Source organism: Callorhinus ursinus, unplaced genomic scaffold (genome assembly GCF_003265705.2).
Source record: "Callorhinus ursinus isolate GAN/ISIS: 27379988/994484 unplaced genomic scaffold, GSC_fseal_2.0 scaffold71, whole genome shotgun sequence".
In the NCBI taxonomy this organism is placed as follows: Eukaryota; Metazoa; Chordata; class Mammalia; order Carnivora; family Otariidae; genus Callorhinus; species Callorhinus ursinus.
Window position 1 is genome coordinate 1479372 of NW_027397133.1, and position 135852 is coordinate 1615223.

At 53.5% G+C, this 135852-nt stretch overlaps 8 protein-coding genes, 1 long non-coding RNA gene and 1 pseudogene across 29 annotated transcripts in view; 2 read left to right on the plus strand and 8 right to left on the minus strand.

Moving 5' to 3' along the window:
* The window catches only part of PTOV1 (PTOV1 extended AT-hook containing adaptor protein), an 8082-nt gene extending 428 nt beyond the window's left edge, over positions 1–7654 (minus strand). Inside the window, exons 1-11 of one of the 3 annotated variants that reach the window (XM_025849715.2) lie at positions 7276–7654; positions 4574–4711; positions 4375–4457; positions 4227–4284; positions 4031–4138; positions 2477–2632; positions 1839–1925; positions 1664–1737; positions 1524–1581; positions 1085–1189; positions 110–265 (exon numbers count right to left, since the gene is read on the minus strand). In XM_025849715.2, the coding sequence (XP_025705500.1) occupies positions 110–265; positions 1085–1189; positions 1524–1581; positions 1664–1737; positions 1839–1925; positions 2477–2632; positions 4031–4138; positions 4227–4284; positions 4375–4457; positions 4574–4711; positions 7276–7446 (1194 nt within the window). In that variant the 5' untranslated portion in view covers positions 7447–7654. Of the gene's footprint in view, positions 1–67; positions 266–1084; positions 1190–1523; positions 1582–1663; positions 1738–1838; positions 1926–2476; positions 2633–4030; positions 4139–4226; positions 4285–4374; positions 4458–4573; positions 4712–6705; positions 6778–7275 lie in introns of those variants that run through there. The other 2 variants (XM_025849714.2, XM_073886610.1) reach the window with 2 other exon arrangements.
* Positions 7655–17066: 9412 nt separating this feature from the next.
* MED25 (mediator complex subunit 25) lies at positions 17067–33426 on the minus strand. Of its 4 annotated transcripts, none has more exons than XM_025849706.2 (18): positions 33210–33425; positions 33064–33109; positions 32744–32868; positions 26129–26227; positions 25610–25730; positions 25203–25365; positions 24942–25072; positions 24567–24654; positions 24281–24474; positions 23711–23839; positions 23238–23323; positions 23100–23157; positions 22836–22943; positions 22535–22723; positions 22107–22178; positions 21757–21975; positions 21262–21442; positions 17067–18895 (listed from the first exon to the last, which is right to left on the minus strand). In XM_025849706.2, exons 1-18 carry the CDS (start codon positions 33341–33343, stop codon positions 18651–18653), a joined length of 2388 nt encoding a protein of 795 aa, XP_025705491.1. In that variant the 5' UTR covers positions 33344–33425; the 3' UTR covers positions 17067–18650. The 4 variants fall into 4 exon arrangements, with proteins under 4 accessions (XP_025705491.1, XP_073742709.1, XP_025705493.1 ...); XM_025849708.2 differs by lacking the exon at positions 17067–18895 and adding an exon at positions 20648–20779 and having other exon boundaries at positions 33210–33422; XM_073886608.1 differs by lacking the exon at positions 22107–22178 and having other exon boundaries at positions 33210–33426.
* An 8105-nt stretch (positions 33427–41531) lies between these two features.
* FUZ (fuzzy planar cell polarity protein) lies at positions 41532–46024 on the plus strand. 2 transcript variants are annotated; one of them, XM_025849662.2, is made up of 11 exons: positions 41533–41872; positions 42135–42256; positions 42546–42630; positions 42749–42817; positions 43013–43117; positions 43886–44083; positions 44214–44309; positions 44642–44748; positions 44824–44888; positions 44972–45046; positions 45548–46024. In XM_025849662.2, exons 1-11 carry the CDS (start codon positions 41762–41764, stop codon positions 45769–45771), a joined length of 1257 nt encoding a protein of 418 aa, XP_025705447.1. In that variant the 5' UTR covers positions 41533–41761; the 3' UTR covers positions 45772–46024. The 2 variants fall into 2 exon arrangements, with proteins under 2 accessions (XP_073742795.1, XP_025705447.1); XM_073886694.1 differs by lacking the exon at positions 43013–43117 and having other exon boundaries at positions 41532–41872.
* A 12-nt stretch (positions 46025–46036) lies between these two features.
* On the minus strand, positions 46037–76147 carry AP2A1 (adaptor related protein complex 2 subunit alpha 1). 3 transcript variants are annotated; one of them, XM_073886692.1, is made up of 24 exons: positions 75928–76147; positions 64863–64931; positions 64413–64555; positions 64071–64264; positions 57927–58056; positions 57396–57497; positions 55861–55969; positions 52494–52644; positions 51992–52160; positions 51723–51860; positions 51391–51573; positions 50801–50898; positions 50326–50557; positions 50051–50218; positions 49807–49970; positions 49413–49478; positions 49015–49071; positions 48825–48907; positions 48605–48705; positions 47308–47429; positions 47100–47216; positions 46932–47001; positions 46579–46713; positions 46037–46247 (listed from the first exon to the last, which is right to left on the minus strand). In XM_073886692.1, exons 1-24 carry the CDS (start codon positions 75992–75994, stop codon positions 46170–46172), a joined length of 2946 nt encoding a protein of 981 aa, XP_073742793.1. In that variant the 5' UTR covers positions 75995–76147; the 3' UTR covers positions 46037–46169. The 3 variants fall into 3 exon arrangements, with proteins under 3 accessions (XP_073742793.1, XP_073742794.1, XP_025705445.2); XM_073886693.1 differs by lacking the exon at positions 49413–49478 and having other exon boundaries at positions 75928–76146; XM_025849660.2 differs by lacking the exons at positions 46037–46247; positions 46579–46713; positions 46932–47001; ... (1 more) ...; positions 47308–47429; positions 49413–49478 and having other exon boundaries at positions 47448–48705.
* Positions 76148–81244: 5097 nt separating this feature from the next.
* On the plus strand, positions 81245–95178 carry TSKS (testis specific serine kinase substrate). Of its 8 annotated transcripts, none has more exons than XM_025850080.2 (11): positions 81245–81474; positions 81889–82114; positions 89835–89930; positions 90131–90214; positions 90556–90639; positions 91187–91473; positions 92010–92204; positions 92639–92812; positions 93512–93647; positions 94703–94902; positions 94999–95178. In XM_025850080.2, the coding sequence occupies exons 1-11, from the start codon at positions 81305–81307 to the stop codon at positions 95153–95155; spliced, it is 1809 nt and encodes a 602-aa protein (XP_025705865.1). In that variant the 5' UTR covers positions 81245–81304; the 3' UTR covers positions 95156–95178. The 8 variants fall into 8 exon arrangements, with proteins under 8 accessions (XP_025705865.1, XP_025705870.1, XP_025705872.1 ...); XM_025850085.2 differs by having other exon boundaries at positions 94703–94870; XM_025850087.2 differs by having other exon boundaries at positions 94746–94902.
* Positions 88745–89883, minus strand: LOC141371428 (uncharacterized). Its single transcript, XR_012376381.1, has 2 exons — positions 89814–89883; positions 88745–88946 (listed from the first exon to the last, which is right to left on the minus strand). It is a non-coding gene; the product is annotated as an uncharacterized lncRNA (long non-coding RNA).
* Positions 95179–101104: 5926 nt separating the features above from the next.
* LOC112807217 (multifunctional methyltransferase subunit TRM112-like protein pseudogene) lies at positions 101105–101617 on the minus strand (annotated as a pseudogene).
* An 8521-nt stretch (positions 101618–110138) lies between these two features.
* On the minus strand, positions 110139–129958 carry CPT1C (carnitine palmitoyltransferase 1C). Of its 4 annotated transcripts, none has more exons than XM_073886713.1 (20): positions 129465–129958; positions 128859–128936; positions 128595–128741; positions 123996–124135; positions 122134–122305; positions 121779–121880; positions 121550–121687; positions 117999–118076; positions 117668–117775; positions 117428–117512; positions 116081–116324; positions 115761–115943; positions 115115–115220; positions 113321–113437; positions 112873–113037; positions 112498–112632; positions 111704–111856; positions 110954–111067; positions 110716–110808; positions 110139–110458 (listed from the first exon to the last, which is right to left on the minus strand). In XM_073886713.1, exons 3-20 carry the CDS (start codon positions 128733–128735, stop codon positions 110273–110275), a joined length of 2460 nt encoding a protein of 819 aa, XP_073742814.1. In that variant the 5' UTR covers positions 128736–128741; positions 128859–128936; positions 129465–129958; the 3' UTR covers positions 110139–110272. The 4 variants fall into 4 exon arrangements, with proteins under 4 accessions (XP_073742814.1, XP_025705748.1, XP_073742813.1 ...); XM_025849963.2 differs by having other exon boundaries at positions 116081–116276; positions 128873–128936; positions 129465–129957; XM_073886712.1 differs by having other exon boundaries at positions 128873–128936; positions 129465–129957.
* A 303-nt stretch (positions 129959–130261) lies between these two features.
* On the minus strand, positions 130262–131823 carry ADM5 (adrenomedullin 5 (putative)). Its single transcript, XM_025849763.2, has 2 exons — positions 130933–131823; positions 130262–130721 (listed from the first exon to the last, which is right to left on the minus strand). Exons 1-2 carry the CDS (start codon positions 131034–131036, stop codon positions 130481–130483), a joined length of 345 nt encoding a protein of 114 aa, XP_025705548.1. The 5' UTR covers positions 131037–131823; the 3' UTR covers positions 130262–130480.
* Positions 131824–132413: 590 nt separating this feature from the next.
* PRMT1 (protein arginine methyltransferase 1) overlaps positions 132414–135852 on the minus strand; it is a 9966-nt gene continuing 6527 nt past the window's right edge. For all 3 annotated transcript variants that reach the window (XM_025849957.2, XM_025849956.2, XM_073886716.1), the window contains 5 exons: positions 135353–135440; positions 135137–135252; positions 134125–134275; positions 133750–133871; positions 132414–132714 (listed from right to left, as the gene is read on the minus strand). In XM_025849957.2, coding sequence (XP_025705742.1) covers positions 132631–132714; positions 133750–133871; positions 134125–134275; positions 135137–135252; positions 135353–135440 — 561 coding nt within the window. In that variant the 3' untranslated portion in view covers positions 132414–132630. The remainder of the gene's footprint in view (positions 132715–133749; positions 133872–134124; positions 134276–135136; positions 135253–135352; positions 135441–135852) is intronic.

Below are 135852 nucleotides of genomic sequence, written 5' to 3' on the forward strand. Positions count from 1 at the left end.
GGAGGAGGCGTCAGCAGGGGGAGGGGGGCGTGAGCAGGGGGGAGGGGAGCCCCGCCCGCTGCCTCACCCCCCGCTGCTGCTGTTCCTGCTCCAGGTTCCGCTGCAGGACCTGCTGCTGGTTGGCAATGACACGCCGGATGCCGTTGACAAAGTTGCTCTGGTCGTGGGGGATGAGGCCGATGAAGATCTTCTTCTCCGACGAGTACAGGAGCATGAGCACGCGCACCTCGCACGACGCCTTGTAGGAAAAGTGCACGCAGCCGGCCTGGCGGGCGCGGAGCGGGGGGTCGGCGCCTGGCGGGGGCGCGGACGCTCCCCCCCAGAGCCACAGGGGTTCCCACATGCAGGCGGCTGCACAGAGGAGTGGGCAGCGCCCCACCCCGGCGGCCGCACGAGACGCACAGGCCCCCGTGCGCCGCCTCGGCGGGAGCCCTTTCCGAGCGCGCCCACAGTGGAGCCGGGGGGGGGGGGGGGTGCTCTGCAGGATCTCCTGCGGGAAGGCAAACTTTTAATGCCAGAGAAACACACAGCCCTCCCCTCAGGGACACACACGCACGGCTGTGATCGGATCGGCCGCAGGGCGGACGCTGGCCCGGTGCAGCGGTAGCTGCGCCTCCACGAGCCCCGGAGGACAACCCGCTTCACCTCGCAGATGGAGAAACTGAGGCAAGACCCACTGGAACATGATTCAGTGCTTAGAGCTCAGGCGGGAAGCGCCTGCGGGAGCCTCGGGTTTTCGCCGGAACACCTTCAGGGATAGTGGCGCCCCGTCCCCAAGGAGAGCAGGAGGAAGGCAGCAGGACCTGGGAGCAACGGCTCTGCGCTCCGTGGCATCAGCCCCTCCAGGCTTTGAGTTAACCCTGGGCCTGCCTCTGGGCCTCGGTTTCCCCAACTGTAAAATGCGATCAGGACAGCAGATCCCCAGCGGAGTCCGTGGACTGGGAGCCACCAGGCGTCTAGGCACAAGGCCAACCTGCAGTCACCGGGGCCACCACGGTGCTCCCCCAGCTGGTGTGGAGAAACAGTTGCTGTCCCTCATCTGGTTCTTACAGCCAGCCCGCCCAGCGGCCCACGCCCCACTCACAAAACCGTTGTCCATGATCCGGCAGAGGCTCTTCAGCGTTTCCAAGTCCTTGGTGAAGTGGAACTGCACCAGGCGAGAGTTCCGGAACAGCGGCACCAGGGTGGTCTGCGTGGAAGCCGGGGCAGCTCCGTGACGCACAAGCCCTGCCTCCGCACAGTCCCCACACCATGGTGGCACCTACTTACAACCTCGGACAGGTCCTGTCGGGGGAACCCCCCCCCCCCGGGGAGCTGCTCTCCACACCTGCCTGCCTGCACTTGTCACAGAGGCCAGCCACCGGCCACAGGGCCCTTGCACATGCCATCTCTTGATCCAGAATGGTCTCCATCCGGCAGCCCCAGGGTCCCCTCCTCCAGGAAGCACTGTGGGCAGCCCATGGCCCCGAGGTCTACATTGGCCGTGGCACAGGCATGGCAGGCCTAGAGCCCGTCACACTCACCAGCAGCTGCTGCGGGATGAGCTGCATGTACAGCTTCCTTGGCCACTGCTCAGTCCTCCTGTGGGGCACAAGGGGACAAGGGTCAGGAAGCTGGGTCTCACCGGGACCCTGCCTCTGCCCTCACCCTGCCCCATACTCACAGAATCTCCCCTTGGTTCACATAGACGTGCGAGGGCAGCCACCTCTTGGACCGACTATTGGGCTCGGGCCTGGGCTTTTGGGGAGAGGAAGGGGATGACATCAGGAGTGGGGCGGCGCCCCCAGTCAGCGCGCATGTGCTGGTCTCAAGATCACCCACGTCCCCCCAGGACTCACCTCTTGCCACTCCATGACGCCACTCCACGCCAGGAACTTGTTGTTGACGATCTGAACTGGGCCTGCGACACCACCAGGGCCCACTGCCTGCAGGAGCAGGAAAGGGGGGCTAGTGCCCGGGAGCGCCCCAGAGGAGGCTTCTGGGAAACCTCAGCCCCGCCTTGAAGACCCTCGCCCCAGCCTCCTTTCTGGCTCCTCAGCTTCCAGTCTGCTCGCAGCCCCAGGGGACTCCCCAATGCTGGTCCTACCCTTCACTTGCTCATAGACCTCCCATGGCTCCCAAATGCCCTGGAACAAGTCTCAGATGCTCAACCTGGGGCACCAAGTCCAGAGGCTCTGCCTCTAAGAACTGGACAGCCCTGTAGTTTGTTGCACATACAGGGACACTAGGGAGAAGGGAGACAGTATTCACAAGTAACTCGTAGGTCAGGTGAGCTAGGACACACCATCACCCTCCAGAGCCTTCCAGCCACACGCGGCGCTCCCCACGAGCCCGCCTAGCCACGTCCCTGCCCCGCTCCACACGGGCGTCCCTCCCGGCACGAACCGCCCTCCACGACGCCCTGTGCTCTTCCAAGCCTCACTGACACGCCCGCTGCCCGGGGACCCGAGGCCTGGCCTGGGCGCCGCCAGCCCACCTGTTTGCGCGTGGTGATGACCTGCCGGATGGCGTTGACAAAGCCGCTCTGGTCGTAGGGGATGAGGCCCATGAAGATCTTCTTCTTGGACGAGTACAGGAGCATGAGCACCCGCACCTCGCAGGGGGAGATGTGGGGGAAGAGCATACACCCCGCCTGGGGGAGGGGAACAGGACGTCAGGGACCCCAGCGCACTGCCAAGGGGCCAGACACCCCCCTGGGCGTGCACTGTGCTGTCTCCCCGCACCTGGGGAGTCCGGGGTCACCTCTGGGGTGTGAGGAGCCTGCGAGGGCTCCTCCTCCCACCCACATCCCCCTCTTGATGCCAGTCCCGTCCCTGAGAGCAGGACCTGCCTTTGCTAACGGGGCCAGAACAGCCTCCAGAGAAGCCCTGGGTGCAAACCCAGCTCTGCTTCCTCCCACAGTGACCTGACACCAGTCGCCTTATGCTCCTGGACCTCAGTTTTCCTGTCTGTAAAGTGGCCTGGTCACAGTAGCCTCCACAGTCAGCGCCACATAAACATTTGTCACATGAGATCCTAGTGCCTCCTCGGTGGGACTTGGGAAACCAGGAGTCTGACGGATCCGTCAGGGCTGTCGGGACGAAGGGGCGTGCACTTCGGAGAGTCCCCAGGCTACCAGCCTGCCATCTCTTGTCACCCAGGGACCACTTGCTCTGGGAGCTTGTCCCCCACCGTCCTGGACCCATGTGCAGCCATCGGCCCTCCCTACAGCCTGAGGGCCGCGCCGGCCACACACAGCAGCCCCTCCACAGCGTGGTGCCAAATTAACGGGGGACCAGTCAGGCAAGAGCCCCCGCACCGGACAACCCCTGGTCTGTCCAGCCCGACGGAACGGGAACCTGCCTGGACACGGGGTCATGGCCCACACAGCACCTGGAGACAGGAGGATGGTAGAGGGAGGAGGGGTGCTGGTCCCAAAAGGGACCGGGGACGAGAAGGGACCCCAGAGCTGAGTCCTGTGGTGTCCTGGGCAGACAACCTGCTCTGATCGCATGTCCCCCATGGATACTGGCACCTGTCCCCTTCCACAGCCAGACTCCTGTGCTGAAACCAGAGTCCAGATGAGGCCCAGACTGGGGGGGCCACAGAGACCACGCTGAGATTCACTCCCTGGCTGCCCAGCCCCACGGCTGCCCCAGCCTGTGGCTACAGGGCGTTTGCCACACACGCAAATCACTGCCGCAAGCACCTTCCACAAACTTCTAATAGCCCAAAGGACTGAGTCCCGCCGTCAGCCCCACTTGCCAGAGGAGGAAAGGGCCCCAACACAGAGCATCACAGAGTATCCCCGCCGCCTTCCGTCAGTAGGTCCCCGTCACGTGCTGTGTCCCCAACAGGCTCCTGGGTCCCCGGAGAGCCAGCGGGGCCCCCTACTCACTCGTGTCCCCGACGAGCGCTGGCCGAGGTCCAGGAGCCAGAGGCAGGGGCGCTCCTGTAGGCCCTGCTCTGCCTGAGACCCTCACTCACCGAGGCCACAGAGAAAAGCGCCCCTGGGGCCCCTGCCCCCCCCGCCCCCGCCCCCTCTACTCACGAAGCCGTTGCCCATCACACGGCAGAGCCCCTTGAGAGAGTCGCAGTCTCTGTTGGTGAAGTGGAACTGAGCCAGCTGGGAGTTGCGGAACAGGGGGCCCAGGGTGGTCTGCGGGCAACAACGGGGCCTCTGGGTCACCGCTGGGGGGCAGGGGGCTGCAGGGAGCGGGGCGTGGGGGGCCGGAGGTGGGTCTTACCAGCAGCTGCTGCGGGATGAGCTGCATGATCAGCTTCTGGGGCCACTGGTCCGTCTCCCTGCGGGGGGCGGAGGTCAGGGGAGGCCCAGCGCTCCCCGCCTGGCCGTCCCCCGCGCGCCGCGCCCCCCACATGCCCACCGCGACTCACAGGTTCTCGCCCTGGTTCACGTAGGCCTGGCAGGGGAGGGCCCGCTTCAGCTTCGCTGTGGAGTCGGAGTAGGGTCTGCGCTTCTGTCGTGGGAGCAGGAGGGGTCACTGGACACAACCGAGATGCCCCGGCCTGCCCCACCCGCAGGGCCAGCCCCCAGCCCCCACGGGGACTCACAAGGGGCCCGGCCACAGCTCACCTCCTGCCACTCAAGGACGCCACTCCAGGCCAGCAGCTTGTTGCTGAGCCGGTGCTCGCCCACAGCCAGGCCCCCGAGGGCGAGCCCAGGCGAGGAGGGCCCAATGGGACCCAAGGCTCCAAAGACCCGAGCACCTTGCTGCAGCAGAGGGGAGCGGGGAAACTGAGGCTGAGGGACCCGCAAGGGCAGGCTGCCCCCTCCCCACATACATCCCAACGTTCAGACCCAAATACCCTGCTCAGAAACTCCTGGGACCACATCCAAAGCCCCTGTCCCAGGGGTCAAGACCCCAAGTAGCTGATCTCCACGTCTTTTTCCTGCCACTACTCCAGAACCCGAGACCCCCAGATCCCACTTGTCACTTCAGCAATGGTCCCCGTCACCTTCCAGACCTTGCTCCAGCTGCACTCTCAGCCTGGAATGCCATCCCACCCCCTTCAGGAGATGCCATCCATTCACGCCCCTGGCCTGAGCAACTCTTGGTCCCTCTGGCCTGACCCAACTCAGAAACCAGCCCTCTGGGGGCCCAAGGCCTCATCGAAGCTCCCACAATGCAGAGGCCAGCCCGGACTGTGACTGGCTGCCTGGTACACTGGTGTGCCCCAACGCGCCCATGCTCAAAATTCTTCTAAAGCTCCGCATGGCCCTCAAGAGGAAGTCTGGACTCTCCCCCTCTAGCTCCCTCCAACCCTTCCAGGTGGTCACAGGCCCTCCTGCCCTTGCAGACCCCGTGTTGCAACCACACCAGGGTGACCTCAGGGGGTGGAGAAGGTAAAGCCAAACAAACAGAACCATCCAGGAAGGCAGGGAGACTTTTGGAACAGGGAGTGTAACACCTGGAGGAGTCTCAAACACAACATCTCGAGAGCGTTTGCAGAACACCAGGAGAATGTTCCAGCAATAAAGCCAAGGAAAGCTCCACATTCTACTCTTCACAGGGCACTCTAACAGCTTTTTTTTTTTTTTTTAAACCAAAAACATCTCAAAGCAAACAAGGGAAGGCTTTGGAACAAGCTGGCAACAAGAAACCCCTGAAAACCTCACTCTTAAATGCCTCCGAGCAGCAAAAGAAACTGTAAAGGTTGTTACTTTTTATCTTACTACTAATAGGTATCCTCTGCATTTCCTACAATGCACACAGATGCCTTTTGTCCCAGAAGGACAGGCAGGAAAAGTTGTATTTTGTGGGGGCTTAAAAAGTAAAAAAAAAAAAAAAAAAAAAACCTGAACCAGCATGTCCTCCATCTGGGCAGGTGATTCTGGAATTTGGGCAATGGTATCAGGAAAAAAATCATGGAGCATCTTACTGTAGGAACGTGTTGGTACGCCTTCAGGGCCAGACTGAGTCTGAGATGCAGGATGGGCGTTGAAGCCCTGAGTTCTTAGGTGCCACAGGTGGGGCATAGAACATCTGAGAATAGGTACTTAGCGCACACAGCTGAAAGGCCTTTAGAGATCCCAGTGAATGCACTTAAGGATCCAGCACAGCGTAAACTGCAGGCGCACGTGTTTGAAGTCTGCTTTGTCTGGGAAGGCAAGCTGACCATGCAGGACCTGAAAGATGTTTTGGTCTAGAATGTAAAGCCCAGGAACGCTTATCTTAAAGCTCAGGTCTACCTGCAACAACAAGGCGGGCACATCAAAGTGGGGGACTGCGGTGAGGGACTAGGCTTAAAAGCAATCCTAAAGGAAACCTCCCAAGTGGGCAAGTGTGTGAAAAATTTGGCTGTGTCTCTGACATGTGAATTGTTTACTACACAGGGAGGCCTGTTTCCTTAGGATGCACGTTTAAAGACCCAGGAAACGCTTCTGAACTACATGTGACTGCTCAACTAGAGGGGTGAGCCAGTGGAGCAAAAGGGGGTTTTGGGAGGTATTTAGAGACTTTGGTATCGAAGTTTAAGATCCGAGGAAGCCTGTTTAAGGCTTGTGTGGGGCTGCCACAGCTGCATGCCATGCACAGGACGGGGCAGTGTGCGAAAGAAAGAAGCGAACTCCAGAGCCAGCCTAGGGCAAAACGCACATCTGGGCAAGCGTGAAACGTCAGGATGTGCAGTTTTACTATTCTAGGTACGCCTGAAGATTTTTGCGTGCATATTTTGGGTCTGGGGAAGCGTGTACAGTTAATGTACCTGCAAAGCCAGATGTTTACGTTTGGGCTTGTTGCACTCCGTAAGGGCATCCCACATCTGGGCGGGCATGCAAATCTTGGGCGCACACGCCACGGGCGCCGTGCGGACGCGCGCGGGCCCGGAGAACACCCCCCCAGGTGCAACACCTGAGCACGCGAGTGCAAAGACGCGGGCCCCTCTCGCCGCGGCCCCTCAGCCCCCTCCCCCATTTCCAGATTTCCTGCCCGAAGACAGACCCAACTTTCCAATTGGAAAAACAAGCGGGCACGCCGCCCGCCCGCCCCCCACCCCTCTTTTAAATCGGGACGCGGAGTCAGCAGTAATTTGAGCCCTCCCCGCCCCCGTACCCCACCCCCGCCACCCCAGCCCAAACGCGCAACAAAGGGGAGAGCCCGGCGCGTACCACCCGGGGGGGGGTTCCACGGGGGAGCCCGGCCCTAAACGGGACCACCCCCGGGACCACCCGGAGACCCCAGAGAGGAGGAAGCCGTGGACAAAGACCCGAGCCCGGGGGAGGGGCTGGCGGGGGCGGGGCCGTGGAAAGCTCTGGAAAAAAGGCGGGGGGCTCACCATGGGAGGGGCCGAACGGGCCCGGATCCGCGGCGGCTGCGGGCCGCGGGGGCTGGCTGGCCAGGAGCGCGAGCGGGCGGCGCGCACCGTAAGGGGCCGCGGGGGGCGACCGCGACCCCCGAGGGGGCCCCCAGCGCCGGAGCGGTGCGGAGCGCGGCGCGGACGGACCATGGCGGGCGCGGGCCGAGAGGGTTGGGGGTTGCCACGGACCGCACGGGGGCTGCGGGCTCCACCGACTGAGGGGCGCGGGCGCGCGGCTTCGGGGGAGACGGGCTGAGCTGTACCACGCGCGGGGGACGCGCCGCCGGAGAGGGGTCGCCGCGGCCAAACCACTGCGGCGAGCGGGGGAGCGCGGCGCGTACCAAGAGCGTCCGCGAGGGGGCGTGGCCGGGCTGTACCAAAATAGGCCCGGGGAGCCTCAGGAAACGGAGAGGGTGTGTGGGGCGGGGAACACGGCCATTGGAAGATACTCTGGGCGGCTCGAGCTACAGGGGGAGGAACTGAGAGGACGTGTGTGCCACAGCTTCGGGGGGGGTGTGGCGGGAGCGGCCACACCGAAGAGTGCGGGGGGGGATTGATGAACGTAGAAGGCGATACCAAGTTGGCTACGGACTGGGGGAGAGGATACCAAGAGACCCTACCCTGCGTCCCGGACCCGCGGAGCCGGGAGACTACACCAACACACCTCAGGAAGAGGAGCAATAAAGAATAGTGGGCCTGGGGGTAAAGGAACCTACCTAAAAGTTTGGGGATACAGATCATACCTTGCACCAGGGGAGGACTTAATGTTTGAAGGCAGTGACGTGGCTAGGTGGGCCGGAGACCACAAGTCCCAGCGGCCCCCGCGCGGCCTAGGCGGGGCCAGGGATCCCAAGAGAGGCCGCCAGTCACTGCTGCGTGTCCATTGGCCCCCGCACCCTAGGCTCCGCCCACCGCCCTAGGTACCTCCTCCGGCTAAGCCGCCCGCCTCTCAGGGCCGTTCATTGATTCACTCATTCACTCAACTATTGCATGGCTGCGTATTCACTTACTAGAAGTTGTGTGACATTTGTTTAAATTTGCCTGTTTCCGAATCGTGGATAACGGGTACCCGTAAAGAGGTTATAAGGATTATGAGTTAAAGTACTAGGATCGGTACTCAGCATGGTAACGACTTAAATGTTAACTTTTCTTTTTCTTTAAAAAAAAAAGTCATTGTGATGAACACCCGGTGATTAAAATAAAAATTTTTTAAAAATCATTATGAGTACTACTGTTTCCAGTATGCGCGGGCAGTAAGTATACTGTGATGACCAAAACAGACTGGGTCCCTCACAGAGACCAAGATCCACTGGAGATGACAATCAGTTTGGGATACAAATAATGCAAATAAATGCACAGGACAATGGCATGGTGACCATGAGGAGTCAAGGAAGTGACCTTTATTTGGGTCATTCTATTTGGGCTGGAAGAGTCCTAAGGTGAGGGAACAGCAAGGGCACAAATCCTGAGAGTGGAAGGAGAGTAAGGGAAGTGCGCGTAGCTGGAGCGGATTGAGGGTGGAGGAGAGCGGTGGAAATAGGGAGATGCTGGGGTCCACAAGCAGAGTCCTGTGGCCTTGGGATGGAATTTGAATTTTAATCTCACTTTGCTGGGGAACCACTGGAAGGTTTTCAACAAGGGAGTGACACAGACTCACTTAGTTTTGAACAGATTGTTCATAGAAGGCATAGAAACATGCACACAGTATCTCTACAAGTCTATAGAAACAGGTGGGACCCACAGTCGCCTCTGAGGAGAGAAGGCAACAGACAGGGAATGGGGCCACCGGGGTGGAAGGGAGAGTCACTTTACTCTATTGGACTATTTGGACTTCTCACCGTATGCAAATGTTGCCTACTGAAAAATGACCTTTGAAATATTTAAATCTTTTCTGAAGGATTCCCCTGGCTGCCATGTTGAAAATAAGATGGAAGGGGAGCAATGAAAGCCGAAGGGCAGAGAGAAGACCGTGCTAATAATCCAGACAGGAGGCACAGGTGGGATGGACACAGGCAGGGCGGCCACCGTGGAGGTGGTCGTTTACACAGTTCATTTCACGCTGGAACCCAAAGGACTTGTGTAGAGAGTGAGAGAAAGGGAGGGAAGGATGAGGCCAAGGCGTCTGCCTGTACAGGGACGCTGCTTAGTGAAAGGGAGCCAGCCCCGGGCGCAGGCGGAAAGCCCTGCTTCCATTTGGGATGTGTTAATTTTGAGGTGTCGGCTAAGCAATGTGGATAGGGGAGTCTGGAGAGAGAACTTCGGGAGTCTGCCGTGCCCGAATCAATGAGACACTGAGATCACAAAGAGCATGTGTGTAGACAGGGACCAGGACACTCCATCCCTTTAGAGGTGAGAGTCCTGAGGAGCAACCAGCAAATGAGACAGAGGAGTGGCCCGTGAAATCGGAGAAGCCCTGAGCCAGGATGTATTTGCCCCCACCCACGAAGCCGCCTGTGCAACCCTGAGTTCCAAATCTGACTTGGATTGTGACCAAATGGAGTCTGTGTTCTCTGGACCCAGACCGTAAGTTAGATATCAACGGTTACCTCCAGACCCCTGACAACCACCCACATCAGGACAACCGACCACTGGCAGCAGGAAGGAGACAGAACCACAGGGACAGAAGCCTCTTTAATCTCCCTGAATCCTCATTTCTCACCATTTCCCTTGGTCCAAGACCTCACAGTCTCTTGCCTAGATCACCCTCCTAACTCTTGCCGCCATGTCTCTCCCTTCACTAATCAAAACACTCTAGTGGCTTCCCAGTCCCCTTAGAATTCAACACAAACTTCCTCTAATGCCCCCATGGTGGACCCCTGCTGTTCTATCCAGACTGATCTCTTCCACATCCTTCCTGCTCTCCATCATCCTTCAGCTCCCATCAGGACACATGTGTGGGCACGAATTCCCAGGATTGTATAAGCAGAGAGAAAGTTGTGCCAGGATACACTCCAGCGGGAGCAAAATGAAAACATCCCAGAACGTGAAATAAAAACGTAGGCTGAAATTCTAAGTCGTACTACAGTACAGCCCTCTGAAGCCAAATGGCTTACCCAGTGTGCCAGTTTGAAAGACAGCTGCCCATTTCATCTGTAAAACCTGCCCTCCAGGCTAGCAGGCTGGTATGACTAAGCAATTTTGCTCCCATCTGGGATGCTGTACGCTTCCTGCAAAGTAGCAGTCTGCTACCAAACCTGTTTATGCCAGTTGCTCTTAAGTTAATAACTTAATCCTATCAAACCAATAAAATATTAATGCAAGAGAGTTGTTTATATGGAGAGCAGGTTGCCCGCATTGGAGAAATAGAAGTGAGTTGCTTAAAAAAAAAAAAAAAAAGACAAAACAGCGGCGCCTTGGTGGCTCAGTTGGTTGAGCATCTGACTCAATTTAGACTCAGGTCATGATCTCATGGGTCACGGGATCGAGCCCCAAGTCGGGTTCTGAGCTCATCGGGGAGTCTGCTTGAGATTGTCTCTCTCCCTCTGCCCCTCCTCCGCTTCCAGCAGGATTTATTGACTTTTAGAGAGAGATTGAGAACTTGTGAGAACAAGTCGGGGGAGGGGCAGAGGGAGAGAGAGAATCTCAAGCAGATTCCCTGCTGTGCTCAGACCTGACACAGGGTTTGATCCCATGACCCATGAGATCATGACCTGAGCAAAATTCAAGTCGGGCTGCTTAACCAACTGAGCCACCCAGGTGCACCAATAAATCTTAAAAAAAAAAAAAAAGGACAAAACACTGGAAATTATAAATGACTTGTGCTTTGTGGATGTAGTTTTTACAAGATTATGATGTATGATAAATGGGAGACCAATACTTAAAGAAAAGGTCTTGGTCCCACCCAAAGAGATGAATGTCTGTTTAAATGTTCTTGGTTAAAACAAAACATTTAAAGTGTTCAGATGCTCATTAGTGCTATCTGCCATATATTTTGAACTCCACTTTGCCCAGCAATGAAAAGGATTGCACTTCCTGACCCCATTATGGTCCAGTGGGGCCATGTGATGAATTCTGGCCAGTGAGATATGAGCAAAATGACATATGTGAATTCGGTCCAGAGCATTTAATTACTAGCACAAGCCCAGAGCTCCCTATGCCTTTCCCATGCTTCTGGCAATATTCAAGATCTATCAGCAGCGGCTCCAAGCTGACCCTCTATGTAACAGGAGGGAGAAAACCCAACTTTGCTACTTCAAGTCACTGCAATTTGGAAGTTGTTTTTGCAGCCCAACCCAGCCCACCCTGACATATAAATGTCCTTTTCAAATAATCCCACTTAACCAACCTGACTGAGTTTACTAAAAGGGCAAATTGGGAGTACATATGGGTTGGATATGTATGTGACACAGACAAGAACACAAAGGCAACACGGACAAATAAAAATGCTTCACACAACAAAATGGGAGTAAAGAGATCTCTGTCTTGAAGATTCTTTGTTTTTTGGTTTCACAATTACAAAATAATGTTTAAAAAAAAAAAAAACGGTCTGGGGATGCCTGGGTGGCTCAGTCGGTTAAGCGTCTGCCTTCGGCTCAGGTCATGATCCCGGGGTCCTGGGATCGAGCCCCGCATCGGGCTCCCTGCTCGGCGGGAAGCCTGCTTCTCCCTCTGCCTCTGCCCCTCCCCCACCACTCTAGTTCTCTCCCCTCCCCCCGAAATAAAATTAAAGAAATCTTTAAAAAAAAGAAAAGAAAAAGTCTGCCTGATACGTGCTCTTCAGGCTCTGTTTATTCTTCCTTAAACTTTCTCATCATGATTTGTACTTATCTGTGGCTCCCACATTAGCCTGGGAGCTTTGTAAGGACAAGGACCACGTCTAGCTTATTCGCAGCGATGTCCCAAAAGCCCCGCACAGAGCACTCTAGGTCCGAGTGCACATCCCCCTCAGAACGCCCTCCACGCCTCTACAGAAGTGGTGTGAGGTGTTCAACACCCCATTTCCCCTTCCAGGGCACACCAGAAAACCACGTGTCCCAGCTTCCCCCGGAGGAGACGGGGATGATTTCGTTCTCACCCGGGGTAGCATAAGCATGAACATGATGTCAGGAGTATCGCTTCTGGTCCCAAGCAGATATAAGCCTGTGTGTACTCTCCATGCCCATGTTCTGTTCCCAGTTGGAGACCAAAGACCCCAAAAGGAAGGGGCTGGTTATTGAACCAAAGCAGCGGGACTCCTGAGTTACTATTGGAGGACAGCCACCAGGGGGAACAGCCTGACCCACATTAGACTCTGGGGGAAGTTATTAAATTCTCACCAGGGCCCTTCAAGGTCACTTTATTAGAGCCTCACCTTACAGATAGGAGAGAACCTTCTGCAAGGTGAGCAACCTGGCCGCTTCCTGCCGACTACAGAGGGCAGGACCATACCCATCTTTTCACCGCCTCATCCCAGGTCCCTCTCAGGCATCCAATCAACATCTTTCAAACAAATGAACTGCAAATTTACCACCTCCGGGGCCAACCGGGCCCCTGCTGCGGCCTCCTGGTATTCTATCAAGTTCCTCGAGGTTCTCAGTCATAACCTGGTTGATCGTGAGCCACGCCCCAGTGGAGTGGGTTGGACTCCTTGTCAGAACAGGTGCCAGCCTGGATCACTTCATTTTAAAAAAGATCATTCTTGGGAAAGCAGTAATAATAGATATTTCCTGAACACTATGTTTAGCGTTTCCCTTTTCAACTCACGCCATGAGGATGGCAATCTTATCATCCTCATTCTACAGATAGGGAAACCAAGGATCGGGGAGGCAAGGGCCTGAGGTCACAGCCAAGGACAGGCTGAGGGGGTCTCAAGCCCAGGTTCCTGATTAACCTCAGCAGAAGCCCGTGCCCCCGACCTGATGGAAAAAGACGAGGGGCATCAGGAGTGAACACCTCACTTTCCTGTCCCTCGTTCCCGAGGCACACCATGGCTATCAACTCAAGATGGGACCTTCCCATCCCTGTCACCACAGCTGTCCCTTAGCCACCATCTGTCCCCCAGCACACTGTTCCAAACGCTCCAGAGGTCTTCCTCCTTACATGGAGATGACCATGTCCCGCCTCACCTCTCCTCATGCGGGGAGATCCATACCCACAAATTAGTGATTAACCAGAGTTTTGGAAGGGGCCATTTGGCAGTTCTCTCTCAGTTTAAAACGGGCACCCACCAAGGTCAGAAGCATCCTATATGACCCATAATAGGGGCTTTAAAAAATGGTGGCATTTACCCAGGGAATACTCTGAAGCCATGAAAAAGAACAGAGGGCTTTTCGCCCTGGTATAAACTACAAAATACATTGTCAGATGAAAAAAAGTAATCTGCCGAGTAAAGTAGGCTGAATCTAAGTTGTAGAGATCTGCTGTATTAACACGGTGCTGACAGCTAGCAATCCTTTACTGTGAGCTGAAATTTAAGAGGGTAGATCTCATGTTCGTACTCTTACCCCCCGCCCCCAGCCCCAGAAACCCAAAGAGACACAAGGAAATTTGTAGGTGACAGATGTCTACCTGCATTGCACGGGTGATTTCACAGGTGTATGTAGATATCCAAACTCATCAACATGTGTATATTACATATGTGCAGGGTTGTGTATGTCTATTATACCTTAATAAAGCTGTTTTAAAAATATAAACTAGCCTGCCACTGGATAGCAGAGCCAGAAAATGAATACGTTTCTGTTTGCTTCCACCTGCTTGTACATAGCTCTGAAAGGACACATAAGAAAATTGGTAATTGAGAGGCGCCTGGCTGGCTCAGTTGGTAGAGCACGTGACTCTATCTCAGGGTCATGAGTTCAAGCCCCATGTTGGGCATGAAGCCTACTTAAAATTAAAACAAACAAACAAAAAAACCACTAGAAAATTGGCAATTGATCTCCAGAGGTAGCTGGGAGAGACTATGCATCGGGTTGATTTTGGAACCTCTTAAAGTGTAAACCATATGAAGGTTTTATATATACAAAAAATAAATTCAATTTTTAAAGAGTCAAATAAATCAAAACAAAATCAGCACACTCTGCAATCTTGAAATATTGCTCTTAAGAATGGATCCTGCAGGAATGCCTGCACAAGTGAGCAAAAAATATATATAAAAATACGTATACACTCCTTCTCTGCAGCATTTTTAAGTGAAAATCTGCACAGCTAACCAAGTGCCACGCACAGTGTGGCAAAGAGCTTCAAACCCATGGCCCCCCTGATCCCAACTCCTCCTGGTATTATACTCCCAATATTACTCCTCAGCTTCAGTGTGGGCTGGACCGACTGAGTTGTTGTAACCCACAAAATATGGCCAAAGTGATGGGATATCCCTTCCGTGACTGGGTTACAAAAAGACTCTGGCTTCCATCTTGGCTGCCCTCTCACTTCCAGAGAAGTTGGCAGCCATGTTGTGAGCTGTGCTATGAGGGGGGCTACACGGTCAGAAGTGGAGGGAGATTTCGGGCAAGGAAGCAAGGAACTGAGGCTCTGCGTCCAGTCACCTGTGAGGAACTGAAACCTGGCAGCAAGCCCATGAATGGGCTTGAAAGTGAGTCCTCTGTCAGTTGAGCCTTCAGATGAGACTGCAGCCCCGGCCACAGCTTGACTGCAACATGGACAGACCTTGAGCTGGAGGCATGAGCTATGCTGTGTCTGGACTCCTGACCCAGAGCGATTGTGCGACAAATGCTTGCTGCTTAAGTCACTGACTGATGGGGTCTGTTACACACTGACAACTTCTACAGACTGGATGTTGTGTGGAATTGGAATGGGGCCATTTAATGGGGCCACGTGCAATGAATGATATGGACAGGTGGCCACTACGTAAGTGGAAAAAAACAAAAACAAAAACAAAAACAAGATAAACTGACCCCACTTATATGAAACATTTAAAAGAGACTATAAACGTCTCAACAACCAAATGCATGTAAACCCAAGCACCAAACTGGTACGTCTGCCTCTGGGGAAGAAAGTGGTTTGCTCAGTGTTGTGTTTGGGATGAGAGGAGAAAAGAGGTATGAAAAGGAACTTTTTATTCTATACACTTCGGTGCCTTTTTATCTTTATGAAAGCGTAAACGTGTGTAACTCATTACATGTTTATGGTTAATTTTAAAATAAAAAAAGATGGTGGAAAAAATACATGTTTTGTGTACCTCGAGACCAATATACCCCTTCTAGAAGGTCTCATTTTCTGTTTTTCTTCATTATCAGTATCAGGTGGGCATTTTCTCTCACCCAAGAGGTTCATAACAATGAATGTGTTGGTGTTTAAGCACTTTTGTCCTAATCTTCCCCCCCCCCCCCCCTATTTTTTAACATTTTTCCCTTGGGAAAATTCTCTCGAACTTCCTAGTCTTGCTTCCAGCTCTAGATACATGGTCCGAAAGCAAACTGATCAAAAATGAAATGTTTCCAACTAGTCGCTCACCCAATTACGACCTTCATGGATGCTCTGGTGATTCTGACAAGTTGGCATGCGCTTTTAGAAACAGGTTTGCTCACTACGCTTGCCTTCTAAGAGTGCATTTGGACAGTGAGGACAACAGGGGCTAAGAGCAGCTCTCCTGTGGGGAGGCCTGTGCTGAGCCTGCCACATGCTCAATCCTGCAGGGAAAGCTACTACTTGACATAGGTGGAAACTGAGGCTCAGGGAGGCAGAGGGACCTGCCCAAAGCCACAGAGCTAATCAATGCATCAGTCAGAGTTTAACCCCTGCTGTTCTAAGTTTCTCACTATTTCCTTCTCCATTCAAGTAGCTTTAATAGTACCTTGCACTCAGAGAAAACCTTTCCCAAAAGATGTGTTCCTGGTGTTGGCTGGTTCTAAGGGGCACATCAAGCACGTAGCCGACCGCCTTTACCCATGACTGTGAAATGTGCAGGTGAGTTCTAGGTGTCTAGGCATTTCTTCATTCTCTGGGCATTCTAGTAACCCTGGGTTTTCTTCTGCCTCGCCTCGTGAACACACACCCGTTAATTCATCAGGCTGGTCCCTTCAGTTCATCTACCTGGGTGCTGAGGTCAAGAGGGCCTCACTGGCCAGAGATGGACAAATCAGCAACTGGAAACATTTCTTTTCGATCAGTCTGTCCTGGCTCAAACCTGTGTCTCCTTGCAGGACTATTTCTACCAGGTGGAAACAGCGCTGGCTGCTCTCCCTTTGTCTTCTCCTTGCAGCAGATTTGACGATTGCTCTCTCCTCAAAAACACTCAGCTTCCAGAACACACTTGCCCGGTTCTCCTGCCTTCTGGTTCCCTGCCCAACCCGGACTTGGGGATCTATCTCAGGGCTGTCCTTGTCCCCGGGTCTTCTTCTTCTTCCAGAGGTCGCAAAATGGCAGCCCGATGGCCTCGTCATACCCACAAGCGGATTTTGTTTGGTCCTCACAGTGTTTTTTGTTGTTGTTGTTGTTGCAATTTGAATGCCACTAGGTGGGGCAAGCACTCTGCAAGTTCGCCACAGTCCCCATCACTCCCTACTGTCTTACACCCGTCTGCTTCACGCATTTCCATCACCTGCCTGGTCCCTGGAGCCATCTGAGTTTTCAAAAACCCCCTGCTACATACAGGACGGGAAATGTCACCCACTCTCCCTTCAACCACCACCAGCGTCTCCTGCTTAGTCTTTTGTCTGCGCCAGAGCCACCTAGGGAGCTCGATCAAAATGGTGATTCCCAGCCTCCCTCCCGCCCCCAGATTCCATTCAGCAGTGCCACAGCAGGGATGGTAAACTCAAATGCCTACAGGAGCCAGGCGGGCCACATAAATGAGTGAACTAGCCAGGCATGAGAAAAGTCGACGGCCAGAAGTAAAATCAAATTGTATCTTTACTGAACGATGGTGAATGCACGGAACAGAATACAAACATGTATGATACTGGAGTTTATATTTCAAATTCAAAATTGAAAAAATACAAATTGAAAAATAGAAATATTTAATTATTAAAATTTTCTCTTTCATAATTCTTTTGCTCCTTTGATTTTGAAGCCAGAAGGCTGAACTCACCCCCCTTCCGCACCGAGAGGTCAGCGTCAGGCTGTGGATGTCACGGTGGGACGGGCAGTTTAGAATTCAACCTTGAATCCTTAACTGGGAACGGTTATTTAATTTGAATCAATTTTGTAACGGAAAACAGCTGTTTACAAGCGTGGGCACCTCCAAACACCGAAATTCAAGACAACTGCTGGAGACTTGTAGGGGTATGATCTTCCAGTGGTGTCACAGTTAGGAATCAGCACCCTACTGCCCTGTAGTTCAGTAACTACAACTTGTGGTCTGCATTCACATCATCGACAGTAACCGACGAAGGCAAGCTGGACAGTGTTAGTTCATTTTCACAGAGTCTAGATGTGGAGAACCTTTGGGGGAATTTGGTCTTGAACCCCACCAGCTGGGTGAATATGGTCCAGGCCATGTCTTTTGTTTCTGGAAACCAAATGCAGCGAAGGAACTATTCCTTGCCAGTGGCTTCCCCGTTTTTGCCAGGACTGGGCAAACACAATCATACATTCAAGTAGCTGTTTGTGAACGTCTTTGCAGAGAACTAGTGTTCGGTGGAGGCGGGGGGGGGGGTGTAACTTCGACCAAAAGTCTTTGACCGACCTTCTCAGGGGAACCAAGGTGTGGCCTTCATCTCATTGGAGATGAACCAAGTTGACGTATTTCAACAGTGCAGATCCCTTCCACACCGTTACGTGACTACCAGGTCACAGAGCTTCTGTCAAATACATCGGGTCAAGGTCACTGTCCACCTGCCCGTGGTTAAAGCACAGGAGCGTGTCGAGGATATCTGCCGTGTGTTCCGTGTACCTTCTGAACACAACTCAAGTCCTGGTGATTGAGGCAACAAGCTGACTTGCGTCCTCACCGAGTGTTGCCTCCTGGGATTGAGGTACCCTAACAAGGCCCGTGACATGGATCATTACATTACCACAACGGTCTGTGACTGTGCTTAGGAGTTCTTGCCAGTCTGTGTATTTCTGTCAATACACACACAAAATAGCTCATCGCCCAGCATCGGCCCTGCCTGGGCACCGTGTCACAGACTTCTTCGGTCGCGTCAAAATTCTCCATACCACAAATAAATAAAGCTAACCAGGTGGTAAGAGTTCATGAGCAACGACAGAAAAGGCCACAGTGGAGTTGACTCTTTCAAGCAACTGGACTTGGAAATCTTCTGGTTTTATCTTAAACTCACGGCACAATGCAAACGCCTGTCAGGCCGAGAGGATAGTCTCAACAGGCGAACGTCTCTGTCCAGGAACCACTGTCCTGCTCCTTTACAAACTCGCCAACAGTGGAAGGCTTTAACGCCCAGGTCGTGCTTTGCTCATTACTCGAACTGCACTTTGCAGCGACGCCGCTTCTCAGACCTGCTTTCTTTCCAAAGCAAACCCTACTGACACTTGAGGCCCTTTTTCAGTTCACTGAGTATGGCGTCTCGCATCTGTTCTGTGTACTGGTCGAAGCTCTTACTGTGCTTTGATTCGTAATGACGTCTCAGGTTGTATTCTTTCAACACAGATACGATTTTTTTGCATATTAAACACATAGGCATGCTCTTCACTTCCACAAAGAAATAGGCTCGCTCCCATTTTTCTCGAAACACGTGGCCCTCTCGGTCTCTCTTTCGTTTTGCCACTTTTGATAGAGACATGGGTACAAGAAAGATTTCACTTGCCTCTGAATGCTACCACAGGAACAACCACAGTGCAAGCCCAAAGGCAATGACCCTCTGCCTCGCGGTGGGGGAGCCAAACGGGAGTGGTGGGGACTGTGGCGAACCAGAGAGCACACGCCCCATCAAAAGGGCAGCTCCAGCCCATTGTTGCTAGGCAGAAGGGCGGGCCCAGAGGTGCCAGAACTTCTGACTTGTTAAGAGAAGCCAAGGCTGCAGATTGTTTGTGTGTGTGTGTGTGTGTGTGTGTGTGTGTGTGTGTGTGTGTGTGTGAGAGAGAGAGAGAGAGTGTATGTGTGTATGTGTGTGTTTGCATGCAAATTATCCTGATTTTTACAACTAATTCGTTAGGAAAAAATGCTACGTATGCTAACACAGGGAAGGCCAAACAAAACTCAACTGCAGAGTGGCCCATGGGCCACCAGATTGCAACCTCTCTCCTGAGATGGGGCCCAGGAATCGGATGTTAACCAGTGTCCCAAACAATGCGGATGCTGGTGGTCCAGGCATGGACCACGCGCTGAGCGATGCTAGTCTAGAGTCTGACAACAGACAACGAATCCTCTGCCTCCAGGCTGGACCGCCCTTGCACTCCGAATCGTGTCTGTATCCAGCTGCCCCTTAGACGTCTCCCTGAGGACATTCTTGCCTCGCCATGTCCCAAACCTGTCCCCTGCCATGTTTTCCACCTCAGGGGCAGCCCCACTGTCCACCCCATTCAAAGCCCTGGAAGGTCCATCTCTGGGACCTGGGGCTGGCCTCTCCTCACGTGTGCTCTTGTCCACTCCTGTGGCTTCAATAATCAAACATACGCCATTTCCTAAGAACACATCCTGAACTCCCAACGTGTGACCTGTGACATGGACACTCCTTGGGCCATTAGCACTCACTACCGGCTCCTTCCCCCAGTTCCCTCACTCAGGGAGGCTCCATCATCTGCCAGCACCCAGGCCAGGAGGCAGGGGCTGACTCTGATGCCACCCTTTCACCCCCAATCCCTTTGCATGGCATGCCAAATCCGTAGACTCACCCCTCTTGCCCCCTGACTCGATCCCAGCCCCTCCACCAGCCTCTCCCCTCCCGGAGCCACCACCCCGGCCTCCTCCCTGCATCCCTGGCCTTGTCTTGCCCCGTTGCACTCGACAACCCAGAGACCCTGACGACCAGCCAATCCAGACCTGCTCCCTGCACATGGGGCCTCCCCTGGCTCTTCTCCGCCCTCAGGACAAACCTCAAGCCACTCAGTTTGGAACCCGAGCCTCCTCCCAACCTGGCACCTGCCCACCTCTCCGGGTCCCTCCTTCCTCATGCCGGACTTGCACCTCTGAACACCCCAAGCTTTCTCCTGCCCTCACACGTTCACTTCTGCTGTCCCCGCACCTAGATCACCACTTGCCTCCTTCCTTCTTGGCCTCGTCGACTCCCACTTCTCCTCCAAGACTGCTGAGCCCAGCTGGCTCAGAGGCCTCTTCCGGGTACCCACCCTATCTCCACGAGGGCACACGGCCCTGTGAGCGCTGCCTGCCTGCCTCCACGTCCCACCCCCCCAGCCCAAAGCCAGGCTGCACCAGACTGCCTGACTCACTGTGGAGGCCCTGGTGTCACCAGCCCAGAGCCTCAGGGACATCTGCAGAAGCGAAAACAAGGACAGAGAGGTCTCCCCCAGGTCTCCTCCTGCCCAGTCCTGGGGGACGTCAGTGACGGGAGCCGGGGCGTGTGTTAAAAGGAACTTTATTGGGTGTCGGGGGTTCAGATGAGATCCATGAGGATGTCGTCCTCCATGACGCTGGGCTGCAGGCCCGGCTGGGGAACCGGGCCCCGGGGACCCCCGCTCAGCAGCATCTGACCTGGGGGGCAGTGGGGAAGGGACTGCATCTCCCAGTAGTCCCTGGGGCCCTGGAGGGCCCTGGGCCTGCTTCTTCCCTCTTCCTCTGGGAGCCCAAGGTAATGACTTTTCTAGGAAGCCCCAGGGGGACCCATCAGAGGCACCTTCTGGCCCCGTCTGGTCACAAATGTGCTGATTCCCATGAGCCTTTAGGAGCCCATCCCCCAAACTACATCTCTGGCCCTAAGACTATGTTTCCCATCAACCCCAGGACACACAAGAAAGGAATCACAAAAAGAATCTTGCCCCACTACATCTTGACCCCCTGGGCTGTATTTTCCAGGAGCCCTCAGAGCCTCCCAAGAACCCTGGTGGGGTGGGGGACCAGCTACCATTCTTGAATCCAGGACTTCACTTCCCAGGAGCCCTTGGTCTTGAGGCTCTAGCCCAGGGGCTGCTGGGACACTCAGTCCAGACCCCTGCCCTCCCCGGGGACCTCCTTACCTGGCAGTGGAGCTCTTGGGGGAAGCTGTGTGGACCAGGACTGGGCAGGAGGCGGATGCAGGAGGGGGGGCCCCAGCTGGGGTTGCCCCAGGCCCTGGTGTGGTGGGGGCAACAGTGCAGGAGCCCCTGGTGGTTGGAGGTGGTGGAGGGAGGCTTGGGGTGGGGGCACCCCGCTCTGGGGCTGCAAGAACAAAGAAAGTGGCTCAGAGCCCCCACCCCATCAAGCAGCCTCTAGCACAGAAGCTGCTCAGAGAACATCTCATCCAGTGGTTGGGGGGGGCGGGGCGGGGTGTCTTTCTTCAAAGGAATCTTAGCAGAAGCCTACATAAGACAGACACAGAGGAGCCGGTCTGCCTGGGGCCCTTGGCAGGGCTCTACTCACACGTCTGACCAAAGCCAACCTCCTTCCTCCCAAACAAAAGGACCAGAACCATCAGGGCCCAGGGCCCAGCCACAGGCTCCCATCTGCACCCCCCCCCCCCCCCCAAATCTCACCGGAGGTGGGTTGAGGAGGAGACTCCGCAGTTGGGGGTTGGCCCCAGGGTTCTGAGGCCGAAGGATGGGTCCAGGAGGGGGAGGGCCAGGGGCTGCTCCAGGAGGGCCTTGGGGGGCGCCTGGGGGGGCCTGGGCAGCACCCTGGGGCGGGGGCTGTCCTGAGGCCGCAGAAGCCCCCACAGAGCCCTGAGGCTGGGGCTGTGGTGGGCGGAGCTGGAGCTGGTGGGAGGAGATGGGGGTGAGGGACGAGGCAGATTCCCCAGACTTCTTGGCCTCCGTCAGGTCAAAATGACAGTGTTCTTTGGGGGTCTCCCCCGCCCTGGCCCTGACCCCGCCAGCCCTCTCCTCACCAGATTCTGAGAGGGTCTCGCCTGGTCCTCCAGAATGGGGCCCAGCCCAGGGGGTGCCTGCTGTGCCCCCATCTGTGTGGGACAGGGAGCAGATCAGTGACTGGGGGTGGGAGTGGGGGTCCTGTGTTTGGGCAGGGGGAGCCTTCTGAACCCTGAAGGGGAACCTGTCAGGAACTAGGAACGTTCTTTGGGGGTGGGTGGTCTGGGAAGTAAACCTTACTTTCCCAAGTCCCCAAGGGAGGGCTGTGTCTCAGAGATTCGAGGCAGATGCTGAAAGGGGTACAAAGATCGCAAGAAAATGTGGGGAAGGGCCTGAACACAGGTGGCCACGTCTCAGCCCAGGAGGGATGCTGGGGGTCTGGCCACAAGCTCAGGGGCCCAGGTGGGCAGGGGTGGGTGCCGGGGGGAGGGAGGCCCCGGTCACTCACCCCACGCTGCTGCTCCAGCTTCTGCTGCTGGACTTGCTTGTGGTTGGTGATGACCTGCCGGATGCCGTTGACGAAGCCACTCTGGTCGTAGGGGATGAGGCCCATGAAGATCTTCTTCTTGGACGAGTATAGGAGCATGAGCACCCGCACCTCGCAGGGGGCCGTGTGGGGGAAGTGCACGCAGCCAGCCTGGCAGAGGACACGCACCAGTCACCCCTGAGAAAGAGGAAGAGGGGGCACCCACCCCTCCCAGTTCTAGAAGCTCTGCAGGCACCCGGGGCCCGCCCCGCCCTGGACTCACAAAGCCGTTGCCCATGATGCGATAGAGGCCTTTCAGGGACTCCAGGTCCTTGTTGGTGAAATGGAACTGCACCATCCTCGAGTTCCGGAACAAAGGGCCCAGGGTGGTCTGCGGGAGACACACAGGCCGGCATGTGGAGTGGGGAAGTGAGGAGCAGGGAGCCAAGGCAGGTGGTGGTGGGGTGGGGGGGCAGGGAAGGGACGAGGGAAGAGAATAGGACTAGCCGACCGGGAGGGGCGGGCGGTGCTCCCTTGAGCCACTCACGAGCAGCTGCTGTGGGATGAGCTGCATGATCAGCTTCTGGGGCCACTGCTCTGTCTTCCTGGGGGCCAACGGGGAGAGGCGTCAGGAGGATGCAAGCCCAGGTCCACCCAGCCGCCAGCCCTACAGTCGGTCACCTACAAGTTCTCGCCGTGATTCACATAGACCTGGCAAGGCAGCGACCGCGTCAGCTTGGTGTTGGCGTCCACGGAGGCAGGTTTGGGCTTCTGAGTGGAAAAGACAGAGCGTGTCACAGGGAAAAGGGCTCCAAAGCCCAGTCCCCTCAACCTCTCCTGCCCTACCCTGGGAGCCCCAGAGCTCAGGACCTCCCCCAGCTCAAGTCCCACAAGCCCTGGGCCCCCCTCCTCCAGACCAGCGGTCCCACAACCTCTGTCCCCTCCCTGCAGGGGATCCCTTGAACCCCCGTCACGCCCCAAAACTGAAACTTTTCAGTGCTTCACGGCAACACAATTTTTACTACCTCCCTAGTCCTGAACTCAAGGCTTCCTTGAGACTCTCCTCAGGACCAAAAGTGCCACAGCCTCACAGGGACCCTGGCCCAGCCCCATGTCCTAACAGGCCGTGAGATCCACATGGCTCCCCGAGCTACTCACCTCCTGCCACTCGAGGACCCCGCTCCAGGCCAGGAGTTTGTTGGAGACTGACTGCTGCCCCCCGAGGGCTGGGGCCCCTAGCTGGGCTGGGGAAGGGCCGCTCACCCCACCTGGGGCCACCGAGCCCGCCTGCCAGAGGGGAGCAAGGAGGGCAGTGGAGCAGGGTCAGACCATCTCCTAGGAGGGGCATCCCGAGAGAGAGACAGACCAGCAGGAAAAACAGAACGCAGGTTCCTTTCTCAACACCACTCGACAGTCCCTGGGACCATAAATGCTCTGATTCCATAGGATCTGAGAACTCTAAGACCCATGGTGCCCCAACTCCCAGGATCCCTTGGACTCCTCTGAACAGTTCTCACCCGCCAGGAGCCAAAGCCCCACCATTCCGTCCCCAGAGCCTCTAGCCTCTAGTCTCAGTTGTCTGTGGCACCAACCCCGTGAACCCCTGAGGACCTAGGACAATGAGACCCATGTATCCTTACACCCTCCTCAGGAAGGCAAATTGCTTGGCCTCTGCTCTGTCAGCAGCTGGCAGGAGTAGGGCAGCGGGACAGGTGTGCAAGCACCTACCATGGATGGTGCCCCAGGTTGTGCAGTGGGGGCCAGGCCTGGGCCAGGAGCCACGGTGGAGACCAGGCTGGGCTGGGAAGCAGGGGGTGGCTTGGGGGCGCCAGGGGGCCCCGGGGGTAGTGGTGGGGCCGGTGCCTGGCTGAAGGGGGGACCCACTCCTGAAGCAGCTTGCTGGAGAGGGTTAATGGGTGAGACTGTGGAAGAGACCAAGAGAAGAGGTGGGGACAGATGTGCAGAGAGGCCTGGCTGACCTCAGCCCACCTCATATCCCCGCCTCGGGACTCACAGCGTGGGCCTAGCCCAGCCTTCTGGTTCTTGGCAGCTTCCACTGCATTCTGGGCCGCCACTTGAGCTGCGCTCAGGTTCCCAGGCACCTGGGGGTAGAAGCTGATGAGGACTGCGCACTCCAGTCCGGATGTCCCACAGGGTCACGCCACTGTGCCCACCCAAGGTACAGCTACCCCGGCCATGACATCACAGCAGGATGACTCCCATCACTCCACGGGGATGGGATTCTCTGGCCCCGAGTGTCCCACCCACTTGGGGGTCCCAGTGGAGACTACCCATCGCCCCACAAGCCCAGACATCCAGCTAGGTCTCTCCCAAGAGACCAGGGCTCCCACAAGGCCCCAGGAGCACATCCCCCTGGCCACATCCATACCTGATACTGCTGGGGGACAGGGGGCAGAGGCTGCTGGGGGGCTGCTGAGAGTGAGGCACCCGAGGGAGGAGCTGCAGGCAGGGGGACAGGCTGCTTTGGCTGGAGGGGGCCTGGGGCTGAACCACCCCCAACTGAGAGCGAAGGATGGATGACCGAGCCCCGTGCGAAGGAGTTTGAGAGAGGGGAGAGAAATCCAAGTAAGTCAGAGGGAGCCGAGGGAGGACACCCCCCATTGCCCCACTGCTGGCACTCAGGCCTCACCCGGCAGCACGAGCCCCCGCACCAGCACCATGTGCCGGGGGTCCTGGCTCACGTCTGTCGGTGGCTGCAGCGGCTCCAGCAAGGCCGGGGGAGCTGCCTTCTCGAACAGAAGCCTTAGGGCAGGCAGCTTCCGGGGAGACACTATGGAGAAGTGGATCCCTTGCTGCAGGAGGAGAGAGGCGTGGTCAGTGAGGGGCCATCGGGGCTGACCCCCAGGCTACCACACCCCCTGGGCCCTAAAACTAAATTCCCATTAGGCTTTGAGACAAGTGACCCTGGGACCTGTATTAGCTGCCTCAGGGGATTCTGGGTTATAGTTCTTCCAAAAGGTTAGCAGAGCTGGTCACAACTCAGAGGAGTGCAGGCCCCCCTCCCTGAGCTCCTCCCTCAGACTCAAGAGTCCTCACCTCCCCTATCTTCTGCACAAGACTCTCCGTCGTGTACCCAGAGTACGTGGTGCTCTCGACAGCAGGGAGGAGGTACGGGGGCGAGTTACAGATAAGGAGGCAGACGCGGTGTGTCTGGCCACTGCCAGGGAGAAGGAAAGACATGGAGCAGGTAACAACAGGGGCCCTGAGAAGGGACAGACCCAGCCCCAGGAGAGTGCAAGTACTCCACCCCACAGGAAGTCAGGAGTAACGGCCCCATTTTACAACGGAGAACACTGAGGCCCAAAGAGGTTCCTGACTCCCTCTAAGTTGCCGAGCGGGCAGGGAAAGCAGGGAGCAGACCCAGAGCAGGATCCTCTTCCCAGTGAGGACACCCAGACCAGGCACTGGCCAGGGGACACCTCCTGCCTCCTGCCCAGAGCGCTCAGGGCTCAGAGCCCACCCACTTCCCCAGCGTGAGGCAGTGGGTGCAGCCCCACAGCAGACAAAGCCAGGTGCAAAGAGACGTGGGGAGCCGCACAGGCTGGGCACACTCACATCTGCTCCCGCATCTTCTTGAAGTCATCGAAGAGCTGCAGGGCCGTGCTGAGGCCTTCCGCGATGAGGCTGCAACTCTCACCACCCCCGCCCATGAACCTGCAGGGGGCGAGGCTGTCAGCCCCAGGGTCTGCTGTGGTACCCCGGGCTGCCACCTCCCAGCCCCCAGGCCACAGCTGAAGAGCCTGCGCCCATGTCGCCCCCCCCCCCCATCGTGCACCTGGGCACAGGGACACTGCTGAGTTTCCTGCTCTATCCCCAGTGCTGACACAACGCCAGGCCTAGTGGATGTGGACAAGGGCTGTCTGTCATCTCCTCTGACAGAGTACCTCTGGCTGGAGGCCCTGCTAGAGCACGGAACAGGGAAAGGCCCAGGACACCTGGCCCATGATCTGGTCCCATGTCCCCGTCCCTGCACACCTCCCCTCGGGGCTGTCTGTTCCACTTTTAAAGCCAGCCCTGGCCTCTGCCCACCCTCTCAGCCAGATATGGGGGCCTCTCTGTCCTCCCAATGTCAAGGGTTGAATTGTGTCCCCCTTCCCAAGAGATGCTGAAGGTCCTAACCTCCCTGCCCCCATGATCCCAGAATGTGACCTTATTTGGAAACGGGGTATTTATAGAGGTAAGGACACTACACTGAGGTCACGGGGTGGGCCCTTATCCAATGTGACCCATGTCCTTATGGTCAAAACAGGGAAATGTGGATACAGAAACAGACATGCTCAGAAGGAAGACAATGTAGAGACACAGGGAGAGTGCCATATGGAGATCGGAGTGACACTATCACAAGCCAAGGATTGTCTGGGGACACCAGAAGCTGGAAGAGACAAGGATCTTCCCCTACAGTCTCCAGAGGGAGCATGGCCCTGCCCACACCTTGATCCTGGGCTCCTGGATCTAAACCGTGAGTCACTACCTTTCTGTGGTTCTAAGCCAACTAGTTTTTGTTTTTGTTTTTTTAATTTAAGATTTTATTTATCTATTTAAGAGAGCGAGCAAGCACACTCACGTACGAGCAGAGGGGCAGAGGGAGAGGGCAAGAAGCAGACTCCCCACTGAGCGTGGAGCCCAACATGGGGATCGATCCCAGGACCCTGAGATCGTGACCTGAGCCGAAGTCAGACGCTTAACCGACTGAGCCACCCAGGTGCCCTTAAGCCAACCAGTTCTTACTACTTTGTTTCAGCAGCACCAGGATACTCATGAGACTCAGGAGACTCGAGTTTCTCTTCCATCTGATGTGCAGATAGGTCACCAGTGACCATCCCACTGGGGCGTGGCCTGGGGACGGCCTCTATGTGAGTGCAGCTGCTGCCACCACAGTTCTCCAGGTCCCGTCGTTGTGAGGCAGACTCTGCCACAGGTACATGTGTGCAGACTGGGCCCCTCTCTGGGAGCGTTGAGGATCCTATCCCCTTGAATTGTGGCCCCTGCACTGGTCTCTTCTCTTACCCCACAGTCTGGCATTAGGGAAGTCTCGGGAAAATGTGTGTTAAAATCGAATGGCTAGTACTATGGTTAATCTAGGATTTATGATTTTATTTCAGTCCATCAGTTCAATCGCAGTGTGTATACTTGGAATTTAGAATGTACATAAATATGTGTCTTGATTAAAAGTGTATTGTGTCAGAGAAGCACCAACACAACATTAAGAGATGTTCCCCAAGGCTGCAGTAGCAAATTTTTTACTATTGCATGTGCCTTACTGGTAGAGGGCTCTGAAGAGCTAAAACCATATATGCAAAACTTGCAAAATACAAAGGGTTGTAATAATCAAGATTTTCGTGAAGCTTTGTTAGAAATAATGTCTTACTTCTGGTAATCCTTTTCCCTTTTTGCGTTTATAATTCTACTAATCAAATTAGCTATCCAAAAACTACTGCTACAATATTTTAAAATAACCTATGTTTATAAAGTTTATTCTCTGGATGAGAGAATATACTAAATAAAGAATTTTTAATGAAAAAAAAAAATCGAATGGCTAGGACCTTTGGAGACCACTCCCCTCTGAGCCCGCCGGTGTTAAATAAACCTCCTGTCCTCCAAGAGAAAAAAAAAAAAAAATCGAATGGCTAAAGGTGTGGGGCTGGCTCAGTCGGTAGGGTATGCAACTCTTGATCTTGGGGTCGGAGTTTGAGCCCCATGTGTCGCATGGAGTTTACATACATAGATACATACATACATAAATACATAACAAAGGGCTGCCAATCCAACCATGTCCATTAACACCAGAATAAAGCCAAGCTCTCAGGTGGGTATCTGGGGCCCTCCGTGCCCCGGGCTCTGCCCACCTTCCTGCTCCATCCTCCTCTAGGTACAAGTCGTCCAGAATGTCTCACGTGTCCCTGGTCTTCGTGATCTGCCGCCACATAACCAGTCTTCTGCCTGTGCTGTTTGCCATGACCACACACACCCCTCTTCTGGCCTACGAGGAAAATCCCTGCTTATGACCCCCCCACCCCAAGTCCAGAGTCCCCTCCTCTGGGAAGGCTGCCTCAGCTGCCACCTGATTTTAGGGCCCACCCTCAATCATATCACATGTCACCAGATACTGTGACTTTCAGACTTCCCTCCACAGCACACCTGGCTCCCAGAGTCAGGGTAGCCTTCAGCGAGGGGGACCAAGTGGTCGGTCTGAGGCATTTCCAGCTTGTGTCCAAGCTGCTCAAGGCCACAGGGCCTCAGAACAGGCTTCCTGGATGAGTGAGCCACAGCAGCTTGACCCCTCTGCTCCCTTCCCAAACTTCTCAGACCAACTGTTGTCAGTTGCAGGTTTTGGCCCTCTTCTCCCTCTAGACCTGCGACCCCGAAGCCTGCCTCCCCCCCCCAAGGGCACATGGGCCCCACCGATGCTCCTTACCCCCACACCCTGCTTCCAGCCCTCCTCTTCTTTACCAAGACTGTTCCGCACAAGAACTTGAAGGCCAGAGTTGGGGGGGCAGACCCCAATGAATGAACCGACCCTGCATCCACCCTGCTGCGACTTCCTGTTCCCGAATAAATCAAACCACTATTTTCATGAGCCTTTTTGAGCCAAAAGTGTCCTGGTTGGGCCTGGCTGGAAGGCCGGGGGCGGGGGGCGGCAGATACGGAGCAACTGCTTCACGGGTGCAGGTCTCCCTTTAGGGGCATGAAAATGTTTTGGGACTGTGAGACTGCACAGTGTAAACACACTCAATGTCACCGAATTGTTCACTTCAAAATAATCACCTCTGTTATGTGAATTTTACCTCAATTGTAAAAAGTAATTTATGAGGAAAGTGTGATCGACCAATCACTTTGAGATTCTAAAACCTGTTTTTTCCTTCCAGGGCGGGTAGGTTGTCTGTTAGGCACTAAGAGAGATAGGGAACACATATTTTGTCCAGGAAATGAAAAACGCTTGAAAAATGGGGAGCAGAAATAAAATCTGGCCAGTGGCAAAATATGTTTTGAATACCAAAGAGTTTACGATAAGCCTTAATTCCAAATGAACCCCTCAATGATGCAAATGTGAAGATGAAAATGCCCTGGTGCCACAGGTGGGCTCTGACACTTAATGCTTCCCAGGCTCCTTGCTGATGCCATACCCACACCCCCAATCTTCGCTGCCTGCCCTCACGGGGTAATGAGCCCTTGGAGGCCCCCGGAGGTACTGGTCAAAATGAGTGATTGTCAACAGCGACCAGGCTTGACCCGCCCGGCTGGTCGCCCCACTATGGACACTAGCTCCAAGAGGGCCAAGACCTGGCCTGCCTTATGTCCCCAACTCCTCAGGGCTCAGGACAGTTCGCACCACAAACATTTGTGGAAGGAATGAATGAATGAACGAACAGATGGTCACAGTGCTAGGGAGAAGACACTCAGGGCTCCTTCTTCTACCCTATTCTTTCTGATTTGGGGTCACTTGCTGCAGGGAAGGAGGAAAAAAACAACCCGCCCCTCTTGAAAGAAAGGAAATGGAACATCAGAAATAAATCTTCCCAAAGCAAGGACGTTTCAAAAATCACACTGCATGCTTTGTTCTTTAAGTTACGGACGTTCTGGGAGAAGATAAGATTTCTTCTCCGAGTGGGAACAAAACCCACAGACTTCCTTTGTGATCTTTGTGCCAGACCACCCAGCAATGTCACAGAAAGTGAATTTAGATGGTTACATAGGACTTGGTAAAACAATGACCACTGCCAACATTTATCAGCTCATTGGGAGGATTCCGCAGTGAGCACACAGCCTACAAAGCTTTTTCATTTGGCTAAAGGTACAGCGTATTCTAAGTTGATTAAGGAGGAGGTATGGATATGTGCTGAATGTGCTCAGAAAGCATTTCCCTCTTATCTTCCACATGCTTTGGACTTATTTACTCATCTATTTTTAAGATTTTTTTTAAGTTTTCATTTACTTATCTCTACACCCATCATGGGGCTTGAACTCACAACCCCAAGATCATGCTCTTCCGATTGAGCCAGCCAGGCACCCCTGGAAAGTTTTAAATAAGGGAGTTTAACTGCTTGTCCTGACATGTCAACACCCACTAGAAGGTTTGGTTTCTTAGTGATTACCTTCTCCACGGCTTTCACTCATTTATTTACTGTCAAGGTCTCCTGAGACCTTTTGGGTGCCAGGCCCCAGCTGGAAACAAAAAAGCAGAACACCAGGGACCTAGACATTCACAGTCCAGAGGCATGGGGCTGCGACCAGGGAACAGCTGGGAGTGGCAGGCGCAGGGGAGGGAGCGACTGGCTGTTTGCCAGCATCAGGGAAGGGATATTGGAGTTGGGCTTTGCAGCTTATAGTTCACCAGGAAGAATCAGAGTATAAAGTGCATTCTGGGCATTCATTCACGTATCCCTGATTCCACACCGTTCTCCTGAGACCTCCTTGGTGCCAGACCCTGTGCTCAGTGCTAGGTACTTGAGGGACAGCACACTTGAACTTGGGCCTCAAAAAGCCCCCACTTACCATTATTCAAGTCTTACAACAATCTATCTCAGTACCTCTCAGCTGGGGTGGATTTTGTCCCCCCAACTCCCCACCCCAGGGTACACTTGACAATGTCTGGAGACATCTCTGTGTGTCACAACTTGGAGATGGCTCCTGGCATCTAGTGGCTAGAGCCAGGGAGGCGATTGAACATTCAGCACTGCACAGGACAGCCCCCCGCAACAGTGAATTATTTGGCCCAAAGCGTCAACAGTACTGAGGTTGGGAAATCCTACTCTGTTCTGACTAGTAGCCCGAATGACCATGAGAGGTCAAACTTGGGTGTCAGCTTCCCAGTGAACGTGCAGCACCCAGTCCAGCACAAACAACCTGGAACAAAGCAGGCACTCAGCAAACACTTGCTGCATGAACGTATGAAGAGAACAACAGCCATGACCCGGTGCCGTTTAGTGAACTCTAACCCCAGACCAGACCCTGGGCTAGGCAGGATGAAGGCACCACATGAAGATGAGCTCGTGACTCTCCCAAGAGCACCAGAGATCCGGACAACCATTATCTATTCACAAACCAAGAAACCGAGACCTGAAGCAACAGCGAACACTAACACAGCACTTAATACACGCCAGGTGCTGTTTTAAGTAGTCACCAACTCATTTAATTCCCGAAGAATGCATGAAGTCCTGGTAGCCAGGTCCCCCCAGTGATCCCCACCTCCTGGTATTCACACCCTTGGCATTCATCTCTCCTCATGCTCCTCGCACCGAACAGGACTGCCTTCTATACCAAACAGAACGTGGTAGAGGTAATGCTGTGGGACTTCCAAAACTTGGATCATAAAAACCCTCGTAGCCTCCTCCTCTTTGCTCTTTCTGTCGTGTTGCTTCCTCTGAGATAAGCCAGCTGCCAGGTTAGGAGGGCACGCTGCAGCCACAGAGTGAGCCACCTTGAAAACGGACCAGCCAGTCCCTTGGATGACTGCAACCTCACGAGACCCTGAGCCAGAACTATCCAGCTAAGCCAGTCCTGAATTCCTTACTTACAGAAATGGCATGAAATAATCAACGTTTATTGCTCTGAGCCACAAAGCTTTGGGATAATCTGTTATGCAACCGAGAATAAATAATACAATAAATAAGTAAGTACTATAACATCCTCCCTTTAAAGAGATAGGAAGTAAGCTACATTAGGCACAAAGGGAGCAGGGACTCCTGAGTCCGGGAGTTCCGTTGTGGTTTAGCTGTGATTTGATTGCAGGCCGTCTGCACCTGCACTGAGCGGGCAAAGTGAACATTCCAAATCCCATCCAAAGCACAGAGGGATCTATCCTGGCCTAGGCCCCACCCCACTTGCACTCAGGCTTCGAGGGGCCCATCTGAGAAAGGAAGACTAATGAGAAACAGCCTAAGAATGTGGAGAATCACGCAGAATGTGGAGAACCTCACAATACGAGATGGGCGCTGGAGCTCAACAGGCCTCCCAAACTGGGAAGATTTTTCTACTTCCACACCGGATGGCAAAACCGCTGAGCACACAGAACGCACCACAGAAGTTGATTTGTGGACAAAAACTTATCCCTCTCCGCCCTTTCAGCCACCCAGTGGGAGGGATGGTTTCTGAAGCTCAAACCAAGCCGCCATCCATTCATGGCCCCCCACAGGGCCCCCCAACGCACCCCAAGCACAAGAAAAAGCTCACTTAATGCCATCGAGCCAGGTGACAAACTCATAGGCGCTGCTGGTGGGAGCGTGACACTGTACGTAGGACTCGGGAGCGCAGTCCACCGTGTTGAACACCACGAGGCTGTACTGGGTCCCCCCATACTGGGAGGAGAGGGCAGAAGAACTTTTCATCTGGGACCCCCGTCCAGCTGCTCCTCCCTCAGACCCAGCAGGCCGGTTACCGGCTCCCTCCTCCCTCAGACCCGGGAGTCCAGACCCCCAGCCCCCTCCTCCCTCAGACCCGGGAGTCCCGTCCCCGGCTCCTCCTCCCTCAGACCCAGGAGTCCCAAGACTCACGTCTCCCCCGAAGTCCGTCTCGGCAGGAGGACCACCATTAAAATACCTGTGAGGGTCGGAGGCAAAAAGTCGGGGTCAGGCAAGAAACTGTGGAAAACTAAAGTAAGTCGGAGGGCCGGACTGGAAGTCGCGGAAACGGCACTCACTCGATGGCCGGAAGCAGGTAGTGCTTGCGCAGCCCTTCGAAGTAAGGCCCCAGGTTGGCTGTGCCCTCAATCACAAACACCACATCAGCCACGAGGCCCCCGGCTCGGGCCGGGCCCTCCGACCCGGGGACCATGCCCCGCGCAGCAGCCGCCACCGCCGCCACCGCCGCCGCCGCCACCGCAGCCGCTGCGGGATGAGCGGAAGTGCGCCTGCGCTGCGCGTGCCCCGGCGTCGGACGTCTTAGCGCCGCTGCTTGACGCGCCTTCGGCCATGTTTGTGCGGGGCGAGGAGGAAGCGTTGGTTCTGTGTCCATCCTCGTTCGTACCCACCGCGTGCAAGATTAAGAGCATAGCGAACCCCTTCGGGGGCCCGACGGGGAAGACTGAATTACTGTCAGGACTGTGGAGTGACATATATTGAGAGAGGAGCAGTCGGCCGCCATCTTTGAGCGAGGCGCCTGTTCCGACTCTCGTCTCAATGGGAGGGTCAGGAGACCTGGTTGCTATGCAACGCATACGCAGCCCTAGTTTTCTCTGGAGAGATTAGGTTTCTAGTTAAATTTTTTTCTGGCGCGGGGGATGGGGGGAGGGTCGTGTGAAGGATCCAATCACATCCTCTGAAGTGGGTTACTAGGCAACGCTCGAGGTTGCCGTCCCCTCTGAGGGGAGTGCAGCTGTTCTTCCCCCTCAAGCCGAATTCCACCCCAAGTGACGGTTGCTAGGCAACACCTGATTGTTGTTTTCTGGGAGGGCGGCCAGAAACTGGCCTAGAACATAAATACATTCCAGGTGGATTAAAAATGTAAATGCAACAGATGAAACCTTAAAAATAGCTGAAGGACTAAAGAAACACGCTGTAGAATCCTGAAGCCTGGAAAAAGAGTTTATCATCACAGCAAAGCCAGAAAACGTAAAATATTGATCAATTTGTCCAAAAGACTCCGTTAACCGAGTTGGAAAACAAAATACGATAAACTGGGAAAGTCGTTTGTAACATATATGTTGACTGAAATTTACTACACAAATACATCTTACTCATCAATAAAATTTTAGGAAAATAGAAATATATATTTTTTAAGGGTAGGGAGGCTCTTCCTCCACACAAAACAATTTAAAATGGCAAGTAAACATCTGAAAACTGCTTATCTTCAATTAAAAAGCATTTTACCTTTGTCACGTTAATTAATATTGGAAAGAATAATGTCCATGAGGGCGGGAGAGTTTGGGCTCAGACACAGTCTAGAGGCGGTGGGAATAAGCACAACTTGTCCCAGTGCATTTTGGCAACGTACCTCAAGGTAAAAGGGTGCCTTCCTCTCACACACAGTTGTATCACCATTTTGTCACATTTACCTTATCCATCCTTTTTTTCTTTTATTTTCTTTGCTGAAGTCTTTTATTTTTAAAGATTTTATTTATTTATTTGACAGACTGAGACGCAACGAGAGAGGGAACACAAGCAGGGGGGAGTGGGAGAGGGAGAAGCAGGCTTCCTGCGGAGCAGGGAGCCCGATGCGGGGCTCGATCCCAGGACCCTGGGATCCTGACCCCAGCCGAAGGCAGACGCTTAACGACTGAGCCATCCAGGGGCCCCAACAAAATTATTTCTTGGTGTCATCTAACACTAAATCCACAATCAAATTTCCTCAATTCCCTCAAAATGGCTTTTTTCAATTGTTTTATTTGCATCAGAATCCAAAGACCAAACATATTTAGACATTATATCTCTTAAGTTTCTTTTGATCTAAAGCAGCTCCCATTTTTTTATGCCAGTGTAATTCAACTTTAATAAAATTATAAGGAAGGGGCGCTTGGGTGGCTCAGTTGGTTAGGTGTCTGCCTTCAGCTCAGGTCATGATCCCAGGGTCCTGGGATCAGTGCATCAACCTTCCGGCTCAGCGGGGAGCCTGCTTCTCCCTCTGCTGCTCCCCCTGCTTGTGCTCTCTTGCTCTCTCTGTCAAATAAATAAATAAAACCTTTAAAAAAATAATAAAATTATAAGGAAGATTAGGGGCGCCTGGGTGGCTTAGTCGTTAAGCGTCTGCCTTCGGCTAAGGTCATGATCCCAGGGTCCTGGAATCGAGCCCCCCGCTTCGGGCTCCCTGCTCCGTGGGAAGCCTGCTTCCCCCTCTCCCACTCCCCCTGCTTGTGTTCCCTCTCTGGCTGTGTCTCTCTCTGTCAAATAAATAAAATCTTTAAAAAAAATTATAAGGAAGATTAAATTGGAGAAAGGAAAAATGATCAACAGGTAAGAAGATTAAAATGCTTCCTAAAATTAAAAATCTGCCCTGCTAACTAAAGGAAACCTTTCTTTAGATAAGCTGAATGTATGATTGGTTGTATTAACTGATTTTTTTTTAAAGATTTTGTTTATTTATTTGAGAGAGAGAGAGGGCACAAGTCGGGGGAGAGGGACAAACGGAGAGGGGGAAGCAGATTTCCCGCTGAGCAGGGAGCCCTTCCAGGGCTGGATCCCAGGCTCCCAGGATCATGACTTGAGCTAAAGACAGATATTTACCTGACTCAGCCACCCAGGCGCCCCTAACTGATTTTTAATACATTTCCGTTAATGTATTACAAATGGTAAAAATGAATAATTGGATATTTTAGCCTGGACTTCAGCTTCTGGCATTATGATGGATTAGGTGTTATAATACTGTTTTTGCAACACTAATGGTTTCTTAAAAAATAGACCTCATGGGGTGCCAGGGTTGGCTCAATTGGTTGGGCGTCTGCCTTTGGCTCAGGTCATGGTCCCAGGGTCCTGAGATTGGGGGTCCTGCTCAGCTGGGAGCCTGCTTCTCCCTCTGCCTGCTCCTTCCCCTGCTTGTGCGCTCTCTCTCTCTCTCTGACAAATAAATATAATCTTTAAAAAAAAAGGTAGATCTCATAAAAGTTCTTCAAGAATCCCTCGCTACTCCCCCCCCCCAAAAAAAACAAAACAAAACAGAGAGCCAAAAATTCACAAAAAAGAGGACTTTGGAGTAGAACTGCCTGCACAGGGAAGGGGCTGCATTGACATCACCACGACCCTGAATGTAGCTGTGAATTGGAAAACGGAGCCTTTTTTTCCAGGTAAGCCAGGGCCTCCCAGGGCAGCTCCAGATTGGTAACACTCCTGAAAATCTGCAAAAGTAGAAGTAAATGCTCCTCACAGGACTCAGGTTAATACCAAGTAATGAGTTCAGAGTCAAAGACCACCAGCACAGAAGCAAGGACTGTAAGTTAGAGTCCACAGAAAGAACAATTAACAGATGTGCGATCCCCACTGCCAGGACTCCAAGTCCTGGAATGGTTGAGTTCGTAATGTACCATAATGTGCAACATGGTGAAAGAAACAAAGGACATTATCTAAGTTATCTCATGCTGTGTAACAAATTTGGCTCAGTTGGTTAAGCGACTGCCTTCGGCTCAGGTCATGATCCCAGGGTCCTGGGATCGAGCCCCGCATCGGGCTCCCTGCTCAGCGGGGAGGCTGCTTCTCCCTCTCCCATTCCCCCTGCTTGTGTTCCCTCTCTCTCTGTCTCTCTCTCTCTCTCTCTCTGTCAATTAAATAAATAAAATCTTTAAAAAAAAAAAAAAACAAATTCCATTGTCAAGAGTAAGTCACAGGTCTTGTGCACACACCATGAAAGAGAAAAGATACTGAGTAGCAGGAGGTAGAGATCACTGGGAATCATTTTAGAAGCAGCCTGCCACTAACACAATCACAAAGATCAGCCCATCGGCAAGAAAATATGGAGAAAGAATAAGTGGATTTGAGGAGAAATTTTATGTAATTGTTGAAAAAAAAAACACAACTCAATGGGTAATTTAAACAGCCAGCTAAAGAGAGAATTAGTGAACTGAAAGATCAATAAGAAATTACCCAGAGGGCGCCTGGGTGGCTCAGTTGGTTAAGCGACTGCCTTCAGCTCAGGTCATGATCCTGGAGTCCCGGGATCGAGTCCCACATCGGGCTCCCTGCTTGGCGGGGAGTCTGCTTCTCCCTCTGACCCTCCCCCCTCTCATGTACTCTCTCTCTCTCTCTCATTCTCACTCTCTCAAAATAAATAATAAATAAATCTTTAAAAAAAAAAGAAATTACCCAGAATATAATATTAGGAAATGAAAAATATTTTTAAAATTTGAAAACGGATATGGGGGCTAGAAAGAGAAGATCTAACAATTTTCTAATCTGAGTCAAAAATGGGGGAAAAAGAGAATACAGGACAACTTTTTTTTTTAAGATTTTATTTACTTATTTGAGAGAGAGAGCACGAGTAGGGAAAGGAGCAGAGGGAGGAGACTCCCCACTGAGCTTGGAGTCCAACATGGGCTCGATCCCATGACCCTGAGATCATGACCTGAGTTGGACACTTAACAGATTGAGCCACCCAGGCGCCCCAAGGAGAAGCAACATTTTAAGAGTCTATTGCTATATATTTTCTAGAATTGATTAGAAGTTAAAAACAAATGAAACAACTGGGGCTCCTGGCTGGCTTAGTCCCTAGAACATGCAACTCTTGATCTCAGGGTTCTGAGTTCAAGCCCCACGTTGCGCAGAGAGATTACTCAAAAAACAAAACAAACAAACAAACAAAAAAACAGTGCAAACAAAGCAAAGCACGAATCCTTGGATCCCAGAAGCACAGAATATAAAATTACATTTTAAAAAAACTGCTCACGGGGCGCCCAGGTGGATCAGTCGTTAAGCGTCTGCCTTCGGCTCAGGTCATGATCCCAGGGTCCTGGGATCGAGCCCCGCATCAGGCTCCCCGCTCGGCGGGAAACCTGCTTCTCCCTCCCCCACTCCCCCTGCTTGTGTTCCCTCTCTTGCTGTGTTTCTCTCTGTCAAATAAATAAATAAAATCTTAAAAAAAAAAGAAATATATATTTGCTCCTTGTCCCACTTCTTGGCCCAGAGTTCCTAAAACCCTTGTAATTTCCTGAGCATTAAGGGTGGTAGGAGCATTTTTTATTTTAATATATGGTCTCAGTATCCTATTGGTTCCTCACACAAGAGCTTCTAAGACCCTTGGGATCTCTGCAGTGAAAAGAGTGTCTTTTGGTAGGCTGATGAAATGACTAGTGGCTGGGGTCCCCTAGATAGCTTCAGAATGGCACTGATCACCAGAAGGACCAAGGCCTGATTCAAGGGTTGGAACTTTCAGCCCCACCCTCTGACCTCTGGGGAGAGGAGAAGCCCTGGGGATTGAGTTAATCAACAATGGCCAATGATTTAATCAACTATGCCTACCTAATGAAATCTGCATTAAAAAAACCTAAAAGACATGGGTTCAGAGGACTTCTGGGTTGGTGAATGCGTCCACGTGCTGGGGGAATAGCGCACCCCAATCTCCATAGAGACACAGGCTCTTGTACTCAGGACCCTTCTAGACCTCCCTCTAGGTATCTCTTCATCTGGCTATTCATTTTTATTCTTTATAATAGATTTTACAAGAAACCAGTAATACTGGGGTGCCTGGGTGGCTCAGTCGGTTAAGCGTCCGATTCTTGATCTCAGCTCAAGTCTTCATTTCCAGGGTTGTTAAGTCAAGCGCCATGTTGAGCTCCAAGCCCAGCATGAAACCTACTTAAAAGAAAAGAAAAGAAAAGAAAAGAAAAGAAAAGAAAAGAAAAGAAAAGAAAAGAAAAGAAAAGAAAAGAAACCAGTAATACTAAGTGCTGCCTTGGGCTCTGTGAGCCATTATAGCAAATTATGAAATCTGAGAAGGTGGAACCCCCAACTTGTAGCAAACTCAGACAGAAATATGGATATCCTGACGACCCACTACTTCTGATTGGTGTTTGAAGTGGGGACAGACTCCTGGGACTGAGCCCTTGACCTTCTCTGTGCTGCTTCCTGGTGGTTAGTGTCAGAATTGAATTGACTTGTAAGTTTTCTGTTGGTGTCCACAGAAACCCGGAGGATTGCTTGGTGTGGACAACTCCCACAATGGGTGTCAGAAGTGTAAGGAGAGAAACAGTTTTCCAGTAAGATGTACTTCAGAAAGGAGGCAAATTTAAAATTATCTCGAGGGGCGCCTGGGTGGCTCAGTTGGTTAAGCCACTGCCTTCGGCTCAGGTCATGATCCTGGAGTCCTGGGATCGAGTCCCACCTCGGGCTCCCTGCTCGGCTGGGAGTCTGCTTCTCCCTCTGACCCTCTTCCCTCTCGTGCTCTCTATCTCTCATTCTCTCTCTCTCAAATAAATAAATAAAATCTTTAAAAAAATTAAAAAAAATAAAATTATCTCGAAAGGATGGTCTGAGAGGCAGGAAGGAAATGGGAGGGCGAATGAAACACAAGCACTTATGTAGTTACAAACAAACATTGCCTGCATAAAATAAGAAAAATATCCAACGAAGGCATAAAAAAGTCACAGCTACAATGCTGATAACACTTAGTTGGTTAGTCTGGATGGAGTTTAACAGAGGTAAACTGCTATATGCCCTTTGTAGTATTTGAGAGAGCATTTAAGATCTTGTTTAACTTTTTGCTAAATTGTGTATGGTAAAATTTCAAGGGTAACCAATAAAAACAAAAGAGAATTAGAGTGTATACATTTGAAACCAGAAGACAGAGGGAAAAATGGATTGAGGAAATGAAAAAATAATCCAGGGAAAGATAAGAAAGGAGGAAAAAGCCTTAAAAAGGCAGGACGATAAGAAATATAAAAATAAGATGGTAGAAATAAATCCAAATATATCAGTAGTCATAATAAATATAAATGGACTAAAGAAAAATCCACAGAACTACAGGAAGAAATTGAGATTTTACTTCATTTTTAAAAAGATTTATTTATTTTAGAGAGAGAGAGCACGTGAGCAGGTGGGTGGGGCAGAGAGAGAGAGAGAGAGAGAGAGAGAGAGAGAATTCCAAGCAGGCTCCACGCTGAACCCAGAGCACAATTCAGGGCTCGATCCCACAACCCTGAGATCATGACCCGAGCTGAAATCAAGAGTTAGATGTCCAACTGACTGAGCCACCCAGGCATTCCTAACTCATTTTTAAAAAGTAATCTCTGCACCCAATGTGGGGCTCAGATTCATGACTCCAAGATCAAGAGTTGCAGGCTCCTCAGACTGAGTCAGCCAGGTGCCTCCCTACTCATTTGTTATTTTGTGTACATTTCTTCCTCTAAAAGTTTGATGCAATTTAGTGTGCGGATAAACATCCTAATATTATCAGCTTTTAGAAATCAAATCTAGAGAGGTGCCTGGATTGTTCAGTAAGTTAAGGGCTGTCTGACTCTGGATTTCGGCTCAGGTCATGATCTCTGGGTTGAGAGATGGAGCCCCTTGTTGGGCTGTGGGCTCAGTAGAGGGTCTGCTGGAGATTCTTCCCCTCTGCCCCTCCTGCTCATGCTGTCTCTCTAAAATAAATAAATAAATCTTAAAAAAAAAAAAAAGAAAGAAATCAAATCTAGAATGCAGGCAAAACCTGTTTGAAAGGAAACACGTTTCTTAACATTACTATATATTTCACAAATACATTTGGGTGAATGAAGGCCATATTCTCACAAAATAGAAAAGTTCTAGCTGATTAAATTCATAACTGAATGAAATTTTACTTTATCAGTTTAAACACACAGAGGAAGGAAACTAACGTACGTCAATACAGGATTGGCTAAATCGATTTTGTTACATCCATGATGTTGATTACAAAAAGACATTTTAAAAAAATAACATATATTTATTTGGTCTAATGAGAAAAAGTTTGAAGACAACATTAGCACCCGTGATCATATTTGTCAAAATGTGTGAATGTTCTGTGTTAAGCTGTCAAATTTTTATTTCGGGAAAGGGCTTGGGAAGTAGTTTCACGTTCAGCGTGCTGCAGTAACATGTATAAATTACAGAAATAACCTTTTTTTTAATGATTCTGGAAAATAAAGGATTTCATCTTTCTTTTTCTAATAACAAAAACAACCACCTCATTTGGTGGTTGCTAGGCAACATTGGCCGGACCAAACCATCCCGCGAGGGTGAAGGGGGGAGATGGTATTTCTCTCGGTTTTGCTCGGGATTCGTCATGCGGCCATCTTGGAGTGGGGCACTGCTCTCTGCAGCCTTAGACTGGAAATTAGACGGAATGTGGTTGCTAGGCAACGTCTCGGCACCGCCACCATCTTTGAGTGGGGCACAGCTGTTTATCAATTTAGAATGGAAAACATCCTAGCCTACCTGATGCTTGCTAGACAACGCCTTGGCGCGGTCACTACTTGCAAGCCGGGCTCTTCATTCTCTTCTTTAAATAAATGGAATCGAACCATGAGGGGGAAACTACGAAGCTTTACACGTACGATGGGCGCCATCCTTGTTAGGGGCAGGTGACTTCCGGTTGAGGCGGAAGAGAACCTAATGGGGTTTGGGGAGGTGCTGGAAGAGAGACTGAGGGTGGGTTTGAGTTGGATGAAGAAGGCGGGAAATCTCCTTCTCTTCCAATCAGCTCCCCATCTCTCCCTCTGGCGGCTTCGGACGGCCGCCCGGCCGCCCGACTTAGTGTGACTACGGGCATACTCCAAGGTGGTCACTGACCGCCCCCACGAGGGGACTGGAGGGGTTCCAGATGGGCGAGGAGGGGACAAAGGGCACCGTACATCTGCTTTGCCTTGCGGCCTCCAGCGGAGTCCCCTTATTCTGCAGAAGCAGCCGCGGCGGCGCCCCCGCCCGCCAGCAGGTGGGGCCCTGGACCCCTGGATCTTCAAAATAGAAATGGGCTAGGCCCTTGGACTCTGGGTCGTCAAGGGAGTAGGGTCTGGAGAAGTTTCAGAGTTGAGTTTAGAGGGCCAAGGGTGCAATGACTGGACTAATAATCCTGGTTCCCAGAGGAGGAGGGGCCAGGGGATATAGAAAGAGGAGGGCGCTGGGGCCCTGGACATTTGGGTTCCAAGGTGGAGGGGACTGGGGGCTCCTGTCTAATGTTCCCAACTTTTCCCCAGCTCCCGTTCTCTGTCATCGGTTCCCTCAATGGAGTGCACATGTTTGGGCAGAATCTCGAGGTGCAGCTGCGCTCTGCAAGGACGGAGGATACGACCGTGGTGTGGAAAAGCTTCCATGACAGGTCTCCAAGCTATAGCTTTTGGGGCAGGGCCAGGGCCAGGGTGACGGCCCCCGTTGAAGATGACCCTGAGGCCTACCGGCTCTCCACGGCCAGCTGTTTACTTGGCTGTGGAATCCTCGACAAGCCAGTTACCCTCTCCGATCCCTACGTTTCTCCGTATGAGAAGCAGGTTATGCTGGCTGGCCAAAGATGTAGCTGGCGTCCAGGATCAAGGGCAGACTCTCCTCTCCTCACGGCCCTGTTTCCCTGGCCTGGACTCATTCTTCCTTCTCACCTTCCTTTCTCACAGCATCACCCTCATTGTTCTGTCATCTGAGGAGGGCACCTCGGAGCTGAGGCTGGAGAGACTACTCCAGATGGTGTTTGGCGCCATGGTGAGACTCCCCAGCCCTCTTCCCCAAACCCAGAAATCTGAGCTCTCAGCATCCTTCTCCCTCACACCAGGAGTCCAGATCCACACCCAACCCCGGCTCTCTTACTTGGTTCTTCTAGGTTCTTCTTGTAGGACTCGAAGAACTGACCAATATCCGCAACGTAGAGAGACTGAAGAAGGAGTTGAGGGTGAGGCTGCAGGACGTGAGCGTGGAAGTTAGGCTCCCAGGTCACTGATATTCGGAAACTACAGTTCCCAGGAGCCCCTGGGGCAGCCTGGTCACTGACCCTAGAGCCAGGCCCAGCTGGGCTAGTTTTCTGAAGGGGAGGCAGCAGATCTGGGGCCCACTTGGGTCCTAAGCTCCTCCCTCCTCCCCCTGCTAGGCCAGTTACCGCCTCATTGACAGTTTCCTGGGGGACTCTGAGCTCATCGGGGACCTGACCCAGTGTGTGGACTGCGTGGTTCCTCCCGAGGGGTCTCTCCTGCAGGTACTGAGAATGCATTGGGAACCCTTAAACCTGTCGCTGGCCCTGGCTCAGCCCTCATCCTCTCACCCCTGGATTGTTGCCTCGACCTTTTCTCCTCCTTTGGGCTTCCATTCCAACCCCCACTTGGCCCCAGAAGGGTCTTTCTACCCCGAGAACTGACCCCCACCCCTCTCCAGCTCACAGCCCTCCCATGGCTTCCCGTCCCCCCAGCCTGGGGTTTGAGGACCTGTGGAATCTGAAGCCCACCAACATGCTCACCCTGACCTCTGCTAACTCCACAGTCCACCTTCACCCGGCTGCCTCAGGGGTCCCCGGAACCCCAACAACTTCCCAACTTCCTTGCTTGGCACATGCTGTTCCTTTTGCTGGTGAATTTCCATCTATCTTTCCTTAAATACTGCTCTTGTTGATTCTCCTGGCGTGGCCACCTCTCATGACGTGACTAGGAGCAGGTGACTTGACCTCTCCCAGCTGGAGTAGGTGGTTGATTGCGCCTACTTGACACACAGTAGGATTCAATAAGCCGCAGCTGCGGCTGTTGTGATCATGAGCTTCAGTAACACGTGTCAGGCTAGGGAGCGGCCACCCTCCCTGTTTAACTTTACAGTGTGACTCGGGGATGGCACCTGCCTGTGAAGGTGAAGGCCCGGGGAGGGTGAGGCACGTGAGCATGCCACTAGGCAAACTTGGAATCGTACGCCCGTCTCTTCACACTCCTCGCCCACCTGGGAAGTCACTGCCAACCCCTGCTCATGTCTCCTGACCCAGGAAGCCCTCTCTGGGTTCGCCGAAGCGGCGGGCACGGCCTTTGGCAGCCTGGTCGTGTCGGGCCGGGTGGTGGCGGCAACAGAGAGCTGGTGGCGGCTGGGGACGCCGGAGGCCGTGCTGCTCCCCTGGCTGGTGGGGTCCCTGCCGCCTCAGGCCGCTCGAGACTACCCGGTGTACCTGCCGCACGGGAGTCCCACGGTGAGTTGGAGGGGCGTCGGGGCGCCTGGGACAGGTGGGAGCCGAGGGCCTAGAGGCCGGGACGCGAGGAGGCGGGGCTTCGGTGGGAAGGGGCGGAGCTCCGGCCAGCCCATGCTGCGCCCCCCTTCAGGTCCCGCACCGGCTTCTGACCCTGACGCTGCTGCCGGGCTTGGAGCTGTGTCTGCTCTGCGGGCCGCGCCCTCCCCTCAGCCAGCTGGATCCACAGGTGAATCCGGCCCATGTCCCCGCTTTTCCCCTGTGACACCCTCTGCCCGCCAGCCGCGGCCCTTCTCACACCACCCCGCCCTGCCGGCGTTCTCCACTCTTGGCCCGCCCCTCGTCAGCCCCGTCCCTCCACCAGGGCCCGCCCCCCGCGGACTGCGTTCCAATCACCTTCCCGCCAGCCCGGTCCCTCTACCGCTCTCATTCCATCCTTCCAGGCTTCTCCCTTTTCTTGGTCCCCTCGGTCTCCCGCCCTCGTGGGCCCCTCCTCTCCTCCCTGGCCACGCCCCCTTCCCTGGTACCCGCCCCTGACCTCGCCCACCGGCCTCGCCTCAGCTTTTGGACCGCTGGTGGCAGCCAGTGCTAGACCCGCTGCGGGCCTGCGTGCCGCTGGGACCCCGAGCGCTGCCCGCTGGCTTCCCCCTGCACATGGACATCCTCGGGTAGGGCTTGGACGGGGGTGTGGGTTGGGGGTCCTCATCCCCTCTGCCCTGGCCATGACAGCCCCCTTCTCACAGGCTGCTGCTTCTCCACCTGGAACTGAAACGTTGCCTCTTCACGGTGGAGCCCTCTGCGGATCAAGGTGACTGAGAGGAGGGTGAGGCCGGGAGGAGCTTGGGCCCAGGAAGGGCTCTCTGTCAACCTCTCTTCCCCCCCCCCCACCAGAGCCTTCTCCTGAGCACCGTCGGCGCCTCCTGCGCGCCTTCTACACCTTGGTCACCGCCTCACACTTCCCACCAGGTGTGCCCCCTTTGCGCACTCTAGGACACTGAGTCTCCGCTCACACAAGGGAGGACGGGGGCATCCACACTGATGGGGGTTGTTCCACAGAGCCTAGATGAGGAAGGAAAAGTTGAGGCCCTAAGGAGACAAAGGAGGGCCAGAGGACTAGCCCCTCCTAGCTGCGTGACTCCACCTCCCCCATGTAAAGTGGGGTTCCAAGGGCTGTGCCTGGAGTACCTGGTCAGCATACCTGCGTGTCTGTGATCTGTGTTGCTAAGCGGACTGTCCAGGGCTGCAAAGAGCATCCCCAGGAGGGGGGGGGGGGATGGAGGCTGGCTGGGAAGAAGGGGGAGAAGGTCCATGTCCTCCTTCAGGCAACTGACAGCCAGCTGGAGCCATGAGGCCCTTGCCCGTCAAGGAGTCAGACTTAGGCCCGGGGTGTGGTGTTGCTCCTGCAGGTTGGCATTCTAGTTGTCTGGGCCCCACTGGTCACCTTGGCCCTTCCTGTCCTTCCTCCAGAGCCGGGGTCACCAGAGGAGAAGGTGGAGGATGCGGCCCAGAGGAGCCAGGTGCCGAGAGCCTGCTACCTGGTGTCCGGGCCCGAGGAGCCAGGCACAGGATGGCGGCTGGTGGCTCTGCAGTCGGGGCCCCGGCGGCTGCTACTGCTGTCCGCCCAGAGTCCCACCCACGCGCTGCGGGGCTTGGCCACCCACACTCTGCATGCCCTCACCCCACTCCTCTGACCCCTGGCCGTGAGCCGGTCCCACACACACAGCTCTTAGCGTCTCTCTGTTTATTCGCTCACAATAATACACAGCCCCTGGATGGGGAGGGGGCAGGGGGGGCTACGGGGGGGGGGGGGGGGGGGGGAGGAGGCGCCCACTTCCCTGGCCCCTCTCCCCTCTGTGCTTAAGGGGGAAAGGGAGGGAGGGGGCTCCCCCTTACCCCCCAGAATGTAAACAGCAGCAGATGAACAAAAATAAAAATACAAAAGGCCGGAGGAAGGTTCCAGGCGTCCCCCCACCCCTGGGGTCTTCCCTGTCACCAGTGGAGGTCCCCTCGCTGCCCCATCCACCAAAGCTGCCTCAGTCCTAGGGGCTGCCCGGCGCCGGCCACATCCCCGGGGGGCAGAGTCCAGGGCTCAGAACTGCTGGGCCAGCAGCTCACACAGGTGACGGGAGACGGGTTCCTTGCTGGTGCGCAGGGTCAGCCGGTACATCTGGGAGGGGGACATGGCGGTGCAGACTCAGGGAGGAGGCAGAGCGGACAGAGAGCCCGGGAGAGGATGATACAGGGAGATAAAGGAGAAAAAGGGAGAAAGGGATCAGAAAGGTGATGGAGGGGACAAGAGGCAGGAATAAAAACAACACAGGAGGGAAAGGGTGAAGGGTAAAAGTGAGACCCACCCAGAAGGGTGGCAAGGATGTGGCGAGGAAGACAGTAGACAGAGAACACGGGGACAAAGAGCAGAAGGGCAGGATTAAAAAGGAACACACTGAGGCAGGGGGTAACCTGTCAGTCTCAGGGGCGCCTCCCAGACCACCACTCACCTGAGCCTGGGCGTTGGGCTCCAGCCGGAGCAGACAGCCCACCTGCAGGGCTTTAGTCTGGATGATTCCAGCCCCCACAAAGTTCTCAGGGTTGGGGTCCACATTGTCCAGGAGAGCAGAGCCAAACCCCAGGAGCTGGGGAAGAAGGGCAGCCGTCAGAGGGTGCCAGATCTGGGAGCCACCGGGCAGTAGCAAACCGGGGTTCCCCCGAAACCCTTGCGGTTCCCCTTTTACAGATGGGAAAGCAGAGGCACGGAACAATGGGTACCGCTCCCCAAACCCCAGTTAGGGATAGGTCGGCCTGGGCTGGGAGTCCAGGGGCCCCTCTCCTGTCTCACCCAGTGGTCACTCACTTTTGCCTTAGTGACTTCTGCATCCATGGGGTGGTTGGCTTTGAAGATTTTCTGCGCCTCCTGTTGGGGGCTGGAGGTGGGGAAAGGTTCGGGTCAGGTGCTTGGAGGGCCCCGCGCCACCACCCCCCCCCCAAGCGCAGCTGCGGCTCAGCCCCCCTCGCTGCTCACAGGCTCAGCTGCTTCCAACGCTGGAAGAAATCCTGGGCCGCCATCTCCGTGGGCTGGAAGAACTTGTTGATGGTCACCGGGAGCTTCAGGGTGAGGGACTGGGGGGCGCCCCCGTACCTGGCATGGGGGCGGGAGCAAGGAGGCTCCATCAGAGCCCGGCCCCCATTTAGGAGACCGCGGCCGCTGGGCAGGGCCCCGCCCGACTCACCGGAAGCGCACGGACAGGAGCGGGGGCGTCAGGAAGTCCCGCAGACACTCGATGTTGAGCACCTGCTGCACCTGCGCCCCGCCGTCCACCTGTGCGGCCACGCGCTTGGTCTGCACTGCTAGCTGTAGCCGCCGGGGGTCAAGGAAGCCAGAACGAGGCGGCGCCCCCGCTACCCCCCGCCGCGGTTGTGGCCATGAACCCCCTGGCTGGTTCCGAACCCCAGCCTGCAGGCCACTGAGGAGCCGGGCCTGCCATCCCGGGCGCATCCTGCAAGGCCCAAACTTCAAAGCCCTTCTTAAGTGAGACCTCCGGCCACCCCCCCCCGGGTGCCTACTCTGGCCTTTCATGGTGGGCTCAGGGACCTCCATTATGGCACATGTCGCACCATATTAGGGCAGAAGCCCTTCCGGGGCTGGGATGGCTGACTCGAGTTTGAATCCTGGATCTTACCACCTCGGGGACTCTGGGCAAGCTACTTTACCTCTTAGCCTCAGCTGCAAAATGGACACAGTGTCCTCAGCATTCAGTGAAATAATTCAGCACGCTCACTTGTCCGTGTGTCTGGCACATGGTCAGGGCACCAAAAATGGCGGCAGCGTTACCACATCTACCTTCAAGTTGGCAAGGATGGGGTCTTAGGCATCTCCCGCCCCTGTCCCCCACCCATGCCCAGCACAGAGCTGAGCCCGCCTAGGGTTCTGCAGATGTTGATGAAGGCTGGCTGAAGGAGGCCGAGAACTGAAAAGGTCCTCAAAGCTTTGGGGCCTAGCCCCTATCATTTTGTGGGCGTGAAATGACAGGGAAAGGAGAACTGACACCTTCCTCTATGCCAGCCACCCTTCCAGAGTTTTCCAACTACACTGACCTTCACAACAATGCTATAAGAGGGAAGAGGGTCTACACTTCAGACAGGGAACAGGAAGGCTCAGAGAGGCCAAGTGACTGGCTCAGATCACACAGAAGGCCCTGCTCAGCATCCAGACCTGCAGGCCTGGCTCTTGAATGCAGAAGGCACTGGAATCGTGGGTGTGAAGCCCAGTGGGAGGGCAAGGTCAGGGCACGGAAGAGGCCTGACAGGGACAAACTGAGGCACACCTATCCCATCACCTCACTGTCCTCAGGCTGTCCTGGGGAGAAGAGGCCCACCCCTGTCTCACAGACGACACTGTATCTCAAACAAGTAACGCAGGTTCTCAAGAAGACTGAACAGGGGTCTGGACCTGGGTCCATCTGCATCCCAGTGGCCAGGAAGGCAGACCGGGAGGGTCAGGGCTCGGGCGAGGGGGCTGGGCCAGGCCGGGAGGATATGAGTCTGGAGGTCTCCAGGGTGGACGACAGTGGGTGAGAAGTTCTGGAACTGCACGGACGTCTTGTTGCCATAGAAGAGATACATGCGGCCTGCAGAGGGTGGGGAAGGGCAGGGCTCCGTCTGACTTCCTTCAACCTCCTCTCCAGATGCCACCCAAACCCAGGTGTCCCCGAAACCCTATCCCCACACCACCCCCCTCTGGACGCACCCAAGTTCTGCCGGAACTCCGACTTGACTCCAATCTGCAACAGCTGGTTCTCAAACAGGACCCCATTATTCTTGCACACGAACCTGGGTGGGGGCGGCAGGGAGCTCAGGATGCCCGGGGTGCCTGTCTGGGCCCGTCTCGGTGCTCGCCACCTGTCCCCATTCCCTCCCTGATCTTTCCCATGACTCACTTATTCAGCAGCTCATCGGCTTCTGGGATGGGCGGCCCGATGTCCTCAGGACCTGGGCTGCAGTGGGGAAAGCAGTGAGATGGGAAGAAGTTGGGGGGCTAGAGAAGACCCAAGCTAAAGGTGGAAGACAGTAACCCCTCAAAGGACAGAACCCCAGAATCCACAGACCCAGATTCCCACAAAGAACCCCAGAATCAGACTGGCGACTGCCTGTAATGGGAACAGGACCCTGGTGTGTGCCACCACCCCTGCCCCATGTCAGAGGGGCCCCGACTTTCACTCCCCTCCAAATCTTTGCCTCTGCAGCTCGTCAAGAACCCCTTGATAAGAGCTTGAAGTCCCCTAACCCTCCCTGGGGACACAGATCTGCCCCCCCCAACCCTGAGGCCACCCCTTACTCAGCAGCTGGAGCTGGGTCAGCCAGCAAAGCCATGGGGCTCTCAGGGGCAGGCGGCTCCAGCTCGCTGGGCCATCCAATCCCAGAGCAGACAAGAGAAGACAGGCGTGGCAGGCAGCCAATCCCAGAGAGGCAGCAGAGGGCGGGGGGGGGGGGGGGGGGAGAGAAAGAGGGAGGAGGGAAAGAGAGAAGGAAAAGCAGGCTGAGACATGGCGATGGGGGAAGGACAACACAGGGTGGCCAGGGTCAGCCAAGAGTCCAGAGTGGCCAGAGGGAGAGAGGAGGCCAGGGGAAGTGGCAGCCACGGCGACAGAGGCACAGGGACAGGGAGGGAGGAGGGGGCTGTGAGGGGGCAGATGGAAAAGGGTCAGCCCAGGGGCCCGGGCCGGCGGTACCTGAGGAAGGCCTCCTCGGGGGTGGGCCCCAGGCTGGGCTGCGCAGCCGGGCCGTCGGAGAAGACATCCACCAGGAGGTTCCCTGCACCCGAGGTCGCTGGGGGCGCGGCTGGGGGAGGGGCTGCCCGCAGCCCCAGGAGGTCGGCAGAGGGCGAGGGCGTCGACTGCAGGGAGGTGCAGGGGGAGGTGAGAAGGGGCAGCACCCAGCAGCCCCAGCCCCGATGGCCCAGCCCCTGGGACTCACCACAGTGCTAGGGGTGGGCTCCACGCCCCCATTGATGTCATTGCTGCTGGGGTCCCTCCGGCCATCATCCAGGGCGCTGCCGGCCCCGGGCCCCTTCTTGCGCTTCAGCTTGGCCAGGATGGACGACTCTCGCTCCGGGAAGGGCGGCATCTCCTCCAGCACTGTGGCCTGTGGGGTCAGAGGGCGAGAGCAGGTCGGGGGCAGCTTGGTGGCAGGGGAGAGGGTGGCCAAGGTGCAGGGGTGGAGGAGGGGCACGCGGGGGCCGCAGCGCTGACCAGGACATCCGTGCTGGCCACTGAGCTGAGCGTGAGGTACTCGACGGCGCGCTGCTGCAGCTCCACGTCAGCGTTGCGCAGCTGGGAGCCGGCCCGCAGCACGCCCTGGATGGTGGCCTTGGTCTCCGGGAAGAGGTTGATGAACTTGATGTAGGTGGACAGCAGCAGGGCCCGGGTGGCCACGCTGCACAGGTGGAACTTGGAGTGCAGCAGAGAGAACTGCACCGGGGGGCTGGGGAGGGCGGGGGGCATCAGCATGTGGCTCCCCTGCCTCCTCCCGGGAGTGCCACCCCGGCAGAGGCCACCCAGGGCGGTGGCCGTTGCAATGCTCTGTCCTAGGAGCTCCTGGAGGCTCCTGGGAGCTGCGTTGTCTTGCAACAACTGGATGGTTGTGTGAGGGGCTGAGAGGATCCCCGGGGGGCCCCGTCACCACCAGCCCCGCACCCTTCAGAAGTGCATGTGTTTACCGCCTCACCTGGAGCGGGGGTCCCCAGCAATCAGATTCCCAAACTCCCCGAGGATGTAGCCGCCGACCTTCACCATGTTCTCATGGCAGGCGGGGGCCTGGAGCGCCTGGAGGCAGGGACAGGGCGGGTGAGGGCAGCAGGGAGCGGTGCGCCCTGACTTAGGATTGCTCAGGGGTGCCAGGTGCAGGGCTAAGCCTGTGACGCCCATTAACCTGTGGAACTCTCATGAACGCTATGATGTGGGTGGAATAATAGGTGGGGAAACTCAGGCACGGACCAGTCAAGTGACTGGCCTCTGCTCACACAGGTGGTAAAATTGGCGGCACGAGGCCCCCTTTCCTGGGGCAGAAGGAGTGGGAAACCACCGGGACAGGCAGATCAGTGACTACGCACTGGATGGCCCACACCCACGGCCTGCTGACCCTCACGCTGGCCTGTGAGGACCCGGCCCCCGGGTCCCTTGGTGGCCCAGGGAGGCCAAGGCACTGCTCTGAGGAGGAGGGAGCAGGACGGTGGCCACAGTGGGCTGGCCCCACAGCCCCAGCTGTCCTGGCTCTGCCTCATTGTCCCACTGTGGGGGTGAAGTGGGGGTGCTGACCTCAAAGACGGTCTTGGCAGCGTAGCCCTGGACGTCATCACGGTTGGTGACGATCTGCAGCACACGGTACCACACCTCCTCGCTCACGTAGTCGCCCGCAATGCGGATGAGGTTGAGGATGGTGTCCACGTACCAGCTATAGTCTACTGCGTACTTCTCGGCCAGGATGGCCACCTTCAGAACCTGCCAGCCGGGGAGGGAGGACAGTCAAACTGAAATAACCAGATCTGGGCTCACCACCGTCCCCATCTGGAGACCCCACGAGGCTCGGCCCCCAGCCCCTCCTCCCTCAGACCCAGAAGTCCAGGTGCTCAGCTCCTCCCGGAACTTACAATCTCTTCACGGATGGCATAGTCAGCCGTCTCCAGGTACCGAAGCATTTCTGACACGATCTGCTTGGCGTTGCTCCGATCACACATGGCATAGAGGAGGTCAGCAGCCCGCTGTCGTACACTGACGTCCCGCTCCGTCTGAGGGAGGAGAGCAGATGCAGTATGTCCTAGGCTCTGCAATGGCCTCTGAGCCCTGCACCTCTCTGAGGGAGCAGAGACACAGGCCAGCGTACAGCGCCTGGCCTGGGGCAGGCTCCAACGTGGCATACCTTGAGGGCGTTGATGACAGTGTCGATGTGGGTCTTGACCGCCTCGTGGGAGAACTCGGAGCTGGCCAGCGTGCACATGCTCTCCAGGGCCAGGTAGCGCAGGTTGGTCTCCCGGTGCTGCAGGAACTGGCCCAGCTGGTTACAGGCCCGCACCAGGAGGTTGGGCTCACTGCCAACAAGCAGCAGAAACGGGGGGACGTGAGAAGGTGGAGGACGTGGGCCCAGCTGACCCATCCCACACCACCTTCACGACCTGGGTCTTAACTCTTGCCCTCCATTCCCGTCACGACCATTCCTGGCCACCCAGACATCTGGGCCGCTGGGCCCAAGTGAAGAGAGTCGGGAATTCTGCTTTTTCCAGGAGGGGTCCAGCACCACTCTGGGGAGGTAACAGTTCACAGCTTCATTGTCCTCCTATCTCGCAGTCACGATTCCCAGCACTATTCTCCTAGGATGCAGGAGTCCAGGTCCCCAGGCCCCAGCGCCCCCCCAAGGCAGGCACCTGTCGTAGTGGATGATGAGGCTGATGGTCTCGAAGAGGATGGCATTCTTGGCGTTGGAGTGCTGGACCTTCTTGGACTTGGGGGGCTCCTGGGCCTTGTTGAGCACGGTCTCCAGACACTCCACCAGCCGCCCCTTCACGGCAGCATCCTCTGGGGAAATGGAGGGCATGTTCCAGGATAAGCTCTCTGTCAGCCCTGCCCATGTGCGGGGCAAGGGGCCACCCCAGGGCTCTCATCTTCCACAGGAAGTGTGGGCCCTGCAGCTGTGGGCTGGGGTCTCTGATCCTTCAAGCTCATCCTCGGTCTCTCGGGGACCGGGGGAGGTGGCAGCAGGCCAAGAGAAGAGAACACTCCAGACCTCGGCTCTTGTCCTGCTCAGTGCTGACTCCCACCTGTGAGCCTCAGTTTCCCCTTCTGCAGCACTGATACCCTTTAGGTGTCTTACAGAGCAAAGAAACCTTCCCCAGAGACGCTGTGAAACCTGGGTCTCCCCAAGGAGCAGTCTGAGCACCTGAGACAGATACGCGCCAACCAGGGGCTCACACCAACACCAATAACTGCCATTCCGTGGGGTGCGAGGTAACAACATGTGCCTAGAAAGGCTGTCAAGTGTTCTAGAGGAAAATGTCACACCCGGATGTATCAGGCGGCTCTCGGGGTAGAGGGATAAACTACAGGACACAAGGCAGCTCTGAGCCAAATCCAGAATACGGGACACGCTTGTAACGCCAAACTGTTCCAGTTTCTTCAAAAACAGGTAGTGGGGTGGGGGGTTGGGAGGACTATTCCAGACCCCCCAAAAGGGACAAAGACATAATGAAATCTAAGTCGTGGCCCTCAATTGTACTGTATTTTGTTTAAGCCATAAAAATAAAGCTGTGGACAGTGAGCGGGGTGTGGACGGTGCCTGGACAGCAGATGACACTGTCATCTTGACTCTTCTCAGGTGTGACAAGGGCACTATGGTTTTGTGCAGTATTCTTGCGTCTCATGAAATGTGTGTGGGTGTATTTTAGGTGGGCGGAGCATTATGATGTCTGCAACTTATGTCAAGTAAGTGAGCAAGTAAGTGTGTGTCTGAGACAGCAAGCCAACTGGGGTGCCAAGAGCAGCACTCATGGTCTCCGCGGGGTCTCAGGGGCCTTGTGTGTTCATGACACTGTTCTTGCAAGTGATCTGTTTGAAATTTTTCATAATAAAAAGGTGGGGTGAGGGGCGCCTGGGTGGCTCAGTCGTTAAGCGTCTGCCTTCGGCTCGGGTCATGGTCCCAGGGTCCTGGGATCGAGCCCCGCATCGGGCTCCCTGCTCGGCGGGAAGCCTGCTTCTCCCTCTCCCACTCCCCCTGCTTGTGTTCCCTCTCTCACTGTCCCTCTCTCTCTCTGTCAAAATAAATAAATAAAATCTTTAAAAAACAAAAAGGTGGGGTGAAAGCCAATGGCACAGAATAAAGGGGCAATTCTTCCAGATTAAGACAGAGCTTTATGAGAAATAATTAAATTCGACACTTGTATCTTTCTTTTTCTTCTTCTTTTTTCTTTAATTTTTAAGTAATCTCTGTGCCCAATGTGGGGATCAAACCCATGACCCTGAGATCAAGAGATGGGTGCTCCACTGACTGAGCCAGCCAAGCCTCCCTCAATACTTGTATCTTGAGGGGTGCCTGGATGGCTCAGTTGGTTAGGCGTTTGCCTCTTGATTTCAGCTCAGGTCATGGTCTCGGGGTCATGATATCGAGCCCTGCATTGGGGTCCGCACTCAGCAGGGAGTCGGCTTCTCTCTCTCTCTCTCTCTCTCCTTCTGCCCCTCCCCCTGCTCCCTCTAAAATAAGCAAATAAATCTTTAAAAAAAAAAACATTAAAAAAATACTTGTATCTTGATTGGATCCCAGTCTGAACAGCCTGTGAGTATTTCAGGGCTAATTAGGAAAATCCACAGTGGATCTTTGAGACCACTGGGGAGCTGTTGTGAGCTTCAAGCATGACCACAGAATTGCTGCTGTGAATAAAAGCGCCCATAGTTTTTAGAAATGTGCAACAAGGTATTCAAAGATGAAAACATCATGATGTCTCTAACTCATTTTTAAATACTTCAGAAAAAAAGCAAACTGAGAGCATGCATGCACAGCAAAATGTGAAGTCTGGATGATGGGTGCGCTCTACTTGTCTGGGCGTTAGAGAATTTTTCATCATACAGCATCGGAAAAATTTCTCGTAGATAAATCGGAGGTGGCCTCGCTGGGCCAGCACTGTTTGCTCGGGGCCACAGCTATAATTCCTGACGCAGAGGCTGAGAGTAGGCGAGGTGCCTGCTCTGGGCACAACCCAAAATGATGAGGCGGGACTCCTGGGATGGAGGTGAGCTTAGAGATGTGCCTGAGCTCCTCCCTACAGGATAAGAAAGAGGCCCAGAAGGGGAACAAGGCTTTCCCAAGGCCACGAGACAAAATTCACCGCTGGCTTTCACAGGCTGGGAAGGGCCTCTGGTGTCACTTCCATTATACAGTCCATTAGTGTGTGCACGTGCACACACACTGGCACACGTGCACACACAGACGTGCACACGCAGTCATGCGTTCACAGATATGCACGTGTGCACACACACACACTCATGCACAGGTGCCTGTGAACACTCAGGGCCACACCTCAGTCCCTGACCACAGCAGGTGCTCGGTACCCTGGCTGAACTTGAGGGGAGCTGGTTTATCAATCACCTACTGTGCGCTGAGCACCTCAGCACGGGGTCCCTCCAAACTGCTCTGTGAGGTCAGACGGCTGAGGAAATGGGAGCTCAGGGGGAGCCCGGGCCTATGGGGTAGAGGGAGGGACTTGGAGCCAGATGCTGGCATCAGGCTCCATCTCTTAGTCGCTGCCTGGGCCTGGAAACGTGACGTCTCATCTCCAAGCCTCAGGCTCCCTGTCTGCATATTACAGGGATGGCTCCCCCTCACTAGCCCTGGCGGGAGGGCACAGACACCCCCGGTGTGTTACCTGCCTCACGCTAGGCTCATCATCCCCACGAATGGCTGTGACCTTGAGCAATAAGGTCATGAAAATCTCGCACAGAGCTATGCTCATTCAAACAGCACAGCCTGGAATCATCCCTTGATCTGCTGGGGATCTCGGGGACCCTGGGCAAGGACCTCCCCTCCCCCAGCCTTGGTTTTGTCGTCTGTAAGGCAGGTGTGACAAAAGCCCCTATGTTACAGGGCTGGAGCAAACACAAGCGTGGCTTCACAGGGACCCTGGCCCACAGCAGATCCATGAAGCACGATGATCTGTCTGATTGTTTGCACTGCCCCCCAACACCTACAGCCTCACAGAAACCCTGACAGGCCCCAGGCCCCGGGCCGGGTGGGCTCGGCGGTACCTGGCGGTGGGTAGCACTGTAACAGTCGCAAGAGTTTCACCGAGAGCCAGGGCGCCGGGACGAAGTAGTAGGTGTAGTCCTGGAGGTCGGTGGAGGCCGAGGAGACGATCTGGGGGCGGAAGAGGGGGTGAGGCATGGACAGGGAAGGGCACGGGGCAGGGGCAGGGCAGAGCCACACTGTATTCCGAAAGGCGTGCAGGAATCTGAGGCCCGGGGAGGGGAGTGAGGAGGCCTGGAGCACACAGCGAGCGACCTAAGCCAGGGCTCCCGACTTTTGCATGTAACGCTGCTGTCAGGAGGGGAAGTCTCTGCCAACCCGAGTCCCTCCTGTGAGCCCCTTACTCCAAACAGGAGCCTCGCAACGCTCTGGGCTCCTCCACAGAACACAGATCACACCAGCTCACTGCAGACTTGTGTCGCTGTAGTGGTCCCCCCACAGCTGGAAGCAGCTCAGGGGTTAGGAACTGGCTCTGACCCTTTTCGGGGTTCCCAGGCCTAGTGCAAGATCGGACATAAGAAAGGCTCGGGAAAGAGGTGGGGACTTAGCAGGAGTGCGCGGGACTTTTTTCCTTATGCAAAACTCCTGCTGAAGCTGGGGAATCCCTCCTCCAGGAAGCATTCCCATGTACCATGGCCACGATGGCGTGTGCCGGCCCCCAGGGTCCCTGTCCGCGTCTCCCCGACCAGCCCGGCACGCAGGAGCATTCAGCTGTATGGTGAATGGACGACAAAGCGACTGAATGAGCTGGGGTTTGTTCTTTTTGCTTGCGAATCCAGGCCTCTCCTGACCCTCCCAGGAAGTGTTTATACTCACTCCGAGTCTCCATTCAGGAATCACCTCTCCCAGGAAGCCTTCCTAGACTTCCAGGCTGGGGTAAGTGCCTCCTTTGGGGTCTACAATGCCCCGTACTACCTCCGTGACATCCCAGATCATCCGTTTTATGAAAAGCTTTGCCAGTCGGCCTGCCCTGCCGCATCTCCCTCCCCCCGAACAGGACAGGGAGCTCCTGGAGGGCTCAGGTCTGACTCATCTGTGTCCCCAGAGCCTGGTACACAGGCGGCCTCAGGGTTTGTTCCCAAGGGGCGAAGGTGGTAAGAGGAGCAGAAGGAAGGACAGAAGGGAAAGGTTTGAGAAAGAGGCGCAGGAGGAACAGCAGGGAATGCAGGAGGAAGCAAGAGACAGTGAGGTAAGGGGGAGGAGATCAGGACAGCCCCTCTCACCTGCTGGGTGCTCATGACACCCAGGCCCATACTGACATTATACAGACTGATTGCCGGCAGCTACGCTGTGAGCTGGGCACTGGCATCGCCCCCATTGAACAGATGGCGTCAGTGAGGCCCAGAGAAGTGAAGCCACTTGTCTGGGGCCACACAGCCAGGAAGTGGCAGAGCCAGGATGAGCCCAGCTCAGAGGCTGAGTTCATAACCACTGTGTGGGGCTGCCTCTGAAGGAGAGTGAGGGGGACCAGGGAGGCGTTCCAGGGGACAGAGATGCCAGGGCCATCTCCCACAGCCTATGACAAGACCACACCCACCCGGCTCAGGCGAGACACAGCCAGGGAGATGCACGTCTTGAAGTCGTCCGGGTTCTTCTTGCAGAGACAGGTGATGAGACTGACAGCGGCCGTGACCACACCCTGCAGAGGCAGACAAGTGGCGGGTCAGGGCTGTGGGGGGAGGGTCAGCCTGGAGACAAGTGTCCAGGCTGCAGATCTGAAAGCAGAGACTCAAGGGCTGGGTGGGTGATGGGTGTTGGGGACAACGGACACGATCCCTGGGCAGTCGGGGCTGGGGGGGGGAATCAGGGGGGGACATGGGGGTTTCTGGATACTTGGGGGGGGGGACAGGGACACCGGGGACACGGGCCAAAGATCTCTAGGTGCCTGAATAAAGGCAGGGACAGAGGTGGGGGGCCCTGGGCATCCAGGTGGGAATCAGGGCGGGGGTGGGACACTCCCTGGGCTTCCACATGAGCGTCCAAGGCAGAAGGGTCTCTGGGTGAATTGGTGGGGGTGGCTCTGGGAGGCAGCAGCCCGGGGTCTCTGGGCGCCAGGCCCAGGGCTCACCATGTGCTGGTCGTTGAGCAGGTGCACCACCCGGGCCGTCCACTCGCCCATGGGCACTAAGTCGGGTGAGGCCTTGTACAGCCGTAGTAGGCACAGGGCCGCGCTCTGTTTCACGCTGTCCATGCTGTCCCTGTGGCGACACAATTGGGTGGGGGGAGGTCAGCGCGACCCCAGCCCCACAGAGACCTTCCCTCCTCTACCACTCCTCCCAGGAAGGGCGGCTAGCAGCAGGTGGAGAGAGCCAGAGGGACCAGGGATCCAGTCTGCCTCATCACCCACCAAGCCTCAGGTTTTTTAATCTGCAAAATGGGTTCCATCTCAGTAACCTTTGGGTGACTGGCAGAACTACACAAAATGTCAAGCCTGCCTGTGCACCTTCATTCATTTACCAAGCACTTTCCTGAGCGCCTCTGGGCAGCAGGCTCTGCTGGAGGCGCCGTGGATAGAGGGGTGGACAGACTGGTCCAAATGTCTGTCCTCACAGAGCTTACCTTCTAGCCAGGCAGCCCATAACCCAGCACACACACCAGACCCTGTCCGGCTTCAGTGCTATGGTGCCAATGAGCGCAGGTGCAAGGAGCACTAGGAACGCTGTTTTGCAAGAAGGCCTCTCTGATGAGGTGGCAGGTGAATGGAAAACTGAGTTTAATGAGAAAACCCCAAAAATCTCTGCCCGAAACATCCCAGGGAGAAGGCACAGCCTGTGTGGAGGCCCCGAGGCGGCCACGGGCCCGTGTGTGGCTGCCGTGAATGAGCGAGCAGTGGAGGGGAGAAGCCGGGAGATTGGGCAGGGGGACAGGGGGCCAGACCATGCTGGGCATCGAGGGCCATGGCGACGGCCCTGCTTTTACCCAGGGGGAGATGGAGCCACTGCCGGCGACGAGCAGGGAAGCACCAACGCTGGGGTGACAGCAGGAAAGGCACCAGCACTGAGCCAGGCACCCTCCGGGACGAACTCATTGATCTCTTCACGACAAACCGAGGAACCGGGGCCAGACGCGTGGGTTTGAGGTCCTGACTGGTGGGGCATGCTGCGGGGGGAGCCGCGACAAGGCAGTGCTGTTTCCTCCCGCCAGCCAGGCAGACACAAGCCAGCCAGGCCTCGCATACAGCCGCCCTCGAGGAGATGCGGGGACAGGCCCTCAGAAGAGGAGCGGGGCTACCCCGGGTTGGCGTGCCACTGAGAGTGATGTGGACCAAGCCCGGCGAGGCTGCTCCTGGACACCCACCCTGGGGGTGGGCAGGCGTGCGTGTTGAAGGTGACGGTGCGAGAACGTTTGCTGACTGACCGTCATCAACTTAAAACCAAAACGAGTGGAAGGTCTGTCCGAGACCAGCGGAATGGTGCTGCATTAATGGTCTTCACCATCGTCACAGCTCATGGCACGAGTCCTGACCCCGGGCCGTGCTCTGTTCTAGGTGTTTCTCCAGCCCTCGAGGGAGGTGACCCCTACCATCACCTCCAGCTATGGGTGAGGAAACGCCCACCGTACACCAAATGGAGGAATAAGGGCTATTTATCACCTTGGTTAACTTAACCAGAGACTGTGCAACTATTTAGGTAAAGCTTGAAACTACGGAACGCAGGGCGTGTGCCCAGGTACAAAAGGACAGGGAGGTACGTGGGAATAATGACCATCGAATGCAGGGCACGGGGAGGGAGGGGAAGATGGAGATGATGTGGGGGACGGGACGGGGGAATTCAACTACTTCCTTTCTTTAAAAAAAAAAAAAAATCTGTGATACCACATGACCCAGCAATTCCACGCACAGGCATCTACCCATAAGAACTGAAAACAAAGTTCACACGATGTATTTGTACATCATTCACAAGAGTCAAAAGGAACCTTTCTGATGAGTGGATAACTAAAACACAGTCCCTCCAGACAGCAGAATATTATTACCAGGCCATAAAAAAGGACAGAAGTACAGCTCCATACAACATGGAAGAACCTCGAAAACATGATGCCGAGTGAAAAGCCAGACACAAAAGGCCACGTATCGCATGCTTCCATTTATCTGTAATGTCCAGAATAGGCAAAACCTGACGAAACACAAAGCGGATGAGTGGCTGTCTGGAGCTAGAGGGAAAGGCAATGGGGAGTGAGCTACTAATGAGTATGGGCTTCTTTTTGGGGTGATTAGTGGTGGTGGCTGCACAACACTGTGAATATACTAAAGACCACTGAATTGTACACTGTAAACTGTTGACACAGTGAACTTGATGTCATGTGAATTTTATCATAATTAAAAAAAAAAAATCTACCTAAAAAGAATATATATTGCTCTGTGCCCCAGTCACCATCAAGGCCAAGTTTCAGGTGTCGAGAGAGGCCAGCAGAGCGCTCAGACAACCCCAGCCTGGCCCCCGATTCTGGCAGGGCACAAGCCCTCAGCATCCATTCCCTGGTGTGAAACTGGGTGTCACCTCTGCTCAGATGAGTCTGTCACACTGGCCTCCTTCTTGGCTTCTCCCTGCTCAGGGTGGCCGGCAGCTTTGCCACGACTGACCACTCTGTCCTCAGAGTTTCTTCGGGTTCCGAGCCACAGCCCACTCTGCATTTCCCTCCCATCTCTCCCTGGCCAGACCTGGACACCCTGGGCCACCCCGCGGCTTAGCCTCAGGTCACTTCTCATCCCTTCTCATGTCTTCCCCGAGGGACTTCCTCCGGCTGCGGCTTTATTACCATCCATCCCACGCTGTCCCGTACGGTGGCCCCAGCCACACATGGCTACTGGACGCGGGACTCGAGGCCAATCCAAACTGAGAGATAACGTGTGTGTACGTTACACTCACATGTGGTGATGACATGAACAATCACTGGACAATTTTCACGTTGATCCAGTGTCAAAATGAAAATATTTTAGATGGACCGGGTTAAATTAAAATATTAAAAGAAGTTTCACCCGTTTGTTTTTACTCTGTCTGATGTGGCGACCAGAACTGTGGAGGGTGTGTGTGGCTCGAGTTCTATTTTTAGCACTCTGTGCCCGTCTCTCCCACACTCCCTCTGCGGCCCCAACGCCCTGCCGTCCAGCCGCCTACTGGACGTTTCTGCCCACAAGTCCACCAGGCACCTCATATCCAGCGTGGCCAAACCTGGCTCAGGGCGTGCCTCTCACTTGCCGGCTTCTCCCCAGGCTTCATCATCCGCCCATTCGAGCTCACCCTCTCTTGCTCTCCCACGCCCTGTAATCTGTCCCGTCGGCTCCTCTCCTGAAACGTACCCAGTGACGACCTCTACGGCTACAACCCTGGTCCCAGCCACTGTCAGCTCTGAGCTGGACGGCAGTGGACGTCTCAGTGGTCTCCCTGGCGCCACCCCCACCCCAGTCTCCAGTTCTACCTGAGCTACTTGATCCCGAGGATCAGCCTCTTTCATTGGTTCTGGAATATTCTCAGGCGTTATCCGTTCACACAACGCCTCTGTCACATTCTCTCTTCCTAGAGCTCTAAAAAGTTTTTTGAGTAATCCCTACACCCAAAATGGGACTTGAACTCACGACCCTGAGATCAAGAGTCGCCCATCCTACTGACTGAGCCAGCCAGGCGTCCCTCTAAAGCTCTAAATAGCGTTACGTTAGACCTTCTCCATCTTCCATGACTCTTAATCTCTCTTGGAATGTTCCATCTCTGTTTCTCTGGGCTGCATTCTCCTTCCTTTCTTCAGTTCTGCCTCCTGTTTACTAACTCTGCTTTGGCTCTGTCTATCCTGCTGCTAAGCCGACCGCTTAAATAAATTTCTCCACTTCTTTTTCAAATCTGCTTACACTTCTATTTTTAAGTTTTCTCAGTTACTGAAACATATTAAACATATTTATTTTACATCATATATGAATATTCCAATTCAACTGTTACGTTCAGTTTCCTTTCTGCTGGTTCTCCCTCATGGTGTTGTGTGGCCTGTGTTTAGTGATTTTTGACTGAGCGTTACTCATGTAACTTAGAGCTTCATCTGTGGTGAAGGCAGGCTTCTCCAGAAAAGGCTTCTTTGCTTCTGTCAGGCACTGGGCTACTACTAGCTTAAATCACTTTCAACTAAAGTTTGGCTTAAGAATTTGTAGATTAGGGCGCCTGGGTGGCTCAGATGGTTAAGCGTCTGCCTCCGGCTCAGGTCATGATCCCAGGGTCCTGGGATCGAGTCCCGCATCGGACTCCCTGCTCAGTGCAGAGCCTGCTTCTCCCTCTGCCATTCCCTCTGCTTGTGCTCCTCTATCTCTCTGTCAAATAAATAAATAAAATCTTCAAAAAAAAAAAAAAAGAATTTGTAGATTAACCCAGGTAGGGAAAAATCAGGCTGAAAACCAGTGTGTGGGCTGCTGCTCTGTGCCAAGGTTTGAAACAGGTAATTTTGCTTATAGTCCCCAAGGGGATTTATTTCTAGGTCACCCTCACTTTGGAGTGTGGTTTCTGGAGCCTCTCCTCAGACAAGCTTTGTATCCTGTTCCCAGAGGCTGCAGGGCCCCCAAACCAATATCTAGGTTCACCCTCTAAGCAAAATCTGGCTTTGGCCCTCTGCCCATCTCCCCAGGTGCCAGGCCCCTCTTAGCTTGCAGCCTGTATGCTCCTAATTCTCTCACTAGCTCATGAATACACTGAAGAATACTTTCTTTCCTCTTTTATCCTATATTGTTAGGTTTCAGTGAGAGCATTAGTCAGGAATCTAGTCCACCATGTTGCCAGAAATATAAGTCATGCCTTCTCCCATACCAAGCTGAGTGATCTTTTAAAAATACAAAGCCAGGGCGCCTGGGTGGCTCAGCCGGTTAAGCGACTGCCTTCAGCTCAGGTCATGATCCCAGGGTCCTCGGATCGAGCCCCGGATCAGGCTCCCTGCTTGGCAGGAAGCCTGCTTCTCCCTCTCTCACTTCCCCTGCTTGTGTTCCCCCTCTGTCAATTAAATAAATAAATAAAATCTTTAAAAATAAATAAATAAATAATACAAAGCCAATCATGTCACGTGCCTACTTAAAACACACCAACTCCTCCCATTTCAACTACGATAAAATCCAAACTCCCCTTACTCTGTCTCTTGTTCACTGCCTTCCAGCCACAGAGTATCTCTTGTTTCCTTGAATATAGAAAGCTCATGCCTCAGGGCCTTTGCACTTGTTGCTCCTTTTGCTTGGGACACTCTCCAACATTTTAAAATAACTATCTTCTCATCATTCCAGTCTCAATTACAAGTCACCTTCTTGGAGAGACCCTCCCTGATGAGTGTATTTAAGTAGCCTCTACCACCTCTCACCCCGTTGCCCCCCACTACCCAGTTTTGTTTTCTTCATAGCATTTATTCGTATCTGAACTCATCTTACTTTTTATGTATATGTTTGCTCTTTGGGTATCCTCTCATGTAAGCTTCCTGTAAGATGTAAGCTTCCTGACGGTGGGCACAACAGTCCTTGCTTCTCTTTCCTGCCTCCCCAAACCCATGAGAGTGCCCAGCACACTGCAGGTACTCAAAAAATATTTGATGAGTGACCTCCTGCCTCAGGGTGATCACACAGGCTGGCCCCAGTGCCTTCCATGCCTTTGCCCTCTCCACAGCCAACGACTCCTCCTCACCCAGGTCTCAGCCTGATGCCACTTCCTCTTGGAAGCTCTCCCTGATCCCCCAGACTAGGTCAGGCATCCAACTAAATGTCCTTATGGGCTCCTGTGCCCCACGTCATGGTTCCAAGAGGAACTGCATATTTCACCCTGCAATTACTCAGTCAATGTTTATTTCCCACTCTGGACCATGAATGCTTGGCAAGACGATGACCACGTCCATTTCTGGTCATGACTATATTCCTAGCAATCAGCACAACACTTTGCACACAACTGATGCTCAACAAATGTTTGAGTGAATGACTCGAGATGCAGAAGTTCCAGAGGGCTGTTGCCAGAACTTATGGTTATCACCTCTTTTATACTAGATCTTCAAGGTCAGTTAATCTTTTGGGGGCTGCGTCACACCACTGAGTCGGGTCGGAGAGAGGAGAAAGAACCACAGGGCTGCCAACAGAATCTAAGCCCCGTATTATCCCCATGTCCTGGCTACAGACCTTGGGCAGGTGACGCAATCTTCTGACCCTCGCACTTGGCTAGGCCTTGTCTATTCCATCCCAAACCCCACCCCACCTGGGTCGCCAGTGCCTCACCCAGCCACCAGGATGCGTGGGATGTCAGCAGCAAAGGCCTCGCCCATCTCACGGCTGCCCACATTGGCGATGCAGTGCAGGGCCAGGCACATGAAGGTCGGGTTGCGGCTGGCCAGGTCGTTCTTGATGGCATTGTTGATGAGCCGGATCAGCTCGGAGTTTGAGTTCACCAGAACCGAGATGAAGAGGTAACCCTGGGTGAGAAAGGAGGTTAGGGGGCTGGGAGCCTTGTGGTTAATGGGTCGTAGGCCCCAATCCTCCCACCCTGGAGTCTGTACTTCCAGCCCCATCCTCCCTCAGACCCAGGAGTACAGGCCCCCGGCCCTTCCGCCCCAGACTCACTATCTGCTTCTCCGTGTACTTGTTGGAGCTGAGCAGGTTCACGGCCTCCATGTGCCCAAAGTCAATGTCGTGGCCAAGCAGGAAGATGAACAGCAGTTTACACACATATTTTTTCTTACTGTAGCCATCCAAGGCTTTGTCCCCTAGGGCCAGAGGAAGGAGGAAAGGGGAGACAGAATGAGGAAGGATCATACCTCTAAGTCTCAAGTATCCCAGTTCCCAGCCCCTCCTCCCTCAGACCCAGGGACCCAGGCCACCAGTTCCTCCTCCCTCAGACCCAGGAGTCCAGGCCCCCAGCCCCTCCTCCCTCAGACCCAGGAGTCCAGGCCCCCAGCCCCTCCTCCCTCAGACCCAGGGGTCCAGGCCCCCAGCCCCTCCTCCCTCAGACCCAGGGGTCCAGGCCCCCAGCCCCTCCTCCCTCTGACCCAGGACTCCAGGCCCCCAGCCTACCTTTGAACTTCGAGCGGATATTGGCCAGTTCCTTGTTGATTCTCTTAATCTCTGCCTCTTTGCTCTTACCTGGGGAGGAGAAGGCGGGGCAGGTGATCAGGGTCCCAGACAGTTGAACTACCTGTGCTGTCTTTCCTTGGCAAGGCCTCTCCCAGCTGGAAGGGCATACTCCCTCCACCCTGGGGCCCTGGGCCCTGGGGCTGAGGCCAAGCCTGGGCCCCATCTCTAGCTGGGAGCTTCACAGAGGTGACAACCATGGCTCATTGGTCTTTCCAACCCAGAGATGGCTGGCACACACTATGAGGTGATCCCTGACTTGCTCCCTCCTTCCTCCTCTCACTGTGGTCCCTGAACTGTACTGGCCCTGGGGGCTCCTGTCTCCACCCACAGCTCTGGTTACGCCTCCACCACCAGCCCCCAGAACTGGCCTGGCAAGAAATATGTGTCAAGGGAGGGAGGGAGGGAGGGAGGGAGGCAGGAAGGAAGAGCTCAGCTGCCTTCTAGCTGTCCCCCAGGACTCTCACCCCTACACATCCCCACTGACCCTCTCCAGTGTTATGAAGTCGCCAGGCCAGACCTTTGGGTGAACTCGCCCCCTCTCTTCCTATCCCTCCTTACATCCTTCAGTCCTCGGCCGCTAGGCCCACAGACCCACTTCTTCCATCTCCTGGCTGCCAACCTCTCCCGAACTCATCTGCGACATTCCTACACTTCTGACAAGATCTACTTAAGGGATGAGTCTAGAGGGATTTCCCTGACCGCACGGGCCGGGTCCTGGGCCCCCGGTGCTCCTTGATGCCCAGACACCTCCGCCAGGGCGATCTGACTGGAAGGTGACCAGGTCTCAGGCACCCTCACAGCTTGCTGTGTCCCTCCCCACGCCCCCCACTTCCCCTGGAGCCCGACTTCACCATCTCGTCCTTGACCGGCTCACTCTCGTCCAAACAGAACCCCGGGCGCTCCACCCCCTCACTCCGGCCGCCCCCATGTCCCCTCGGCCTGACCTTCAGAACACCGGGACCATCACGGCAACCTTCTCACCCAGAACACTGCAGCGGCCTCTTTTCCGACCTCTCCACCTCCCTGTTGGGGGGGAGCCCACACCATGGCTACCAAGCCCTCTGGCCCTGCCCTGGCCACCCCACCATCACCCCCCTCTCCCTACATTACTGTGTGCTCTGGCCCCCTGGCCTCCACCACCACCACGGACACTCCGCGTTCCTTCCTAACTCAGGGAGGGCCTCGCAGGTGCTGCAGCCTCCGCCTGGGCCCATTTCTCAAGTTATCTCCTTGTCACTTGGGTCTCAGCTCTTGTCACCTCCTCCAAGAGGCCTTTTCTGACCAGTTCTTTCGAGCCAATGCCTTATACTTGTTTCCACCATTAAAAGAAAAAAAAAAAAAGTCCTCCCTGGTACATTTCACACCCTGTAACTATTTTATTTAATTTACTGTCCAACCTTGGCTCCCACTTCAGATTATAAGCATCACAAGGGAGCTTCTAGCACAGTGCCTGGCATACAGCAAGTGCTTAAGAAACGTCTGGTCATCTGAAGGGCAGAGGCCTGCTCAGACCCATGGCCGTGTCACCTGCATCCCCGAGCATGTGGCCAGGCACCTGGGAGGCCGTGTGCAATGAACAAATGAGCAAACAGGCGACGGTATGAGCTCTCCTCGTCTTTAGAAATCCTGCCTCACCTCCAACTCCCAACTTCCAGGGAAGCTGCCACAAGCTTCTCCTCCAGGAAGCCCCCTCTGATTAGTACCTTCTGACCGGTGCCAAGCGGGCCCTGAGCTGCACTGTCCGATACAGCAGCCACCAGCCAGCCAGCTCTGGAGCACCTGAAATATGGCTGCCCCGAACTGAGATGGGGTTTAGGCGGCAAAGACACGTTGGATTTGGAAAACCAAGGAGGGGAAAAAAAGAACGTAAAATATCTCATCGAAAACTTAAAAACACTGATGACGTGTCGAAACGACAACATTTTGGTGTATTAGATTATGGAAACATGTTTAAGTTTTCCAGTTGCTTTCTCCATTTACAAACAATGTGGCTACGGTTAAAGTTAAAACCACACATGTGGTTCCCACGTGGTGTGTGTCCCCTCCAGCAGAGCACCTGCTGTGGGTGTCGGGGTCTGCCCCTGTCCCCCAGATCACACAAGGAGCCCCTAGAGGGCAGGGCCACCATTTGCCACTTTTCTGGGTAGCAAGTCCATATTCCAAGGGCCTACCAAGTGCCAAGCTCAGAAAAGGCAGGAAGATGTGAACAGGGGCCTGTGCAGAGTGTGCAGAGTGACCAGCTCTCCATCCTCAGGCAGGGGGTGGAGCGCCCGGGGATGAGGGTGGGGGAGGGTCTCTGGGACCCAGGCCAGGAAGGGCCAGTTCCTCAGGGATGAGCTTGAATGGGCCTGTGTGGCCCCAGAGGCCACCTGATCTTTTATTAATGACACATTTCCCAAGCCCCATGGGCCAGGCCCTAGTGGGGGTGACGCTGGGCACCCAGAATCCATGCCAACCCAGCACTTCTGATCTGCCCCCAGGGGTTCCTGGCCTGAGAAGGTACAGGCAATGAGCCCTGTCCCCACACCTGAGTGAGATGCACAGAGACAGGCTACGGGGGCCTCGGTGGTGGCTGCCAGGAGGAGGGGACATTTGAGGAGGGCTCTGAAAGGTGAGGAGGGTTCAGGAGCAGTTCACCGGGTGAGGGCGACCAGAAGGAAGCCACACTGCTGAGGACGGCCTGGGTGAGGGTGGTGGCGGGGGTGGGGTGGGGTGGGGGTTGGGACATGGGACATGGCAGTGCCTCCCTCTGGGGGCCAGCCCAGGACAGGCAAGGGTGCAAGGCGGGCCCTGGGAACCAGTGGGCACGCTCTGGTCTATTCCTGAGGATGACCACAACTGCTTCAAGCGCTCGCCTTAAAACTGTTGTGTAGGGACCAGACCAAAAAAAAAATCCTCTATTACAAATGGACCATAGCACCTGCTTAAACTTCATTGCAGAGAGACAGACATTTGAACAGCAACTGAATTTGAGGCTAGAGCACTCTCTGGATTTCGTTTAAACCACATTAAAAGCTTCAAGATGCAGGCAAACTAACCTATGGTGTTGGATGATGGAGCCATGGTTATCCTTGGCGGGGAGGACCGGGGACTGGGAGGGTGCACAAGGAGGGTGCTGAGGAGTCGGGGATGTCGTTTCTGTCGCTGGGGGCCGATTCTGCAACCGTGTTCAGTCACGAAACGTTCATCAAGCCTGACACTCAGGATCTATGGGCTTTTATATACATACACTATCTCCGTATATGTACGATTACAGACGTAAGTTATTATACTTGTATACGAAATTACATATATGTTCATAGAGAAGCAATCAGCTATGCAAAAGACTATTATCAAGCAGATAGGGACAATTTAAGGAATATTTAGAGAATATATGTACGTGTGTGTATATTTTGTCTTTAAAGAGTCTTTAATTAAGGACGCCTGAGTGGCTCAGTCAGCTAAGCGGCTACCTTTAGCTCAGGTCATGATTCCAGGGTTCTGGGATCGAGTCCCGCATCGGGGTCCTTGCTACACAGGGACCCTGCTTCTCCTTCTGCTTGCCGCTCCCCCTGCTTGTGCTCGATCTCTCCCTCTCTCCCTCTCTCCCTGACAAATAAATAAAATCTTAAAAAAAAAGTCTTTAATTGTCCATACCTATTTGATATTGCTTCCTGCACAACTAATTCACTTTACTATAAAAAAGAATTGGGGGGGCGCCTGGGTGGCTCAGTCATTAAGTGTCTGCCTTTGGCTCGGGTCATGATCCCAGGGTCCTGGGATCGAGCCCCACATCGGGCTCCCTGCTCCGCGGGAGGCCTGCTTCTCCCTCTCCCACTCCCCCTGCTTGTGTTTCCTCTCTCACTGTGTCTCTCTCTGTCAAATAAATAAAATCTTAAAAAAAAGAATTCAGGGGCCCCTGGGTGGCTCAGTCGGTTAAGCCTCTGCCTTCGGCTCAGGTCATTATCCCAGGATCCTGGGATCGAGCCCCACATCGGGCTCCCTGCTCCGCGGGAAGCCTGCTTCTCCCTCTCCCACTCCCCCTGCTTGTGTTCCTTCTCTCGTTGTGTCTCTCTCTGTCAAATAAATAAAATCTTAAAAAAAAAAAAAAGGAATTCAGAGGGGTGCCTGGGTGGCTCAGTCGGCGAAGTGTCTGCCTTCGGCTGAGGTCATGATCCCAGGGTCCTGGGATTGAGTCCTGCATCGGGTTCCCTGCTCAGTGGGGAGTCCGCTTTTCTCTCTCCCTCTGCTGCTCCCCCCAACCCCTGCTTGTGCTCTCTCAAATAAATAAATAATCTTAAAAAAAAAAAAAAATTCACAGAGAGAAGAAAGCATCAGGTCTCCAGAAGAGAAGGGGCTGTAGCCTTGAGGGAGGGCATCCCAGCAGAGGGCACAGTCTCTGCAGAGATCTAGAGGCAAGTAATAGCCTGGGTGTCCAGAGATAGTACATGGGTGTTACTGAGGATAACACATGGAAGAAAGGGGCTGAGGGCAGCTGGGACAGAACTGGTCTAATGGAAGGAACTCAGGGCCAGCCAGCAATAGGGGGATGAGCTCACCATCACGGGAGGCATGCAAGCATGTCTGGGCATTTTAAAGGGATTTCTTATCCTCAAACATTCCCTGGGCCAGGCTCAGGGATGAGTCACACAAGCCCTGCACTGGGGGAGCTCCTGGATTGGAAAGGAGGCTGACAGGGACAAGCAAGTACTTTGACAGAGGCAAATGTGATGGGGGCTGGGAGGCTGGAATCAGACCAGGGGGGGAAGTCTTCCTGGTACACAGCTCCCGGGATTTGAGGATCAACATTCGGAGCGGCACTGGACCAAGCAGAAATAAGGGGAAATGTGCTCCAGGCCGTGCAAAGGCCCGGAAACTAGCACAGCAGGCAGGCCCAGACCTCTTCTGGTTTTTCTCAGAGGGCTGGGGAGCCATGGGAGGCTGCAGGCCCCCTTCTGCTGGTAGCTGTGGTTGTGAGGAGCATGCGGGTAGAAAAGAGGGCTTGCTGCAGGCTAGGGCAAGGAATGGCTGAGCAAGGACCTGCCCTACCTCAGGGCTTCCGCTAGTGAGGGGACATAAAGCCTTCCCCGCGCAGGCGCTAAGCTGCAACATCAGGTGGGTCTGTCTCTGCCACCAAAGGCATCCTAAAAACCCTGGGTTCCTCCACCCTGGAGGGACTGACAGACTTTTATGGAGGTAGCAGGTAAGGGGGTCCAGTACCTCACCGGGAGACAGCTACTATTTATACAGTACAAGGTAACAAATGTTGCTCTCTTCTAGGACCCCCCCGCCCCCCGTGCTGTGTCTCCCACAGGAGTCCCAACAGCCCAGAGTACTCAAAGAGAGTTCTGGAAGCTGATGCCTATTAACTCTGGACCACTATAAAATCCAGAACACAATGGCCCTGCACTGGCCAATGCAGGAGCCATGGGCCACAGGGGGCTCCTAGGCACCTGACACACAGTTGGTGCTACTGAGGGATGAAATTTGTATCTTCCATAAATTTAAAATTAAAAACCAATTCTCAGTTCAGTCACCGCAAGGTATGTTTGGAACAACCCAAGTACTTTGCGAATCTGCTTTTTTAACTCTTTAAGTTTGCGAACTCTTAAATACAGAGCAAGTGTTTCCAATGAAAATGCGGCTTCATTGAGAAAGGCACATAAACTGTCTCATGAATAATTTGTGAAAATATTGATTACACAAATAAGATGGTGAATGTACTAGTGTAAATAAAATCGATTCAAATTGATTTCACCGGTTTTACTTTCATAATGCGGCTACTGGAGAATTTAAGCTTCTATATCCGGCTTGCTGGGTTAGATGGTGCTCATGCTATCAAAGTCATCACCACCCTTGAGAGAGAAAATAGTCTCCTGGAACAACCAGCTGCAAAATGAACGCAGTCACAAAGACCATCCCTGAGCGGCGGCCTGCCACCTTAAGGGTGAAGGGAAGGGTGTACGTGCTGATTTGTCAACCCTCCGGTCTGGCCTCCGGTCAGGATCAGAATGCAGCACCCCCAGGGCAGCGAGGTGTGGCTGCTTCATTCCCAGGGGGCATCAGAACAGTCCTGGCACAGGGGAGATGCTGAATGCAGACTGTGGACCGGGTGCACTACATGACACAGAAGGGGGTGAGGCCAGACCTGGGGATGTCTGTCATCAGCACCTAGTGGACACTCACACCCTAAAGCCCGTTCCTTAAAGTGCAGGGCCTGGGGCAGGGTGGGGGGGGGCCCCCAGGGGCACACTAATGTTGGGGAACCACTGAAGTGAGACTCATTCTTTTTGGTCTCTCCACAGCGGCCAGAGGGATCCTGTCCCTTCTTGTTCTCCAAATCCCTCCATGGCTCCCATCAGACTAAAAGCGAAGTCCTCACTGTCATCCTCCAGGCCCTAGAAATCCACTAGTTCCCTCTCTGACCACAACTCCTACCCTCCCCGTCATCAGCGGCCTCCTCTTCCTGCTCCGCCTCCTCAAATTCCTCTTAGCACAGTCCTGCCTCAGGGCCTTTGCACAGACTGCCAAGAATGTCCTCCTCCAGATCTGTGCAGGCCTAATTCACCCACCAAATTTGATTCTTTGCTCCAATGTCACCTTTTCAGCAAGAGACTCTCTGACCAGCTTATAGAACAGCACTAGCCCTAACTTTGTCCCCATACCCCTTTCCTGCTTTATTTCCTCTCAACTCCCCCTGCCCCTACCACCTGTCTGTACGTCTGAATACTATATATTTACTTGTGTACTGATCCGTTTCCCCTTAGAATATGAGCACCACTGAGAGGGACTTTTGTTCACTGTTGGCAATCCCATTACTTAGAGCAGTGCCTAGCACTCAATCAGTGCTCATCAGTAAAGACTGGTTTGTTTGCTCATTCATTCATTCATTCACTTATTCTTGCAACTGGCAAACGTCTCCTGAGGATTCCCGTGGGCCAGGTCCCACTGTCCGCCGACCTGGGGACCCAGGCAGGGATGTCGCGGGCCTGGGGGAGAAGTCACAAAAGGAATGGGTCCCAATTCGGAGTAGGATGTACCCCAATGGAGGAGCTCAGGGCACTTTGGCAACCCAGCACCCCCCTTCCTGTTCACTCCCTCGCAAACTCTCCTCAGGCCTGCGGGGGGCTGGGGCCCTAGAGAGGAGACAGCCAGACAGCCCCAGCCTGGGCCCTGGAAGCTCCCGGTCAGATTACGTGATTAGGAAGCAGATTCCCCACTCAAGACAGCACAGGACCATGCCCTCAGGCTGGGCTCAGCCCAAACCTTTCCCCTTCTTATCTGCAGAATTTGCCCTTCCTTGCCCTCCTTCTCAAAGCCTGCTTTTCACCTCCTTCTACAGTCTTCCCTCTGAACTCCACTATGCCTTCATATTCTCCAGCGAGATGTCTCCACAACCCCCTCCCCTTCCTCCACCTGCTCATCTCTGAGCGCTGGCTCACCCACATCTTTCAGGCCTTCTTTTCCCTCGCTCCTGCTTGAAACCCTCCCTAGTGTTTTCAGGACAAACACCAACCTGGCCTCTGCCCACCCGCCTGACATCAGATCCCACCCCAACCTCCTGAGCACCAGGCACACAGGCCTCAGCTCAGTCTCCGCTGGGCCTCAGGACCTTTGCATGGCTGTCCCTCTGCCTTTGCAGCTCTTCCCCACCTCCCCTGGCCTGGCAAACTCTGCTGCATTGTCTGAGCAATACAACCAGACAGAGTCTTCATTCTCTCAACACTGTGGCCTTCTCTTTCACTGGACTTAGGACAGCTACAAGTTTTTTTTCCGCTTACAACAAAAAATTGAGATACAATTCACATACCATGAAGTTCACCATTCTAAAGTGTGCAATTCGGTGGTCTTCGGGATATCCACAGTTTCGTGCAACAATCACCATGATCTACTTCCAGAACATTCTCATCACCCCAAAAAGAAACCCTACACTCACTGGCAGTCTCTCCACATTCCACCACCCCTTACCCAGCCCTAGGTGGCCACTAACCTACTTTCTATCCCTATGGATTTGCCTGTTCTGGACATCTCATACAAATGAAATCATGTATGTGGCCTTTTGTGTCTGGCTCCTTTCACTTAGAACGAGGCTTTCGCCACAGTTCATCCATGTTGTAGCGTGTGTCATTCTTTTTTTTTTTTTCCCCAGTGTTTTTTTTGTTTTTGTTTTTGTTTAATTTTATTTGAGAGAGAGAGCACAAGCAGGGGATAGGAGCTGAGGCAGAGGGAGAAGCAGACTCCCTGCTGAGCAGGGAGCCTCACACAGGACTTGTCCCGGGACTCCAGGATCATGACCTGAGCCAAAGTCAGAAGCTTAACTGACTGAGGATGACCCAGGATGCACCCCCCCCGGCCCTGGCTTTTTAAACATGTTATTTATTTATCTGAGAGAGAGAGAGACAGAGCACAAGCAGGGGGTGGGGCAGAGGGAGAGGAAGAAGCAGACTCCCCGCTGAGCGTGGAGCCCAACAGGGGGGCTCGATCTCAGGACCCTGGGACCATGACCTGAGCCGAAGGCAGACGTTTAATGACTGAGCCACCCAGGCGCCCCAGCAGAGAAATTATTTTAAAACATCAATCAGCTCACGTCCCTCCTGTGCTCTAAACCTTCCTGCCCCTCTCATTTCACCCAGAGAAAGGCCAGAGTGCTCTCTAAGGCCCATAAAGCCCTTCACCATCCCTGTCCCCTCTCTGTCCTCATGTCCTGCCCTCTCCACCTCAGCTCCAGCCACACGGGTCCCCTGGCTCTTACCGGAACACACGCCAAACATGCTGCAACCCCAGGACCTTTGAACATACCATTCCTCTGCCTGGACCGCCCTTCCCTCCAAAATCTGCAGGGCCTGTTCCCTCACTTAACTCAAAATATCTACTCACATGTCACCTCCTTGGTGAGGGCCTACCCAAGCACCATCTCAATCCTGATCCCTCATCTTTCCTTCCTTCCTTTCCTTCACACTACCAGTCACCCTCTGACATGGTATCATTTATTGTAGTTCTGTGTTTATTTTCTATGTCCCTCATGACCTGGGTGTTCCCAAGCCAGGGATTCTTGTTCACTCTTGTAGCCCAGCCCAGGGTACAGTGTCAAAAAGTAGTGATCAAAAACTATTTGTTGAATGAATGAATGAACCTTCAGAGACAAGACGCTATTATCAGGGGAGTTTGCAGACAAGAACTCTGAGGCTCAGGGGTGCCTGGGTTGAGCAGCCAACTCCTGATTCCTGATTTCCGCTCGGGTCATGACCTCAGGGTTGTGAGACTGAGTCCCGCGTCAGAGTCTGTGCTCAGTGCAGGGTCGCTTGAGATTCTCTCTCTCCCTCTCCCTCTGCCCCTCCCACTCGTGATCTCTCTAAATAAATAAATCTTAACAAAAAAAAAAGAAAGAGAGAGAGAAAACTGAGCCTCAGAGAGGTTAAATGACTTGCCCAGAGTCACATTGCTTCACATTGCTGGTAGGCATCAGGGGCAAGGCACACCTACTCCTAACAGCTGGCCCCCCACCTAACCCATAGCCCCTCCTTGCTCACCTCTTTCCATAAAAACCATAACATCTCTCCTCCACCTGATACCCAACGGCTTCCACCCCTCTTGTTCACTGAGCACCTACTACGTGCCAGGTCCTTTCAGACCTACTAAATTCTAAGATAATCTCTGGGCATCTAACAGAGGCCATGTGTCAAACCCAGCGAATGACAAAAACAACAGCCAAGACCGTCCAGTGCCTGGAATGTGCAGAAGGCCTCAGTCACATACATTATCACAACAACCTCATCAGGAAGGTGCAATCGGCAGTCCCTCCTGACAGATGAGGAAATCAAGAGGTGAAGTCCCCCATTCAAGGTCACATGGCTAGGGAGTGACAGTGCCCAAACTCAAACCCAGGTCTTGCTGACCCTAGAGCCCATGCGGATATAGCTTCTGAAGCTCTTGGCAGCTCGAAACACCAACACCCACTCCCAGGAGTTGGGAGCTGACTTGGCACCAGGTCTCTCCTCGTCACGACAATCCTTCCTGCTGATGATCACTGTCCCCATATTGATGTGGTCAGATGGGAGAGGGCTCCAGATTCAGATTGGCGTGATCCCTGACCTCTGACCTCTCTCTGGGACCAGGCTTCCCCAACCCCCAGCTTTCCAGATCTCTTCCCCGCAAATACCTAAGGCTCCCTGGTCCCTTCTTTGAGCTCCGGGCTTTCCCCCTTCTGGCACATTCCCCAAACCCCCACTTTATGATCTCTTCTTTCCAGGCCTCCAGCTTCCTGTCTCAGGTTTTCCCAAGACCCTCCACCTGCAGCACCTCTCCTCTGTATTCCTTGACTCCTCCTCTCCCCTTAGCGACCCTTCTAGCCCACTCTCCACTGCCCTCCATGTCTCCTAAGCCATCCTCCATCCTAGAGCCCCTCTGTCCCTCATCAGGGTCCCGCTATAGTCCCCCACCTTCCCATCTCTCCTCCCCAACCCCCCGGAACTTTCTATTACTCCCAGGCCCTCTCTGTGCACTAGCCAGGAGCCTCAGTGACCTACCTGGCCCCTTCCCTTCTCTGACACCCCCTCAGCCATGCCCTCAAAGCCTGGCCCCATTATGCTTCCTGTGTTTTAGGTTCTCCCGGTCCCCTCTGGCTCTCTCCCACTCTATCGCTCCACAGGGTACCCCCGCACCCATGCACCTCCTTCCCTTTCTAACGACATCAGGGATTTCTCTAACCCCGTCGCTACTAGGTTCCCCAAGCCTTCCTATCATTCCCAGGGGATACCTCTATGTCCCCAGCCCTGAGACTGTACTAGCCTCCTCTCCTTTAAGAACCTCCCGGACGCCTCTAGCCACTCCGTGTCGTCACCTCAAGAGGCTCTCTATGACACCCTAAGTCCCTCCATTCCCCCCACCCTAAAGTTCCCCCCGGAGCCTCTCTATCCTCTCCCTCTACGACCGTAATGGCTTTCTATGCCCCGGGCCCCTCTGTAACCCTCGAGCCCCTCAATTCCACGCTCCCCCTCCCTCCAGTGTCTCCCGGCCGCGCTCTCACAGTTCCGGATGTCGGAGATGAACACCGCGAGCCCCCGCATCCCATCGCCCTTGGAGACGGCCGGCATGATGGCGGTGGTGTCGGCTCCAGGCCTGGCCGGGCAGGGCACAGCGCGGCGGGGGCTGGCAGGCGGGGACCGGGAGGAAAGGACCCCAAGCAGCGCGGAGGAGCCGAGCCGGCCAGGGGGGAGGGCTGGCTGGCGGGCGGGCGGGCGGGCGGGCGGCAGGCCGCGGCTCCGCCCCCGGCCCCTCCCCTCCCGTCCGCCATCCTGAGCTATCAGCCTCCCATTGGCTCGGGTTACTGCCGCTCAGACTCGGGCTCACCCCCCGCTTCCTCTCTCATTGGTCGCTGGACAAAGGCACGCCGCTACGATTGGCCCAGTGGCCCGCTATTTCCGTTCGTAGGAAGGGGGGGGAAGGGGCGTTGCCCGAGAGGCGGGAGGAGTTCGGGTACGTGCGGTGGGACCGCCCCCTCCGTGCGGCCGGGTCCGATGCTAATTGGATCCGGCGGAGGAAGGGATTGACATGAAGGAAGGCGGAGGAGTGGGCTCGGGCGGGCGGGACTTGCGTTGATCCTGACCAATGAGCGGGCAGATCGCCCACGCAGGCGCCGCAGATTCGCCAGATTTGCCCTATTCCCGCCCCCGACTGGGCCGTTGTGGGGGCGGGAGAAGAGCAATCATAGGTAGAGAAGGAAGGGAAACGGGGGTTGTCACTCAGCTGGGCTAGGATAGGTGGAGCGTCGCCTGCAATTCCCTGCTGCAGAGAAGTGGTTGGGAGGGGCAAGAAAATGTGAGGTGTTTACTGCGCAAGCGTCCCCCTGTTTCCCTTTCTCTCTCCTCTCTTCCATCCCCGACGCCTTAAATCTTCCAGGAAGTCTTCCCTTACCCCTCCCCCTCCCATGTCTAGCGGCTGAGATATCGAAACCTAATTTCTCAGAACCGAGGAAACAGTAATTTAAATCTAGCCCCATTAGGCAGACCTTAAACTTGAGGTCGAGAGAGGTTGCATGACTTGCCCAAGGTCACACAGCTCAGACTAACAGAGCGGGGGTTTAAACTATATTTTGTTTTTTAACCACTTTCCAATATACAGTGTTTTTTGTTTTTGTTTTTTGGCAACCATAACGGCATACTACAGTTGTCAAATCAAAATCGTGAATCGCTCCTCCACCAAACTTGGGAGTTCCTCCTGAGCAAGAATGGGACCTGGTGGGGCACCTGGGTGGCTCAGATGGTTAGGCGTCTGCCTTTGGCTCAGGTCGTGATCCCAGCGTCCTGGGATATGGCCCCACTTGGAGCCCCACATGGAGCCCCACATCGGGCTCCTGGCCCGGTGGGGAGCCTGCTTCTCCCTCTCCCTCTGCTTCTCACCCTGCTCATGTTCTCTCTCTCTCTCTCTCTCTCTCTCTTTCTCTCTATCTCTGTGTCTCAAATGAATAAATAAAGTCTTAAAAAAAAAAAGGGACCTGGTACTGAAGAACGCTGGTTAAAAGGAAGGAATAGATGAATCTATTTGGTTTGGCCGGACCACCACCCTTAGCACCCTGAGACCCTCTTTGATTGACTGATTTTGGGGAAGGCAAAGCCTCAGGAACTACGATGCCCCCGGCTATTGAGAAATTTGGGGCAAAGGGAACTTGAGTCCATTTCTGTCATTTAGAGGGACTAAACCCCACATCACTTTTCTTTTCTTTTCTTTTCTTTTTTAAAGATTTTATTTATTCATGAGAGACGGAGGGAGAGAGAGAGAGAGAAGCAGAGGGAGAGGCAGGCTCCCAAGAAGCAGGGAGCCCGATGTGGGACTCGATCCCAGGACCCTGGGATCATGACCTGAGCCGAAAGCAGACGCTTAACCATCTGAGCCACCCAGGCGCCCCCCCACATCACTTTTCTAATCTCAGAAGTCTAGTATTGGAACGAGCCTTAAGGGAGTGTCCTGGATCCTGTGAACTTCCACTCTGAATCCCGGAGTGGGGAGGGTAGGGACCGGATGGGGACCAGGACAAGAGCTGAGGCGTGCCTTCCGGGTTTAATGGATCAGTTGTCCATTTGGGTTTCCCTGGGCCTTGGGGAAATCATTTTGGGTTCTAGGAGGAAGGACATGCTCAGCTGTTTTATTTATTTTATTTTTTTAAAGATTTATTTATTTGAGAGAGCAAGAATGAGAAAGAGAGAGTACATGAAAGGGGGAGGGCCAGAGGGAGAAGCAGGCTCCTCGCCAAGCAGGGAGCCCGATGCGGGACTCGATCCCAGGACCCTGGGATCATGACCCGAGCCAAAGGCAGACGCTTAACTGACTGAGCCCCCCAGGTGTCCCTAATTTTCCTAAATCTTTGAAATCTGTGTTTTCTACTTACCGCACATCTTGGTTGAGACTCACCACATTGTAGCACTTAAGTAGCCACAGGCCATTGATCATGATTGTGAACTTGGACAGCATAGAATTATAGGAGAGTAAAAAAAAAAAAATTAAAAACAGGGGCGCCTGGGTGGCTCAGTCCTTAAGGGTCTGCCTTTGGCTCAGGTCATGATCCCAGGGTCCTGGGATCGAGCCCCGCATCGGGCTCCCTGTTCCGTAGGAAGCCTGCTTCTCCCTCTCCCACTCCCCCCGCTGTGTTCCCTCTCTCGCTCTGTCTCTCCCTGCCAAATAAATAAATAAAATCTTTTTTAAAAAATTAAAAACAATTACAGGGCTGATTTGAGCAAGATCGCGATGGGGTTCAGGGGCTCAGAGGCTTACCCACTGTTAGGTTTTAAGACCAGACTACGAACAAGTCCACATCTGGGGAGTCCAGTGAGCTTTGAGCAGACCCTTTTTGGCTTTAAGATGGAGCATTAAGAGGAAACCCCAGGGGCCCTCAAGGATCTCATGGCTTGAACCAGCAATAACTTCTAAGAATCTGGCCTCAGCAAACCAACTCTTGATTTTCTCCAGAAAAACTGGATTCATCCCCAGTCTTCCCATTTGGGCAAATGGGCCCTCCATCAGTCCCCCAGGCACTCTTGCCAGAAGTCCTCCCTGTCCCTCACCCCAAACTAAGGGTAGAACACATCTGAAGTCAGCCAGCTCCCGCTGTCTTCACTCTCTCACCCCAGGCAGACCACCATCAGCAACATCTCTTCCCCGGAATCTTGCAATGATGTCCCTCACGACTCTCCCTGCTTCCATCCTGGCCACGCACAGTCCATCCCCCCCACACACCGGGGCACTTTTAATTTTTTTTCTTTTTTTTTTTAAGATTTTATTTATTTGTCAAAGAAAGAGAACACAAGTAGGCAGAGCGGCAGGCAGAGAGAGAGGGAGAAGCAGGCTCCCCGCTGAGCAGGGAGCCGGATGTGGGGCTTGATCCCAGGTCCCTGGGATCATGACCTGATCCGAAGGCAGAGGCTTAACCGACTGAGCCTCCCAGGCACCCCCCTACTGGATTATTTTAAAGCAAGCTGTCCTCATCAGACCATTTCATGCCCATCACCAAGTTTCTACCTCAATATTTTATTATGGAAACTTCTAAATGTTCAGAGAGTTGAAACATCTGTACAGTGAACACGCATATAACCTCCCTCTCGACCTCTGTTCTGTTATTAACATCGTACTCCACTTGATCTAGCACATATTTCTCCATCTGGCCTTCCCTCCTTCCATCGGTCCATTTTGTGTTTTGATGCATACAAAAAATAAGTTCCAGACATCAATGCAGCTCATCTCTGTTGTGGGTTGAGTTGCGTCCTAACATCATCCTGTCTCCATGTCGAAGTCCTAAACCCGCAGGACTTGTGAATTTGACTATTTTGACATAGGGTCTTTGTAGATGATCAGGTTAAGTCGAGGTGATGTGAGCGGGCCCTAATCCAAGATGACCATGTCCTTATTTTTTCTTAAGTTTATTTATTCATGCATTTATGTAATCTCTACACCCAACATGGGGCTCAAACTCATGACCCTGAGATCAAGAGTCACGTGCTTCTCCTACTGAGCCAGCCAGGCACCACAACCATGTCCTTATTATTTTTTTTAAGATTTTATGTACTTATTTCAGTGAGAGAGCCCATGTGCACGAGCAGGGAGGGGGGGCGCAGGGAGAAGCAGACTCCCTGTTGAACGTGGAGCCCAAAGCGGACCTCAATCCCAGGGCCCTGAAATCATGACCTGAGTCGAAGTCAAGCGCTTAACTGACCCAGGCGCCCCCAAGACCATGTCCTTAAAATGGGGGAAGCTTAGATGCAGAGATAGACATAGACAGACAGAAGACAAGGTGAAGACATAGGAGATGAACATCTATAAGCCAAGTCATGCCTGAGCTACCAGAAGCAAGGAGAGAGGCTTGGAACAGATGCCCCCACACAGCTTCAGCTGGAAGCCACCTGCCGACACCTTGATCTTGGACTCCTGGCCTCCGGAACCGGGAGACAATAAATGTCTATTGTTTAGTCTGTGGGACTTTGTTATGGCAGCCCCAGGAAACAGCTACAACCCCAAATGCTTCAAAATGCCTATCATTGACTATAGTTCAATGTCTGTTTAGTTAGGCAAGAGCCACATGCAATAGAAGGCTCACATCCCAAGTGGGCAAATCGATGGGCTTCCACGAGCACAGCACCACCATCCCCTGGTGTTGACTCTCCTTGTATCACTTACCAACATCTGGTATTTCGGTTTGTTTCTGTCGGTTGCCTGCCTGCTCCCCGCCCCCAACCCAAAATGTTGGATCCTCCAGCACTGGGACTCAATCCTCATTCGCCATGGTCTCCCCAGGTCCCAGAAAGTGCCAAGTCTAGGATATTGCATGAAGAATCAAGTATGACTGGGGGAATGGGGGTTGGGTGACCCCACAGTCTCAGGGGAAGGGAAGTTAAACTCCTCCCAAGAACCAGTGGGCCCATCCATTGTAAGTTCTGGACTAGAATGAATACATGCATTGCAATTCTAATGGAAGGGACATATTTGGTAGAACTAGGAGGTGTTTGGGGCACCTAGGTGGCTCAGTACGTTAAGCATCTGCCTTCGGCTCAGGTCATAATCCCAGGGTCCTGGGATTGAGCACCCTGTTGAGCTCCCTGCTCAGCAGGGAGCCTGCTTCTCCCTCTCCCTCTGCCTAACGCTCCACCTGCCTGTGCTCTCTCTCTCTCTCTCTTTCTCTGTCAAATAAATAAATATTAAAAAAAAAAAAAGAACTAGTAGGTGTTCCCAGAAACCCCTTGGGGGAATGCGCTAGCCAATACCTTTTTCTACTCCTATGCACCCCCCCTTCCTGGGGCCTAGTGGTTGGGTCCTTTATGAGGCAGGCTGTGGGGACAGGGACTTTGAGGGTCCCCAGTCAGAGTAGGTGGAGAGTCTCAGAGAAAGGAGCCCCTGGGAGCAGGGGCCCCCCACACGCCATGGCGAGCGTGGTGGTGAAGACAATCTGGCAGTCCAAAGAGATCCATGAGGCTGGGGATCCCCCTGCAGGGGTCGAGAGCCGCTCCCAGCTGGTCCCCGAGGCTCCTGGGGGGGTGACCACCCCAGCCAAGGGGATCACGAAGAAAAAGAAGGCTGTGTCGTTCCACGGGTGGGTTTGTCGCACCCTGTCAGGGACGGTCCTAGCGCTCATCACTGCCTCCAACAGAGCACGAGTCGCACCGTGGGTGCTGGAGGAAGGGGAGGGGAAGCAGAGGAAGGGCAGACAAGAGCGTGGTGGCAGAGCGTGGGAGGCAGACAGAAAGAAGGTAGTGGGGATGAAGAGAGGGAGGAAAAGATCCGTGGGGAAGGAAAAACTCAGGAGAAGGAGGGAGGACTAATGGCTGGAGAAGGAAGTAGGCAGCGTGGCTGGAGAAGGAAGAAGGCATTAGGCAGGGGGGACAGAGGAGGAAGAAAGTGGGTGGTGAGGTAGGAGTCAGAGCAAGGGGTGTGGAGACAGGGAGGTGGGAGGGGCCGTAGCCCCAGGGCCTGCACCTTGAGCCCCCTGCCTGCTTCTCCTCCCCAGGGTGGAGCCTCGGATGTCCCACGGGCCAATGCACTGGTGCCTGAACCTCAAACGGTCCTCAGCCTGCACCAACGTGTCACTGCTCAACCTGGCTGCCACGGAGCCCGTGGACTCCTCAGGGACCGACTCAACTACGGAAGACAGCGGCCTGCTTGCGCTGCCGGTGCCCCCTGCCTCCCCCACCCCACCCTGGGCTTCAGATGACCCAGACATCACGGAAATACTGGTGAGGGGCCCTGGCTGGGGAAGACGAGGGTCTTCACCCTGGTGGTGGGCAAATACTGAGGATGGGGGGGAGGGGTGTCTTCTTGCCTTGGAATGAGAAGGTTCTGGTGACCCTCAGGGACTGCCTCCTTCTCCCTGAACGGCCAGCCATGGCTCAGTTCCATCCTGGGTGGAATGATGCTCGTTGCCTAGGAATTGGTCTTTAGTTCATCCACTCCTTTCCACATGTCCTGGGTGAGGCTGGGGCCATAGATAGGAGTCAGGCCAGGTTCCCAAACTTGGGGAGGTCCTGGTCTGGTGGGGGTGACAGAGACAGACTGGGGTGATAAATTTCCATAATTGAGGTAACACTGGGTATCCCAGAGAAGGGCCACTCAAACCAGGCTGGGAATATCAGAGAATGCTTCCTGGAGGAAGCAGTGTGGGACCTGGGCTTTGATGGTGCAGTCAGAGTTCTCTGAGGGGATCACCTAAGCATCTGAGGCAAAACTGGGAGGTGAGCAAGATCTAGGGGGAACTTAGAGAATTCCTGGCTAGAGCATGGAGTGCTACGGTTTGATCCTTTAACTTCCCTGCCCACCTCTATTGCAGCCAGGCTTCCGCTGAGCCAGGCCCTGAACTGGACTTGACACGGACTCTGAGAATTACACGAATAATAACCATGGTCATAATGATGCTAATAAGATTCAGTAGCATTTACTGAGCACTTTCTATGTTCTGGGAGCCTCAGTTTCCCTATCTGTAACACAGAAATGCATATGTTTGTTCCTCCAACAAATATGTCTTGAATACCTACGATGCGCCGGGCCCTGGTGTAGGAGCAGGAAATAGAGCAAGACAGAGTTCTGGATGTAACCACACCCACTTCATGAGGTTATCATGACAATGAAGTGGCGTTCCTTCATGTAAAATGTTTATTTAGCACAGTAGCCGGCAGTGAGACCAGAAGAAGTGTTGCTTATTGTTTTTTATTTATCCCCATTTCACAGATGAAGATATTGAGGCCTAAGAAAGGTTGAATAGCACAGCCAAGGTCACGCAGCTTATAAGGAGTGGAGGCAGTCTTAGGAGTTGGGGGGGCACCCTGGGTGCTTCTGGGGGGCAGCCGAGATCACTGTGGGAGCACTAAAGAGGGTGGCCTTGGCCCAGTTGGCCATGACCAAGGGAGGCTTTCCAGAAAAGGCAACACATAGTCTGGATCTTGAAGATAAGGCAGGCATTCCCCAAGCAGAGGACAAGGAATGGTGTTCTAGCTAGCTGGGACAGTTAAGTGCAAAAGGACAGGGGCTTAAAAGAGCCTGGAGAATGGGAGTAACTACAAACTGGTCTCTGGGGCTGGAGTGTGGTGTGTGAGAGAGACAAGGCTTGAGTGGGGAAGGCAGAGGCCATACGGGCTGAGAAATGTGGGTGCATGCCTGAGGGCAGTGGGGGCCACTGAGGGTTCCTGGGCAGTTTGGGAGTTTTGACCCCAGTCGCATTTACTAAGCACACACCATGTGCCAGACACTGTGTCACGTCCCCGTGGTGAGGGTCTCTTTTTCTTCCCTTGGAAGTTCTGCCAGGGAACTGGCATAATTACCAGTTTTACGATGAAAACAAAAATAACAGACACAGAGAGGTGGAGTGATCTCTGCAAGGTAGGAGAGCCTGTGAGAGACAGGGAGAGGACTAGAAGCCAGGTGATGTAAGAGCAAAGGTCCTTCCTTTCCCTAGAAGACTCTTCTGCAGCTAGTGTGGGGATGTTTGGAAGACGGAGGCTGGAGGCAGGGAGGCAGGGAGGCGGGGCAGGAGACTGTGCTAGGATCCAGGATAGAAGGGCCAGCTGGAGAGAATAGGGCAGAGAGACATCTCCCCCCGCCAGAACAGTGTCCTCCCTCTCTGTGAGCATTGCTCAGACAGTACCTGCAGAAGTCTGCCTCCCACCAGAGCTGTTTCTGAGTCATGTTCCCCAGTGGATCGTGACACCCAGGGGAGAGCTCGCTTTGGGGCTGCCGGGATGCATCAGTCTCCAAGGGGGTTCAGGTTCCTTCTCTGTGAAATGGAAAAGTAATGATGGCTAACACCCAGGCGTATGTGCAGAGCAGGGAGAGTGTGGACAGCAAGAGCCCATCCTGGCAGTCGGCACCTGAGCCACATCAGGAGAGAACGCTGGAGACGGGCAGAGAGGAGGGGGCAGAAACCCAGGGAGAGGGGGGTAGAGACCGGGGTGGGGGGGGGGTACAAAGACCTGGGAGGCGAGGCAGAGACCAGAGGGAGGGGTACAAAGATCCAGAGAGACATGGGGCAGAGAACTAGAGAGAGGGAAGAGAATTGGATGCCTGGGGACCGTGGTTGAGATGACAAGTCCCAGACTGGACAGAGAACAGCAGGAGAACACGAAGCAGACGGCTTTGGCTCCTGTCTTAAGCTTTGACACCTTTATGAGGCCAGAGGAGGAACTGAGATGGTGGTATTGCTTTTTGAGAAGGTCAGTGAATCAAAGCAAAGATGCACAGGGCAGGGCTTTTGACCTCTGCTTGGGACTTCTCTTGCTCTCTGCAGAATTCCTGGAAGCTGCTGTAAAATCTTGGAGCTAAGCCCTTTCCTGGAATTCCTGCCCTGCTGTCATTATTTTTAACAACTCTGACACTAATCACTGAGCTTGCCTTATCGATCATACCATCTTGTTGACCCTTCCTCACTGCCATCTGAGCCAAGGTATCATCATTCCCATTTTATGAGAAAGGAAACTGAAGCAGGCTCAGAGTAGGGGGTTAGAGTGCTGAGATACAGCCTACAGGGGGCCATGGAGGCATTTGTCCCCATCTCTGGCTCCCCCCTCACCATCATGCCATTCACTTCTCAGCCAGGGCTGACCGGCTCTGCCTTCACCACCCTGATCTACTCTCAGTGAAGCGGAAAATCACTTCCAGGGACCCAAACTACCCCTTCTCAAGAAGTGTTGACTAAGAGCCTTTCTGAGCCAGCCTGTTTTCCTTCCAACAGCAGCCCTGGGAGGTTAGCTATTAGCCTCATCTCCATGTGACAGGGAGGGTAAGAGAAGCACAGAGAGGTGAAGCCCCCTCCCTGAGGTCCTACAAGTACTAAGTGGGAGAACTGAGTTGACCCCAGGACCTGCTTTCCTTGTTTCCCAGAATGGCTACAAGAAACTCAAGACCCTCTGGGTCTTCGGTTAAAAAGATCACTTTGTGTATTGGTTAGCTATCACTGTGAAACAAATTATCCCCAAACTTCAACCAACCAACCTGAAATGGCTTAGCTGGGTGGTTCTGGCTCAGGATCCCTCAGGAGGTTGGAGTCAAACTTTCGGTAGGGGCTGCAGTCATCTGAAGGCTTGACTGGGGCTGGAGGTTGCTCATCCACATTCACACGGCTCTTAGTGGCAGACTCATTTCCTGGCCCCATGGGCTTCCCCACAAGTGGCTGCTTATGACATGGCAGTTACTCCCCAGAGCAAGAGAGGGCAAGCAGGAAGCCATAGTTCCTTTTATGAACTCTTCTCTTAAATCACACACCATCACTTCTGCCTGATTCTGTTTGCTAGGTGTGAGAGTCACTAAGTCCAGCTCACACTCAAGTGAGGGGGATAAGGCTCCTCATTTCAAAGGGGTGTCAAAGAATTTGTGGACATATTTCAAAACACAGTATTTTGTGGGGGGTTATTTGTACAAGCCACTCATCAGGATGAGGAAGTCCCCTTCTATTTCCGGTTGATGAGTGTTTTTATTATGAAAGTGTTGGATTTTGTCAAATGCTTTTCCTATTGACACGACTATGTGTGTTTTCTTTTATTCTATTGATACATTACATTGATTTTCATATGGATTTAAAAATTTATTTTCGGGTGCCTGGGTAGCTCAGTCGTTAAGCGTCTCCCTTCGGCTCAGGTCATGATCCCAGGGTCCTGGGATCGAGCCCCGCATTAGGCTCCCTGCTCAGCGGGGAGCCTGCTTCTCCCTCTCCCACTCCCCCTGCTTGTGTTCTCTCTCTCACTATCTCTCGCTCTCTTTCAAATAAATGAAATCTTTAAAAAAAATAAAAATAAAAATTTATTTTCATATGTTAACCAAACTTGCGTTCATAGGATAAATCCTACTTGGTCATGGTGTAAATTCTTGTTTTTATGCTGCTGGATTTGGTTTGCTAGTCTTTTGTTGAGGATTTTGTGGCTGTATTCAGAAGGGATATTGGGTTCTAGTTTTATTTTCTTGGAATGTCTTTGGTTCTGGTACTAGGGTAACACTGACCACATAGAATGAGTTAGGAACTGAGCCCTCCTCTTCTAATTTTGTTTTTGAAGAGTTGGAGTTGCATTGATAGCAATTCTTTCCTAAATGACTGGTAGAATTCACTAGTGAAGCCATCTGGTACTGGGCTTTTCTTTGTTGGAACTAACTCAATTTCTTTACTTAATGGTCTATTCAGATGTCCGAGTTCTCTTTGAATCTCTTTTAATGGTTTGTGTGTTTCTAGGAATTTCCTTGTTTCATCAAAATAATCAAATCTGATGGTACACAAGTGTTCACAGTAGTCCTTTTTTAAAAAAATATTTTGGGGTGCCTGGGTGGCTCAGTCGGTTAAGCGTCCAACTCTTGATTTTGGCTCAGGTCATGATCTCAGGGTCGTGGGATCGAGCCCCACGTCGGGCTCCATGCTCAACACGGAGTCTGCTTGTCCCTCTCTCTCTGCTCCTCTCCCCACTGTGCTCTCTCTCTCTAAAATAAAAAAAATAAAATAAAATATTTTCTTTTTAAGCAATCTCTATACCCAACATGGGGGCTTGAACTCACAACCACCAGATCAAGAGTTGCACACTCCACTGACTGAGCCAGCCAGGTGCCCTGTTCATAGCATTCTCTTATAGTCCTTTTTCTTTCCCTATCTTGGTAGCAATGTCCCCTCTTTCCTTCCTGATTTTATTAATTTGAGTCTTCTCTTCCGTGGTCAGTCTTGCTATAGATCTGTCAGTTGTGTTAATCTTTTCAAAAACCAACTTCCACAACGACGTGGATGGAACTGGAGGGTGTTATGCTGAGTGAAATAAGTCAATCAGAGAAAGACATGTATCGTATGACCTCACTGATGTGAGGAATTCTTAATCTCAGGAACAAACTGAGGGTTGCTGGAGTGGTCGGGGGTGGGAGGGATGGGGTGGCTGGGTGATAGACATTGGGGAGGGTATGTGCTACGGTGAGCGCTGTGAATTGTGCAGCACTGTTGAATCACAGATCTGTACTTCTGAAACAAATAACGCAACATATGTTAAGAAAAAAGAAAAAGAAGAAGATAGCAGGAGAGGAAGAATGAAGGGGAATAAGTCAGAGGGAGAGACGAACCAGGAGAGATGATGGACTCTGAAAAACAAACTGAGGTTTCTGGAGGGGAGGAGGGTGGGGGGATGGGTTAGCCTGGTGATGGGTATTGAGGAGGGCACGTTCTGCCTGGAGCACTGGGTGTTATGAACAAACAATGAATCATGGAACAGTACACCAAAACAAATTATGTAATATATGGTGATTAACATAACAATAAACTTTTTAAAGTAAAAAAAAAACCAACTTCCAGTTTTGTTGATTTCATCTATTCTCGATTTCAGTGTTTGTGCACTCCAGTCTTTATTGCTTCCTTCTGCTAGCTTTGGGTTTGTCTTGCTCTTCTTTTTCTAGTTGCTTAAGGAGGAAAGTTAGGTTATTGGCTCTGAGTTCTTTCTTCCTTTTTGACGGTGTTTAGAGCTCTAAATTTCCCTCAAAGTACTGCTTTCACTGCATCCATAAGTTTTTGGATGCTGTGTTTTCACTTTCCTTTATCCCAAACTGTTTAAATATTTTTTCTTTGATTTTTCTACTCATTGGTTGTTTATGAGTGTGTTTAGTTTCCCTAGATTTGTTAGTTCCCCAAATTTCTTTCTGTATTGACTTATTTTTAAGATTTTCTTTTAGAGAGAGAGAGACCCGGGGAGAAGGGCAGAGTAAGAGGGAGAAAAAAATTTTTTTAAAGATTTATTTGAGAGAAAGAGAGCGTGTGCGTGTGTGCACAGTGGTGGGGGGCAGGGGAGAGAATCTTCAAGCAGACTCCCCATTGAGTGCAGAGCCTGACACAGGGCTTGATCTCACCACCCATAAGATCATTATCTGAGCCAAAACCAAGAGTTGGACGCTTAACTGATTGAGCCACCCAGGTGCCCCTTTTTCATGCATTTCAAAGCTCTGTTTGGTGAATATATATTTATAACGGTTGTGTCTTCTCAATTACTTGACTCTTACAGGTTTGGGCAGTTTTTTCATTGTTTTTATGGGGGGGTGGAATTTTGGGGTTCCGCTATTTTACTTACGTCACCTTAATACCATATTTCTTTTCATACCTGTTCTCCAGAGCAATCATTCCAGAAACGTGACGCAGTCCCTATCTTACAATGGAGGAAATTTTCTCTTTGTGTATTATTAGTTCAGCAACTCTGAAGGAAACCAAAGTAACTGGCTAAAGTAAGACAGTTTGTCTCACATAAAAGTCTCAACAAGCATAGCAGGCTTGCTCTTCAAATGCAGCAAGTTACAGGCTCCTGTGTTCTGGTGGTTCAGATATTAAGTCACAAGTTTGGCTGCCGTAACGAAAAGACACAAAATAGCAGCGGTCAAGATGGAAAATGTTCTCTCTCACTTGTAAGTCTTCACAAGTGATTGGAATTTGAGTACACGGGCTCCACAGTGTTGGGGATTCAGGCTTCTATCTTGTTGCGTCCTCCAACTGGTCCAAGATGGTTGCTCAGCCATTAGCCACCAACTTTGCCTTCCAGCCAGTAAGAAGAGAGAAAGTGGGACGTTTCCCCTCTTTTCCTTTAATAAAGGCATGACTTAGAAATTGCCTACATCATTGCTACTCACATCCCATTGACTGAAACTTTGTCATCTGGCCACACCTACTTGCGGGGGAGTCTGGGAAATGTAGTCTTTGGCTGGATACTCATACGCCTGGCTAACTCCTCCATAAACGTGAAAGAGCAGAGAGTGGATCCTGCCACGTGCAGCCCCCTTGAGCCATCGTTTGCTTGGCATGAATCACAGAGCATTTGCTGGCGATATAAGGTGGGGATGATCAGAGGCTGTGTGGTGTCATGGTTTAAAACAGAGGCTCTGGGTTTCAATTCCGACAAGGCCATCTCATGTGCTGTGTAAAGGGGTCTTGCTTCTCTAAGTCTCATTTTCCTCATTTGCAAAATGGGCCAAATAACCTCAAGAGGTGTGGCTTTGAGGAACAAAAGGGAAAATGTGTGTGTTTGGCCTGGTGCGTAGTGAGTGCTTATATCTGGAAAGTGGGTTATCTTAAAATTTTTTTCCAGTGCCCAGAGTGAAAGACAGCATGCGTTTTAAGAGTTTATCTTATTTATGTCTGTGGGTCCCAGGGGCATTTATCTCTGCTTGGTTGAGACCATCCTTCTCCCATGTGTCTGAGTGCACACCCAACCTCCCACTCCCTCCTGGATCCTACTTATTTTCCTTCCTTTCCACCAAGCAGAAAACAAGCCCACCCCCATCCCCCACCCCCCACCCCACCCCCATTTTACGGAGCAGGAATACCAAGAATCAAAGAGGTGCAGCCCTGGCCCGAGGTCACACAGCCATTCCAGGGCAGATTCGAGGTGTAAACCGGGCCGGCTCCCAGTTCGGGGCCTTTTTCTTGCTCCCACACACCCACTGACCCACCTTGTCTCATTCTTTCCCCAGAGTGGGGTCAACAGTGGATTGGTCCGTGCCAAAGACTCCATCACCAGCTTGAAGGAAAAGACCACCAGGGTTAACCAGCACGTGCAGACGCTGCAGGTGGGGGGACCCCCCCAACACCTCTTCTTCCTCCACAGCCACGTTCCCCTCTTACAGCTCTCCTCCAACCCAGTGTACCCACTGCCCGGGTTGGATGGTTGAGGCTCAGAAGGGAAAGCGACCTTCCCCGGGCCCAGCCTCTCCTCCCCAGGGGGTATTCCCTGTGACCTGGCTAACCTCTCCTCCCTTCTGTGGGCCAGAGTGAGTGTTCTGTGCTGAGTGAGAATCTAGAAAGAAGGCGGCAAGAAGCGGAAGAACTAGAAGGGTACTGTAGTCAACTCAAGGTGAGTAGCTGGTGGGCAAGAGTGGGGTGGGGAGAAGGGAGGGGAAGGAGGAAGCAGTGCGGGCGGGAAGAAATGTGAGGAGGCATGGAGTCATAGACAGGGGCGAGGTGGAAGTGGACAAGTAGCCTGGGAGGGGGTCTAAGGAGGAAGCCATCCCTTAGGTCAAGGCAACCAGGTGGATGAGGGACAGATCAATGAGCAGAAGGCAGGCGTCCGGGGAAGAAGTGGGTGTGTCTTGTCTGAGGGGTTGGAGCCTATATTAAACTAGCGAGGGCAGGGGTTGGGAGGCGGAACTGGAATGGGAAGGCAGGGCCCCCCCCCGCCCTGGTGTCCTGACCCAGGAGAACTGCCGGAAGGTGACCCGGTCGGTGGAAGATGCTGAAATAAAAACCAACGTCCTGAAGCAGAACTCTGCCCTGCTGGAGGTGAGGGGGGATCTGGGAAAGAGGATCAGATGCACGAGGTACCTGAGGTAGACTTCAGGTGGGACTTCCCGCCCTGCCACCCCCACCACCACATTCGCCCCTTCACATTCATGGTCATATTCCTCCATGCAGTCACATTCGGTGAGGGATTCGTGTCGGACTTCGAGCAGGGATGCCTGTCCTGCCCACATTCCCACTCACTTCCCAGCAAAATGTTGGAAAAGCTTCGACTGTCCTTCCTAAACAGGAGGGACTGGAATTTGACACCACGGAGAACTGGAGTCGGGGTGGAGGGCTGGATGGAGGCATGGAGGCAGGCATTCGGAGGTTAAAGTGAATCGGCCTCCAGCTAGGCTTCAAATGGGACAAGCCTCCCTAGTAACAGCAGTCAAGAGTCCATTTAGACTTGAAGCGGGACTTCCTGATATTCTATTCCACATCCATTTACTTTCCAATCTCGGGGATTCAATGGGCAGCTTTGGGGGTGGAGGTGGCTGTGGGAGGCAAGGGGCTAGACGCTGTGACCCAGCCTTCCTTCCCGGCCCAGGAGAAGCTGCGCTACCTCCAGCAGCAACTGCAGGATGAGACACCGCGGAGGCAGGAGGCCGAGCTGCAAGAGCTGGAGCAGAAGCTGGACCCCGGCCTCTCTCGGCACGGCCTGGGCCCCACCGCCCAGTCCCTTGGCTGCTCTGGCCCTCCAGGGAGCCCCGACGAACCCCCACGACCACGCAGCATGGCCCCGGGCGGCTGGGGTATGGGGCCCCGGGCAGGGGAGGGCCCCATCATAAGCGAGCAAGAGATACAGAAGGTCTCCGCTGGCCTTGAGGAGCTGAGGCGAGTGGGAAAGGGGGGCGGTGTGAAGCCTCAAGGAGCTAAAATGGGTGGGTCCGACGGTGGAACCTCGAAGATCTTAGGGGACAGGGCCTCGGAGATGGAGCCTCAAAGAGCCTAGGAGGAAGTGCGTTGGGAATGGTGACCTGGAGAGGCCGGACTTCAAAGAACTGAGTTTGAGTATAGGGTTGGCCAAAGGGAGGTCTGCGCGTCTGGTGAAACTAGGGTGGGCGGGTTTGGGTAGGTGACAGGTCCTCGGAGGCTCCAACTTCAAGGGGACAAAGTTGGGGTGAGCGGTGCCTTAAAAGAAGCAATGTCTGGTGGAACTGATATGGAGCTGGGGGGCAAGACCGGGGAAGGGCCAGGACACCAGATAAGGGGCTAGAGGCAGGGTTCTGTAGGACACGGGAGGATTACAAGAAATGGACGGAACAGGAGAATCTGGGGGCTGGGTGAGTCCAGAGCCATGGGCGGGGCGGGGCTGCTGGGGACGTGTCCAAACCTGAGCCTTGACCGGATCCTTACCTCTGCCTCTCCAGGAGGGAGGTGTCCTCGCTGACTGCCCGCTGGCATCAGGAGGAGGGAGCGGTGCAGGAGGCCCTGCGGCTGCTCGGGGGCCTGGGCGGCAGGCTCGACGGCTTCCTGGGCCAGTGGGAGCGGGCGCAGCGTGAGCAGGCGCAGGCGGCGCGGGGCCTGCAGGAGCTGCGGGGCCGGGCGGACGAGCTGTGCACCATGTAAGGACCAAGGCGAGGGCGCGACCAGGGGTGGGGGGCGGGGCCTTGAAGGAAAGGGATGGGCCAATCAGCTGGGGCCTAGCGGCAGAGACCGTGGACTGGCAGGAGGAAGCTCTAATTAGAGGGTAGGGGGCGTGCTATAGCCAATAAGGACTGAAGGGCGGGGCCGATTAGATAAGGGTCTAATTCCATACCTTAAAAGGACAAAGGGAGGAGCCAAGCCGGAACGGGGAAAGCCAATGAGAGAACAGGGAGGGGCATTCCAGAACTTAAAACACAAAGGAAGGGCCAATCAGAGCAGAGAGGGGCGGGCGTGGCGGGAGTATTGCAGACTAGCTGCGAACAGAGGAGCTGGGCTGATAACGGGTGGAGTGCGGAGAGGACTTTACCGTTGGAGAGGCGACCTCGCAGCACGGGTTACTCTTACACCTCAGGGTGGAGCGATCAGCAGTGTCTGTGGCTTCACTGAGGAGCGACCTGGAGGGGCTGGGCCCAGTGAAACCTATTCTAGAGGAGCTGGGGCGGCAATTTCAGAGCTCTCGAAGAGGGTCTGACCTCTCCATGAACCTGGATCGGCCGCCCCAAGGCTCCTGTGCCCGCTGTGCCAGGTAAGGGGACGGGGCCTGGCGGGGCCTGGTGCTTTCTGGGTCATGTTGACAGCACATTGAAGATGGGGCACTGGCCAAGAGTAGGGGGTGGAGGTGGGGGGTGGGGCGCGGAGTTCACTTTAGGTTATAGGATATCCCCATGCATTTTAGGACAGGCTAGTTCTGCTGCGTTATGGCAGCCAGATTTTTCCCCCTCCCTACAAAGTGAAGCCAGTGTCTTCTGGAACACAAGTTTTGATACATTTCGAGCATCCTGGATTTCCAGTACATTGTGGGAAGGTTGGGATGTGGTACTTGGTGGGAGGCAGGGTTTCTCCGTGCATTGTGGGAAAGGTGAGACCTTGGTGCATTGGAGAACCAAGGGGTACCGAGCTTGGTCTGTATTGGGAAGTGAGGGACTTCCAGTACAATATGGGATCACGTTTAACTAGTTCATTGTGGGAAATGTTTTGTTTTTTTTTTCATGAACCAAGGGCTGTCTGGTACCCTTTGGGAGTGGGAATCCCCAGGCATTGTAGGAACTCACACTGTGAAAACAAAGGAAACCTGATGCCCTCACTGTAGGTTGGCCCCAGTGCATGGCGGGAAGGTTGCATGGTGGAGGCAGGATCTGGGTGGCGGCGGGGCGCCTGGGAGCAGGGCATCTGTGAATGGAGTTGGTACTAGGCTTCTTACACCTGGTGACGGCCCCTCCCTCAGCCAGGGGTCACAGCTGTCCACAGAGTCTCTGCAGCAGCTGCTGGAGCGAGCACTGACCCCACTAGTGGACGAGGTGAAGCAGAGGGGCCTGGCTCCCGCCTGCCCCAGCTGCCAGAGGCTACACAAGAAGATTCTGGTACCAGGAACCATAGGCCATCATGGCCCACTTTTCTGTCAGGGGAGCGGGAGGGGAGCCCCGGCCACAAGGATACTGTTGGTGTGTGGCGGGACGGGAAGCAGTAAGCTGTGGGCAGCAGGTGTTTGGGGACACACTTGGCTCTGATGCATTGGGGTGGGGGGATGGGGAAGCAGTGTAGTGGTAAGTCATAGGTCAATCACTATGGAACCCGGGGTGTTGGCCTTGGGCCCAAAGCGCGATGACACATTGGATCTGGTGCACTGTGGGGTGCAGGAAATAGACACCAGTCTATAGCTCATGGAATATAAGCCTGATTTTCTATAGACCTTAAGAGAGGCAATATGGGATCACTGAGGTTAGACAGGGGACCCAGCAAAGAGAGGTCATCAGAAGCTAATGCATTATGGGAACTGGAGCGATAGCTCTTCACGAGGCATTGCATCCCAGGCTCACGCCCAGTAGCTGATGGGACTTGAGGCCTGTGTACATTCTGAAACATAGATATCTAATGTATTATCGGGTACTGGCCTCATGTATGATGGGGTCCAAGTATGCAGCAAGTGAGCAGACAATGACGTGGCAGAGCTATAGGACTGACACATGAGAGGACATGATGCCTGGCACACTGGGGAATATAAGGAACCAGGGCTCTGTGGACTACTATTGTTAACTGAGATGCTGGTCTAATGGATAAAGAGATGTGGGGTCTTACGAATTAGGCGATGTAGAAGTTCACCACATAATGGGATATGACGGGATACTGGGGCCCAGACACATATCAAACGCATGACGGTTCATGGGCATTAGGGGACAACATGTTAGGTGCTGATTTAGTGCTTGCTGGGACATAGAAAGCCAGTACATTAGGGGACACACAGTGGGACAGACACAGGATTAGCACACAATGGGAATTTGGAAAAGCCAGCACATTGTGGGATGCTGGGGTCAGTCGCAGGCCCCGAAGTATGATGGGATGCCCTGGGGGAGGAACGTGGGCCCCATGGGCCCCATGCCCCTTGCCCTCTGCGATCCAGCTCCCCCTCCACCCCCAGCCCAGTCCGGCAAGCCCAGCCGTGCCTACACTCCTCTCCCCAGGAGCTGGAGCGCCAGGCCTTGGCCAAACACGTCAGGGCAGAGGCCCTGAGCTCCACCCTTCGGCTGGCCCAAGACGAAGCCTTGCGGGCCAAGAACCTGCTGCTGACGGACAAGATGAAGCCGGAGTGAGGAAGGAGGCTGAGGGCATGGGAGGAGGGTGAGGTCTTGGGGAAAGGGCCTGAGTCACCCTCTTCACTCCAGTCCCATGGCATCTGGCCTCATCAGCCCCAGCTCCCCACTCTCTGTCTTACAGGGAGAAGGTGGCCGCTCTGGACTATCTACACTTGAAGATGTGCTCCCTCCACGATCAACTCAGCAACCTGCCACTTGAGGGGTCCACGGGGACAATGGGGGGAGGAAGTGGTGGGGGGACTCCCCCAAAACGTGGGGGCCCAACCCCTGAACAATAAATGGCCTCTCATGCTGGCATGAATCCTGTCTCGTTTTTGGCACCAAAGGGGGACTGGTGAAGTGCACACATACCACGCACCAGCCTCTGCTCGTTATGACTCAATCCTCGGCCAATGGGGTGTCCTGGTTTCGAGAGAGGCGCTGATAATGGTACAGTTCTTTGAAAAGTCAAGAGGGGGTAGAAATAAGGTTGTGTGGTACAGTTTGGGTCTGTCAATCCGGATGTTTTTATTTATTTATTTTTTAAGATTTTATTTATTTGACAGAGAGAGACACAGCGAGAGAGGGAACACAAGCAGGGGGAGTGGGAGAGGGAGAAGCAGGCTTCCCGCGGAGCAGGGAGCCCGATGCGGGGCTCGATCCCAGGACCCTGGGATCATGACCTGAGCTGAAGGCAGGCGCTTAACGACTGAGCCACCCAGGCGCCTCAATCCAAATGTTTGTAGAGTGATTTATATATTATATAATATTCATATATATTATGTAGTAAATTATATTATAAATTATTAAATTTATATATGACATTATATATTAAATTTAATATTTAAGTAATAGATTTAAGTAATCTCTAAACCCAAGGTGGGGCTTAAATTCACAACCCCAAGATCAAGACGCACATGCTCTTGGGGCACCTGGGTGGTGCACTCCGTTAAGCATCCAACTCTTGGTTTCGGTTCAGGTCATGATCTCAGGGTCATGGGATCGAGCCCTGTGCCAGGCTTCGAGCTCAGCGCAGTCTGCTTGAGATTCTCTCTCCCTCTCCCTCTGCCCCTCCTGCTCATGTTCTCTCAAATAAATAAATCTTTTAAAAAAAGTCACATGCTGTCAGATGCCCCTAGAGTGATTTTTTTTTTACCAGATAATTATATTGTCCACTGCTGTGTAAAAAATTATCCCTCCCTAAACTTAGCTGCTAAAACAATAAACATATATTATCTCACACAATTACTGAGGGTCAGGAATCTGGGAGTGGCTTAGCCAGATGGTTTGGGTTCGAGGTCCTCATGAGATTGCAATCAGTATATCAGCTGGGGCATAGTCATTTGAAGACTTGGCTATGGCTGGAAGTTGTACTTTCAAGATGGCACACTCAACATGGCTCTTGTTTGGAGGCCTTAGTTCCTTGCTGTCTGTTGGCTGGAGGCCTCAGTTTCTCATAGCAGCTAACTGCCCCAAGAGCAAGCAGTCTCAGAGAGAACAAGCAGGAAGCTACAGTGCCTTTGATGACCTAGTTTCTGTAGTTGCATACTATCATTTCCCCTTTTTATATTCATTAGAATTGAGTCACTAAGCCCTAATCATACTCAAGGGGCATGTCAAAGAATTTGCAGACACTTAAAAAAAAGATTTTATTTGGGCGCCTGGGTGGCTCAGTTGGTTAAGCGACTGCCTTCGGCTCAGGTCATGATCCTGGAGTCCTGGGATCGAGTCCCACATCAGGCTCCCTGCTCAGCAGGGAGTCTGCTTCTCCCTCTGACCCTCTTCCCTCTCGTGCTCTCTATCTCTCATTCTCTCTCTCTCAAATAAGTAAATAAATAAATAAAAGATTTTATTTTATGGGGTGCCTGGGTGGCTCAGTTGGTTAAACATCTGCCTTTGGCTCAGGTCGATCTCGGGATCTGGGGATCAAGCCCCGTGTTGGGCTCCCCGCTCAGCAGGGAGTCTGCTTCTCCCTCTCCCTCTGCCCCTCACCCACTTGTGCTCTCTCTCAAATAAATAAAATCTTAAAAATATATATTTTATTTTATTTTTTAAAGTAATCTCTACACCCAATGTGGGGCTCAAACTTACAACCCCAAGATCAAGAATCCCACACTTCACTGACTGAGCCAGCCAGGTGCCCCTGCAGATATATTTTGGAAAGCATGTCAATTTGTGGACATATTTTAAACCACCACAGTAATACTATTTTTAAACTTTTAATTGAAGTATAATATAAACAGAAAAGTTCACAAATTAAAAGGGTATAATGAATTATCATGAAATAGGGTGCCTGGGTGGCTCAGTCGGTTGAGCGTCTGCCTTCGGCTCAGGTTATGATCTCAAGGTCATGGGATTGAGCCCTGTGTCTGGCTCTTCACTCAGTGGGGAGTCTGCTTGAGATTCTCTCTCATTCCCTCTACCTCTCTCCCACTCTCTAAAATAAATAAATCTTTTTTCAAAACGCAAACTTAAAAAAAAATCAATGTATTTCTGTATACCAGTGATAAAAAGTTAGAAAATGAAAAAAAAATTTTTTAAGGTACTCTTTCTAGGTAACATAAAGCAAAAAAAAAAATTCTAGGAATCTGGGGTGGCTGGGTGGCTCAGTCAGTTAATTGTCTGACTCTTGGTTTCAGCTCAGGTCATGATCTCAGGGTCATGAGATCGAGCCCCACATCCAGCTCCACACTCAGTGTGGGGTCTGCTTGAGATTCTTTCCCCCCTTCTTCTCCCTCCCCCGCTGCTCTTGCCCCCCTGCCTCGTGCTCTCTCTCTAAAATAAATGAATAAAATCTTTTAATTTAACAAAAGGTATGTCATGATCTCTACAGAAAACTAACACATAATTGAGAAAAGTTAAGGACCTTGATAAATGGGGAGTTACATTCATGGCTTATAAGATATTACTATAAAGATGTTACTTCTCCCCAGCTGATTTATGCATTCAGTGCTTGCAGATTTGAGATTTATTAATGTGGCTTCATTTGTACCCACAACATGATGGGAACTAGGGGGTCTAAAAACTTTCAGAGAATGAATAATTATTCCTATTTTACAGGGTGCTACAAACTACATGCTTGTATCTACCAAAATTCGTATGTTGAAGCCCTAATCCCCAGTGTGATGGCATTTGGAGATGGTGCCATTGGGAGGTTTAGATGAGGCCATAAGGGTGAAACCCCATGATGGGGTTGGTACCTCTACTTATTTATGTATTTTTAAATTTATTATTTTTTTTATTTGTTAAAGATTCTAATTTTGAGCAATCTCTATACCCAACTTGGGTCTCAAACCCACAACAACCCTGAGATCAAGAGTTGCACGTTCCTCTGACAGAGCCAGCCAGGTGCCCAGGGACCACTGCCCTTTTAAGAAGAGACACAATCTCTCCTCTCTCCCTCTGTCTCTCCCCTCTGTACCATGTGAGGATACAGTAAGAAGGCAACCGTCTGCAAACCAGAAAGCAGACATCAAATCTGCCTGTAGTTTGATCTTGGACTTCCCAGCCTCCAAACTGTGAGAAATAAATGTCTGTTATTTAAGCCACCAGGCCCATCGTATTTTGTTATCTCAACCAGAACTGACTAAGATACAGAGGAAGAAGTAAGGCCAAAGGGGCGCCTGGCTGGCTCAGTCAGTAAAGCATGTGACGCTGGATCTCATGGCTGTAAGTCTGAGCCCTGTGTTGTGTGTGTAGAGATTACTTAAAAATAAAATCTTTAAAAAAAATTTAAAAAAAAGAAAGTCCAGAGAGGATGTTATTTACATAAGGATACGTGGCTAATGAGTGAAAGAACTGTTTGCATTGCAACACATTCGTCTACCCCCAAGCCTCTTCTACATTCTTCCTAGAGATGATGTATTCTAGAGGTAACTGTACTCCCCTTTTCCACCTGCAAAGATATTATCTCATTAAAGCTCACACGGGTGAACAACCTAATCCCAGAATCCCAGTTGGGGGATCTGTTTCCTGAAGCCACTCTGGACACCAAGAACAACTACAGCAATCAAGAATGAACCAATAAACAGCAGCTACTTTGAACATTTACGTAGGGGTTGGATGCATAGGTGATGGAAGACCTGAGGGGCCAAAAGGGGATGGCGAGGGAGGCCCGAGATCAGCATCGGGAGGAAGCCACCACCACTCCTAGGCTGGAAGGGCGAATGGAGGAAGCGATGATATCCAGGGACCAAGGTCACCTGATGGAACAGGAACCACAGCAGGTCTGGGGCGCCTGGGTGGCTCAGTTGGTTAAGTGACTGCCTTCGGCTCAGGTCATGATCCTGGAGTCCCGGGATCAAGTCCCGCATCGGACTCCCTGCTCAGCGGGGAGTCTGCTTCTCCCTCTGACCCTCTTCCCTCTCATGCTCTCTGTCTCTCATTCTCTCTCTCGCAAATAAATAAATAAAATCTTAAAAAAAAAAAAAAAAAGGAACCACAGCAGGTCTGTCTAGTAAGAGCTGCGGCCACTTCAAGAGAAGCACCCTGAAGCGGAGAGAGAGTAGAAGAAAAGTCCTGTCATCTCTCCATCACATCAGTCCCTCTCCTGCCAGGGCCTCTCGTTGTTTGAAGCCAGCGGAAGCTGGCTGGTGTGGAGGGCTGGGGAATAGAGCCTCTGGGGTCACCCTCTGAGGTACAGGGCAGATAATGAAAAAGGTAAAGAAATAGATGAGATGTCAAACAAGAACTGGTGTGTGAATGTTGTTTGAGATGCTTACTAGACATCCAAAAGGAGACACTGAGTAGGCTATTGAGTCTTTTTTTAGAAGATTTTGGTTTTTTTATTTACTTGAGAGAGAGAGCATGAGTGGGGAGAAGGGGCAGAGACAGAGGAAGAGAGAGAAGCAGGCTCCCCCACTGAATGGGGAGCCAGACAGGGGCTCGATCCCAGGACCCCGGGATCATGACCCAACCTAAAGGCAGATGCTTAACCAACTGAGCCACCCAGGCGCCCTGGCTGCTGGATCTTGGGTTAAGCAGAGAGGCTGGGATATATAAATCTGGAAACTATTGACATAGAGGTAGTAGTTAAATAAAACTATTGGGAAAAAAGCAATCTACACTTTTTTTAAATAAGAAAGACAACAAAAACCTCAGCCCTGGAGCACTCCAAAATTCAGAAGCCTGGGATAAGTGGAACTTATCAGTGAAGACTGAAAAGGAATAACCAGTGAAGCAGGAAGATAACCCAAAGGTAATGTCCTGGCAGCCAGGGAAGAAAGTTATCAGGGGCGCCTGGGTGGCTCAGTCGGTTAAGTGTCCAACTCTTGATTTTGGCTCAGGTCGTGGTCTCATGGGTCATGAGTTCAAGCCCCGGATCTGGCTCCTTGCTCAGTGGGGAGTCTGCCTGAGATTCTCATTCTCCTTCTGCCCCTCCCCCACCCCATGCTTACTCTCTCTCTCTCTCTCTCTCTCTCAAATAAATAAATAAAAATCTTTTAAATTTCCAAAAAAGAAAGTTACCATTAAGGAAAGAGTAATCAAATACTTCTGCAGGCCAGCTAAGGTGAGCACCAAGAAACCAATCATAGGATTGAGCAACAAAAGTAGTTTCAGGGGCGCCTGGGTGGCTCAGTCGGTTAAGCATCTACCTTTGGCTCAGGTCATGATCTCCGGGTCCTGGGATCGAGTCCTTCCTCAGACTACCTGCTTGGCAGGGAGTCTGCTTCTCCCTCTACTCTTCCCCCATGCTCTTGATCTCTCTCTCTCCCTCATTCTCTCTCAAATAAATAAATAAACTCTTTAAAAAAATTTTGAAAAAAGTAGTTTCAGTGGAGTGGTGGTGGGGAAGGTCTGGAAGAGTGTATAGATTCCCCTTGCTATCTGAAAGTAGAGCGTTCATGTGCAGCCTTTCATGAGCAGAAATGGCGTAAAACATAGAGGCAATTAGCATTTTGTAAGAGTGAAAACCCTCTTTGAATGTCTTTTGATTAGCGTCAGTAGGTACCAATGTGGGTCTTTGGTAAAAGTGAAGTCGCGGAAAATGAACTTTTGGATAGTGGAGCGGGGGGGGGGTTGGGAACCTCTGTTTTTGTTTTGTTTTGTTTTAAAGATTTTATTTTTAAGTAACCTGTACACCCAATGTGGGGCTCAAACTCACAACTCCCAGATCAAGAATTGTACATTCTACTGACTGAGCCAGTTAGGCGCCCCAGGTAATCTGTGCTTAAGAAAGGATGGGGGGCAAAGATTTATTTATTATTTTTTTTTTTGGTTTTGAAACTTTAATGAGAAAAAGAAATATATCGAGCTCAAGAACACTGTGTTTCGTGTGTCACTGGGTCCAGGTTTGGGGATACACGACAGACCTAGCAAACAGAATATACATCAGCAAAAACATTCCTGGTTACAGACTGAAAAACTAGGCGCCTGGCACGATTAAGTCTCGGTTTCCTCATCACTCAGCAGCATGTTGGGGATCCCGCGACTGATGGGGAGCAGACGTCCAGACTCTGGGCACTGCAAGGTGCCCTCCAGCACATCCACCTCCAGCAGCACGTGGTGCATCTGCCTCAGGAATTTCTTATCGTGCTCATACCCTTCAATCGGCCCTTTGGGCACCTCGACCAGATGCAAGGTATCCGCCGCCTCCAGAAGCGCCGCCCACTCCACCTTGGGTATCATACGCGCCACGAAGTCAGGGTTGAACTCCACGGGGTTGATGCGGACCTCGGTGGCTTGGAGGCGCAGTGGGAAGCCACTGGGCCCCACCCCCCGCACATGCGAGCTCAGCAGGTTGTGCGTTAGCAGCTTCATGTCGCCTCCGGGGGGCAAAGATTTAGTGATGATAGGTACAGATCACTCTTTTGATGACCTCTGCCACAAAGGGGAGTGGAGAAATGAGTTGGTAGCCAGGGCAGAAAAGTAGGACGGTGACGCCTGGGTGGCTCAGTTGGTTAAGCGACTGCCTTCGGCTCAAGTCATGGTCCCAGGGTCGCTGGGATTGAGCCCCGCATCGGGCTCCCTGCTCGGCGGGAAGCCTGCTTCTCCCTCTGACCCTCTTCCCTCTCGTGCTCTCTATCTCTCATTCTCTCTCTCTCTCAAATAAATAAATAAAAATGTTTAAAAAAAATCCTACCTTTGAGAATCTGCTTCCTGTTGCAAATATGGGTGCCAGTCAAGGTATACTTGGGAGACAGATCATACCAGTGATTGTAACAGAGATGATTTCAGATAAATAAATGTTACTTAGGTATAAAGGATTGGTAAAGCAGGTAACGGAAAGGCAAGGAGAGAACCCAACGGTACAGCCCCTGGGACAGAAAAAGCAGAAGATAAAATTTAGAATTATTGAAACTAAAGACCTGGATGAGGGGTCCATTGGCGATTAATGTATCCAGGTAATGAGGAGGGGGCACTGCTCGGTAGTGCAGTCAGGTCTGAGCTCAGAGGACCGCTAAGGGCTGGGACCTTCTTGCAAAGCATGCTGGTGAAATGGTGTTGGTCTCTGAGGGTGTCCAAGATTTGGAAAAACTGCAAACTCTATCCAGCAGCTGCTACAGGAAGGAACTGCCTCGCCCCAGGGTGAAGTAGCTGTGCTGGGTAATGCTGATGCTGATGGGAACAAGCAAGGGACAGGAAAGAAGCAGAGAGCAAACAGGAAGGAGCACAGTCCCTTCTGCTTCCTCCAGGCTTCCAGAGTCTCTCTGGCGCCCCCTGTCGGCAGTGTCCAACGGCAACCCATGGGCAAAGAGGAAGAGTGGCCATCCCAGATGCACAAAGCTCAGAACCGGGGAATGGATTTGAAGCCAAGAGATAATAGCTTAGTAACTGGCACACATAACAGTAGCGTGTGCCAAGGACCAGTGACTATGAGTAATCCATTTCCATACCCCTAAGGCCCAAATATACTTTTATTTATTTATCTATTCTTAAGATTTTATTTATTTATTTGAGAGAGAGAATGAGAGACAGAGCGCACGAGAGGGTGGAGGGTGAGAAGGAGAAGCGGACTCCCCGCCGAGCAGGGAGCCCGATGTGGGACTCGATCCCGGGACTCCAGGATCATGACCTGAGCCGAAGGCAGTCGCTTAACCAACTGAGCCACCCAGGCGCCCCCCAAATATACTTTTAAAAGATTACTTGAATGCATGACAGACTAATTGTTTTCCTGGATAGCTAGTCTGAATGTTATACTGATGTGAATTCTATCCAAATTATATCGTGGTTTTAGTGCAAGTTCAATCAAAATTCCAATGAGATTATTTTTAAAAGATTTGACCCAATTACTCTTAAGGTCTTCTGAAGAAATAGATGAGAGATGCAAATATTTTATTTTCTATAGGAGAGTAATAAGATGGGTCTAAAGCCAATATAGTCAACCATCACGTAACACTAACCAGCATGGTCCTCAAAGATTAGAAAGATGAGAAACATTAAAACTTCATAAATAGTAATATTTAACAAATATGTTATCATAAAGTAATCAAGAATAGTGAAATTATTCAAAATCTCGAGGGTTGAAAGGTTTTTTTCCCTCCCCTAACATCAAATACATCATGTTTTTTTCACACCAACTAATTCTGGGATTCTCTGCCACCAACTAAATGTCCAACAAGTCAGTTCAATTTCGATGCTAACAATCCAGAGTTAACCCAGATCCCACAGGTTATGGGCTCAGTTCCACAAAACTGCCCTGCTTCGGATGCTGGCTGCAAAGGCTACGCACATTTCTGCCCAGCCAACTGCAAATTTAGGAGATCCCATGACACCTGCCTCTCAGGATTAAATACATTTACTAGAACAACTCACAAAACTCAGGAAGGTCCTTTCATTACTATTACTGGTTTATTACAGAGGATACAACTCAGGAACTGCCAAACAGAAGAGAGGTGTAAGGCAAAGTATGGGGAAGCGGTGTGGAGCTTCCATGCCTTCTCTAGGCACACCACTCTCAAGGCACCTTGATGTTTTTGTCAACTAGGAAAATCACTGGACCCTGCTGTTTAGGGTTTTGGTTTTTTTTAAGATTTTAAAAAATTTATTTGAGAGAGAGAGCGCATTGGGGTGTGTAAGTGAGGGGAGGGACAGAGGGAGAGAATCTTCATGCAGACTCCCTGCTGAGCATGAAGCCTGATGCAAGGCTCCATCTCACGACCCATGAGATCATGACCTGAGCCTGAAGCCAAGGGTCCAATGCTTAACCGACTGAGCCATCCAGGCACTCCCACCCTGTTGTTTAGGGCTTTTTATGGAGATTTCATTACATGGGCGTGATTGATTAAATCAGTGGCCATTGGTGATTGAACTCTCATCTCCAGTCCCTCTCCTGACCTCTCCAGAGGTCACGGGGTGGGGGTGAAAGTCCCAACGATCTAATCATGGCTTGGTCCTTCTGGAGACCAGCCCCCATCTGGAAGGTACCCAGAGGCCCCCTCAGCCAAGACCTATCTCACTGGTATGCCCAAAACATCTTTATCATTCAGGAGATTCCACATAATCGTCTTTTCTTTTTTTAAGATTTTATTTGCCAGAGAGAGAGAGAGTGCACACAAACAGGGAAAGTGGCAGGCAGAGGGAGAAGCAGACTCCTCTGCTGAGCAAGGAGCCCAATGTGGGACTCGAACCCAGGACTCCGGGATCATGGCCTGAGCTGAAGGCAGTTGCTTAACCAACTGAGCCACCCAGGCACCCAGGAAGGATTTTTTTTTAAGATTGATTGATTGATTTGAGAGAGAGAGCACGAGTGAGCAGGAGGGGCAAAGGAAGAGGGAGAGAGAATCTCAAGCAAACTCGGCACTGAGTGTGGAGCCTGACTCGGGACTCGATCTTACGACCATGAGAGCATGACCTGAGCCGAAACCAAGAGACAGAGGCTTAACCAACTGCACCACCCAGGCACCCCATAAATAGGAAGGGGTTAATACCAGGAAATAAACACGGAAAATGTCAGGAAGGGTTGGAGGAGTGGACTCGGGGCTACACCTTCAGGAAAATCTCCTGGAAAGACACTGCTGAAGCATCCCCTCCAGGGGAGCTGGTAGCCCTATCCTGAAGGTGGAATCTAGGGAGCAGCTCGCTGCAGGAACAGACAAAGTTAGCTGCTACGGTAGTCGGTCTCATTAGAGGCCCAGTGAGCCATAAATCCCATGGGTCACACCCTCTGTAGGCCCTGCCCCTTCAATGTGGCCTCATGACTTCCTTTCACCAATAGGACAAGATGGAAGTGATGCTCTGCCTATTCTAGATTTAAGCTTAAGAGGGCCTGGCAGCTCCATTTTTGCACCATGGGCAGGCTTGGGCTACCATAAAACAGGTCAGGCTGCCTGGCTGGGGAGATCTCTTGAAGAGATCCCATGAAGGGGGAGAGTCCTAGCCATTCCATGTCCCAGCGGACGCTCCAGCTCAATGCAGCCACACTGGTGACCACTGCAAGACGGTTGAGCCCAACCCAATCCAGGTCACAGGATCATGACCAAATGGAATGGTTGGCTTTTCAAATTGTGGTTAAAACAGGCAGAGCATAAAAGTCACCATTTTAACCATCTTTACGTTTACAATTTAGTGGCGTTAATTACTCTCCCAATGTTGTCTAACCATTGCCACAGTCCATTCTATTTGCAGAACTTTTCATTATCTCCGACAGAAACTCTGTGCCCATTAAACAAAACCGCCTCATTCCCCATTCCTCCCTCCAGCCCTGGCAACCACCAGGAACATCTTTTCATGTGCTTATTGGCTGTTTGTGTATCTTCTCTGGAGAAATGTCTATTCAAGTCCTTGGCCCATTTTTGAATGGGGTCATTTGTTTTTTGTTCTTATGGAGTTGTAGGAGTTCTGGATATTAACTCCTTATCAGATAGATGACATGCAAATATATTCTTCCAGCATGTGGGCTGCTTTTTCACTCTGTTGACTGTGTCCTTGGATACAGAGAAGTTTTTTTTTTTCATCTGTTTATTTTATTTAATTTTGTTTCTGCTTTTGCTGTCACATCAGGGAAGTCATGGCCAAATCCAATGTCATGAAGCTTTTGCTCTGTGTTTTAAGAATCTAATAGGAGGGCGCCTGGGTGGCTCAGTCGTTAAGCGTCTGCCTTCGGCTCAGGTCATGATCCCAGGGTCCTGGGATCGAGCCCCGCATCCGGCTCCCTGCTCCGCGGGAAGCCTGCTTCTCCCTCTCCCACTCCCCCTGCTTGTGTTCCGTCTCTCTCTGTCAAATAAATAAAATCCTAAAAAAAAAAAAAAAAAAAAAGAATTTAATAGGGATGCCTGGCTGGCTCAGTTGGTGGAGTATGCAACTCTTGATCTTGGGGTCGTGAGTTCCAGCCCCGTGTTGGGTGTGGAGATTACTTTAAAAAAATACGTCTTTTTTTTAAAAAAGAGCTTTAATAGTTTTATTTCTTACATTTTGGTCTTTGGTCCATTTCGAGTTACTATTTGTCCATGGGGTAAGGAAAAGGTCCAATTTTGCTCTTTTCCATGTGGATATCCATTTTTCCTAATGCCATTTTTGAAAAGACTGTCCTTTCCCCATTGAGTGGTCTTGGCACACTTGCCAAAGATCATTTGACTACATGTACGACGGTTTATTTCTGACTTCTCTACTCTTTTCCATTGGTTCGCATGCCTTCCTTTATGCCAGTACCATGCTACTGTGATTACTGTAGCTTTGTGATCATGGGCTCATTCTGTTGGACCCCCTCGAGCATTTTAGGTGGAGTGGGTCAGAAGATGGACCTGAGATCAGACAGGCAGAGCCAGAGGACACAAATAAACTGCATCACCACGTGGGCTAGACCCCCATGACATTCACCACCATTGCACTAGCCCCTGTCCCTGAGCCGACACTTAAGACTACACTGAACAGGGCTGAAGTGAGGAGGGGTTCCCTAAAATCAGCTGACAGAGGTAGAAAAAGTCTGGGCAGTATTTTTACTCATTTAACTCTTCATTACAGAAATTCGAAGCATATACAAAAGTAAAATAATATGATGAAGTCCCTACCCCAATGACCACCCCCTAGCTTCACTACTTGTCAACTTGTGTCCAAGCTTGTTTCACTGATGCCCCTGAGGTGGGCAGAACAATGCCCCCTCCCAAAGATGTCCACATCCTGAACCCCGGAACCTGTGATGGTGTTCTGCTACATGGCAAAAGGGAATTAGGTTGTAGAAGGAATTAAGGTTTCTCAACAGCTGGTTTTAGGATAGGGAGCTAGTCCTGGATTTTCCCAGTGGTCCCCGAATAGTCACAAGGATCCTTATAAGTGAAAGATGATGGCAGGCGTCAGTCACAGGAAGATATGACTAGAACAGAAAGGCACAGTGGAGGAAACAATGCCAGCCATGAAGAGGGAAGAAGCAGCTGGGACCCCAGGAGTGTGGGCGGCTTCTAGAGGCTTTTTGAGAAGGACAATGAAGTGTCCTAGAGCCTCCAGGAAGGAACTCAACCCTGCTGACGCCTTGCTTTCAGCCCAGTGAGACCCATAATGAACTTCTGGCCTCCAGAGTGTAAGATAATAAGTTAGTGTTACTTAAAGTGCTGAATTTGTGGCAACTTGTTACAGCCGCAATAGACAACAATGTAATGCCTCTCCGCGGGATCCCTGGGAAGCTCACCCATATAATCTTGTTTCATCCCTAAATACTTCAGTGTGCATTTCCTTAAAGATAAGGGTTGTTTTTTTTTTTTAAGATTTTATTTATTTATTTGATAGAGAGAGACACAGCGAAAGAGGGAACACAAGCAGGGGGAGTGGGAGAGGGAGAAGCAGGCTCCCCGCAGAGCAGGGAGCCCGATGTGGGGCTCGATCCCAGGACCCTGGGATCATGACCTGAGCCGAAGGCAGACGCTTAATGACTGAGCCAGCCAGGCGCCCCTGGAGCCTACTTTAGAAAAAAAAAAAAAGCAGTAATACAGATGGTTCCTGCACACCCTTTACTCACCTTCTAATGTTAACATCTTGTCTAACCATAGTACAATGACCAAACTCAGTACAGTGGGCTGAATAATGACCCTTATATCAGTTTTCTTAGGCTGCCATCACAAAGTACCATAAACATAGCGACTTAAACAACAGAATGTATTCTCTCACAGGAAGGGGATATGGTTTGGTGGGAGATGAAACGGGGGATTGTTTTCATTGTCTGTTGCTGCATGACAAATTACCCCAAACTTAGAGACTTAAAACAAACATTGATTATCTCACAATTTCCATAGGTCAGAAGTCCAGACAGAGTTTAGTTCGATTCTCCACTTAGGGGCACCTGACTGGCGCAGTCAGTGGAGCATGCAACACTTGATCTCAGGATTATGAGTTCGAGCCCCTTGAACTCATAAGTGTAGAGATTACTTAAAAAAAAAAAATCTTAAGTTAAAAAAAAAAGATTCTCTGGGGCGCCACTTGGAGGGGAGAGCCACTTCCAAGCTTCCTTAGACTGTTGGTGGAATCCATTCATTTTCTTTTGGCTGTATGACTGAGCGCTCCAGAGCTTCCCTGGATGTTGGCTGGTGGTGGGCCGCAAGTTCTAGAGGCCACCCACAGTTCTTTGGAAAGGAAGCTTTCTCAACATGGCTGCAAGCCAGCATAGATAATCTCTCACCCCATGGAGTGATTAAGGGAGTGACATGCCATTACCTTTGCCATATACTATTGATTGGAAGTAAGCCCCGGGTCTGCTCACACTCAAAGGGATGACACAAAGGTGTGGACATCGAGAGGTGGCAGATCGTCAGGGGTCACCTCAGGCTCTGTCCACCATAGGAATGGGTTTGGAAATGGGATGAGGTTAGGGATATGGGGTTGAAGCTGAGGTCTTTGGCGTTTGCATTACTTTTCTACTGCTGCATATAGAGAAAACCCCAAACATAACAGCTTAAAATAACAAACATTTATTATCTCACAGTTTCTGCAAGTCAGGAGTCTGGCTCAGGGTCTCATATGAGGTTAAAGCCAAGAGGTCAGCTGGGCTGCAGTCATCCGAAAGGTTGACTGGGGTGGGAGAATCTGCTTTAAAAATAGTTCCCTCACGTGTTCCTCACTGGTGGTTGGCAGGAGGCCTCAGTGTTTCACCATGTGGGCCTCCCCACAAGCTGCCTGAGTGTTCCCACAACATGGCGGATGGTTTCCCGCAGAGCAAGTGACTCAGAGAGAGAGCGAGCGAGAAGGAAGCCAGAATGTCTTTCATGTCACAGTCACTTCTACCATATTCTTTTACTTGGGGGAAAAGAGTCACTAGTTCCAGTCCACACTCAAGGGGAGAAGGATGAAGGTCCACCTTCTGGAGGGAAGAGGGTCAAAGTACTTGTGGAAAAAAAAATTTTTTAATTACGTAAACTCGATCTCCAGCACGGGGCTTGAAATCACACCCCCGAGATCAAGAGTTGCACGCTCTCCTGACTGAGCCGGCCAGGTGCCCCACTTGTGGACATTTTTCAAAACCACTAGAGTTAGTGGGCTGGGTGTGAAGGTTGGGCTCGCGGCAGTTAAGGTGTTCAGGACTTTAATGTGTTGTGGGGCTTGGGTTATTATGCTTAACTTGACAGAAACAACGGGGCTTGGTATCATGGAGTATGGGAATCATGGCAGTGGTGGACTGGATCATTGGGGTTTCGGTGTGGTTAGATGGGGTTGGTGTTGATATGACTGCAGTTGAGCTGGTGGGGGTTGTAAGTGTAGCGGGGGTAGAGCGGGGGTGCGATCAAGGAGTGTGGTGTTTAAAGTCATAACTATGGGTCAGATTTAAGTTTGGGTTATGGTGGGGATGGGATGGGAGTTTTGGTGGGGTGATGGAGTTTGGGGTTGGACATTTTGTGTTGGTCGTACGCTCCGAACTGTGGTTGAGTTGTTAGGTGTAGTGGAGTGTGCTGTTTTGGAGGCGTTGGTTGTTGGAATCGACAGTGGTGAGGGGCGAACATTAGGTAGTGCATTTCCTGGTTATGGGAGCTGAACCCATCATCGAGGTGGGGGTTGAAATGGCTGGGGGTGGGGTTGAGAAATAAGAATCTTGAGGGGTTCATTTGAGGGGTGTCAATTAGGGTGGGTGGAATGGTGTCAATCTTTATGTTTGGGGTGGGCAGGGGCACTGCGACCGCAGGAACTGGACTAATGAGAGTTTTGGGGGTTGTTTGACTGGGGTGGGCCTTGGATGGTTAGGTTTGGTGTGACTGGAGCTGGGAATGCAACAGAATGGGCAGGGTTGGGGGTTGTAGCTGAAACTGACTGTAACTGAGAATTCATGGTTGGGCCTGGGGCTGGAGGGGAACTTTTCTCCTCCTCCACCCTAACCCTCACCTCTCCCACCCCTGCCCAGCCCGACAGCACGGCGAACACCACACGCCCAGCTTATGCATCTTTATTGGACCAGATGTGGGATTTTCCAAACCCAAACAGGCCACCTCTGTCCTGTACCAGCCCAGGTGTAGAGACCCTCTCTCTAGCTCTTGGGGAGACCAGCTCCCTGCAGGGAGGGGTCAAAAGTTGGTGGATTTCGTGGGTGCCCTGGAGCCCATCCTGTGGCAGGGGAGAGAGCCACCCCTGTGCCCCGTGTGCTCCTCCTGTAACCCTCTGCACCTGGGCTTAGGACGCTGCCCGTCCTGGAAGAGGGAGGCCACATCCAACAGTGCGTCCTCAATGTGCTGCCCCAGTCGGTGGGAGTCCTGGAAGGAGAAATACGTCATGTCCAGGAGAAACTGGGAGAGGGACTCCTCCTCGGTGCTGGAAAACAAGAGGGCTGGTGTCCCTGATGTCCTGGTCTGAGGGAGGAGGGGGCTGGGACTAGGATTCCTGGATCGTGGGGGCAGCGGGGAGCTGGGATTCTAGACTCCTTGGTTGTAGGAGGGGAGGGAGCTAGGAGTCCAGATCCCTGGGTCCTGAGGGAGGAGGGTACAGGGGTGTGTGTGCAACTCCGTCTCACCGTTTTTGTGCTAGATTTTTTGCTGGAGATGTGGAAGGTGACGGTGTCATCCCCCATGAAGATGTACGAAACGCCATAACCATGGTCATCGGCCTGGAGAGGGACAGAGGGAGGGGAACCAAACAGCCTCCGGTGTCCTCCCCCCCGCCCCCCGCTAGGCCGGAGTGCAGGCCCCCAGCGCCCTCATCCCTCAGGGCCCCGGGGCCAGGCAGGTGGGATCAGGCCCGGGTTCACTCACAGGCCCAAATCCACCACCAGAGGAAACATAGTCAGGGTAATTGTGGACATCAAATAGGTGGATTTGCTGAACAGGGATCTGGCTGGTGGCCAGAGGCCACTGCTCCGAGTGAACCTGAGGGACAGGAGATGGTCAAGTATGCAATGAAGACGGACAGACCCACCGGTCCGCGCCCCCTTGGCTCGGTTCCACGCAACCCTGGCCCTTTCTGACCTCCCCTGACTGCCGATTTCCTTTAAATGGCCCGGTTTCTCTGTCCTTCCCCTCCCTGACACCCTCCCCTCCGCTCTCCTCCTTTTCGGACCACAACCCTCCTCTCCGCTTCTGCCTGATCCCGCCCTTCTCTTCGATCTTCCTGACCACGCCTCCTTTCACCCACCCTGGCCACGCCTCCTCTTCGCCCTGACCCCGCCCCTCTCTTCTCTTTCCCCCTTTTCCCCCCCTCTCCACCCCCGCAGCAACTCTCTCCTCTAATACCTGCCTTTTCCTTTTTTTTTTTTTTTTTTTTTAAGATTTTGTTTATTTATCTGACAGAGAGAAACACGGTGAGAGAGAGGGAACACAAGCAGGGGGAGTGGGAGAGGGAGAAGCCGACTCCCCTCGGAGCAGGGAGCCCGATGCGGGGCTCGATCCCCTGAGCCACCCAGGTGCCCCTAATACCTCCCTTTCCCAACCTCACCCTCCTTATCCCGAAGTACCCGTCTCCTCCCGTGGTTCCCCTCTTCCCTAACCCTTTCCCTGCACCCCAACCTGGTCCAGAAAGGGCGACCGTAAGTGCAGAAATTCGGACACGATGTTGAGCGCAAAGAGGTGGCGGTCGACTCCCTGTCCGCTCATCGCTGCCTTCAGCAGAGCCTGGTGCTTTTCCACCGCCAGGCGGAACAGAGCACGGCGCTGGGGTTCCTGGGGTCCCCCGGGGAGGTCACAGGTCATGGAAAGACAGGAAGTGGGCTTACTGTTGGGGCTTGTCACACACCCCCGGCCTCAAAGGAGCTTGCAAAATCCCTGCAAGGCAGAGATATCAATTCTATTTTACAGAGGGGAAACAGGCTCAGAGAGGGGAAGACACTTGCCCAAGGTCACACAGCAAAGCAGAATCAGGTGGGTTCCCAGGTCTGCCTGATATAGGGCCCCAACTCCTTCCATTGAGCCAGAATAGGTAGGGGGTAGGGGGAGCAGAGATACCCGGGGGGTTCTGAGTAGAGAGGTTATATAGGGACTACATGGAAGGGTACAAATGGAAGTCACAAGGTCACATAGAGGTTAAATAATCAAAGAGAGCTACATTGTGGAACCAAGAATCCCTGTTGGGTACCCCCCAGTGCCCTATGTGACCCCCATTAAAGCATGTATTGCACTACGCTGAAATATCTCAGTCTCTCCCCACCAGTGAGTTCCTTGAGGTCAGAGACCAGGTCTGGTTCCTCCTTTGTCCATAATGCCCATCGTGGGGCCTGGTCCTCAGAAGGTGCTCCAAAAATATTTGCAAATATAGGAATGAGTATATGGAAATGACCAAAGCCTCAAATGAGGCCTACACCCACTGTTTTCTCTTTGTCCTCCATGGCTCTCACGAAGTTGCAGGCCTCCCTCGTGCAAGACCGCACCGTCTCTGTCCGGCCTTCCAGGAACAAGCGAGTCATGGTCGACTCATAAGTCAGGCAGAATTCACCCCTGTCCTGGGGGACAAGGAAGAGAGGAGCCTGTCAGCCGGTCTCTGGAAATCTTCAGAGACTTGACCCGCCTCTGTGTAGACCTCCCTCCTCCTCCTGCTTGGGGAATGTGTGGTTGGGAGAGAGAAATCAAGATGGCAGACCCACAAGGGCAGTGACCAGGAAGAGTCACTAAAGGGACTGACAAGGCAGGCCCAGGGGAACCAAAGTCCTGGCAAGGGGCTGAGGTCGAGGGCCCCAACTGACCCGGAAGTGGGCCAGCTGCAAGGCCACCTGGATGAAGCTGTCTGAAGAGAGATGGCAGCGTTTGATGAAGCTCTTGCCAAAGTGGGAGAAAGGGAAGACGTGGCAGTCAATGTTTCCAGACAAGGTCTTGGCTCCCCTCAGGGCTAGAGAGATGGACAGACGGATCTGCCAGAGGAGGAGGGAGGGAGGGATGGCTGGGGTTATGGATGGGGTAGGGTTAGAGCCGGGAGTGGGGCTGGAAGTAGAGGTGGGAACCGAGTCAGGGTAGGGGTGGAGTGCAGAAATGAATGAACATGTCCCTGAAGGGCTGGATTAAGGATGGAGGTCAGGTGGGACTGGGGTTGGGGAAGGATGGGGTTGGGATTAAGTTTGGAGGTGGGGATGAGTTTCGAGTCACAGCCAGGGGGACTTGGGTACTTGGAGGAGAGGCCCCAAAGCCCCGTCTCACCTTTTCTGGAAGGTCCCAGTGTAGCCGCTGGGGCTGGGGCAGCGACGACTCAGGATGCCCCTTGCAGTGGCCATCTGCCGAGTAGCCCAGCTGAAAACATTCCGTGGCCAGAGTGAACTGTGTACAAACGGAGGCTGTCAGAGCCCCTTCCTCCCTCTGGGCTGAGAGCCATCTAACCAGGGACTTCTTTTCATAAGTCCCTTCTGGGGCCTGGGGGTGGGGGAAGGGGGGGCAGTCCCTGAGAAACAGAAACCTCTGATATTCACAGGTGGGTTCTCAGGTTCAAGTTCACTGAGAGCGGGACCAATACTAACGCTCAGCGGGTGCTTACTGACCCTTTGCTTCTGACTGGTAGATAAAGAGCCATCAACGGCTGCCCCAGCCCTCCCAAGACACACCCCCCCACCACCTCCACCAGGATCCTGAGATGGGAGAGTTAGAGCCGAGCACAGTATGGACCTCCAGAGGGGTCCGCCTCCATTCTGATTGGGTACTGCCCGCGCCCTCCTGGTTGTTAAATATTTTCTTATTTTTTTAAGACTTTATTTATTTAGGGGCACCTGGGTGGCTGAGTCATTAAGCGTCTGCCTTCGGCTCAGGTCATGATCTCGGGGTCCTGGGATGGAGCCCCGCATCGGGCTCCCTGCTCCGCGGGAAGCCTGCTTCTCCCTCTTCCACTCCCCCTGCTTGTGTTCCCCTCTCTCGCTGTCTCTCTCTGTCAAATAAATAAATAAAATCTTAAAAAAAAAGATTTTATTTATTTGAGAGAGAGAGAGCACGAGCAGGGGGAGAGGGAGAGGCAGACTCCCCACTGAGCAGGGAGCCCACCGCAGGGCTCGATCCCAGGACCCCGAGATCATGACCTGAACAGAAGGCAGATGCTTAACCGATTGAGCCCCCCAGGCGCCCCTTGTTAGTGTAAATCAGCGCTGATGGAGCACTTACCACCCGCCAGCCTTCCACTTAATTCTCACGATAACTTAGGAAGAAGGGATTCACATCCCCATTGCAATGTTAGAAACATATCAGGAGAAGAACACCTCACTTGGGGCCTTGGAGTTTCCAATGATCTATACCATATTCTATGTGACATCTCTTCATTCAAAGCCAATGTGCAGAGACCTCGTGTTGACAAGAAGGGTCTGAGGGGTCTGAGGTTCAACCGAATTGACAGTTTCACTTACCAGTATCATCAAAGGGGGAAAATTCTCATTTGTGAAACAGGCACAGAAGAGTCAGTACTTACCCAGGGCTGCTCCTAAGATCTCAAAGGGGCCTCTCTTCCCCTCATACACACCAGATCCCACCCTGGGCCCCATCCAACACCTCGTGTAACGCTATGGAAGAGTGGGAACCTGGTAGGGTATAGGCACCACCCTCTATGATTTAGGGACTAAATAAAATAGAGAAAATAGAGATGCTATGGTTCCTAGGATTGGATGGGAGCTTCCAGATCAAAGAAAATCCAACCCTTTCATCTGATGAAGGAAGAATCAAGGCTCAGAGGAAGGGAGTCATTTGCCCGAGGTCACACAGCATTCTGGAATCACATTCTTGCTCTACAACTGCTGGCTTGGTGATTCTGGGCAAATCACTTCCCTTCTCTGAGCCCCAACTACCCATCCATCAAAAGAAGGTCATAATCCCAGACACCCTTTTCTTTGCTGGGCGACTCCGGTCTCATCTTTGCCTGTCTGGGCCTCTGTCTTCCCTCTGGGTGTAAGGCCCTGGAGAGGAAGATCTTTGGAAATGGGGCCGATGGTCCCCAGGGCGGGGGTGGGCTGGCCGTCCTACCTCCCACATGTGTCCTGAGATGGGGCAGTCGGCCCACGAGTGCTCCACGCTGAGGCCCAGCTTCCCGTTGGAGAAGACAATTAGAGTGAAGGATTTGTCAAACCAGCTACAGGGGGAGAATTCAAAGTGGTCACCAAGGGGCCAAGAGCGAACTCAGGTGCTCTCTGTGGAACGTAGGAGTGTCAGGGTGGATGGATTTTTCTGGAACCAGAGGCTGGGGGTCTCCACCAGGCGGTCTAGATGGTTTCTGAGGCATGTCTAAGGCTTGGGAAATTGGAAGATTTTGAGGGAACATACCAAGAAAGGGTCAAGGTTCCCAAGGAGCTGAGAGGTTAGGGGGACTCTTCTGGGAACCTCAGAAATCAGAGTGATGCCTGGGGTGCATCTAGGAAGTTGTCTGAGGATCTCTAGGTAGGAAGTCCCAGGGTGCCTGCATGAAAAGGATTCTGTGGTTCTGAGCCTAAGGTCCCCAGGCTTGGGGTTCTGACTTTGGGGGTCTCTAGGTTGGAAGGTCCAGGTTTGGGGTTTGGTGGTCCTCAGATCTGGGGTCCAGGGTCTGCTTGTCTAGTGCCCAGAGTCCTAGGTCTGGATACCGGGTTCTGGGGCCACCAGTTGGGGTGAGGTTCAAGTCCAGGGGCTGACTCACCGGTCATGGCCCCTGCCAGCCAGTAGGGCACGGGCATAGGCATCCAGTGAAGCTGCGGGGTCTTCCCTGGTGAGCCCTGCAGGCTCCGAGTCCAGTGATACAAAGAAGGCAGCTCCTTCCACGGCCTCCAAGGCATCCTTGGCCTGGATCTTCAGGGAACTCCGCACCTGGGCCCACACATCCCTGGGGAGGGGGAGGGGCTGGGACACGTGCCTGAGCCCACACACCCTGCCCACCCTCTTGCCTGGCCCCGCAGCTTGCCTTTCCCCAACCTCCAGAGGCTGGCTGCACGGTCGGGAACCCTGAGCTCTTACTCTCACCTGGGTGCGGCGGTCAGGGCAGCCAGATGCTCCTCCTGGGGGCAGGCGGGGGAGGGGTCGTCCAGGATTCGCTGGAACTGCTGCTCCAGGGCCCGCGGGGAGAGCAGGCCGCTCTGGGAGTGGGTCCCCACGCGGAAGAATCGGCCTCGGTGGAAGACGGCCACGTGTCGGCTGTCCCGGAGATGGCGGATGTGGTCTAGGGGTGGGGTGGGCAGAAGGGCGGACGGCAGGAAGGTCAGATACACTGCAAGAATAAGGACCATTTAGGGCGCCTGGGTGGCTCAGCTGGTTCAGTGTCTGACTCTTGGTTTTGGCTCAGGTCATGATCTCAGGGTCCTGGGATCCAGCTGCTCTAGGCTCCACATTCAGCAGGGAGTTGGCTTGGGATTCAGTCCCCCTCCCTCCCCCTCCTCCTCTGCTCCTCCCCCTGCTAGCAGCGCGCGCACACACACTCTCTCTCTAAAATAATTTTTTTTTTTTTAGGGGCGCCTGGGTGGCTCAAATGGTTAAGCATCTGCCTTCGGCTCAGGTCATGATCCCGGGGTCCTGGGATGGAGCCCCACATCGGGCTCCTGGCTCAGCCAGGAGCCTGCTTCTCCCTCTCCCTCTGCCTGTCTCCCTGCTCATGCTCTCTCTCTGTATCTCAAATGAATAAATAAAATCTTAAAATAAATAAGTAAGTAATTTTTTAAAAGATTATTTATTTATTTATTTGACAGAGACACAGCGAGAGAGGGAACACAAGCAGGGGGAGTGGGAGAGGGAGAAGCAGGCCTCCCGTGGAGCAGGGAGCCCGATGCGGGGCTCGATCCCAGCACACTGGGACCATGACCTGAGCGGAAGCTTAATGACTGAGCCCTCCAGGTGCCCCTCTCTAAAATAAATTTTAAAAATAAGAACCATTTATTAGGCATGTCCTGTATGGCTTGCACTGGTTTTTTTGTTTGTTTGTTTGTTTGTTTAGATTTATTTATTTGACAGAGAGAGTGAGAGAGCACAAGCAGGGGGGACAGTAGAGGGAGAGGGAGAAGCAGGCCCCCCATGCGGAGCTCAATCCCAGGACCCTGGGATCAAGACCAGAGCGGAAGACAGACGCTTAACCATCTGAGCTACCCAGGCGCCCTGGCTTGCACTGTTCTAAACACTCATTTAATCCTCTCCACCCTATGTACCAGTATTATCCCATTTTAGAGATGAGAAAACTAAGGCTCAGAGAGGGTAGTCACCGACCCAAGGTCACACAGCTAGGGAGCGATGCGATGGCGCTGGGATTCGAGCCCAGGAGAACATGCTCTCAACCACTACACTGTGATGCCTCTGTCAGTGAGGACGCAAGAGGAATCTCACCTTTTGGGATGCCGGGAATGCGTGTGGTATTGAATATCTTCTCATACTGGGCAGAGCACAAGGGCCGCATTCCCATCAGCAGAGTCTGCAAGAGACCACGGGCTCCGGAGGAGGCTGCCTCCCAGGACCCACTTGGCCTCAAGGCCACAGGACCACAGGCTCCGTCCCCAGCCCACAGGTGGGGGTGGGGGAGGGGCGCTCTGTCCCCAGCCCACGGTTTGGGGGGGGGGGTGCTCTTACAGGCAGGATCTCCTGGCGGTTCAGGCGGTGGCGGTATAGGAGGAGGGCATGGACTGCGTTCCCAGCACGAGCGGCCTGCACTGGTGTGGGAGTGACGTACAGGAAGTCCTGGGGGCCAGCCGAGGGGACGGCAAAACGCCTGGGGTCAGGTTTGGCCCCCTGATCGGGGGCCCGGATCCCAAACCCAGATCCTGACCCCCAACAGGCGGCGAGATGGTGAAGTAGACTCTGATTGGGGTCACTGACCCTACACCCCATTTTCTACAGAGACATTCCAACCTTAGCCCCGGGGAGCTAGGAACACAGCCCCTCCCCAGCTTTCTCCCCTCACCATCATGTAATAGTTGCTGTTCACCATCAGCGGGTGCCGGGAGCGCAGGTACACGAATTCTTCCCACCAGTCACTGACCTAGGAGCGGGGCAGAGAGATGTGAGACTGGGGCAGCTGCCGCCAAGATGGCGGCGGGGTGGGGGGGGCGACGGGAGTGGCAAGACCCCCAAGACTTTGCTGTGTCAAACGGGGAGGGTGGAGCTCAGTGAAGGAGGTCATCGTGATCAGTAACTAGCAGTAACCTAGAAGTCCATCAGTTGGGGAGCAGTTAGCTAAACCGTGCTACACTCACGTTCTGGAATACTACCAAGCTCTTAAAAAAGAATGAGGTGCAGGGGCGCCTGGGTGGCTCAGTCGTTAAGCATCTGCCTTCAGCTCAGGTCATGGTCCCAGGGTCCTGGGATCGAGCCCCGCATCGGGCTCCCTGCTCGGCGGGAAGCCTGCTTCTCCCTCTCCCGCTCCCCCTGCTTGTGTTCCCTCTCTCGCTGCGTCTCTCTCTGTCAAATAAATTTAAAAAAAAAAAGAAAGAAAAGAAAAAAAGAATAAGGCGCATCTATATTACTGCCACAGAATGAGCAAGCACCGAGACACGCTGCCAACTGAAAAAAGCTAGGTGCACAACAATATATGTGAAATGATCTCACACGAGATTTAAAAAAATACCACTGAGACCCAAGTGTCCATCAACAGACAAATGGACAACTAAAGTGTGTTCTATCCATACAATAGAATTTTTTTTAAGATTTTATTTGTGGTTTTTTTTTTAAGATTTTATTTGAGAGAGAGTGAGTGAGAGAGCGCACAGGCAGGGGGAGTGGCAGGCAGAGGGAGAAGCGGACTCCCTGAGGAGCAAGGACCCCGATCTGGGGCTCGATCCCAGGACCCCGGGATCATGACCTAAGCCGAAGGCAGATGCTTAACCGACTGAGCCACCCAGGCACCCCAGGATTTTATTTTTAAGTCATCTCTACACCCAACATGGGTCCTGAACTCACAACCCGGAGATCAAGAGTCATATGCTGCACTGACTGAGCCAGCCGGGCGCCCCTGCAATGGAATGTTAATATAAAAAGGAATGAAAATGGGGCGCCTGGGTGGCTCAGTGGGTTAAGGGTCTGCCTTCAGCTCAGGCCATGATCTCAGGGTCCTGGGATCGAGCCCTGCATCGGGCTCCCTGCTCAATAGTGAGTCTGCTTCTTCCTCTCCCTCTGACCCTCCCACGCACTTGTGCTCTCTCTCTCAAATAAATAAAAATCTTAAATAAAAATAAATAAAAAGGAATGAAAATCTGATGTGCACTATAACATGGATGCACCCTGAAAGCATCATACCTGGTGAAATGAATCCGACACAAAGGGACAGATCGCGTATGATTCTACTTATACGAAAAATCTAAAATAGGTCAATTCCTAGAGGTAGTAAGTAGACTAGAGGTTACCTGGTACTTTGGGGAAGTGGGAATGGGGATGCGTTGCCTCATTGGTACAGAGTTTCTGTTTGGGATGAAAAGTTCTAGAAACAGATTGTCGTGATGGTTCCACGACATTGCGGATGTACTTAATATCACCGAATTGCATACTTAAAAGTGGTTAAAATGGTAAATTTTATATTATGTCCGTTTTGCCACAATAAAAATTATGTATATCTATGTTACATATATTTTACGTGGTATATTAAATATATTTCTATAAGTTATAAAATATACAATCATATATATTATACAATTTAAAATTACATATAATATATAAAATTTATATAACAAATTAAAAATATAGATAAAAAGTCTGTGATAAGACAGCACTGTGTCAGACTTTAGTTGGCCTTCTTTTTTTTTTTCTTTGTTGTACTTCAGCTAATGGGGTATGTTATGATGGCAGAGCCTCAGAGGTACGATGAAATATATACATTGTGTGTGTGTGTGTGTGTGTGTGTGTGTGTGTGTGTCCGAGCATGCATGAGCATATGTTTTGGCACAGAATCTGGCCCAACAGCTTGAAGGGGGAAAAAAAATGTAAAACTTAAGGCCTGGCTTCCCTCCTACCCCTCCAGACACCACTCAGTCCCCTCCACGGAGCTTGTCTGACTGACCTTTCCATGTTGCTGCCCCTTGGGGCTCTGTCCCAGATCCTCTCCCCTTCCAAGTCCAATGTTTCAATTTCCTTCTGCAGCTGAAGGTCCCGTTTGCTGTCACCCAGGCCTCTTTCCTGAGCCCCCACTCAGGGATCCGGCTGCCCCAGGGCATCTCCTCTGTACCCCTCAGGCACCCCCATGGAGCTCAGTGCCGTGTTCACCGCAAAGCTGCTCCCCTTCTCCCCGTCTCAGAGAGAGCCCTGCAGTCCCTCCCATACCAGGTGAGGCCCGTGGGTGCCAGCCTCACCATCTCCCCACCCCCAGCTTGGCAGTCCCAGCCCCACCCTCCCGCCTTGACTCTGCTTCATCCCACTGTCTGTCCTTCCCCCCGGCCCACGTCCTCACCCTAATACCCTCTCCAGCCTCCCAGCCTCCAGGGTCTCCCCTCCAGTCTTTCCCAGATGGCAGAGCTGATCCTGACTCTTCCCTGTTCAGAATCCTCCCATGGCTCCTTGGCGCCCCCTAGAAAAAGCCCAAGGTCCTCAGCTGGAGTTCAGGCCTCTCCCCACCACTCCACCATCACCTCTCATGAGGATCACCCTTCCATCCTTTGTTCCAGCCACAGGAAAGCCCTCCGTGTTCCCAACACATGCCCTACAACCTCCTTATTTCCTCACCTCTGCTCAGCCCTCTCCCTCCTACCAACCTGGACAGGTTCAAGTTCTGTCCAACCCTCAGGGCTCGGCCCTAAGAACTGCTCCTCCTGGAAACCTAATCCTCTCATCCGGTCAGACCATCCCACCCCCCCAGACACTCACACCACCCTATGTGTCTTTATTGCTACCTGCACCTCATCTCATCCCACGCTGCCCGCCAGCTAGCTATGACTCCCTACATAATAAAAGGCCTGTAAGCCCTGATTTGGGCGAACTGTCGTCTTGTTCTGTGCCTCAGTCTCCCAAGAAGCTCAAGTCAGAGTACTACCAAAGGCCTAGCTCCTCAACTCAGAAGCCCATTTGGGGGAGGTGCCCTCACGCAGAAGGAGGGGGTAAAACAAGAACAACTCTGGGGGCGGAGGCTCAAAATGTTTTTTGCCTTCTGCCAGGGGAGGGCTGAAATGTTGGATAAGTCCTGGAATTGTGGATGCAGTCCTGGAGGGTTGGGGGCGGGGCTGTGGATGTGGGCAGGCCCTGGCGGCGGGGCTTAGATTATTGAAGTCAGGCTCAGAATGTCGGAGCATGGCGTGGGGAGGCTCAATATGTAGGTTCAGAATATTGGAGAGTAGGAGGAGCAAGTCGGAGCATCTGGGGTTGGGTTTATACTATGGGAGCGTGGGGGCGGGGCTCAGAATATAGAGCATGGGGCGGGGCTCAAAAAATGTTCCAGCGCCGCAGGGCCTGGGGGCGTGGGGCGGGGCGGGGCCTAGACCTACAGGTTAGGAAGGAGCCTCAGAACCTTGCGGATCCGGGTGTGGGACTCACGTAATTGGACGCCCACCAGGACTTGAGCTGCAGGTACCACTGCAGCAGCGACGCCTGCAGCCTCAGGAATTCCTGCGCGAGGACTGACGTCCAGTCGAAGTCCTCGTCGGAGAGGATGGGCCGGACAGATTCCAGGTACTGAGGGGCAAGGAGAAGAGGGTAGGTCACGCCCCCGCCCGCCCCCGGCCGCCCCACCCCAACCCCCGGTGGAGGTCCCAGGCAGGCCCACCTTGCGCACGGTGTCCTGCACCGAGGGCACGGGCTGGCGTGGCAGGGAGCGCTGGTAACTGAAGAGCATTGTTTTGCGGCCGGAGAAGATGCGGACCAGGGCCTGGAGGGAAGCGGGAATTAGTGGGTCGTTACACCCCTCCCTGGGGTTGGGGACCAGGGTCGGGGGTGATGTGGTAACCTACAGAGAGAATGGGGTAGAGACCCAGAGGAAGTGGGGACACAAACCCAGGAGGAGGAATAGAGACCAGAGGTGGACAGGGTCCCAAAAAGGTGGGGGCAGAGACCAGAGAGAAGGAGACAGAGAAGTGGGTCCCCGGAGGGCCTGAGCAGGGAGGGCTCTGCCCCTCACATACCAGCCAGGTCTTGGTGGGGGAGGACATGGCTCCGTGGGGTTCAAGGAGCCAGCCATGGTAGGACAGAAGCAGCCTCAGGGCCACGTGAAGGGTAAAGATCAGGGCTCCCCACAGACACGAAGCAAACAGCGCTGCGGCCAGGACTCCCCGAAGCCTGTGGTGCTCTCCACCCCTGGGAGTGAAAGAGAAAACGGGCCTGGGTCTCCCAGCCTCAGAACGGCCCTCCCCTCCGACCCCACCCAGCCGCTGCTCCTCCGATTGTTCTCTGACCCTGGTCTTTTGACTCGGGGCCTTATCTTCTAGAATTGGAGTCAGTCATGGAAATCCCTTTTCCTCCCTTGTAAAGTAGGCATGGATCCTCTCTCTCTATGCCACCCCTTCTCCCCCCGGGTTCGTGAGGACACCAAAGCTCCTAAAATCAATTCCCATGGAAACTGATAGGTACTTAATAAGTGGGAGCTGGGTTTTTTTGTTTGTTTTTTTTTGAAGGGACACACATTTGGGGCGCCTGGGTGGCTCAGTTGGTTAAGCATCTGCCTTCAGTTCAGGTCATGATCCCAGGGTCCTCTGGGATCAAGTCCCATGTCGGGCTCGCTGCTCAGTGGGGAGTCTGCTTCTCTCTCTCCCTCTGCTCCTTCTCCCCTCACGTGCTCTCTCTCTCTCAAATAAATAAAATCTTAAAAAAAAAAAAAGAAAAAGAAGGGACACACTTCTCTCTCCCAACAATCAAATTCTACTCTAAAGCAGTGGTTCTCAAAGTGTGGCCCTTAGCCCAGCAGCATCCGAAGGGCCTGGAAGCTGGTTGGAAATGCAAATCCCCGGGCCCCACCCAGAGCTACTAAAACAGAATCTCTTGGGGGTGGGGCCCCCGCCATCAGTGTTTTAACAAGCCTCCCAGGTGGTTCCAGTACACACTCAGGTTTAAGAAAACGTTGATCTGCTGATCGACAACTACCGTAGATCAACATGTTTGCAAAGTGGCAATCAGACGTGTGAGCAAGGCCCACCTGGAGGACTTGGGGGGGGAGTTACTTCCCCTCTGAACACTGGATAAATCTAGCCTTCCTGGAAATTCCTACCTCTGATTCTGGGTCTGCCCTTTGGAACTATCTGTACAAAACCTGAACCTTCATCCCCAGGGGGATTAAGCCAAGAATTAGAACCATTAGAACCTGTCACTTCACCTGCACCTGGCTTCCAAAACTTTCTCCAAAATGACAATAATACAACCACTCTCATTTAGTAACCTCCTGGCCCTGTACTGAATGGATCACATGCATGCTTTTTTAAAAAAAGATTTTATTTATTTATTTATTTATTTATTTATTTATTTATTTTATTAATTTACTTAAGTAGGCTCCATGTTCAACGTGGGGCTCGCACTCACGACCCTGAGGTCAAGCGTCGCATGCTCCACCTACTGAGCCAGCTGGGTACCCTTCCATGTGCATGCTTTTGTTTGATTCTCCCAACCACCCTAGGAAGCAATTATTATTACCTACATTTTATAAATGAAGACTGACAAGAGAACGGTGAAGTCTCTTGCCTAAGACTACACAACTGGAGCCCAGCAGAGCTCCTACTTTTGTCAGTGCATATATAACCATATCTGGACGTTTTCTAGCTTGTCAGTGTCCCTCTTAGCAAGAAAGGGATGAAATCACCTCCATTTTCCTCGTGCTGTACCTTTATAATCTGACCCAAAGTGAATCTCAGAGGTTACTTTTCTTTTTTATTTATTTATTTGTTTATTTATGTATTTTTGAGGTTACTTTTAGCAGGCATGCCACACTAATAGAGAAACTCACTGGGTGGAGGGAGAGGCATTAGGGAGGTTACTCAGCGCAGGTGGGGGAGCTCACCAGTCTGGCAGCAACTCTTTGATCTTTTCCATCAGTCCTAGAGAAGGATCCAGCTGGAGGAACCAGGCGAGCTGGATTGCACTGAAGAGGAAGAGCCAGCTGAGCGGGCTGGCGGGGAACACACCAGTGAGAAAGTCATTCTGTGGGGAGGAAAGGGCACCCATTCAATCAATTATCCCTCCTCTGAGCACAATTCTTAGATATTGACAGAGTACCCAGTGTGTGCTGAACCCCAAGCTGGGTGTTCAAGACCCCGTGGGAACCAGACAGATCTGGGTCCTGCCCCCTCAGGGAGGTGAGGCAGGAATGAAGTGAGTGCCAGTGGACATAAAGCAAGGCACAGGAGCCCTGCAGAGGCAGGTTGCTCAAGTTGAAGGAGTCAGGGAGGGTTCTCTGGAGGTTACTCTCAGGCAAAATGATCCCCCATATACAGCAGGGTCTGGAGCTCGGTAGGCCTTCTAGAACTACATGGCCATGGAATGAATGAAAGTCATGGGCTACTAACCAGACTCCCAGGGAAGTGTCATGGAGATAACTAACACTTAACCGAGTCTCATGACCAAGCACCTTCTACAAGGATGAGCTCTTAAAATCCCCCCAACAGCCCTGTGAGGTGGGTACTTAGTGATCTCATTTTACGAAAGAACACTTAGGTTCAAGGTCACACACCACGATAAGAGCTACTGTTAGTGGGGGTATCGGCATCAGGGCTCAAGAAACCACGTTCTCTCTTTTCCCCCACATTTAGCCAACAGGAAAGCCTCAGAGATCGTGCTTTAGAACTTGGGCTCTGGAGCCCTGGGCTGAAAATCCCTGCTCTGTCACTAACAAGCTAAGTGACCGCAAACAAGTGGCTTCCCCTCTCCATCTCGGTTTCCTCATCTGTGGAATGGGAACAATCCCAGTACAGGGCTCATAGTGCTGTCACGAGGGTGGGATGAGAAAATGGCCTTCCACAAATGCTGATTGCAGTCCTACAGCGGTGACAAGAAGACAGCAAGAGTCCTGCTCTCCTGGGGGACAGAGACAGTAGATACCCAAAAGGATTTAGGGTAGTGTGACAGATGGCAATAGGGACTATGGAGAAAAATAAAGCCAAGGGGGCTGGGAGGAGGGCGAATTGCATAGCTCAGAGCCAGGCACACAGTAGGCGCTCGGTAAACATGATTACAATGACCCTTTCTATTGCTACTCTCCTTCTTGTTGGGGATTTATTCACTTGACGATCTTTCTTTGGTTTGGCCAGCAAAGCTTACAGGCAAACGTGGTGCTTTCGTTGTTTAGGACTTCTTTTTAAGAGAAGCTGCTGGCTCCTTTATCTGGTGCTCTGGATTGTCATAGAACAGGGGCTTTGTAATAACAGGAAATGTCCCCAGAGCACTTCCCAAGGACCAGGCGCATCAATAAATCATCTCATTGCCCTGTTCCTCAGTAAGGTAGCAGTAAATACCGTTATGTCCATCGCTCGGGTGAAGAAAACCAAGAAGAGAAGAGGTTGGAAGAACTTGTCCAAAGCCACAGAGGGTCCAATGTCAACCCCTCAAATCATCCAGATGCCTCAGGACCCTAATGCAACAGGATGCACTGCAAGGTGCCACATCTCGTATGCATTTGGAAACCAACTCAGGAATCCCTCTGACCTCCTGCTGATGAATGACCCACATGGATGCTGTGCCACTTGCTTGGCCCAAATGACCCACTGCACATAATCCACGACAGCCCCATGGCATAGGTCCTGCCCAGGAGAGCAGGCATGGGCGTGGGCACCACAGCCAGACTAATTCTAGCTCTGCCTCTTAGCAGCTATGTGACCTTGGGAAAGTGAAAAAGCCCTTCTCTGGGCCTCTGTTCCCTCATCTGTAAAATGGGACTAATAATAGGTCTACCTTAGATGGCTATAAGGGGGATCAAGTGAGCAATAGGTTTATTTTTATTTTTAAAAGATCTTAGTTTTGGGGTGCCTGGCTGGCTCAGTCGTTGAGCATCTGCCTTTGGCTCAGGTCATGATCCCAGGGTCCTGGGATCGAGCCCCGCATCGGGCTCCCTGCTCGGCGGGAAGCCCGCTTCTCCCTCTGCCACTCCCCCTGCTTGTGTCCCCTCTCTCGCTGTCTCTCTCTCTCTGTCAAATAAACAAATAAAATCTTAAAAAAAAAAAAGATTTTAGTTTTGCATAATCTCTACACCCATTGTGGGGCTCCGACTTAGGACCCCGAGATCAAGAGTCATTCACACGCAATAACATTTAAAGGGCTTGGTGAGTGTAGAGCCCAGGATACACTAAATATTACCTAATGCGATTTGGCTCAGAGAAGTTAAGAACATGCCAGGGGACACACAGTACCTATGTGGAACCACCAGGATCATAAAACAGCAATGTTGGACGGGTCCCTTCTGTGAGTCAGGCCTTCTGCTAAAGCCACTAATGGTTGCAACAATCCCTTGAGGGAGGGACTGTCAGGGATACCATTTTATAAATGAAGAAATTATGGAATTTCAGCCCTGTGGTTGCTGAGGGCACAGCCCTCACCCTGGGACTGTGTTCCAGGAGCTACGAGACTTCGTGGTGGCCCATGGGGTCCCACAATGGAAGAGGAAGACATAAGAGCATCAGGTGTCCAACAGGGAGAGAGGTGGCTATGTGATAGAAAGGCAAGAATGATCATTATTACAATTACCAATTTACACTAATGAGAGGGCCTGCGGGGGGGAGGGACTCAAAACTAGGGGTCAAAAAGTCAACAGCGCAGCACTAGTCAAAATCCACCTACAAGCATAGGAATCAGAACAGCGGCTGCCTTGAGTGGGGGGCGTGCACCGGAAAAGGGCTCAAAGGAACATTCTAGAATGGTCCAGGCCAGGCTGTCTTGATAGGAAGTTGGTTACACGGGTATTGTCAAAATTCAAGGACTGTATATTTTAAAACTGCCTTTTTTCTGAAACTATATCTTAATTTTTAATACACACACTTATGTGTGTGTATGTATATGTGTCTTTATGTATTTAACCACAGGCTAATGGCCACATGGTAATGTTTTAATTGATGGATTAGCCTGAGGCCCAGGGGGTTCCCCTGCTCTTTGGAGGCGGGGGCGGGGGGGCACCTGGCTGGCTCAGTCAGTAGAGTGCGTGACTCTTGATCTCAGAGTTGTGGGTTTGAGTCCCATGTCCGGTGTAGAGATTACTTGAAAATAAAATCTTAAAAAAACAAAACAAAACAGACAGAAACTCTTTGGGGGTCTGGGGTAGTGGCTATTTATCCACTGGAACAGATATCTCTCTATTTTAATAACTCATAAGGTTATAGAGGTTCAATCCAGCCTGTTCAAACGTCTCAGCTTCAGGAAATCCTCCAGGGCCCGGGCCACCCCCTTGTTTAGTGACAACACCCCCAAGGCTCCCTCTTTCCACCTGGCGGGCCTTACTGTTCTCCCATAGCACATGTCACGTGATCTGACATACTCCACATCTTGCTTATGTGTCCCCTTATGGCCTTCTCCTCCTACTAAATCAAGAGTTCCACAAGGGCAGGATTCTGTCTTGCTCCCTGCCATGTCCCCAGTGTCCCAAGCAGTGGCAGGCCCTTAATAAATGCTCCATAGATATCTGGCTAATGAATCAAGAACAATATTATCAAAAGCTAACACTTACTCTGCACTTGACATGGGCCAGGCGGTTCGCTCAGTGCTTATATGTAAGAAGAATTCACTTAATCCTCGCAACTGTCCTGTTGAGGGAGGTGTTATCATCACCCCCGTTTGACATGTGGGGAAACTGAGCCTCAGAGAGGCGCACTTGCCCAAGGCCACGCAGCTGGTAAGTGGCCGAGCCAGGATTCAAAGTCAGGCTTGGCCAGCCCCACAAGTGTTCAAGATTTGTGTTCACAGACAGGGAGACTCTGGATGTACGCAGGGCCATAGTTCTAGAACTGGTGACCCTGGGGGCAGGCGTGGGCTCTGGTTAGAGGTTGGGCATGGGCATTCTAGAGCAAGGGCAACGAGCCCAGACTGGGACAGCAGGGTCTATAGGGATGGAGAAGTGTGGATCTAGACATTTGGAGGTTCACATCCCGGAACCACAGGGAAGGTGCACTGCATACCGGAGAAGGGTATTGGGGATTCAGAAGTGAGGGCAAGGAGGCGGCCCCCAGACCCAGGGGCACGGGCTGGGGGAAGAAGGGCCCTTCGGGATTGGGGTGCGGGCTGACCAAGATCTTGATCGGGTCACAGTGTTCTGAAATGAGCACCCAGTTTAGAACCTAGAGACGAAAGGGGGAGGGGAGCACCATGGGGTCTGGGGTCTGAATTCTAGAAACTGGAATTTGGGTTTGGGGGGTGTGAGGAAAAAGGGAAGTGGTCCCGGAAGTGGTGTTAAGAGAGAGGTGAATAGAGGTTCCCAGTAGGTGAGGTTGAGGGTTCCCAAGTGAGCCTCGGAGAACACAGAAATGGCTATTTAAGGGCTTCTGAAAGTCGACAGCAAAATTCTCAGAAGGGGGTGATAGGATCCCCTGAGGGAATCACCCAGACGCTGGAGTGGGCCTCAGGCACCCCTGAAGCACCTAAATGGATCCCTGGAAGAAAACCAAGTCGTGGCTCTCCTCACCCAGAAACGGGAGAGGTGCCTTTTCCAGGAGCGCAGTCCGGAGAGGTAGATCTCCTGCAACACCGGGGCACTGAGCTCCATTTCGGCCCCGTCCGAGGTCGTCGAGGGTCGGAAGCCCACGGCCTGGTGCGCTTCAGCCATGTCACCCTAGAGCCCCGGGAGGTGGACAGAGGGTCATTCTCTAGGTCCCCAGCCTCACACCCGGGAGTCCGGGCCCCCAACCCCCTCCTCCTACAGACCCAGGAATATAGGACGGCAGCTCACCCTTCCCTAATCACCTGAGGGGTCTTGAAGGACTTGGCCAGACACCTCCGGTGCTGGAGGGACGTCAGTTGGGGACCTCTGTGAACGCATAGAGAGGCAGGAGGGACAACTCGCGTTAATTCCTTTTGCTGTTCTGCTGAGAACGAGGTGCAAGGCAGGGCGCCCCTCCCCATGAAGGACTTTCAAAGATTCAGGGTTGGGGGCGGGAAACTGGTCCAGGGTTGAGTTGCGGGGTCTAGAGAAAAACATCAGTCCGAGACCCATTTGAAATGAACACCTGCCGGACGTTGGCACCGTCCGCCCCATTTCCGCTTCCCATGCCAGGGCGACAGGGGGGTGGGGGGGATGGGGTGGGTGGGGAGTGGCGGGGGAGGAGCGGGGGGGGGAAGTCTATAAATTCGTCCGCTCTAGGGTGGCCCATCCCCCGCACCGGGGGCTGGAGGGGATGGGGGCGGGAGCACCCTACTGCGCATGCCTCACAGCCAGGGATGCTGAGGCTGTGAGCCGATGCGAGCTTCGAGGACAAGTGATGGAGAGGCCCGCGCGCCCAACCCAAGACACAGGCCTCCAGGCCCCGCAGAAGCTCGAGCCCCTCCAAATACTTACCACGCTGAGTCAGAGGTCCGCCGATCCGATCCTGGCGACCAAGCCCGAGCACACCCCCCCACCCTCGATTTCCCCCACCCTCGATTTAGAGCGCCAGACCCAAGTCTCCCACTTGCATATGTCCAATCCCAGGGCGACGAGTCCGCGACTTGGTCGTCGGGCCTCCGGAGCTCCTGGTCGCCCCCGATTATCCAACATCCAGGCACCCGGATTTCTGCCTCGCGCGTGCCTTGCCGGGTATTAGAGTCTCTGGTTTTATCCCCGCCCCCTTCCAACCCTCTGCGTTCTATCCCCGCCCCCTCGAATCCCGGCGTCCAATCCTCTCCCTCCGTTCGATTCCCTAGCCCTCAGTCTTTTTCTACTCCGCCCGATTTCTCCACCGTTGGCTTCCCGGGTTCTGAGCTGCTCCTCGCCTCCGAACCCCAGGTTCTTGGGCTTCCCACTCCGCTTTGTCTCACTCTCCTTCCTCTCTGCAAAACGAGGCTCAGCTTGGAACCCACAGCCCACCTTTGGGTACACGTAAAGTCACGCGCGTGGGTATCGAGCCAGAGCGAATCAAAGTTCTACCATCCCGAGGAGGGAGGGCCGCTTTGGGGTTGGGTCGGCCCACCGAAACCGCCCACGGAAAATGCAAGCTGCACGGACTGAGTCGTGCGAAGGAGAAGCTACAGCGGATTGGATTCAAGTTAGATAGTCAGAGGGACTTCCGTGTGGGAAAAGGTGCATGGAATAAGGGGACGAATATGTGAGATACTGGGCTCAGATAGGGAGGACGGAATGGGCACAGACAAGCAGAGTCTGAAACAGGAAACTCGTTTTATTAGGCTCTGGACGTTAGTATTCTTTGTACATGCTGGGTCCGGTGTGCCCCTGGGTCCAGCCCAGATCACAGCGGGGGGAGACAGTTTTTCAGTGAGCCCAGGTGATGGAGTTAGGGGAAAAGAAACTTGGGGTCGTGGCCCCAATACACAGATGGGCAAGCTGAGGCCAGGGGAGGGCCAGGGACGTGCCTGACGTCACCCAGGAAGCTGGGCACTGCGCTGGCCTCTTTTCTTCAGGCCAAGGTCCTGGAGACGGAGCAGGACCCTGGCCTCGCGCCGACGGCGGCGCCCGTAGCTGTGGGGGTCCTGGGGCTCGCGGCCGGCCTTCCCTGAGTGCTCCTTGATGGAGGCAGAGCGGAGCCAGTATATCATCTCTGGGAGGCGGTGGGTCTGGCATGTGCCCAGGGAACAGAGGCGCCTGCGGTGCCGGGGCTGCCTGGGGAGGGAGCAGGGGAGAAGGCCGGGTTCAAACAGAATCCTCTCGAGAAAGGGGTCTCGGTGGGGTCGGGGCACCCAGAACTCCGCGACCGCAGAGGCGCGCTTCCAGATCATCGTTCCACCGACGCGGGAAGCAGTGGCCTGAAGAGGGCGCACGCTCCTCGCGGGCTTCTTCCTGCCCTGTCCCCGCCGCCACCCGCCTTTCTCACCTGCCCACGGAGTCCGGGTCCCCCAGGACGGAGGAGGCGAGAAGCAACAGGAGGATGTGGGCAGTCATCGTGGGGTGGGGCCGGGAGTGGTCCTCCAAACCCATGTGCGAAGCGGCCCCTCCGGGGTGCGGCTCCGCCCCCTTCCCGAGTCCGACAGTCCCCTGGAGGCCCGCTTGGGCGCCAGTCCCCCCCTGCCCGGGTGGGGAAAACTGCGGCCAAGAGCCGAGGAGGCCACACCACGCCAGAAGGGGAGGCTTAGAACCCGGACCCCCACGTTCTACTCCTTGGCTTCTGAGCCCTCGCGGGTGCGGTCACACGGCGGAGCTATGACCCTGGGAGGCCTCGGGAGAGGGACCCCTTTAAGGCAGAGGGAAGAAGGGCGGGGCAGCTGACACCTGCTAGTGGTGACACAGCTTAGGGCTTCCAGGAAAGGGGTGGGGGAAGGGAGGCGCTGGGCTCCTGCGACCTCAACCTCAACTCGTTGAGGACCTCGAGGTCTCCAGGGCCGGGCCCCTTCGTGGGTTGGGCAATGCGGGGAGCGAGCGGAGCCATGTCGGGTTGTAGACAAAGGGAGTCTGGGCCCTAGCACCGCGGGCGGACACCATCCCGGAAGAGGACTAGGTGTAGACGGGTGTGAAGCGCCACCAGGCCTAGGGCTCCAGCTGTACTGAAGCAGGTGGAGCCAGGGCCGTGGGAAGTCATGGCTTAGGTGATCCAGGTCCTGTGGACAGCACCCTGGGGGACCAGGGACTCCGTGCACAAGGCCGTGAGGAAGGGTCAGGTGTAGATGCCACGCCTGCAGCAGCAGCTGAACACACAGCCCCTGGGGAGCTGTCAGTGGGGCCTCTGAGTCCATCTCTGTAAAGAGGGGAGGCGGGGAGGCCCTGCTGCCCTAAGGTGGGACACCCCCCCCCACCCTTGTCCCCCACCTCCAAGTCCCAAGCTAGGCTGGGGGAGGAAGCAGACGCACAAGGAATTCTATCCCCTTAACATACCCCCCCATGACTCAGTTTCCCCACCTGCAGAGGGCAGGGCAGTAGTCACTGCCAGTCAGCCCCGGCCTGGCCTTGGAGGGTCCTGGACAGGAAAAAACAGCCACACAGTGGAACAATGTGTGCACTGGGGGGGGGGGGGGGGAGGGAGGATGACTTTCTGGGAAACTTAAGGACCCAGCTCTGCTGGGAACCCACACCCCAACCCTCCCCCAGCCCAGCAGGGCAACCGGGGGCAGGAGCCCTGCCCAATGGGGACAAGAGGGAACAGGGCCTCAGGGGGCACAAGTGAGGGAGACTGGGGGGGGCAGGGGAGCAGAGACCACTGGAGGCCAGAGCCACAGAGCAAGACCTAGAGACACAGAGGTGGGGACAGAGACCTACAGCTACCAGCAGGTGCCATCCCAGCAGCCCCCGCTGCTCAGGCTGTCATCGCAGCCCCTGCAGACCGAACCCCAACCCCACTGTGCCCCCCAGGAAGCCAAGCCGTCCCAGCTGAGGATTTATTGGCGTAAATGCAACCATATAAAAACATAAGTTATGAAAAACACAGTCACGATGTGCCCCGCCCCAGCCCAGCCCCCTAAAACCCCCTTCTGAGGGAGGGAAGGAGAGGAAGGGGGAGCCCCCAAACTGCCTAAGAACGCCGCAGCCCCTGGGCCCGTGCAGGGCCGGCCCGGCCGGGGTGGGAGAAGCCGGGCCCGCCTCAGCGCATCCGGTAGTCAGTGGAGCAGGAGAGCTCACACAGCTGGCCCTTGAAGTCCAGGTCAATGGTGAAGTCCAGGTCGCGCTGTGGGGAGAGGGCAGATGTGAGGGGGACTGGACATGGGAGAGGCAGAGACCTGGAACCGTCTGAGTCAGGAAGCGGCTGCAGGGAGTGCATCCCCAGCCACCTCCCAAGCTCCCCGGAGACCCCCACGTCCAGGCTGGGAGACCCCACGTTGCAGGTCCCACCCTCAGCATCCGCCCTGAGCCCTGACTCCCAGCCGCGGGTGACACTCTCAAAGGCACCTGGAGCCCAGCCAAGCCCACCCCTCCAGGGCAGAGCTCGCAGGCATGACAGTCGGTCCCACATCAGCACCGTTCCCATCAGTAAAGCAGTGACTCCCTCCCTCTTTTCTAGGAAGCACACCTCTCCTCCAGCACACTTCCTCCTTCACGGCAACACTCACTGGTCACGACCCCACAGTCCGCACGCCCTCAGCTCCCAGGCTTCCTGGAAGCCAGGCCTCGCTCCGTGCTCCCCACCCCCCAGCACTCCCTCGAAAGGCTTGGGCCAAAATCCGCCAGTAACCTTGAAGACTTCTGCCCTCAGGCCCCCAACCTCGCCCGGCTCCCGGCTCCCGGCTCCCGGCTCCCGGCTCCCGGCTCCCGGCTCCCGGCTCCCGGCTCCCGGCTCCCTCCCGCTTCTCTGGGCCTCTCCTTTGGTCTCTTTACTCCAGGGTTTTCCAAGCTCTGTACTACTGACATTTGGGAGTCACAGTCGAGGCTTCTTCACTGTCCTGTGCTAGATGCTACTAGCATCTTTCTCCAGGTGTGAGAGCCCAAAAGGTCTCCAGTGACACGTGTCCTCTGAGAGGGGTTGTGGCCTTGGGACACCCATTCCGGCAGCGCTCCCTGAGCATCACCCGGCCCCACGCCCACAGATCCACACTCCTAGCCCAGGCCCCCCCCCCCCGGGGACTCTAGGCCCTTTGTCCTCCCATCCACCTGGGGTCTCCCCAGGGGTCGCAGACTCAACCGAGCAGAGGGCTGCTGGAGCCCCAGAACAGGCAGCGATGCCCCTCCTGAGCCCAACACCCCCGCCGGCCCCGCAGCGCCTCACATTATTCTTGGCATTGGGCCGCATGCCGATGGTGCCAAAAATCTCCTCGCCTGTCTTCACGGTCAGGTAGTCCTCCATGTAGAACACGGTCTGCTTCCAGTGCGTGTAGGGGGACTCGGGGCCTGGGGGTGCAGTCGGGTCAGCCGGGATGCGGCCAGCCGCCAGGCCTCCTGTCCAGCCCCCACCCTGGGCCTCGGCCTGGCCCCTCTATGACCTCTGCTGAGCCTCGACTGGGGTCCACCATCCCTGAATCCCTTCACCCTCATCAAGCCTTGGAGAGGAACTGTCGGTTCCTCTGTTTCACGGGTGGGGAAACTGAGGCATGACCGGCCCCCTGGCTCCCCCTGCTGGTTCCTGCCCCCCCCCCCCACTCACTGGTGGAGAAGCCTGTCCTCTTGTGGCAGCGGGTGAACTCGATGTTGAAGTAGGCCACGAGGGCGTGCACGTAGTCATTCCGCTTCACTTGCAGGCAGAAGGGGGAGGTGAAGGTCAGGTCTTCCACCTTGACAGTGTAGATGTCCACCTCCTGCGGGACAGGCCCCGTGAGCCCCACTCCCCAACACGCAGCCCAGCGGGAGGCGGGGAAGCCTGGGGGTGCCACGCTGTGGTCCTGCTTCCTTCTCTCACATGGCCAAAGCCCACACCGGACGGTTCTACTTCCTAGGGCTACTACTTCTGCTTCTGAGAATTGCCTGTTAGCCCTTCTCCATGGCCTTCGCCCTGCCCGGGGGCCTCTTCACGGAGCTCCCTACCTCTGCCCCCCCCACCCCCCGCCACAGCCCCTTACCCGACCTATCAGCCAATGTGACGATTTTAAAACACTGTCCATCAGCTCATGTCAAACTCCTGCTCAAAATCCCTCCGACAGCTCCCTGGTGCCCACCCTCCCAGCTCCTGTCTTCACTCACTCCAGACTCCCTCCTCCTCCACCAGGTCTGGGCCACCTCTCACAGCCCAGCGCAATTCTAGGGCTCACCCCAGTGTCCGGCTCTGTGTGTGGACACCGAGGGGGTCAAGAACCGATCACTGCCATCAGTGGCCCAAGTGCATATCAACTCGCTCAGGGCCTTGAGCTTCCCGCATCCGGAGTGCTGACCAGCTCAGGGGTGCCCCCCTGGAATGCATCCCCCCAGAGCAGTGCCCACCAGTCTGGTCTTGCTCACTGGTCTTGCTCCCGGTGGCACCTGGAACCACCCACGGGGCTTGGCTCATGAAGCTTTTTAATGGATTTAAGTGGCTTCTCTGGGCCTCTAGCGCCACCTCTGGCCAACAGGCCAGACTCCCAGGCCTCAGGCAAACACTGGGCGACCCGATGCCTTGTCCAGGGTCAGCTGGTGGCCCTTCCTTGGTTCCAACCCTGGGGACACCTGGCCACACCCCCCCTCACCTTTATGAGACAGGCATTGGTGACCAGCTGCTTGGGGTCCACCACATCCACCAGGGGCTCCTTGATGGCCACGTCTTTGATGCAAGACATGTCAAAGCCGTATACGTTCTCCCACCCTGGGGAGGCAGGCAAGGAGGAGGGGTGAGCCCATCAGGGGCACCCAGGCCAAGCCTGCCCCGCCCCCCGAGCTCCTGGGGGGGGCCCCCCTGAGCTCACAGTGAATCTTGTAGTCTTTGTACTGACGATCTTCAATGGCTGTCACATACAGCGTGGCTCGGTCCGGGAAGATGAGGCCATCAGGGGCCTGCCGAGGGGTAAGGGGAGGGTGTGAAGGATTGGGGCGGGGAGGCTTGGAACACTGCCCCTAAACCTTGACAATTTGGGTCTCTATCCACACATGCTATCCGCACCCCGGTCTGAGCCATCTGGACTCCTACAATGGCCTCCTCACTGGTTCTTCGCTTCTGCTCTCACGCCCGCATCTACTCCCCACACGGCTGCCAGGTGGCATCCAGGAGCACCTAAGTCTCAGACCTGTCCTTCATAGGTTCTGAAGAATCTGCAGAACTCTCCCTGGCTCCTCAGAGAGGAAAATTAAAGTCTCACGGGGATGCTCAGGCCCCTCTACCCCTTTCCCTTCTACTGTTCTTCCAGACCCTCAGGCCACTCCCCGCTGTTCCTCAACACACAGTGAGAACACTCCTGCCCCAGAACCT

Bases quoted from the DNA above. Each gene is read 5' to 3' on its own strand.
- TSKS (XM_025850080.2), top strand. From the start codon at position 81,305: ATGGCGAGCGTGGTGGTGAAGACAATCTGGCAGTCCAAAGAGATCCAT. The intron at 89,931-90,130 runs GTGGGGGGACCC...TCTGTGGGCCAG, and splicing joins AGCACGTGCAGACGCTGCAG to AGTGAGTGTTCTGTGCTGAG. The intron at 92,813-93,511 runs GTAAGGGGACGG...CCCCTCCCTCAG, and splicing joins TCCTGTGCCCGCTGTGCCAG to CCAGGGGTCACAGCTGTCCA.
- ADM5 (XM_025849763.2), bottom strand. From the start codon at position 131,036: ATGGGTTTGGAGGACCACTCCCGGCCCCACCCCACGATGACTGCCCAC. The intron at 130,722-130,932 runs GTGAGAAAGGCG...CTCCCTCCCCAG, and splicing joins GACCCGGACTCCGTGGGCAG to GCAGCCCCGGCACCGCAGGC.
- CPT1C (XM_073886713.1), bottom strand. From the start codon at position 128,735: ATGGCTGAAGCGCACCAGGCCGTGGGCTTCCGACCCTCGACGACCTCG. The intron at 113,438-115,114 runs GTAGGACGGCCA...GTTTGTACACAG, and splicing joins TCTCAGGACACATGTGGGAG to TTCACTCTGGCCACGGAATG. The intron at 110,809-110,953 runs GTGAGTGAACCC...GTCCCTCTCCAG, and splicing joins CTGGTGGTGGATTTGGGCCT to GCCGATGACCATGGTTATGG.
- MED25 (XM_025849706.2), bottom strand. From the start codon at position 33,343: ATGGTCCCCGGGTCGGAGGGCCCGGCCCGAGCCGGGGGCCTCGTGGCT. The intron at 33,110-33,209 runs GTGAGTGCCGTT...CGACCCTCACAG, and splicing joins TACCTGCTTCCGGCCATCGA to GTATTTTAATGGTGGTCCTC. The intron at 23,840-24,280 runs GTAGGTGCTTGC...CCCCTCTGGCAG, and splicing joins AACCTGGGGCACCATCCATG to GCGGGCTCGGTGGCCCCAGG.
- FUZ (XM_025849662.2), top strand. From the start codon at position 41,762: ATGGGCGAGGAGGGGACAAAGGGCACCGTACATCTGCTTTGCCTTGCG. The intron at 41,873-42,134 runs GTGGGGCCCTGG...ACTTTTCCCCAG, and splicing joins GCGCCCCCGCCCGCCAGCAG to CTCCCGTTCTCTGTCATCGG. The intron at 42,631-42,748 runs GTGAGACTCCCC...TGGTTCTTCTAG, and splicing joins AGATGGTGTTTGGCGCCATG to GTTCTTCTTGTAGGACTCGA.
- AP2A1 (XM_073886692.1), bottom strand. From the start codon at position 75,994: ATGCCGGCCGTCTCCAAGGGCGATGGGATGCGGGGGCTCGCGGTGTTC. The intron at 51,574-51,722 runs GTAAGTTCCGGG...CCCGGCTGGCAG, and splicing joins ATGCCATCCGTGAAGAGATT to GTTCTGAAGGTGGCCATCCT. The intron at 50,558-50,800 runs GTGAGGCGGTAA...CGCCCTCCCCAG, and splicing joins GCTGGGGACCCCCGCTCCAG to CCCCCCGGTGCAGTTCTCTC.